Source organism: Aquarana catesbeiana, linkage group LG02 (assembly GCF_042186555.1).
Source record: "Aquarana catesbeiana isolate 2022-GZ linkage group LG02, ASM4218655v1, whole genome shotgun sequence".
NCBI lineage: Eukaryota > Metazoa > Chordata > Amphibia > Anura > Ranidae > Aquarana > Aquarana catesbeiana.
This window is the reverse complement of record NC_133325.1, coordinates 395,165,352-395,309,530: the sequence shown is the minus strand read 5'-3', so window position 1 is coordinate 395,309,530 and position 144,179 is coordinate 395,165,352. Positions and strand designations below refer to the sequence as shown.

General features: G+C 43.1%; 2 protein-coding genes and 1 pseudogene across 2 annotated transcripts in view; 1 reads left to right on the top strand and 2 right to left on the bottom strand.

Moving 5' to 3' along the window:
• PPM1D (protein phosphatase, Mg2+/Mn2+ dependent 1D) overlaps positions 1-2,881 on the bottom strand; it is a gene marked incomplete in the record, with an annotated part of 58,865 nt that extends 55,984 nt beyond the window's left edge. Inside the window, 1 exon segment of the mRNA XM_073615249.1 lies at positions 2,213-2,881. Coding sequence (XP_073471350.1) covers positions 2,213-2,603 — 391 coding nt within the window.
• Positions 2,882-4,159: 1,278 nt separating this feature from the next.
• LOC141130826 (U2 spliceosomal RNA) lies at positions 4,160-4,275 on the bottom strand (annotated as a pseudogene).
• A 35,126-nt stretch (positions 4,276-39,401) lies between these two features.
• Positions 39,402-143,437, top strand: APPBP2 (amyloid beta precursor protein binding protein 2). The gene is made up of 13 exons (XM_073615248.1): positions 39,402-39,804; positions 64,820-64,908; positions 81,445-81,596; positions 99,315-99,438; positions 101,054-101,222; positions 103,527-103,616; positions 107,059-107,126; positions 107,231-107,336; positions 108,518-108,642; positions 117,351-117,436; positions 122,340-122,530; positions 129,170-129,335; positions 132,554-143,437. Exons 1-13 carry the CDS (start codon positions 39,667-39,669, stop codon positions 132,805-132,807), a joined length of 1,758 nt encoding a protein of 585 aa, XP_073471349.1. The 5' UTR covers positions 39,402-39,666; the 3' UTR covers positions 132,808-143,437.
• Positions 143,438-144,179: the final 742 nt, after the last annotated feature.

Below are 144,179 nucleotides of genomic sequence, written 5' to 3'. Positions count from 1 at the left end.
AGTTCAGCACGTAAAAACTCAAATAAAAGCTTAAAGAATTTTTTTTCTATGGACATTATATGATCACATTTATAGTATTTCCCAACATATACTATTAATTTTTGCATGCATTTATTTATTATGAGGTTGGTCACCTTTTTGTGCTAGCAGCTCCACCCTCTAAGTGCAAGCTGATCTTTTAATATTTGTTTACATTTTAACATGCAACTGTGTCTGTGCAGCTGCTGCATCTGCATCCACTTCCCTGTACAGCTTTGGAGGTGGATGTACACGCCGCAAAAAGCTGGGAGGACAGGTCTCAATATCACCTGAAAGATACCCTGGGGCTCATTCAGGTGACAGATTAGTGCCCTCCTTGCAGAGCTGCTGGCAGACACATGTATGTCCACCTCGGAGCTGTGTGTAGGCAGTCACAGCGGCTGCATTGATACAATCACATGTCAAAAGTTTGACATTTTTGCAGCAGCTTTGTGATCGTGTCTGTGCTGGTGCACACATCTGTCAGAGGATGGCACTAATCTGCCATCTGAATGAGACCTCGCGTGTATGTGTTCATATGCCTATCGGATCAGTGAGAGTGTCCTACTTTCTGTATGCAGCTAAACGCAAACACATTTCACTTGTAGACACAGCTGTGTGTATGACTCCTTGTTTTCCTGTAGCGCTGCGTTTAGATGTGCACTAAACAGAGTTTAGACAGCTGTGTGAATGAGCCTTATGCCGCGTACACACAAGCGGACTTTACAGCAGACTTTGTCCGGCGGACTTTACGAATGACCGGACTTGCCTACACACGATCAACCAAAGTCCGACGGATTCGTACGTGATGACGTACGACCGGACTAAAACAAGGAAGTTCATAGCCAGTAGCCAACAGCTGCCCTAGCGTGGGTTTTTGTCCGTCGGACTAGCATACAGACGAGCGGACTTTTTGACCGGACTCGAGTCCGTCGAAAAGATTTGAAACAGGTTTCATTTCTAGGTCCGTCAAACTTTTGGGGAAAAAAGTCCGCTTGAGCCCAGACACGATCGAATTGTCCGCCGGACCAAGTATGCCTTTAGGTCGGGTTGTGCGTACGCGGCATAAGGCCCCTTTAACACAGACGGTTCTGCCACTGGTAAAAGCATGTTTTGTTATTTTGAAATTCCAACACTCCTGGTACAGAGATTACTCGCATTTGTACATTGCGTTTATGTGCGATTACATGTAGCTGCGGTATTAAATTCTTGCGTAAGGGAAGCCAGCAGTGAAGCCTTATGGCTTCGCAGCTGGTTTCCTACTGCGCGTTGCACAAATCGCGCTGTGCATTCTAAGTAGGCTGGCTGTGGTGAGGGCCGATCTGGCTGAGTTTGCTGCGGTGAACTCAACATGAAGTGGGAGAGGGTACCTGTCAAAACCGGGTACCTGCCACCCCCCCACCACCACCAGAAAGGAGAAGGAGGCAGACAAGCTGAGCTTCGTCTTTTGAGGGGAGCTCCGCTTTGAATAAAAAAAAAAAAAAAAAAAAAAAAAAAAAAAAAAACACAACAGAAGCCGATAGGTTTCTATGCAGAGCTGCACCAGATTTTGCACTCTCCAATTTTTGTAAATCAACCCAACAGCATCTGAGTTTTGATCCATGCACCCACTCCTGTCCACGTGTCAAAGTTTGATGTGCAGCTGCTGCATTCACATCCACTTCTGTGAGGTGCCTGCACGCAGCTCTAAGGTGCATGCACATGTACTGCGATTTACTGCGTTTATATACAGATAGCTACCGTACAACGCTCCTGGACGCTGTCAACTGTTTTTCTTAAGGGCCAGTACACACCAGATGCAGTCCCGTGCGCTTTTTTTCTGCACTAAAAAACGCATGCATAGTGTTTTCCATGTAGTTCAATGGCTCTAGTTCACACCATGCAGGCAGTTTCCAGGGCAAAAACTGAGCGGAAACACAGCATGGTGTGAACTAGAGCCATTAGAATACATGTTAAACACTGTGCAAGCATTTAGTGCAGAAAAGAAGCGCACAGAACTGCACCAAGTGTGAACTGGCCCTAAATGCACAAAACCATATGTTATGAAAACGTTGTTAAACGCAGTGTGTGAATGGGGCCATAAGGCTGCAGTAAATAATTTCCTCTATCCGCAGCTAAGATCTATGTGCTCTTGTGAAAGGGGCCTTAAAGGGGACACAGCAGTCTTCCCATATATACACAGTGCAATACTCACGGAGCTTCTTCCACATTGCTTGATGACAAGCCACAAAGCCCTTACGGATGGCGGCACACACTTCCTCAGGGTCCCGTGACATGAAGCCCTTCTGCTTCCTGATGAAGCCCCACAAGTGATCCCGGGCGAAGTGAGCGGCCTCCCGCCCGCCATGTCCATCAAACACTGAGAAGAAGGCCACAGACTGCCCGCTGCCCCCAGGGGCGCCCCGGCTGTGTGCTGGAGTCCGGCTCGGAGAGTCTTCTTCTCCCTCCGAGTCGTCCTCCTCCTCCCAGGAAAGTTCTCCTTCCCCCGGCTCCGGCTCCACCAGCACCTGAGTGACATCTTCCATGTACTTCCTGCCGCCCTGGTCTGAGGAGACGCTGACTCTCAGGATCAAAGAACTCTCCATAGCCACCTCCTTTGTTGCTACGATAACGGCCGCTGGCCCCCGACCAACACACAATGGAGCCGGCTCGGCGCTGGGATTAGAAAGAGCCCTCTGTCTCTCCTCCCCGCAGCTTCTCCTCTTTCTTCCGCCCGCGCTTCTTTATTGTTTATTTGCAACACCGCTCCGACCTGTCCAACAACCGACGTGACATCACGCAGCCCAATGGAAGACTCAGCTGTGCCGCACGCACACTCCTTTACCCGCCCCGACGCTGCGAGCATGCGCGCTGACGTCACTGGCGAAAGGGAAGCCCCCGGCTCTGGGGAGCAAGCTGCCAGTGGGTTAGGGAGGGCGCGGGATAGGGGCTTCTCGAACTTTCTGGTAAGGCGGCGAGGCGTCCATCTTTGTTAGTGGAGAATAGCCATGAACTGCGAGTGGGGACGGGCTTCCAAAAAAAAAAAGACCACTGCCTATAAAAACTGCCCACAAGGTGGAAAAATAATGGTGGGGGCAGCTGGCTGCTAAGGAGGTCACTTCATTTTGGTTCAGTCAGCAATGCTGTGCCTCTGGTCCCTATGTTTCCACATAGGGTGACGTTCACTATGCTGTCATGCATTAATTAAATCTGTCATGCATTAATTAAATCTGAGTAATCCACATATAATATACACAGGATATTATTACTGCACACAAACATTCTAATAAAATGATTTTTTTTTTGCTGCCCCTGGTCTCTTCTCCTTTACCTTACCATTCATTCAGTGTTTAGCTCCCTCTTCTTTTTTTTTTTTTTTGCTTTTTGAATCCATGGTGGTGCGCAAACACCCCGTAAGTGTACAAAAAAAGGTGCATGCGCAAACACACAGACAAAAAGTGCACTTAAGGGTGTGTTCTTTGTCCCCCCACCAAAGGGGTAGGACCTTACCCTGAACCCTCAGGGCGCAAGGCTCCTGACAGGAACAAGGTTTGGAACATGGTCCACATAGCCAAAAGGCCTGGTGGACCTCTCTCCTCATGGTCAGCCAAGGCTGACCAACAAGTACTAGGTTGAGGGGTTCTCCCGAAGAGAGACCCCCCCTCCAGTTCAGGGGAGGAAGGAACCTAATGGATACACATCCAACCCTCAGACCTCAGGATAGGCCTGAGGACCCACACCCTCCATCCAGTGAAAAAAACACACAAACTGATAAAACGCGAGGAGAAAAATTAATTAAATAAATAGTGGTCATGCAACGTGCACTGTCTAGGCCCTAAGGCCTGGTAGGAAAAATTGCCCCAGACCAAAAGGCCTAGCCCATGGAGGCATAGTTCAGAAAAAGTTTTAGTGCTGTCACCATGGGTTTCCCACACCCACGTGTTACTAAGAGCACCCCTGGAGAGACCAATCCAAGGGGCCATAGACAACATGGACTCTCTGCCTTCCCAGCCCATGGCCAGACAAGGTAGATCAAATCAAGAGGAACTGGGCCCATCCACTTTTCCCAATCAAATTACTCCAGTGCCCCAACTGCCTGGGGGCACCCTGGTTTCTGTTCCAGCCAGTACTAGATTTCAGAGCCCCTATCATACCAGCAGGGATACGGTACAGCTAGTCATTCCTACCAAAGGGCCAGAATAACAGAGTAACACCCCTGCTGGACACTGATAAGAAAAGATGCTACACTTGATCTTAGCCAAGAGGCCGAGAAGCGATAGCTTACTCTCCTGTGTGTTTAGTAGTGAGTTCTGGCGGATTCCAAACTCACCTCTACCCAAACTCCAAACTCATAGTTAATTAACTCCAGAGTGATGTGTGTGTTGGGTCACTCCTGCCCCGCAGCTAATGTAAACAAAGAGGTGGACTGCGGGGTGGGAATAACTCAGTTTACTATTTAAGTAAGTATGTTTCTTTCTGCACTCCTAACTACACATCAGTCCCTGAAAAGCTGAATAAAATTCACTTAAAGCTGTAGTAAAGTTCGCTTTGTCATTTTTACCCACAGGTAAGCCTATGATAAGGTTTACCTGTAGGTAAAATAATTTGGGACTCGGCTGATCACGGATCGCAGGAAAGGGGGATCATGGCCCTTTACCATGTGATCAGCTGTCAGCCAATGACAGCTGATCACATGATGTAAACAGAAGCCGGTTACCCATTTTTTTTCCCTCGCGCTCTCAAAAATAAAGCCGTTTACCGGCTTCTGTAAAAGGGACATTGTTCCCACACAGTAACCACCAGTGCTTCTAACTAGTGCCCGCCAGTGCTCCTAACCAGTGCCACCTACCAGTACCCATCAGTACTGCTAACCAGTGCCACCTATCCGTGCCCACGAGTGCCACCTATCAGTGCTGCCAATCAGTGCCACCTATCAGTGCCCATCAGTGCAGCCTCATCAGTGCCTCCTGATCAGTGCCCACCAGTGCCGCCTCATCAGTGCCCATCAGTGCCACCTATCAGTGCAGCCTCATCGGTGCCTCCTGATCAGTGCCCACTAGTGCCGCCTCATCAGTGCCATCTATCAGTGCAGCCTCATCAGTGCCCACCAGTGCCGCCTCATCAGTGCCACCTATCAGTGCCGCCTTATCAGTGCAGCCTATCAGTGCAGCCTCTTTAGTGCACATCAATGAAGGAGACAAATTACCTGTTTGCAAAATTTTATAACAAACTATGAAAACCTGATTTTTTTTAAATTTTCGGTCTTTTTTTGTTTGTTTAGAAAAAATAAAAAACCCAGTGGTGATTAAATACCACCAAAAGAAAGCTCTATTTGGAAAAAAATATAAAAATTTCATATGGGTACAGTGTTGCATGACCTCGTAATTATGATTCAAAGTGTGACAGCGCTGAAAGCTGAAAATTGAAAATTTGCCTGGGCAGGAAGGGGGCATATGTGCCCAGTAAGCAAGTAGTTAATGTCACTTTATGTCAGATGCATGGCAGACATGTTCATTACTGCAGACATTGCCATAACAGTATCAGTACATGTGAAGTGCACATTGCTAGTAAAATAAACTATATCTGTATCAGACACAGTGCTAAAGCAATGAACAAAGTGGAAGAGGTGCAAAGGGTGTGGGTTGAGGGACCTCATAAGATCCGGCACCTCATCCCTTATATTGGTAAATACAAAGAAAGGGGGTCCAATAGGGATTATAATGGTGCCCAATGTATAGAAGCTACAGTTTTCACTTTAAAAAAATATACATTTTATTACATAAATATACAGTGAACAACAAACAGGGTGCATTAAACATAAGCAGAGTAATATACAAACGTGGTACTGGCCAAAGTATCCATATACATGGGATGGTCACTGATGCATGTCAAGTCCCTACATGTTTCACCAAACAATGGCTTCTTCAGGGAATTATGTAGTCACCAGGGTTCAACAGTGGCTCTGATAATAATAAACACATAGTCAATATTACAATATCAAAAAATGGAAATAATATTATAAAAACAGTATGACAAAATTATAAGAAAAACACACAAATCGAGTGTCATGGCTCATAGACTCTTCCACCCCACAAAACCAACCCAACTTACCAAAGGGACCCCCACAATAGGGCACAAAACCGGGTAGCCCAACAATCAGGGCAAAGGGAAGTTTCGTTCATGCAACGCAGGGGGCATACAGGGCCCAGGCTATATTAACCACTTGCCGACCGCTGCACGCCGATATACATCGGCTCAATGGCAGCGGTGGGCAAATGGGCGTACCTGTATGTCCCATGTGAGTTGAAGCCCATCCCCCCCATAGTTAGAATCACTCCCTAGGACACACTTAACCCCTTCATCGCCCCCTAGTAGTTAACCCCTTCCCTGCCAGTGTCATTTACACAGTGCATTTTTATAGTACTGATCACTGTATAAATGACAATGGTCCCAAATTAGTGTCCGATGTGTCCACCATAATGTCGCAGTCACTACAAAAAAATCGCAGATCGCCGCCATTACTAATAAAAAAAAAATAATAAAAATGCCATAAAACTACCCCCTACTTTGTAGACGCTATAACTTTTGCACAAACCAATCAATATACACTTATTGTGATTTGTTTTTACCAAAAATATGTAGAAGATAACATATCGGCCTAAATTGAGGAAAAAATTTGTTTTTTTATATATTTTGGGGGATATTTATTATAGCAAAAAGTAAAAAATGTTGCTTTTTTCTCAAAATTGTCGCTCTTTTTTGTTTATAGCGCAAAAAATAAAGACTGCAGAGGTAATCAAATACCCCCAAAAGAAAGCTCTATTTGCAGGGAAAAAAGGACGTCAATTTTGTTTTGGTGCAATATCGCACGATAGCGCAATTGTCAGTTAAAGCGACGCAGTGCCAAATCACAACCGCACAGCAGACCAGATTGGGCAGAGCGGGATGGGAGGAAAATTCCAGGCCAGGCCAGCAGAACTCCAGCGCGGCTGGCAGCAACCAAACATGGGCATCAGTCCTAAAAAAAAGCAGATGCCGGGGTGTTTGTGCAGCCACATATAATGTCTGCCCAAGGCCACCATAGACAGCCCGATGTCCGCCCAGAAAAAGGGGGGGGGCCACCAAGGCAAGGGGGAGAAGAGAAAAGCATGGAGAACAAGTCAGAAGATAGGTATTGGTAACCACACCGGTGCACCAACCAGAGTGGACCAATCCCAGCAACATGAACCATGACACGCGTTCAATAAAACATGAAAGTAATAATCATTTAAACAAAACATAATTGCACATGAGTTTTACAAAATACCAAAAGTAATGACAATTCCAAAGACAGCAAAAGATTTTTAAATGTCTGTCAAAAAAAGAGAAAGGTTATATACATATATTAATCTACTCTAAAGTGTATAACTATGCAGTGACAGAAATCACCTAATCCAGGATGGTAAAATGGCGATACATAATGGCGTTTGAAAAAAGGAGTAGTGTGTGGTCCTTTATTCGCTTAGAAAAAGGGCGCTTAGTTTTGCCCACGTAAAAACATCCACATGGGATTTTGGCTAAATATACAACGCCAACTGTATGGCAAGTCACTCTATGCAAAATAGCATGAGTTTGGCCATTCGGGAGAGTGGTCTCGTGGCCATTGGAAATAAAGCAACATACATCACATCTCCCACAGGCAAAAGTGCCTATATGGGATGTGTGGTCTCGGGCCACAGGGGAATAGTGGCTCCTAACTAGACGATCCCTGAGAGATGGTGCTCGTCGGTTTGTGATTTCAGGGTACGGTTTGATATATTTTTTAATGGTTGTATCAGGCGTTAATAGAGGCCAAAATTTGGTCAAGACATCCCTCAATTGTATGTGCTGTCTGGAATACTGGGTGATGACTCTTAACTGATTGTGCATTGTCACGAGGCTTGGTGGAAAAGATAAGGTCGTTCCTCTCTTGTTTATAAGCTTTATTATATGCTTTTTTTTTAAGAGGGTGTGGCTGTAGCCCCTGTTTCTCAATCTTGTATATAATTCCTTAGAAGCCTTCTGGAAATCATTGTCCAAGGTGCAATTTCTTCTAATTCGTATATATTTGCTATAGGGAATACTTTTTAATAGAGGCCTAAGATGTGCACTGGTGGCATGTAAAACTGTATTACCAGCAGATGGCTTTCGATATAATGAAGAATAAAGAAAGCCATTGTTATCAACATAAATCTCTAAATCCAAAAACAAATTTTGCACTGACTGCACTCCATAGTAAATTTCAGGTTAAAATTGTTGTCATCCAGTTCGTCCATGAACCACGAGAGTTCATCCCTCGTACTGGACCAAAAGAGTAGAATATCATCTATATATCTGTGCCAAGAAATTACATATTGCAAAAGACCAGACGTATCCTCTCATGCAAAAAGTTCCCTCTCCCACCCCCCCAGGTACAGGTTGGCATAGGATGGGGCACAATGTGTCCTCATGGCTTCCCCCTGAACCTGGAGGAAGTGGGAGGAACCAAACATGAATATGTTATGAGTAAGGATGAACTCAAGTAGGTCAAGAACGAACTGGCTGTAGGAGTTTGCCATTGGTCCCCTTTCTTTTAACTGATTACGAATAATCTCAATCCCTCTAGTGCAGGGGTCTCAAACTGGCGGCCCTCCAGCTGTTGCAAAACTACAAGTCCCATGATGCCTCTGCCTGTGGGAGTCATGCTTGTAACTGTCAGCCTTGCAATGCCTCATGGGACTTGTAGTTTCACAACAGCTGGAACGCCGCCAGTTTGAGACCCCTGCTCTAGTGTGTGGGATGGAATTATAGAGGCTTTCAATATTAATGGCCACAAGCCAAGCATTTTTGGGGATATGCATCCGATCAAGGGTACGAAGAAGGTCAATAGTATCTTTGATGTACAAAGACAGTGAAGTAACATGCAGGCATAAATATTTGTTTACAAGGGCACTGGCATTTTCTGTTAGACCTTGGCAGCCCGACACAATTGGGTGGCCAGGAGGATTTACAAGTGATTTGTGCACTTTGGGCATAGAGGGTAGGAATCTTTGGTTCCTTGACATTAAGATAGTTCCATGTGTTTTTGAAAAGGCTTTAAAAATCATGGAATAATATTCCTGAAATAAATTGTCAACCACGACTTTAGATATGGGTCGGTACCATTCCTTGTTATTAAGAATGTCCAAGAGGTCTTCCTTCTCTGTTTTTAATTTTTGGGCTATTTTAAGCTATCCTTGTATAGTGGGATGTTATTCCTCTCCGCTAATTTGGGTTTGTTCGCTATTTTCCTTAGTCTGTATAATAATTTAAAAATATTTTTTTACAGGCCCTAGATACTATGCCTGCATGTATCTAAAATGAAATCCAGCTATGTGCAGAACAATAAAAAACAAATAGTATATGGTCAGTATGGTTCTACTTTCTCCACATTGCTTTTTTACCTAAATAGTAATAAATAGCAATACTTATATACAATATAAAAAAAGAACAATTACTAAGGTTCTACAGCTGGATTCTAGGGGCCCTTCAGCATACATAAGTATAGGGTTGGTAGCATGAAAGGGATTTCATTAGCATTCATGAATAAATATGTGAAAGTTTTAGTAATGTCAAAACCGAATATATTTAAAATAAAGTGAGAAGCGATATCCTGTTCAGTATCCAATAAATTAATATTATCATTAGTCAGTTAATAATCTTTTAACTTATATTTTTAGGTGAGTTCATTGAAATAAAGTATCCTTTTTACTGTTTTTTGGGTTAACTATTCATCCAAAGTGTTCCCTTGGCATCCAGATAAACAGTTTCAGGATCAATGGTGCTGATAGTGCAGTCAGCATGCAGTAATGTGCTGAATTAGAAATAATAGACATATCAGTGTCATCCAAAACACATTTCATTAAAACGTGTGCATTGAAGCCCTTTGGGATTTAATGAAGTGTACAAATCCAAAATGGTTTGAATTGAAATGGTTTATAAACTCCCTGTCTTTGACTAAAGGAATTAATTAAGAATAAGGAATAGGTTCTGCACAAGCATAAGATTGCGGCAGTAAGAAGAAAAGTGACCATAGAAGCTTGACATTAGGCTTAAAGGATAAGTTCATCTTTTTAGAAAAAAAAATGTAAATAAATTTGCAGAAAAATAATGTGCATATACAGTATATTTTTTTCCTTTAGGAGCCTGGAAAGCAATGCACCACTGATCAGTTGATTAGGGGTGCAATGCCAGTCTTCTGCAGACAAGCCCTGCAGCTTTCAGACAGTACCTCCATAAGGGCTGTCAGTTTGTCTGAGGCCTATCCAGAAGCAGGAGAGCAGCGTAGGGTTGGGACTGCTGACTTGCAGTCTACCAGAAGTAGCGGTTCAGCCGGACGGGGAACAAGCTATGGTCGGAGGTAAAAGGGGAAGCTGTCTCCATTAAGGGACCAAACAACTTGTTACCAGAGACCACTGTGAGTAAGCTGAAGCCAGTACCAGAGCAGTCTTCTCGCCAGTCGGGGACGGTGAAGAAGTGGGAAAACTTTCAGACAGTACCTCCATAAGGGCTGTCAGTTTGTCTGAGGCCTATCCAGAAGCAGGAGAGCAGCATAGGGTTGGGACTGCTGGCTTGCAGTCTACCAGAAGTAGCGGTTCAGTCAGACGGGGAACCAGCTATGGTCGGAGGTAAAAGGGGAAGCTGTCACCACTAAGGGACCAAACACCTTGTTACCGGAGGCCACTGTGAGTAAGCTGAAGCCAGTACCAGAGCAGTCTTCTTGCCAGTCGGGGACAGTGAGGAAGTGGGAAAAGTGGTGAAGAAGTGGGCCAAGCCAGGGACCCAGTGGGACAGCAGAGGTGACGCTTGCGGAGCATCAGTGGGTGCCAAGCCACGGGCCTAGCAGGTCAGCAGAGGTGACGCTTGAAGAGTATCTATGAGTGCCAAGCCAGGGACCCAGCAGGGAAGCGGGGCTGACGCTTGAGGAAGATGCTGAGCACTAAAAAGAGCGCAGGAGATCCAGTGGCTATTGAATCCGAAGTCTAATGAAAGACCGGGAGTTCATTGAGTAAAGACCCATAGTGAGTTACTGTGGAGTAAGCGGAGAACTGTTTGTGTTGCCAATAGTTGAACACAACTACCTACAGCAATCGCCCATAGCAATCGGCTACAGCTACATCGGGATTTCATCTGGCTCCATGGGAAAGTGGCAAGTAACATCTTTAGTATGGGGAGTGTTATTCCTGCGCTACCAATCAGTGCTACTAGTATGGTTTAAAATAGGGAGAAGCAGCTTGCACCGAATGGGGTTCAGCCTTAAACCCTGATAAGTGGCAGTGGCGGGTTGGTGCCGCGCTAATCCTGAGGTCAAATCAAGTCGCTGAGTATGCTGGATATGTGTTCCAGCCTATACTGCAGTAAGGGGTGTTGATACAATCCTAAACAATAAGTGTAGTGCTAGATAAATAAGCAAATGAAAAGTGCCAAAATAGGTGCTCCAAATGAAAGAAAACTATATAGTAAAAATATATAAAACCCTGGAGCCCACCCCAAGGGATTATGTGTCACAATGCGTAGTATACAATGATAGACCAATAAAGTGAAAATATGAAATCCGGTGGTCGAGCAATAACAAAATAAATATTCTTCAAAAATCACACGGTATTTGCCTCTAACACATTTGCAAACAATATAAAGTGCTGTGCATATATATCCAAAAATTGATGCAGTATATTAAACCGTGATTAGTAACTAAAATATGTGACTGGGAACATCAATGCCAAAAGCAAACAGGATAATAAAATTTTTTTTTTTTTTTTTCTCATACAGTGTTATAATGAATAGCCATAGTGATCTAAGCAAAAGTGCATCATGCAGTAAAGTGTCCGGCAACCAGCAGGGGGTGCTCAAAATTCAGGTAATACAGTTCAAATGAAAGTGCCTCAGTGCAGCAAAAACCAGCTTCAATGTTTCCTTGGTGGTGTCACATTAACATGGCATGCAGATGAGATAAATTGACACAACTTCAGAGGAATGGTGACTGTGCAGTATTAGAGCAAGATTGTATCCATGCAGGAATCCTCAAACAGTGGGTAGTGGCCTCTTACCTCACTATACTGAGGTTACAGCATAGAACAGCAGATGCTATTGGTGTCTCCTATGCAGGGGGGTCCTAGGTGCTGTGCTGTCAATTAGTCAGACCTCAAGCCCATAGAGAACATCATGTTGGAAAGAGATAAAATCCCATATAGTGTAGTATTTAGTAGTAAAAGTTAGACTTTATTTAGTATTACAACGTCATACAGGGTACTCACACAGTGAACAGTGGACGGTACAATGTATCCGGATGAGCGGCGAACTCGTACACTGCTACCAGTGGGCGGTGCCTGTCCCTACGCGTGGCGTCACGGGTCACGTGGCTTCATCCCCTGATGAAGCCACGTGACCCTGGAGCACCTATTTTGGCACTTTTCATTCGCTTATTTTCATTTGCTTATTTATCTAGCACTACACTTATTGTTTAGGATTGTATCAACACCCCTTACTGCAGTATAGGCTGGAACACATATCCAGCATACTCAGCGACTTGATTTGACCTCAGGATTAGCGCGGCACCAACCCCCATTTTTTGTCAAGTAACATCTTTACTTTGTATAGACTGTGTTATTGTGCATTCCAACAATGTGAGGAAGAACCAGCATGTCTGTCAGAGAACTCACACAGCAAGCGCTCGTCTCCATGCAGCAGCTGCCAACCCCCATTCTGCTAATGCCAATGCACATGCACAGAGTCTTAGGCAGACATGAGTTAGATCCAGAGTGGGCATGCGCAATGGCGCATCCATACGATCGCGTGTGCGTTAGTGCGCACTCGCACACACGCTCCCAAGAATCCTGGTGCACAGCGCCCTATATAGACAGAGAGTTTGCCTAGTGTCAGTGCTGGACCGTCTTCAGCTTGTCCCTGTGTTTCGGATTACTATTTCTGCCTGCTGACCTTGCTCCTGAAAACCCGGCTTCCGTTGACTGCTCTCTTGGATTTTCCCTGCCTGTTTATCTGCCTCTGCTTACAATACAGACCTTGGCTTGGATTTATGACTACGGCTCTGCCTTCTGATTGTGTACCTCGCTGCCAGCCCATTGCCAACCTCTGCCTGTCCCTGACTACGGTTCCGCCTGCTGATTGTACCTCGCTGCCAGCCCATTGCCAACATTTGCCTGTTCCTGACGCTGCAGTTGATCCTGAATCTGTACTTACCTACCTGTCTCCTGCTGAACAAGTCTGGTGATCAGTCTTCAGATCTTCTCCAGAGAAGTTCCTGTGTCTCCAAGCTTCAGCCTTCTGCCTGCAGGCACCTGCACTCTTTCATTGCCCTAGCACTCCCTGTCTCCACCACCAGGGGTGCTTGGACCGGAACCGTGCAAGAGGCCACCCTCATAATTTCGGGCTCCGCTGTAAGGTACGTGACAATGTCTCATCGCTCATGGGAGAGTATCAGCCTGGTCTTTTGACACTTTACACCAGTGCTGCAAGTGTTGCGCGCTGAAAAAGGAAAGAGGCGGGTGTTGTAGTTCCCAGAAAGTATCCGGACCAATGCTTAGGCAGGGGGAGGAGCCCCCACTCTGCAGAGGAGGATAAGGAAGTGCTGCTACATGTGCCTGGTTGTGGGATGCAGAAGATGGCGCATTTTGGAAGTACTATGGCGGATTGGAACAAGAATGTCACCGTCCTGGCTGCGAGTGGCATTGAGAGTCCACCGGCTATCACCTGGCTTGAAAGAGAAGCTGCTCCTCTTGTTTCTGTGGCTGCTTCAGGACCCAGTGCTCCGGTTGTCCCTCAAGGCCGGGGTCGGGCCCACGTGCTTTCCTTCATGGCGGAACCACGGGGGAAAAAGACACCGGAGTCGGGTAAGCCTGCAAAGGGTGAAGGTAGTGTCCCAGTGGGGGAAGTGATACCTGTGGCCATTAAGGTAGACAATGTGGTTGTGACAAATAAAGCCAGATCCACGCGCAACTATCTCCTGGCCGAAGAGTGCTCCACTATCTCCGACTCAGATATCCCATCCGATCGGGTCTCTGAACTACTTTCAGACACTTTGTCATGGACTGGAAAGTGGACTGACAGTGATGAGGAGCAATTGTGTGATTTAGAGGAGGATGAAATTCCCTCTGTGCCCGCGGCTAGTGTCAACGTTGAATTGTCTGCCAGTGCTGCTCCCTTCCTATGCATTACTATGTCCTTTGAGGAGGATCGCTGGACAAAATGGGTTCCTAAAGTTGAACTGAACAAACCAATCTCGTTGATTAAGTCTGACTGCAAGCCAGATATTGTTGCCAGGTACCCAGTTCAACGTGCACCAGATGCACGGGTCCTAACCGGGTATGGAGACCCCAAGACATTGCCCAAGCTGTCCAAGACACAGCGTATAATTATTAAGAAAGTAGCTGAAAGTAGCTGAGGAGTATGAATATTTGTATCCCTATATACCAGCCCATCTAGAGGAAGAGATCCAGGACAAAGAAACACAATGGGTAGATAAGGCTGCGGAGAGTTTCCTTCGGATCCCTTTGAAGGGTGAAGTTCCAAAAGTTGTTGCCCAAGATGTATTGCAAACCTGGGGCTATGGTCGCAAAATCAACCCAGAAAATGTGATTTTCCGCAGGCCAAACAAGAAAGACATTCACTATTACATTACTACGGTAAATGCTGAAGGAGGAACCCTGAAGTTACCAGATCCCAGATACTACTGGCAAATGTTATTGAATTGTGTTTCTCATTGACACCATATGGATTACAAATGTGTGCTTCATGGAGTTAAGATGCTATGCTGGAATCCACTCCACTTCTTGTATAAAAAGTGTTGCTAATGGGGGACATTCCTGTTGGCTGTATTGCTGGGACTGTGCTGCCGACAGATACAGGGAGTGCCCACTTGAGTTATGCTGGCTGGTGCTCTGTAACTGCCAGTATGCCCTCTTGGAAAAGTAACATGTTGATCTGACATTCAGCGTGTTTGTTTCTTCATCCAATGAGGAAATTCATTCTCAGTCCCTGGCTGTTGTGTGGACAGACTGAGATCATCTCTGCAAGGGAACCTATGTCAAGAAGTGCGGTCCCTTGCACCATGGCCTGGCTACTTGTTGCTTGATTTCAGCCATGCCTCTTGTCCCCGGAGTTGTCCTTGAGAAGAAGGGAAACTGCTGGGAAATGTTGTTCTACCCCGAGTAAAAACTGATGGCCTTTGGGGCTTCAAAGACACTGGGGTGTTAAGGTAGTTAGGTAGAATAAGATGTGGCAAAGGGGCAAGTTCTCACTTTACAAATTGAATGATGGACTGTCAAGTGTACCAGGATTGGTTTTCATATGCTGGTCACCAGGTGGCGTGAGCCGTGCCAGCCTGAGTGAGCCCTTTTTTCATATTATGAACTTATTTGATAGGAAATGTTAAGAAAGTTTTTTGTAAGATGGAAAGGAGTGGCACCCTCGGATGAGGGTGGGGCCCAATTTCACCTGTATATGTGTTTAGATATAGAGATCATTGTAGCTTAAGTATGTTATAGGGTGTATTTACACTGCTTTGCTGCTCTCTGCTGAGGGTAATTAACGTTTACTCAAGATTCACTTATGTACAGTATCTCACAAAAGTGAGTACATCCCTCACATTTTTATAAATATTTTATTATATCTTTTCATGTGACAACATTGAAGAAATTACACTTTGCTACAATGTAAAGAAGTGAGTGTACAGCTTGTATAACAGTGTAAATTTGCTGTCCCCTCAAAATAACTCAACACACAGCCATTAATGTCTAAACCGCTGGCAACAAAAGTGAGTACACCCCTAAGTGAAAATGTCCAAATTGGACCCAAAGTGTCAATATTTTGTGCGGCCACCATTATTTTCCAGCACTGCCTTAACTCTCTTGGGCATGGAGTTCACCAGAGGTTCACAGATCGCCACTGAAGTCCTCTTTCACTCCTCCATGACAACATCACGGAGCTGGTGGATGTTAGTGTCCTTGCGCTCCTCCACCTTCCGTTTGAGGATGCCCCACAGATGCTCAATAGGGTTTAGGTCTGGAGACATGCTTGGCCAGTCCATCACCTTTACCCTCAGCTTCTTTAGCAAGGAAGTGGTTGACTTGTAGGTGTGTTTGGGGTCGGTATCATGTTGGAATACTGATAAAAAAGAAATAACCGCGCTAAATATAAGTGAAACACGTGAAGCAATCTCAAAGACTTCCATGAGGAAGTACATATATAAATACAAAAATGTTGAAAAATATTAAAAATTAAATTATGAAAAGTACATGGGTCAACACATGTATGTATGAATCAAACATGAGTGTCCATATGTAATATTTGCGAATAAAAATAAGTGTCCATATATAGTAACAGAAAATAAAAATGTGAAGTAATGATCTGAAAACAGTCCAAGAAAGACCCCTTGGGTGAATCCAACCAGAGTCAATGGTGTAAAAAATATGAGTGACAACCCATACAGTATCCGCAAATGCCCAATAATTGCGCTTACCGCAAGGCAAGGGAACACCAGCCTGTATCACGTCTTGGTGTGGAGAATCCAGATGGTGCTCTTAGACTGTATACATCGTAGCTGAAAGGATGTAATGAGGACACCAAACTTCCATCTCATGGACATGTAAATAAAAGGAAACTGGCCATAGTGTAATACTGCCAAACTAATTAAAGTTTAGAAAAGGTAGAAAACTTACACTAGTGCATAAAGATACAGCAGGAAAAAAAAGGGAACTTAGAGTGAACACTAGCAAACTCAGTAGTGAAGATGAGACCCCACACTCCGTCTGGGACGACGCCATTTGTGGTGAAACGTACGTCGGGAGGTTGACGCTCTGACGTCATCGCCATTTTCAGTGTGGACGGGTGCCTCAACTTTTCTATCCTCTCTTTTTCCTTTTTTGGTCTTAACTGTAGTCATACGAAGGCCTTCTTGCCCATTCCCTATAAACCCTGAACAGAGAATGTTCCATTAGTGCGACGTCCGGTTTCAGGGGGACGTGGGATGAGGATTCCTTCTTATGAAGGAGTTGACCCCTTTCAATAATGCATACAGCAGATACTTGAAAGTGTACAATACCCTTGAGTTAAACTGGCCCCATATACAAATTTTGACATGCAAGATAGGATAAATAGATTACTGAATTGTAGGTTTTTGGGGATCTTCGCATGAACCAATAATAATCTTTGCTGAGGCATTAAGACAGAACACATGAGCCATTTAAATTTGGAGTCTGGAGATAGCATAAGCATGTTTACAGTGTAAGGAACTTTATATTGTCAGGCAGTTGGCACAGGTACATGCCAAGGTAGTGTTTTAAAAACAGAAGAAATTGGCGACTATGAGAATACCTGGATTGGATTAGGGCACGATAACTGTGCAAAGAACATTTCACTTTTAGAAGCATCTTTTCAGCTAAACAGGATCTTTAATGGTACTTTTCTCTCGTTTCCTGGTTGATGTGAAACAGAAGTCACACGCATGCAATCCGATTCCAGCACAAACAAAAAAAGCTCTTTTTTCATGCAGATGTGGTGCGATTTGAGCTATTCAAAATGAATGGGCTCAAATTGCACTGCACAGAATTTAATGTCATTTGTACAGGAATGTGGTGCGATTCGTGTGTAAATCACATCCGATGTAACAGTGTGAATGAGGGTTCATAGAAGAAACTGTGACGTTAATCTATTACACTGCAGGATATCTTAGGGGGAGGTGTTTAGAATTATGGATGAGGAGTAAGGTAATTGATGCACAATGCACTCTTTAGATTTCATTTTTCCTGAAGTTGGGCTTTAAATGGGGGTTAGTCAGTCACAACGGGGTATTAAATTGGAAGTGGAGGCACGATCAGAAACTAGCATAGATCTGGGCAGACAGCAAACAGTTTTGTTTGAAGAAAGGCAACAAGAATAGGTTTGAAACTGGAGCAACATGAAGCTCAGCCACAAAGTTGCAAAGTGGGGCACTATAACCTGCAGTGTGCACTAAGTAAGGTCCCCTTTACCACATGTACTTACTTGTTCACTTGCATGAAGATAGCATCAGGCATAAATAATATATTTACTGAAATGAGCATGTAGGTAAGTGTCTCTTCCTTAATAGTAGTGGTCTCTAGACTGCTAAGTTAGTGCTGCCTTGCTTACATGGGTGGTGGTAAAAGCAGGTGGGATAGCCACGGTTTTACTGCCCCCCGACTACCCACCTAAACAAAGACATGTACTCACTCAAGTCTGTACACATGTCCCCAGGTGAAAAACACCTTGTCACACATGGTGCGCACTACTGCCACCTAACTCAACCCCTTTAAAGTTAAAGACACAGAGGAAGTAAACCCTGCTGGGTTTTACTTCCTTTTTAGTTCCCTGGAAAGTAAAAGCATAATGTGCTAGTATGCATTGCATACTAGCACATTATGTGCCACTTACCTGCGAATGAAGCCCGCAATGTCCCCGCTGCAGGCCGCATCCATCTTCACCTCTTTTCCTTCTGGGGCCGCAGACTCCGGCTCTGTGACTGGCCAGAGTTGCGTGAAAGCACTCCCGCGCATACACGTGGAAGCTGCAAGTCACAGCGCTCGCTAGTGAAGAAATGGCACGGAGGGCCGTTTCTTCACAGCACATGCGCTAATGACATCATCGGCGCACTACAAGGTAAATATCTCCTAAACAGCGTACGTTTAGGAGATATTTACTGTACCTATAGGTAAGCCTTATTATAGGCTTACCTATAGGTACAACTTCCGCATTGAGGGTTTACAACCACTTTAATAGGGTTGTGCCACACTTGTGTGCAATGAATGCAGTTGCCATGTGGTGGTTTTGTCTATTTAAGGTTTAAAAAGATGGCAAGGAGGTGATATATCTCAGCTGCCCTCTGAAAAGTGATCCAAAGCGACAAGGGCTGCTGAGAACGAGCCCTTACTGTTTGTCTGGAATCTTCATGTGAAAATCCCCAATGAAAAATTCTGAATGAACCTGGTGAGTGGATACACCTAGCACTTCAGTCTGGGACCTTAACCTTTCTAATCTATTAAATATTAGATGGAATTAGTTTTTGAAGTCAAAGATGCTGCTAATTTTGTACTTCTAGTTAAAGTAGTAGTAAAAGCTCCTCTGGACCTGCCCGGCAATTGCCGATTACTGGAAGGAGATATTAGACTTTGTCACGCAAATCACCTCTCTATCACTACAACCACCAATGGCAATCTGCTTGCTAGGCCTGATAGAACAACTAATTCCTAAAGCCATAGCCCTTAGTTGGCGCAAACCAACCCCCCCTCCTCTCTCCCTGTGGAAAAAACTTGTCAACAACAGCTTACCTCTATATAAAGACACATACGCTAACAGAGGCTGCCCCAACAAATATGACAAAGTCTGGTCTAAATGGCTGGCAGACCCCTCCACTGCTTCAGAGGACCCTTAATAGAATCCGCGCAAAATAGCTCTCAAGTGGGTGCCAAATGTGAACAATGAGTACATCAGGTGTTATCCTATCATATACAAATGTGAACTACATTACCTAGTGACCCAGTGAACTGTGCTGCTGTACATATCACCACATTCCGTGCTATATACTTGTTATTTATGTATGACGTAATGAAAGTAAAATTCCCACAAAGACCACATTGACACCATGCAAGACCAATGTATGTTTAAATGTTGTTTATTTTTTGTTTCTCTTTTTGTTGTTCTTATTGCAAATCAATAAAAAGATATTTAAAAAACAAAAAAAAAGTAGTAGTAAAAGCTCCAAGGTAAATGGCTGCATTAGCCAGTGAAACGTGCCCTAGTACATTATGTACAGCAAATGTGTGTCCAAATGCCTACATTTTGTACTCCTCAATGCTGCCGGTTCCAGATCACAGAGCTCCACATCCCTGAACTTCCAGGTTGGGGAGCACTTATCTCAGCGTTAGGTAATCTGCTTTGGGACTACATGCCTCATAATGCCTTGTTCCCAGCCTCGGCTCATGTTTGTCCCTGTGCATGCATGCTGTCCATTAGTGTTCGATGGCCTTCTGCACTGTGACTAAATGTCCCATGAATACTTACCTCCAGTGGTACTGTGCATACATGCCCTCTCTACCATCAGTCCCTCTGCCCAAACCTTAGAAGCCCCAGATGGGAGTGCACATGACAGGGAGGCTCTTGGAAGACCCTGCATGGCGGTGAAGCCACCCTGTAGGTAAATATATCAAGGGAATTTATTTTGTTTGAAGACTGTGGCGCAAACAAAGGGGACATCAACAAGAGAAGCAAAGGAGTTCCACCAAACTTAACCAGCAAAAATATGTTTTGGAGATGAAGTAAGCACCTGCATTTGACCTGGTATCAACCTTTTGCATTCCACTGTACAGCAGATCTCAAACTTGGGGAGAGAAAGACAGAACATAGAGCCAATCAGTTGTGCTGCAGTGCAAGGAGCTAGCCAAACAGTACATGATTACCAACCTGCCCATAGATGGATTGGATGGAATCTATGCCAGTCTCTGCTGAAACGGCTGTGATTCGATCCATTTATGGCCAGCTTCACTGAGCTGCAGTAGAAAAAAAAATAGGTCTCCTGCCCGGCCAAACACGATTGTGGTGTGGCAGATGTGTATTAATCTCAGAACTGCATGGAAAAGAAATGCAAATCCTTTGGTAGAGATAAAACAGCTTTTCCTGTATGTATTTCATCTGTGTAGTTAGCTGTTGCCCAGAGCTCAACCTAAAATCCTGCCAGTGGCTTTATAGTTAAGAACTTGCTTTAAAATAGGGGGAACAAAGAGCAAATGAAACATTCACCTTATAAATTTAAAAAGAAGCAAAATGATCTGGGGAAAAGTTAGAATTTGCTTTCAGTAGCTGTAGTCCAGCACATTTTTGTTTTAGCACGGATTCCATCAGAAGTCAGAATAGAAGCTCTGAAATTGGAACAAGTGGGTATGCTGAAATAGGGGCTTACTTTAGTATAAATCTAGCCATACATCATGCAAACTGATTGAAAAATCTTCTTTAAATCTACTAATTATATAGTACAAAACTCAGCCTGACTAAAGAAAAAAATAAGTGGATTTGTTGGATACGGCTTCTACTACATAGTTTTGATAGGAGGCTGAAAAGAGTGTATGGCCATTTGGAAATCGTTTCAGATTTTACTGAAAGTAGTCACAGCGGCAGGATGAAAGGGGCTAAATGTAACTCGATGGTTAAATTTTGGCCATAGCTTGGGTTATGTTTAAGAGGGAAGAATAAAGCAGAACTCTAGCTAAAATAACAAGATAAAATAAAATAAAAACTTTTGTTTTTGCTGCCATATTCACTTCGAATTCAGAGCTATCCCCTGCAGTGCTTTTCATGCCACTAAATGTCCTCAGTCTGATGGCCAGCATCGTTCAAAACACTTTTGAGCGCAAGTAGTCCTGGACCCACCCTAGAGAAGCAGTACAGCGAAGAGATCATTTCTCTGTCACACTGTTTTATTTTCCCATTTCTGCCTCTCACACTCCACTCTGCTATACAGAGATTACAAGAGGGTGATACCAAGTCAAATGCAAGTACTCATACTGCTTGCATTTAAAACATATGTTTAATGATGTATTATTAAACGAAGAGCTGCAGATAACCTCAGATTCTAAAAAAAGCAGTAAAAGCACCTAAAACATGCCCCCATTCACCTCTGTATCCCTAAGCAATATGTATTTTCGACATTCACAATACAGGTACTGTGTTTTTCTATAGAGAGCAGATCATGGCAGGTTGCCAGCCAACACACACAACAGATATTTCTAATTTGTTAACCCCTTTACAACTGTCCAACACATATCTGCGGCAGAAAAAGAGCAGGCTTTAATGCCCACAGATCACTGGGTGGACAATGTTTATGTGCTAAATACACGCTGGCAGCACAAAGACCCAACTGCTGAAAACAGCTCTCAGTCCAGGCTAAAGATCGGTAGATGGTAGGACCAAAAGCGATCCCCTGAGGATCCAGTCTAGGCCAATTTTCAGCTTTCAGCACTTTCACATTTTGAATGACAATTACTCAAGCAACACTGTAACCATATGAAATGGTTACAGTGACACTCCACTACTAGTACTTGGCCTTTCATCCAGCGGAACTGGTTCTAGCCATGTCACAGGGATGTATGGCACTGCAAGTGGTTGCCTGCAGTTGTTCAGAAATCCTCATTCTTTGGCTGAGATCCTCTCCTCCTCTGAATTGGTTACTGAACTGCTGCTCTCCATGCGTTCATATTCAGAATATGAGTCTGACAGTGAGAGTCCCCCAATACTCATCTCTGTCATGCTCAGAATCGGGAATTCCTACTCACTTGTGTAAATTTTTTTGGACATGGTATTCAGATTCTGGTAAAACTGTACTCTTGACACTGGTGTGGCCGTGATCAGGGCACTGGTGTTGGTGTACAGCAGTCTGGCATCACTGCAATCAGAGACAATGGCTCTACTGACACCAGTGTGGCAATGATCAGGACACTGGTTGTAAGGAAAGGCCTTCGGTGCACAGGCTAAACCATGTTCCGTTTCGTGCTTGCAAGAATTGGGAAATAGCTAGTGCATATGCGCAAACTCGCACGTGCACATGAGCTGTGGCATATTCTCATGCGCAACGGCGCACAGGTGTACCTGTGACAGATGTTGGCACCAAGCAGGCTATTTAAACTCAGCCAGTGCTCAGGATCAGTACTGCTTTGTCTTTCAGCCTTCCCCACATCCTGTGTTTCTGTTATCTGTATCCGGATCCCAGTTACTGACCCAGCCTTTCTGACCACTCTCTGAACTCCGTCTGCACTGACCCCGGCTTGTCTTGGACCTTTGCTGCTGTCTGCTCCATTTGCTTTTGTTGCACTGATCGGCTCCTGACCCGGCTTGTACCCAGACCACGCTATTGCCTGCTCCTCTGTACCTGATCTGTTCTGCCAGTATATGACCTGGGTTGCCTGACTCTGCTTCCTGATACATCCTGCTGTGCCTGCTGTTCTACAGTCTGCTACCAACGCATGCCTTGCCTGCCTGTTGTCACCAGTACCAGTCTGCTTCAGTCTGCCATCCTCCAGCTGTCTACCAGCCGCTCACTGAAGACTACTGATGACCTCTTCTGTCTAGCGTAGATACACGCTCTGCTACTTGCAAGTCCTACAGGCACTCGTGCCACTCTGCACTCCTGTGCCTTCTGTTCACGCTATCAGGGGCCCCAAGTCAGAGGCGTAAGCGAGGGCTCTGCTACCAGGTACATGATACTGGTGCTGGTGTATAGTTTTTTGGCCTCACTGCAATTAGAGACACTGGCTCTGTTGACACTAGTGTGGCGGTGATAAGGACACACTGGTATGGTGATCAGGTCTTATGATATGGCGGTGATCAGGATGCTGGTGTGATGATGATCAGAATGTTGGTGGGGTGGTGGTCAGAATGTTGGTGGGGTGGTGGTCAGAATGTTGGTGGGTTGGTGATCAGGACACACTGGTTTGGTGATGATCAGGACACTGGTATGGTGGTGATCAGGACACACTTGTATGGCAGTGATCAGGGCACACAGGTATGGTGCTGATCATAATGCTGGTATGGCAGTGATTAGGATGTTGGTATGGGAGTGATCAAGACACTGCTGCTGGTGTACAGCAGTCTGGTTGTCACTGCAATCAGGGACACTGTTCCTGGCAGCACAGGTGACACTGAGACAGGTGACCAGTGGCTGGCTACAGTTTATGCACACTAGACACTGTTGGGCAGTGATCAGGGACACTGTGAACTAGCTGACAGTGTTTTCTCTGTATGTAAGCTGTGTGACAGGCTGCAGATTACTCACAGTACCGCTGTAAAGGTTCCCTTTCCTCTCACAGGCGATGCCCCATGCGGCTCCTGTTTACATTTATGTAGCACTGTGATTGGACACAGCGATCACATGGTACAGGACCAGTTTCATTGGTCCGGTCCCATGTAATGTGATCTGCTGTATCTGGGTGACACACTGATCAATGGGCTCACAGGTGCGCATTCTAGGAGCCACATGCAGGAGCCCGTACAGGTATGTTTACCCACATCAGCGCTGCTCCCTTCCGGCTGTATATGTACAGTGGCTGATCAGGACAACTTGTTAAGAATATGGTTTAATACCCATAGTCGGGGCACCAGTGTGCTTTAATTTTTGTCTTTTATATATACTGTACCTAGAGTTCAGCTTTAAAGGATAAGTGTGCTGTTATACAAAATGAATTTATCTTTTTTGCCCCCTGACCTAACCTAACTTTCTCCCTCCACAGATGCAAACTTACCTTGATCCAATAGCCCCATTTCCAATGTATGTTTATATCCAGAGGTTCTAATCTTCACTGCCCTGAGTGTGTCTGCACATTAATGCCCCCAAGACTTTTATAGGGATGTGTCCAGAGGCTAGAGAAAATTTCCATAGAAGTCCGTAGGGCTGTAATGTGCAGGCTGAAAAGTTTGTTATCTGCGGACACAAAAGGTGGGTTAGGTTAGGTCAGGGAAAGGGGGCAAAAAGGATCAGTGGGGGAGGTCAAATGTTAAACGGTTGCTATCGATATGCATTTTTATTTTACACAACTTTTGAGCATCATGGGGTCACTAAGGAGAGAATACAACAAAATCTTTTAGACTGTCACTTTCTAGTTGAATCTCCAAATGGTCCTGCATAAAAATATGGCACAAGATGGTGGCACAGGCATATGCGGCATCCAATAGCACTCTCTGCAATGGTTGTGCACATTGGGCACACAAATATGTGTGTGTGGCAGACATTTCATTCAGGTCATAAGTCTAGCTGCAGTGATCTTCCCCCTTCCTCCTCCTTCAGTTCATACAATTCACAAACTGCTAGCCAATGCCAGAACCTCCATATCAGATCCTTGAGGGGACAGATGCAGACTCCCTCATGCCTATTAGCTGAATCCACACTTCAGTCTAGAAACCGTAATAAAAACATCAGACTCGCAAGCCCGAGTAACTAGTTTTAACAGATACCCAGTCGTAAATAGCTCAGCTGGGGGAATGGCCAATACACATTCCTGATTAACTGGCTATTAGCAAACTAAAAGTTCAGTATATTTCATAATTTCTGAAATAATGACAGTACAGCCAGAATACTGACATATTTACCTTCATCGGTTAATTGGTAAGGTTTTAAGTCCAAACATCTCTATATTGGACAACATGGGGAGCCAAGACACATTAACCCTGCTAGGTAAAGCAGACATCCAAAACCTGTCATATTTATATTCATTTTGAAGGTACTTTCATGCTGGACTATATTATTGTACGTTAGCTGGCTGTATCCTGTAGATATTCAGAGATATTAATATGTATAGAAAACTGGATCTGTGGCATGATCGCAAACACAGAGACATCCCATGGCCACCCCTCAGCCTCTTAGGCTCTGTTTCCACTAGTGCGACTTTTCATGCGACTTGGGACTGAAAAGTCGCATGACAAATTGTTTCCCATGATTTCCAATGAGTACCGTTCATATCTGTGCGACTTCAAGTCGCAGCGACTTCAAAGTAGTCCCTGCACTACTTTGGTCCCACTTTGATGCGACTTGAGGTCCATAGATACAGGCATTGCTTCAAATCGCGGTAAAAAGTCGCGGTAAAATCGCGGTAAAAAATCGCGGCAAAATCGCGCGACTTTGGGGACGCACTAGTGGAAACATAGCCTTAATTGGTCAGATCGTTTCTGACAACACCCCCCTCACCAACAAGAAAAGGGGACTGCCCCTAAAGTTGTTAGCTCCTGTTTAGCATCAAACCAAGGAACACCCAACAGGACTAGAGAGAGTCACTGTATTGTCTTGCTTGTCTTGGTTATTCATTGGACTCTGCAAACCAGGACTTGCAAGTATTTTGACGTTCCACCCCTTTTGTCTTGCTTTTACATTGTTGTCTTTGTAATACCCTTTTTGTGGTGACAGTGGTTTTTTGTGGTGACAGTGGGGTCCATTTACAGAATCAGATCGCATGCGGTATATAGGTGTTTTCTGAAATTCCGCATGCAGTATTTACCGCATAAAGCAAAAACGCTTGGTAAATACCATATAAAACAGGAGTTAACGTCAATTCACACACAAAAACTGAAGAAAATTTCATGTGGTAAATAAGTAGTGGTCTCAGCATGCAGGTTGCAGGGCGGTGTACGGAGGTCAGCAGATTGCAGGGCAGTGTACAGATGGCAGGTTGCAGGGCAGTCTACGGAGGTCAGCAAGTTGCAGGGTGATGTACAGAGGTCAGCAGGTTGCAGGGCAGTGTACGGAGGTCAGCAGGTTGCAGGGCAGTATACGGAGGTCAGCATGTTGCAGGGCGGTGTACGGAGGTCAGCAGGTTGCAGGGCGGTGTACGGAGGTCAGCGGGTTGCGGGGCAGTGTACGGAGGTCAGCAGTGTTGATATGTGTGCCAGTGCCACTGTGACCCTTGCTCTCTATTTATAGAGCAACACCACAGCCAGGTCAGGGTTTAGGAACGGTCTATGGGGAGAAGGCAGCACATACCTGGTCCTGCTGGCCAGCCAAGTTCCATCTGTGGGCTGTAAAGACAGCCTTCTACCGCTCCCAGCAGCTCCTACCCCACGGCGTCCCCAACAGGCAGCATGGAAAAGGATGGGATCAGAGCAGCAGTGACGCTTATGGCCCGCACGTTCATTCCTCGCTGGGGAAGCATAGCGGCTCGCTGCCTGTCTCCCTGAGTCCCACAGCGTGCATGTGCCGAGATGATCCACCTATTAGTATAGCATCATGACACACTGTGTGTCATGACGCTATGCTAATGGGCATATCATCTCAGCTGCCCATGCCCCCCAATGACCAATCTGCAGTACTTCCTGGAGGAGGTGGGGGGATGACAGAGCGGCCCGGGGGCAGGACAAAAGCCAATTTTTGGGACAATAAAAAAATCGGGACATAGGTCGGATTTTCGGGATTGTCCCGGCAAATTTGTGACTATTGGCAAGTATGAGTACAGATATCCCTCAAATTACTCCTTTTTGGATAGTAGACAGTCCAAGGTATTTAGTAATCGGTATTGCAAGTTTTTTGAAGTTTTTTTTACATGCTCTCACCAGTGCAGTACAGCATCATCATCACATCACGGGTGTGGCGGTGATCAGGGACACTGACTGGTGACAGTACAAAAAAAAGTATATATTTTTTTCACATCTTGTTTATTTTTTATTATATATATATATATTTTTTTTTTTTTACGATTTTTTTTTTTTTTAACACACTTTGACCAGAGCAATATGATGTTACCATAGTAACACTGTACTACTCTGGGGAAGTGATCAGTATTTTTTTTACACATTATGTTTGCATACAGCATTACATTACATTGATATATGCAAGCATTTTACTGATTGAAATCGATTCATTCACTTTCTTTTGTTGTGATTAGCTGTGATGGCCGGCGATTGGCCCAGTCTGTACCATGTGATCACACTGACCAATCACAACTAGCAACACAATTGCATACAATGGATGGTTTGAAAAGAAGCCAATCATTGTATACAACTGTCATGTGAACCGCTGTGATTGGTTACAGCGGTCACATGGTAGCAGGAGTGGGATGGTACAGTGATGATCGCGGCACTGCAGTCGCACGCAGGGGCACGATCTGGGAGAACGTCATATGATGTCCACCAGGATCAATGAGAGGTTCCTGCCGGTGTCATTATGCTATACGCTGGGCAGGAATCGGTTAGGACTGTCTCTCACACAGACTTGTGCCTCAATTTGTCCAGTCCTGGTGTAACGTGCACCTCTCATAGCTCCCTTGTAATCACTTTCCACCTCAGGAGGGTGGGGCCCTGAGTTCTAAACCTGGCTCTAACGTGAATGCAGCACACACCTGCACCATTGGTGTGCTTGCTTCCCAGAAAACCTGGCCCAGACTGTAATTTTAAACAGTGGCAGGGCCAGCCCTTCCACAACGCATATAGTCCTAATAGTGGCTGGGTGCATGCTGTCCTTTCATAGGGTACCACTGGAGGTGGCTATAAAGTACCAGGTGCCTATTTAGCAGTACTAAGCCGGCTAATGTTGGGGCCTGTAAGGTGGTGCACATGAGGCTGTTCCTTTAAGACTGTACACAATGGATCATTGCTGGGCTTCTCAGTAAGAAGCAGTCTCTATTGGCATTAACTGTGGACAATAAGGGATTAAGCTCAGTTTTTCCACTGACTACCCCTGGTATGCAATGGATCCGGTCAAGTGCGCTTTGGCAGTCTATTGTCCCAGAAGGCACAGTCCTCATAATCAGGTCCCCCGTACCTCAGTCCTCATGAATAGGTCCTCACAAGGCTCAGTCTCTCAGCCGTGGTCCTCCCAGGCTCTGTCCTCTCTGGTGTGGGCACACGCGGCAACGGGTCATTCCAGCTCTGGTCCCAGCACAGGCAAATACATTATCAGTGGTGTTCTTACCCAAATTATCATGCCCTCTAGTGTTGGTACCAACACCACTGGCAGCAGGTCCACACTCTCTGGCGGCCCACACTAGACTGCCCAGCCCTCCTGTATATTGCCTGGGAAAAAAAAACAGTCCTCTCCTCCTTCTTTTGTGTGTCCCTTAGTTCACGACAATTAGAATCTATGGCCCAGCACAGCTCAGGGACTACATGTCCCATGATTCCATGAGGCAAGCCCAAGTCCTCTCCCCCACAGGCTCACTGCTGTCAGGAGGGAGGGGGAGCAAGCAGGGGAGGGATCACTCACAACCCGCAGCACAGCCAGCAGAGAAGGTGAGTCTCTGCTTATGGAGGAATGTGAGTGGGTGGAAACACCTGGCAGAGCACCCAGCTACACAAACACATTATTTACAGAAAAAGGATATTACAAAAATAAGATATACATTAATGCAACATAAAAAAATAAATAAAAAGGGTTAAGTGTGAAAATACTTAACAAAGCTGTGTGTTCAGCAAAAGTCTCGTCAATAAGCATAAAATGGGTCAGTGGCTCTCATAAATCTTGGCTGATGTTCCTTGTTTGACAGTAAAAGAAGAGCTCTAGACTGCTGAGACAGACTCTCCTTTCTGGTCACTGAGGAAGGTATGGGCAGAAATGACCTGACCAATGAGAAGGTCTGAGGAGTGGCTAATGGCATGTCAAGTATGCCTAATGTCATGATCTGGTAACTCACATATTATTTTGCAGTATACAATTGCCATTCCAGAGAAAATAAACATGATACACCTCAGAAAGTTCTGCCACCCAGGAGGGGGAAGATGTTTATTCAGCTTTCTGTATATGACAGCCTAGTAAATTGTGACCTTGATTCATTCAGTATTTTCCTCCATATTCAAATATATAATCAGTAGTAATGTCACATGATCATATCTCATTTTATGGATTATATGTACATTTTAAGACTGTGAATTAAAGAAGGGGGTCTTTCGTAGGTCAAGAAGTGGAGTTGTCAATACTGGCCAGGCCTAAATAGTTTTGCGATATCAATTAGCCTTGTGTAAGCCATTTTATTGCACGCCATGTACTACTAATGTGTTTAATTACCCTGAGAGCTGTAGCAAAACTGGAACACTTTCACAGTTTTACGATGTCTAATCCCTCAATGAAGCGTGCTGATAATTTTTCTAGATGTTTACTGCTAAGGTTGGCTACACTTGGTGCAAATTTATTTCCTGCAACCAGGAAAGAAATTTGCACAATTCCTCCATCAACACAGACAGTGCTGATAGGGTAAACCCTCCTGCCAAACAATTGTCTGCTCCAAGAGGTGTTAGGTGGGGGAAGCCATCCCCGCCGAGAGAACACAGTGCTGCTATAGCCGCTAACGAGAATCTGGCAGGCTGGTTGTACCCAAGTTAATTGATTGATCAACTTCGTACATTCAGCCTGCCCATTAACAGATCGAATCTCGGTCAGTTCCTGCTTCGAACTGTGTATGGCCGGCCTAACAGACATTAAAGTGATACTAAAGGATCGTTGTTTTATTTTTTTAAAACAAACATGTCATACTTACCTCCACTGTGCAGCTCGTTTTGCACAGAGTGGCCCCGAACATCCATTTCTGAGGTCCCTCGGCGGCTCCTCCTCGCATTAGATAACCCCCTTGGAGAACTGCTCTCCCGAGGGGGTTACCTTGTGGGCACCCTCCCGAGTCCAGCAGAATGCAGGACTCAGCCCTGACCCCCCGGCGCCCGCGCCATTGGATTTGATTGACAGCAGCAGGAGCCAATGGCTGCGCTGCTATCAATCTATCCAATCAAGAGCCGGGAACCCATGGAGAGAGGGACGGTGGGGACGCGCCAACGGAAATTCAGGGCTCAGGTAAGTAAAGGGGGGGGGGGGCTAGGGGGACGGTGACTGCAAGGTGTTTTTTCACCTTAATGCATACGATGCATTAAGGTGGAAAAACACAAACCTTTACAACCCCTTTAAGATGACTCCTGACGACATACTGCAGTGTTCCCCATCCAAATCCCCTGCTAAAGCTTTCAATTAGTTATGTACAGCTTTAGCAAATCCCTGTTTAGTAGTTATTTTCTAAGTAATGGTCTAGCAGAATGGTTAATAGCCACTCCAGAGTTCAAACAGAAGTTCTTTTGAAGTTTCCATGCTCTTGTGGAATGTTCACTCATGTAAAAGGCTATGAAGATTTATTCCTGGGATTATAGTTATGTTCTGAAAGGGGGGGGTCTCAGCTGCTCTGTCTCCTATTCTAAAAAATGCCTTGGCTGACCTATGAATTCCAAACAACATGGCTGCACTGTGTCTACCGCGTAACACGACCTATTCAAGTGAATGGGGCTGTGGCGCAACAGAGTGTTATACATGAGGAGCTGCGGTCTTTGAAGTGTTAAAATAGGTGCCCCAGGATATTGAGAGGGAGGGAAATTTACTCTCCTTTGACCAATTGAAAGCCAAGTTTAACAAATATCTTTTTCCGCTATGTTCAATTACGACATGCATACCAGTCACAATTTCGGGCCCTGACGATAGAGGCTCAGCCTACGGTCCTAGAAAACTTATTACAAGATGAGCCCTGGTTTACACTGACCTGCGGGAATGAAGCCATTTGTGCGGGTTTCTGCACAGATGTCAATGGAAATCACACCCCAAAATCGCAAACAGTAGTACAGAAACTACTTTTGAAAATGGTGCAGCGTCGCAAATGCAGCATCGCATTGATTAGGACGGTGCCATTGCCGGCAATTGCCGCCGATTTTACATGCGATTTGACATGTCAAATCGCATGTCAAAACGCACCAATGTGAACCAGGGCTAAATCTTTATCTGAAACACTGTCAATAACCTATAAAGAATTATTTAGGACTACTCCTTCTATGATGCTCCGGTGTAGGGAGAGATGGCAGATGGGTCCCAAACATTGATGGGGAAGACTGGGATGACGTGTGGGAGCACCCATTTAAGCATTTAGTCTCAGTTAGAGATGGACTGATACATTTTAAATTTCTGCACCAAATCTACTTTACCCCAGCCCGATTTGTAGGGATTTACACCTGATGCTCAACAACATGCTGTAGATGTACATACTCATCTGCCAATTTTGATCACATTTTCTGAAATTGCCAAGCGCTTTTGGATGATGATACTCAAGTGTATAACAGAAATCCTTACCATTCTGATCCCTCAGTCCATCTCAGTGTGTCTTTTTGGCTTAGTGGATGCTGTGGTCCCTTCGAATGCACATAGAACACTACTTAATGTCCTATTATTCTATGCCCGCTAGGCTATTGTTTTACATTGGAAGAAGCCTGCTCCTCCAAATGTGTCCTTCTGGAAAGGCTTGGTCAATTCCATGATCCCTTTCTATAATTCTATAAAGCCACATACATCTCCAGGGACTGTGAGAAGAAATTTACTAAGGTTTGGCAGGCATGGTTGGATTCCTCCTCCACTGAAGGATAGATTGCGGGTCAGGGCTGGAAATTACCTGTGGATATGTACTTATGCCCCAGGCGAGATAAGTATTTGGTTAAGATTGATCAATAGATAGATGGAATTACCATTAGAGTACACTACTTTCATGGTCTCAGAGCTTACCGTATTAGGGTTTGAATCCACTTTGTGAGGTACTTCCAGGTCCGGGTGGCCTGAGGGCCCGTCCAGCTACTATACAATTACTATGTAAACTGAATTACACCATTCCATTGCTCCGGCCCTCCAAGGTTGGAAGGGAGACAAGTTTGGAGTTGGAAGGGAGGGGGTGGGGAAGGATTTTAATGGGTAGATAGAAGGTATTTATTCCTAGGATACCTACAAATGTTATTGTTGTATGGTCCTGCGTGGCCAACTTAAGGTGATTCTTATTGTAATTGCCACCTTATTGTTATGTTACAGGTGAAATATTTAATAAAAATAATTAAAAAAAAAATAAGCAAGGCCATTCTGTATGTAGCAAGGTCCCAGACCTCCAAAGGCCTAATGGTGACCTCCAGAGTTAGGGAGACTGACATCCGTCTTTGTAGAGTGGGTTACAAGGCATGGTGTGTGTAATGCAAGATGGAGTGATGGGCGCCAGACACTTTTTGAATGCAAAAGAGATTATTGTCTCTTAACAGAACTGTGGGAGAGAGAGTTAGGGCCAGGAGACCCTTAAGTGATGCAATGTTAATTGGCAGACTCCGAGACTTCTATAGGTAGACAGCTATACAGGGGAAGGCCTCCAGCCGGATACAACTTCTGTACAGTTAGGACCGCTGTCTCCTATGGCAACAAATCTTGTAACAGTCACTAAAGGTAGTTGTATTTAACTATTGGTAACACAGATAGTTCTCCTTGCACTCTACAGTTTCTCACTGTAGGTCTTCACTCACCGAGCTCCCAGTCTCTCACTAGACTCTCAGACCCAATCGCCACTGGATCCCCAGAGCTTCCATAACTCGGTATGTTCCTCAAGTGTCACCCCCTGCTTCCCTGATTGGCACTTACAGATACTCTTCAAGTGTCACCCCTGCTGACCCCCTCGGTCCCTGGCTTGGCGCTCACTGATGCTCCTCAAGCGTCACCTCTGCTATCCCGCTGGGTCCCTGGCTTAACACTTGCTGAAGTTTTCCCACTTCTTCACTGTCCCCAGCTGGTGAGAAGACTGCTCTGGTACTGGCTCCAGTTTACTCACAGTGGTCTCCGGTAACAAAGTGGATGGTCCCTTAATGGCGACAGCTTCCCCTCTACCTCCGACCACAACTGGTTCCCCGTCCGGTTGAATCGTTACTCTTGGTTGGACTCCAGACCTGCAGTCCCAACCCTGCTCTGCTTCTCCTGCTTCTGTATAAGCCCCCAGACAGCCTAGCAGCCAGATGCCCCCGGAATAGGCCTCAGGCTTGCGGCCTAGCAGCCTGGGGTAGCATAACACATGTTCAACCCAGACAGCCGTCCAGGTGGCACAAAACCCCGAGCACCTGACTCCACCCAAATAAATAGGCTCCCCCAGCAGGCCAAGGGACTAAAGAAACCCCCACCAATTGGCTGAGACACCCTATCCATTCATAACCTGACCTTACTAAGCCCTTGTCTATCAAATGTCACCAGCATAACGCCACTTAGCGACAGAAGAGAGAAGGTGGAGCAAGTCCAGAACTAGAGTGGAATCAGTGAATCTACCAACAATTAACCAGGGCAACTACCGCCTGGCAAACTAAATTTACTTGCAACCCTGCCTAAACACCAGGGTGCTACATGTATAATGTGCAGCCCCCTACTGCTGTGTGCATGAGCCCTACACATATGTTTTTACATTCAAGCAATGTAAGTACTCTATTTGTATTTGGGCTGGTATTTTCTCATAGTCCATGTATATGTGGGCAGCACAGTGGTGTAGTGGTTAGCACTTCCACCTAACAGTAAAAAGGTTCACTGGTTTGAATCCCAACAACGACACCATCTGCCTGGAGTTTGCATGTTCTCCTTGTGCTTTCATGGGTACAGGGAGAACCAATTAACCTACCAAAGACATGATGGTAGGTTAATTGGCCCTAGTATGTATGAATGTGACTTAGGCCCCTTTCACACTGAGGGGGAGGTGTGTTGGCGGTAAAGCGCCACTATTATTAGCGGTGCTTTACCGTTGTTTTAGCGGCGGTATTCGCCCTGAGAAAGGGTTAAAAACCACCGCAAAGCGCCCCAGTGTGAAAGGGGTCTTAGGGACCTTAGATTGTTCTCCTCCTTGAGGGTAGGGACTGATGTGAATGTATAATGTGAATGTATAATATATATATATATATATATATATATATATATATATATATATATATATATATATATATATATATATATATATATATATGTAAAGCACTGCGTAAATTGAAATAATAATAATGTATAGACTATCTTGTGTACAGTGCAAGGAGCATTGCGATAGAAGAAGAGATAAGAGTGACAGAGGGATGAGCTCATTGTTCTGCTTCTTCTCCTTTAACTTTCCAGTCATAGTCTGACGTGGGAGATGATCCCTGTAAACATTACTGAAAGCTAAATTCCGGGTAGGGATTTTTTGCATAGTAATGCCTGGTACACACGAACAGATTTTTTTTTGTTCAATCCAGTGGGTTGAACGACAAAAACACTGAGGAGCTTGGAAGGAAAAAAAGATAGAAAATAATAGAATATAAAAGAATAGAATAGAAAATAAAAGAATAAAATAGGAAAAAAAACAATAGAATAAAATAGAAAGAAATGTGAATAGAAGAAATTTGAATAGAACAGATTAGAATAGAAAATAATAGATGAGAAAAAACAATAGAATGGAATTCAATAGAATGAAATTAAAAGAATATAACCGTCTCCCAAAATTTGAATAGAACAAATTAGAATAGAATAGAAACAAAAAGAATAGAATAGAATAAAAAAAATAAAAGAATAGAATAGTATAAAATACCCCACACTAGAATACAGTAAAATAGAAATAATATAACCATCTTCCCAAATTCAAATAGAATAAATTTGAATATAATAGAATAATAAAGAAAATAATATAATAGAAAAAAACAATAGAATACAGTTAAATAGAAAGAATATAACAGCCTTTCAAAATTCAAATAGAATAGAATAGAATCATCTTCCAAAATGCAAACAGAATAGAAAATAAGAGAATAAAATAAAAAAAACAATAGAATAGAATAAAATAAAATAGTAGGAATAGAACTGTCTTCTGAAAATCGATTAGAAAAAATTCAAATAGAAAAGATTAGAATAGAAAAAACAATACAATAGAACTAAATAGAGTAGAATATAATAGAAAGAATATAACCGTCTTCTGAAATTTGAATAGAATAAATTAGAATAGAAAAGAATAGAATAGAATAAAAAATAAAAGAATAGAAAAAACAAAACAATAGAAAAGAATAGTAGTGTAGTAGTAGTAGAGTAGTGTCCAAAACGATTTTGAATTTGTATCTACAACTTTATTTATTCACTAACACAGGTTAACCTACTAAAATCACAGCAGCAAGCGTTACTGGGACGTCCAATTGATGGGACATCGGGATACGCAAGAAAACTCATAGCGTTTATTTTTACAGCAGCTAGGATTGCTATAGCCAGGTCCTGGAGGTCTTCCACGATCCCCTTCGACTTGGTGAAAACTAAGCTGTCGTGGATTATGGTTAATGAACACCTCTCGATAACCTTACTTGACAAACGAGCCATATTTGATAAAATCTGGGAACCAAAGATTAACTACTTGTCAGCACCCTTGTAAAGTATTGGTCATCAGACAGGTATACAATTACGGAATACACTATATTTCCTATTTTACTCTTTTATCCTCTCCTTTTTTCTTCCTCTTTTCCTTCATTTTCCCTGAACTACCAGGGAGATGGACAATAGGAGAAGTCTGGTGGTGAATGGTTGCTCCATTTAATTGACTAGACTTCTCATCTTTAGAGTTTTCATAGGGAATGGGAATGAGGATTTCGGCCTCATGACAAGCTCATACTGTTTTAGGATGGGGACAGAGAAACCTATAATATATCTGTTCTTTTGTTTTATGATGGTTATTTTATAACATATTTTGATGTGGCTTGTCGAGAGACCAGCAGTATCAGGGGCGCAAGTTAGAAGACATCTGTATACTCTTCCCGCAATGCCCACTGTATCATGATATATGTTTATGGAATATTGCTATATTCCTTTGATGTTTCACGTCTTAAAAACTTCAGTCAAAACTTCGGAAATGAAAAGAATAGAGTAAAGTAGAAAGAATATAACCGTCTTTCAAAATTTGAATAGAATAAATTTGAATAGAATAGATTAGAATAAAATAAAAAAGAAAAGAAGAGAATAGAATAGAATACAAAAATAGAATAAAATAAAAACAATATAATAAAAATGTCTTCCAAAATTTAAATAGAATAAATTCAAATTTGAATAGAATAGATTAAAATACAATAGAAAATAATAGAATAGAAAAAATAATAGAATACAATTCAATAGAAAAGAATAGAATAAAATAGAATATAACCAATTGAATAGAAAAAAAAATAGAAAGCATATAACTGTTTTCCGAAATTCGAATAGAATAAATTTGAATGCCAATTAGAATTTTGAAAATTTGGTGGAATTCAATTCAATTTGATTGAATTCGGAAAATTTGAATCAAATTCAAAAACTAATAAACTAATTCTGAAAACGAATTCAATGAATTTAAAGTGATTGTAAAGGCAGAAGTTTATCATAGCATTAAGAACAAAAACCTTCTGTGTGCAGCAGCCCCTCTAATACTTAAATGAGGCCCATCTAGATCCAGCGATATTGTAGGAGTGTCTGCCCGGGACTCCCCTGCCCATTGGCTGAGACAGCAGCGTGCCGCGCCATTGACTCCCGCTGCTGTCAATCAAAGTCAGTCAGCCAATGAGGAGAGAAAGGGTGCCAGACTTCAGCTCCGTGTTTGAATGGATACACAGAGCTGTGACTCGGCTGGGTGCCCCCATAGCAATCTGCTTACTGTGGGGTCACTTAACAGGAGGGAGGGGCCAGGAGCGCTGAAGAGGGACCTGAGAATAGGAGGATCTGGGCTGCTCTGTGCAAAATCATTACACAGAGCAGGTAAGTATAACATGTTTGTTATTTTTAACTAAAAAAAACTAGACTTTAGTGTCACTTTAACTAAATGAAATTATTTAAATAACAAATTGAAACAACATTTTTTTGTTCTGCACATGTCTAACAGTGTCTTACCCTGCTCTGCACATGCTCAGGTGCTATTTTTAGGCACTGCCGATTCTGTAGTGGCTGATCTGCTGACAGACTTAAAGTGGAGTTCCACCCACTTTTACAACTCTTCAGCATCCCTCACTAAACTGTGCACTGTAAACGAATTGGATATTTAACATTTTTTTTCTCAGCACTTACTGTATATCTGCTGTATTCATTTTTCACTTCCTCCTCCCTGGCCGCGGCCCATCGCATCATTTCCTATTTGCAATGCCTTCTGGGAAGGGACGGCAACTTCCTCTGACACTGCAGTTGCTATGGAAACCTGACCTGAAACCTATTACACTGCTTGTGCTGCACTGAGCATGTGCGAGATCTGCAAAGATGAGATCCAGGAAGAAATACAGTCTGGCTTCAGATGCCCAGACTTAAGATGGCCACGGCCTGCTGTAGGTTTATAAAATAACAAACTACTGCTATAAACTAACAAAACAGACCTTAGTTTACAGACTAACTTTACTGGAATACATTAAGCTTGTGTATTATAGGGGTATTTTTATTTAAAAAATATAATTTCAGCCGGGAAAACCACTTTAAAGTAGACAGCTGCTTCTGTTTGATCTGCAACTGCCATGGTCCTGCACATTATGACAGCAGCCATTTGATGGCTTGACAGCTTGGTTGAGGAAACAAACAATTGTGACAGTTAGGAATCCCGACATTCCAGGAATATAACTGTTTTTTCAAACCGTTAAATCAATGGGTTTAGTTATGCTTTATGATTTACTGCTGCTCAGGGGCTCTGGGCTTCAGCAAAATGGCAGCCTCCAGCAAGAAGAAACAGGAGCAATGCTGGAGGCAATTTACAGTACACACTTATTTTGGTAGCAGAATTATTCATGTGGAATGTATGTTCCTTGCCAAAGAACATTATTTTTTATCAAGTTGTTACAGGTAAAGAGAGAGGGTGAATCTCCTTAACTACTTGCCGACCACCCACCTCAGATGTACTGCTGCAAGGTGGCTCAGCTGCACAAATTGCCGTACCGGTACGGCGATTTGTGCACATGCGCGCTCCGATTGGCCAGTGGGGGAGCCAATCAGCGGGTCCAGCGGACTCGATGTTGGCCAGCGATCTTCCCCGCAGAGAAAGAATGGGGATCTGCCAAAGTAAACAAGGCAGATCTCTGTTCTGTCAGAGGATGACACTGACATCTGTCTTCCTGCTAAGCAGTGTCCGTACAGTTAGTAATCACAAACAGGGAACACATTTAACCCCTTGATCGCCCCTGATGGTAACCACTTCCCTGCCAGTCTCATTTGTACAATGTCAGTGCATATTTTTAGCACCGATCACTGTAATAATCTTAATGGTTCCCAAAAAAGTGTCAAAAATGTCAGTTCGGGGTCTGATCTGTCCGCCGCAATGTCGCAGTCCAGCTAAAAATTGCTGATCGCCGCCATTACTAGTAAATAAAAAATAAATAAAAATGCCATAAATCCATCGCCTATTTTGTAGACGCTACAACTTTTGCGCAAATAAAATCAATATACGCTTATTGGGATTTTCTTTAACAAAAATATGTAGAACAATACATATTGGCTTAAACTGATGAATAAATTAGTTTTTTTTTATATATATATTTTTTTGATATGCAGAAAGTAAAAATTTTTTTTTTTTCAAAATTTGGCTTTTTTTCCGCTTACAGCGCAAAAAATAAAAACGGCAGAGGTGATCAAATACCACCAAAAGAAAGCTCTATTTGTGGAGGAAAAAAGGACGTCAATTTTGTTTGGGTACAGTGTCGCACGACCGCGTAATTGTCAGTTAAAGTACCACAGTGCCATATCGCAAAAAATGGCCTGGTCAGGAAGGGGGGTAAATCTTTCTGGGGCTAAAGTGGTTAACAGAGACACGGGGGACAATAAAAACCTAACAGGGGTTCTAATCCCTCCCCGCTCTATCCAAAAAATAAAAATTAAAAAAGTTTGCCTTGAGTTATAATTTTATCTTGACCAACAGTAAAGGGAAATCAGGTCTCCTTCCCAGCTAGACAGGGTTTTGTGGAGTGGAGTGACAGTGCTGTGTAGCGGACAAAACAGATATAAGTGATCCTCTCAGGTAAACCAGCGACCTTCTATCTATTACATCCATCAATTGCAAGTCTAGCCTGTTGCCGGTGTTCTATCTCAGAGCACGTGACCGGCCCTCTCGGGGTTCCTCCTCTCGCTCTGCCGTAGTGCGCGGTGACGTAACGCCAGCGCTGCGCTCACGTCCAGTGATGAGGGCGACATAGAGACTGTAGATGTCCGCCTATAACAATAAATAAGAGCGGGGCTCCTGGGTGACATATCCCAGGGAGAGACAGCGGCCTAAGTCTGGAGTGTGACGGGGTTACGGCGAGCACACAGCATTACACTGGGCGCTTGTCACGGCCGCTCGGTGCTGGCGGAGCTTCCCGGGCCGTAAAGCGGGGGAGGCAGTGTACACTGCTCAGGGGGGTCGGCAAAACATGGCGGCCTCGGAGCTGGAGTGGATCCCGGAGACCCTGTATAACACGGCTATCTCCGCGGTGGTGGATAACTACAGCCGAGCCCGCAGAGACATCCGCAGCCTGCCGGAGAACATCCAGTTCGATGTGTACTACAAGGTAAGAGGAGTGTGTGATGAGGTCATAGAGAGGTGTCAGCTGGAGTGTCTGCCACTACTTCGCTCCTGTCTATCCTACATAGACACACTTGTTGCTCGTTTCTAGCCGATCACTAACCTCACCTGGAAGCTTTCACCTCTCAGTGCAACTATGAGCACTAGAGAACTCTGCTTTATTCTTTTAGGGGATATAACAGCCTTACTTGCCAGGGAAGCCCTATAATTCTGCGCTGTCACCAATCTGGCAGGTCCCGGGTATTTCTTCTAATCTTTCTTCTGGGTTCTCTTAAGTCACTTTACAGCCAAACTCTGGACAAAAACAAGTTTTCCCATGCGGTGAGGCTGTGCCTGCTCCATATTTTTTTTATTTTTGTCTAGGAGAGAGGAGCACATACCTGATCTCCTGCAAGTGGCGCTCCCCCGTGATCCAGCGGTGGACTGTTCCTGACATCCTTCACGTCCAGAGCAGCACTATGGGCGTGATGACGTCAGGAACAGTCCGCCATGCAAGACTGCAGGGGGGTTGGGGAGGAGCCACAGGGGATGGTTTTGTGCAGGGTCGCTTAGGTAAGTATCTCTCTGTCCTCCAGTCCCCTAGAGCAGTGGTTCTCAACTCCTGTCCTCAGGGCCCACTAACAGGCCAGATTTTAAGTATTACCTTGGGAAGATGCAGACTAGAATACTGCAATCACTGAGCAGCAAATTATATCACCTGTGATGTATTTGTTATCTTACAAACCTGGCCTGTTAGTGGGCCCTGAGGACAGGAGTTGAGAACCACTGCCCTAGACAAAAAAATGAGCAGGCAGCAGAGTTGGGAGGGGGGGGGGGTGAATGGTGCAGGAGGCATAGGGACCTGTCTTGGGCTGGGAAGAATAAATAAGTATATCTCCAATCCCATAGACCAGTGTCGGCGAACCTTGGCACCCCAGATATTTTGGAACTGCATTTCCCATGATGCTCATGCACTCTGCAGTGTAGTGGAGCATCATGGGAAAGGTAGTTCCAAAACATCTGGGGTGCCAAGGTTCGCCATCACTGCTCTAGACACAAACGAGTGGTTGACCAGTGTAGGGCAGGCACAGTCCCGCCTTTTTTGGAAAACTTTTTTTTTTTTTTTTTTTTTTTTCATGGAGTTCAGCTTTAAAGTGGTTAAGTCACTTTCACGTCTTCATACCATCCCCTCTGTGTTCTAATCACGTGTGCCTCTGTGTGATTGATTTAAAAAAAAAAAAAAAAAAAAAAAAACTCTTCTCAGCGATCACATGATCGGCTGGCTTTCTCCTCGCTCATCTGATAGCTGCAGCAGGCAGGGCCGAGATTCTCCTGCTGACTTCACTTGTCACTGATCCCTGTGAGGAGAGGTATCGCAGGCTTTTTTTTTTTTATTTCTTTTTTTATAAATCACTCACACAGGGGCACAAAGGGTTATAACACAGAGAGGATGGTATGAAGATGTGAAAGTTATTTTAAGCAGCGGGAGTTGAGGGTGCAGGCACTGTCACAAGCTGACAGGCAGAGAGGGGAGCGGAAGAGACAGATAGCAGACTGCGGATGTCGGAGGCACGTACGGATGACTCCGGTGTCAGGGCTCAGCAACCCTGATATATCGGAGTCAGCATAGCCAGGCAGGATCTGCCAGGGTGTTACAGGGGTCTAGAGCTTTACATATATGTTGTATATTCACATCAGTCCCTGCCCTCAAGGAGCTTACGTTCTAAGGTCCCTAACTCACATACATACTAGGGCCAATTTAGGCAGTAGCCAATAAACCTACCAACCATGTCTTTTGAAGTGTGGAAGGAAACTGGAGTATCCGGATGAAACCTACACAGGTACAGAGAGAACATGCAAACTCCAGGGAGGTAGTGCTGTGGTTGGGATTTCAACTGCCTGGCAGAAGTGCTAACCATTTAGCCACTGTGCTGCCCAGGGTAATAAATGTACGTAGAGCTGCACATGCCTGGCTCTGTGAACATGACAGCTGACAGGCAGGAAGCCTTCATGACAGAAGAAATGGAAAGGGTCTCTTCTGTCATAAATACACTGCCTGTAGGCAAGTTATCTATTTATTTTTTTAAATAGCTGGTTAAGCCCCTGTTCACACTGAATGAGACTTTTCAAATCATGCACTTGAAGTAGCAGAATTTCAAAGCCATAGGTCAGTGCGATTCCAGGTGCGACTTGCCTGACATCTCTGTAAATTCATGCACAGATATCTATGCAAGTCGAACGTGAAATAGTAATTAGTGCTGGAACCTTTTTTCAAATCGAATGCAGCAACACAGTCGGGAGTCGCACTCAATTGAACAGTTCCATTGCTGACAATAGGGTGCAAATTGGCATGCAATTTGGAACTGTCAAATCACATGACAAGTTGCGCCGGTGTAACTGGGGGGCTTAATACCAGTTGAAGACACCACTTTTATTATGTACCCACCTATTGGTTTTTAAGGTGGGGGTGTGTTTTTTTTTTTTTTTGTTTTTGGCTTTCATTTAGATTATCATTCTTCTATTCAAGGTGGGGTTAACATTAGTTAACCACTTGACCTCCCTTTTTGCTTTTTGGCACTGCATCACTTTAACTGACCATTGCGTGGTCATGCAACGCTGTTCACAAATGACATTTTTATAACATTTATTTTCACACAAATAGAGCTTTCTTCTGGTGGTATTTGGTCCCTATTGGATTTTTTTGCGCTATAAACGAAAAAAGATTGAAAATTTTGCAAACAGTATTTTTACTTTACTTTTCTATTATAAAACCTATCCAATAAAAAAGTAAACCCTTTGTTTTCATGAATTTAGGCTAATGTATTCTGCTACATATGTTTTGGTAAAAAGAAAAAAATTCCCAGTAAGCTTATATTGATTGGTTTGCACTAAAGTTGTTATATATACTCTCTCTCTATCTCTCCTTTGTGGGAATGAGTGACCCTAATACAGTGATCAGTAGTGGACTAATGACATTGGGTGAGAAGGTGACTGGACAGAGCTTTGTATGGTTTACAATGACCAAGCTCTGTCACAGCTGGAGCATCCCTACTACCCAGAAGTGCTGGTTTACCCACTAGATACGTGATCCGGCACAGGAGAGCCAGTCATACTCCAACGTGAGGCGGTCTGCAAGCCATTTTAGAAAAGTGTGTGTGTGTGTATAAATGTATATCTATCTCCATATATAATATATTTTTGGCAGAGCGTTGCCCTGCCAGGCTCTAGAAGGAGGATGTGACCCAGAATTCTCAACCAGACGGGTTGAGGGGCTCCAGGGAGCATGTAACATGAAGAGGAAACTGGCCTTTCAGTTTCCTCAGTGTTTTGTAAAGTCCACTTTGGGACCTGGAGCTCAGGGATTTCTGAGAGATCCGGGTGGGATGAAATCCCTAGTCCTGGGGCCAGCATTCTGATTGGTCAGGTGTGTGCTGGGCTTTTAGTAGTAACCTGACCATGGTTCTGGGCTCCACCCGGGCAGATAGTTAGTCTGAGTCTTAAGCCCCATACACACGATCCGAATATCGGACGAATGATCGTCCGTTTTTGTTTGCATGCTAATCTCACATCGAATCTGATGAGTTTACTAAAGTCCCGAAAATTCCCGTACGACAGAATAAAAATTCGGAAGCGATGTCATGTGTTGCAATGCATTTGTATTGCATTTTCGAACGATAGCTGTACCGATTAAACGAAAATCGTACGATCTGGCATCGTACGGAAAAAATTTCCGTGCATGTCCGATAGAATAATATCGGATGAACTGTCCTGATCGGCTCTCGAAAGCTCTGTACTAACGATCCGATTATCGTACGATCGTTTCGAATGCGGCATTTTACGTACGACTTTCGGATCGTGTGTACGGGGCATTAGTCTGAGGCCAGTGCTGCAAGTGAGAGCCAACTAGGCTGAATGTCATTTTATTTATTTATTTTTTTTTTTGTTGATGGAAAAAGGAATGCTGAAAGCCCCTGTGAGGGAAACCTATGTTTGCTGAACTTGCTTTTAATAAAAATGGGCAAATAAAGCCCTCAAAAAGAAGAACCAGCAAGTGGGGGTGTCCTTGAAGCTCTACATTTGACTATATATATATAATTCCCCCCCCCCCCCCCCCCAGGAGTATCCAAAGCATGCAGGTTCACTTGAGACAATTGATTTTGGTTTTTATATTTTCTACAGGAATGAAGCATCTTTAACATTTTAATCACAATTGAAGTTCAAATATGTTGTACAAAAAACAAGGTATAATTCACCTGGGGCACCCTGATGTTTTGCATATTATTAAAGGGTGCTATGACTGAAACAAAAGGTTGAGGAACATTGCTGTTCATATGTCATGTATTCTGTCTTTTTTGTTTCTGTATAAGATATTAATCCTGTTCAGCCTCCCTTATGTTTTAACCACTTCATTACCGGGCCATAGTAATATGACGGCCTGAGATGGGATTTCCCATCCTGGGTGGCCGTCATATGACGTCCTGGGATACCCGGCCGTCTAGGGGACGCGCTCCCGCGGCATTACTCGGGACCTGGTGCGAGTGCCCGGCGGCCGCGATTGCCGCCGGGTACCCGCGATTGGCCGGACCGTGGATCTGTGTGTGTAAACACACAGATCCACGTCCTGTCAGTTGAGAGGAGACCGATCTGTGTTCCCAGTACAGCGGAACACTGATTGGTCTCCTCCCCTTGTGCGTCCCCCTCCCCCTACAGTTAGAATCACTCCCTTAGGAAACATAATTAACCCCTTGTGTCCCCAGAACCAGGCAGCGGAGAGAAATGATGCGAGCCCCACCACGGGAGCCAGCGCTGAGCTGGCTCGCTGATCAGGAAAGGAAAACTTTTTTTCCCTTTCACAATAAGCGTCAGGCAGTGCTGACAGCTGTTTGGTATGAATCATGAGGGCGAACTCCGCGCCAAATTTTAAATATAAAAACCGCCGTGGGTTCCCCCCCGGGGCGTACCAGGCCCTTAGGTCTGGTATGGATTTTAAGGGGAAGCCCCCTACGCCGAAGAATCGGCGTAGGTGTTGTGTCCCCCCCCCCCCCCCAAATCCATACCAGACCCTTATCCGAGCACGCAGCCCGGCCGGTCAGGAAACGGGGTGGGGACGAGCAAGCGCCCCCCCCCCTCCTGAACCGTACCAGGCTGCGTGCCCTCAACATGGGGGGGGGGGGGGGGTGGGTGCTTTGGGGCTTGCCCTGCAGGTCCCCCCCCCACACCCCAAAGCACCTTGTCCCCATGTTGATGAGGACAAGGGCCTCTTCCCGACAACCCTGGCCGTTGGTTGTCAGGGTCTGCGGTCGGAGGGCTTATCGGAATCCGGGAGCCCCCTTTAATAAGGGGGCCCCCAGATCCCGGCCCCCTACCCTATGTGAATGAGTATGGGGGTACATGATACCCCTACCCATTCACCTAGGGGAAAAAAATGTGTCAATAAAAAAACACGCTACACAGGTTTTTAAAATTTTATTAGGCAGCTCCGGGGGTCTTCTTCCAACTCTGGCGGTCTTCTTCCTACTTCTCCGGCCTCTTCTTCCGGTGTCCAGTTCTTCTGCCGGGCCCCTCTGCTATCTTCTCCCTCTCTTTTGCTAGCGGGGGCCCGGTCTTCTGCGCTGTCTTGTCCCCTCTTCTCTTCTTCCGATGTTGACACAATGCTCTCTCCAGCTGGAATGCTCTCTGAGCGCTCCGCAATGGACATGCTGGGACTGTGCCGTCTTAAGGGGGCGGGGTCACCACTTATATATGTCCATTGCAGAGCGCTCAGAGAGCATTCCAGCTGGAGAGAGCGTTGTGTAAACATCGGAAGAAGAGGGGACAAGACAGCGCAGAAGACCGGGCCCCCGCTAGCAAAAGAGCGGGAGAAGATAGCGGAGGGGCCCGGCAGGAGGAGACGCCGGAGAGACCCCCAAAGTCGGAAGAAGACCCCGGAACTGCCTAATTACTTTAAAAACCTGTATAGTGTGTTTTTTCATTGACACTTTTTTTTCCCTAGGTGAATGGGTAGGGGTACAATGTACCCCATACTCATTCACAAAGGGTGGGGGGGCCGGGATCTGGGGGCCCCCTTATTAAAGGGGGCTCCCAGATTCCGATAAGCCCCCTGCCCGCAGACCCCGACAACCTACGGCCAGGGTTGTCGGGAAGAGGCCCTTGTCCTCATCAACATGGGGACAAGGTGCTTTGGGGTGGGCCCGCAGGGCCCCCCCCATGTTGAGGGCATGCGGATTGGTACGGTTCAGGGAGGGGGGGCGCTCGCTCGTCCCCACCCCCTTTCCTGACCGACGGGGCTGCGTGCTCGGATAAGGGTCTGGTATGGATTTTGGGGGGACCCCCACGCCGATTTTCTTCGGCGTAGGGGGTTCCTCTTAATATCCATACCAGACCTAAGGGCCTGGTATGCCCCTGCGGGGGAACCCACGCCGGTTTTTCATTTAAAACTTGGCGCGGCGTTCCCCCTCATTCATACCAGACAGCTGTCAGCACTGCCTGTCGCTCATCGCAAAAGGGGAAAAAAAAGCTTTCCTTTCCTGATCAGAGAGCCAGCGCGACATGCACAGTACCCTGTCAGCGAAAAACACAATCTTGCGGTCAGGTACTGTACATAAGTACATCTTCGCCAGCAAACAGACATGTCCAAAAAAGGTTTTTAATCGAAAATGGTCACATCACAAAGAAGGTGCAACGTTTCGGGACCGCACAGGACTCCTTCGTCAGGCAGGTGACTTGCCTGACGAAGGGGTCCTGTGCGGCCCCGAAACGTTGCACCTTCTTTGTGATGTGACCGTTTTCGATTAAAAACCTTTTTTGGACATGTCTGTTTGCTGATCCATGGTGTGCTGGCGAAATTGTACTTCTGTTTGATGCTTCCAGAACCTAACTGGTAATCGTTACAGCACCCATTAATGTGTTTGCCATTTGTCCGGGAACGTGTGCATCTGGAATATTGAATTGACTAAGGTACTGTACATGGCGTGAGGCTTGTGCTTACAAAGTCGTACTGAAATCGTGTCTATATTATTCAGGTACGATTTGCATACTACTTGAGGGTTTAACATTGAGGTCTATGGAGTACAACGCGCATAGAAGTTGGACCAAAGTAGTGCAGGGACTACTTTCAAGTCGGCACAACTTAAAGTCGTGCCAATATGAATGGTAGTCATTGAAAATCGTGGAGAATGACTTGTCATACGATTTTGCAGTACAAAATCGTGGGACAAGTAGTATAAGTGTGAAAGGGGCTTAAGTTGTGCTGACTTCAAAGTAGTCCCTGCACTACTTTGGTCCAACTTCTATGCGAGTTGATGTCCATAAACCTCTATGTTAAACCCTCAAGTAGCATGCAAATTGTACCTGAATAATATAGACACGATTTCAGTACGACTTTGAAAGCACAAGCCTCACACCATGTATGTTTTCATTTTGTTAATGCCAAATCGTGGCAAAATCGTGCGAATTAGCGGTAGAATTGCTGTAAAATCGTGCCCGCAAAATCGCACGACTTTGAAGTCACACAAGTGTGAAAGGGACCAAAGTAGTACTCCCAAATCGCGCTCACGAAATCGCGGGACTTTGAAGTTGCACAAGTGTGAAAGGGGCCTTAAAGTACACTGTCATCTTATGCTTTTACTCGTGGAAGACCACCATGTCTTTTGACAGAACTTGCTTTGCCGCTTTGAACAAAAATGTTGGGATGAAATTGTGACTGTGTAAAGCTCTAGCCAGAGAAAAAAAAAACACGTTACAATTGCCTTGTCCTAAATGGGACTGGTTCTACACGGGTGGGCGCATCAAGCTTCAGTTTGAGCCTCTGGAATGTTGTTTTCATTAACCACTTCCCGCCCGCCCACGTCATGACGTCCTTGGCTTTGGGCGAGTATATCTGAATGATGCCTGTAGTTACAGACATCATTCAGATATTGCCGGTTTCAGCCAGCGAATCTCTATACCATAGGAACGATCATAGCGGCCGTTCCGCCGCTTGATCGTTCCTATGGGAGGCGAGATATGGGGGTCTAATTGACCCCATATCTCACTATTACCTGTCATGTTATATTCCTATTACAAGGGATGTTTACATTCCTTGTAATTGGAATAAAAGTGATCAAAAGCTTTTTTGAAAAAAAAAAAAAAAAAAAAAAAAAAAAGTGTCAAAATAAAAAAAACAAACAAAATATAATTATCAATAAAAAAAAAACTTTAAAGCGCCGCTGTCCCCGTGTGCTCGAACGCATACGTAAGTCCCGCCCACATATGAAAACGGTGTTCAAACCATATATGTGAGATATCGCTGCGAACGTTGGAGCGAGAGCAATCATTGTCATTAGACCTCCTCTGTAACTCAAAACATGTAACCAGTAAAAATATTTCAAGCCTATGGGGATTTTTAAGTACCGAACATTGGTGCCATTCTACGAGTGTGTTCTATTTTGAAGCGTGACATGTTGGGTATCTATTTATTCGGCGTAACTTCATCTTTCAAAATATGCAAAAACATTGGGCCAACTTTACTGTTTTTTTTGTGTTTTAAAAAAAAAAAACTCTTTTTCCAAAAAAAACGCGTTCTAAAAATTCCTGCACAAATACCGTGTGAGATAAAAAAGTTGCAACAACCGCCATTGTATTCTCTAGGGTCTTTGCTAAAAAAACATATATAATATTTGGGGGTTCTATGTAATTTTCTAGCAAAAAAAAATTATGATTTTTACATGTAGGAGAGAAATGTCAGAATTGGCCTGGTAAGGAACTGGTTAATAACTATTTATTATTATTATATATATATATATATATATATATATATATATATATATATATATATATATATTATTTTATTTTTATTTTTTTTTTTTTGTGATTTATTTTGGCTTTAGTGAACCCTGGGATCTTTCTGTCAATGAGACTTTTCTATGCATTTTTGATGACTAGGTCATCCTAAGGACTGATTCTGGGGTTCTTCCCAAAGTTTTCTCTAGTTTACACACTACCCAGCACATTATTCTACTTTTTGTTGGTTAAACCTGTTGGCTGTCATGTGTCGGCTTACTTAAAGTGGAAGTGCACCACCACTTAAATTCTCTCCAATCATTAATGTGAGCTAAGTTCATCTTTCTGTCTCAAAATGAGAAAAATCCCAGTGTTTTTTTTTTTGCAGAATCCAGTGCCGTTACATGACTTCATATCTACTTCCTTTTGAGCCTAAAATCACCCAGTGGGTGTGGTTATTGAAAGCTAGTGACATCATCATTTCCTGGGAGGAAAGCTTTTTCTGTGTAGCCAGTCGATGTATACAGGATGGGTGTATCTGATCATAGGTTCCTGCCCAGTGTTCTCTTGTACATCCTATTTCATGAGAAAATTAAGAAATAAAAAGCACGGGGGGTGGGGGTGGGCATGCTGTGCTAAAGAAACTCCTGCTGCTTTTTGGGTGACAAGCTTTGTGCAATGTGGTAAAATGATGTTGTGTTTTAGGTGCCTGTTTAAAAAAATAAAAATGAATGGCACACAAATACACGTGCATTGCAGCATGATTTGGAATCGCAGCGATTCAGTCAAAGGCTATTTTCCACATTTTGTCATGTTTCAACCAAAAACCTATGTATTTTATGTGATAAACCAACACAAAGTTGAACATTAATTGTAAAGGGCTTAGGAAAATGATAAATGGTTTTCAAAATGTTTTACAAATCTCTGAAAATCACTGCCTGCATTTGTATTCGCCCCCCTGAGTCACTACTTTTGTAGAACCACCTTTCCCTGCATTTAAAATGCATATATTTATTTTTTGGGTATGTCTCTACCAGCTTTGCACATGTAGAGTGAAATTTTTGCCCATTCTTCTTTGAATGAATAGCTCAAGCTCTGTCAGATTGGATGGAGAGCGTCTGTGAAAAGCAATTTTCAAGTCTTGCCACAGATTCTCAAATGGATTTAGGTCTGGACTTTGATTAGGCTATTCTAACACATGAATATGCTTTGTTCTAAAACATTCCATTGTAGCTCTGGCTGTATTCTTAGTGACCAGCTTTCCTGTCCCTGCTGAAATAAAGCATCCCTACAACATGCTGCGTTCATGGTGGGGGTGATGTGTAGTGTTAGTTTTCCGCAGGGTGGATATAAATCCCCCCCCCCCCCCCCCAATTAAATATCTTACTTGTTTTGCGCAGTGTGGCCCTGAACCTCATCTTCTGGGGGTCTCCCGGCGGCGCCCACAGCTCTTCTTCGCATCAGTTCTCCCCCTGGGAGAAGCGCTCTCCCTGGGGGTTACCTTGCGGGTATGCTGCCGAGTCCAGCCTTTGCGTGCATACACAGAATGCTGGACTTGGCCCCTGGCGCCCGCGTCATTGGATATAATTGACAGGAGCCAATGGCAGCACTGCTATCGATCTATTCAGTAAAGAGCCGAGAACCCCGGGCAGAGAAGGTGAGCGCATCTCTCCCGAGGGAACGAAGCGGCTCAGGTGAGTAAAACGGGGGGAGCCAGGGGTCTGGGATAGGATGCATTAAGGTGAATAAACACATGGGTTTACAACCCCTTTTAATATACATTAATAATTTTGTTTATTCGGCATGAAATTAAGCTTAGTTATGTAGCATGAGGCTGTATATTATGTAATATTTACATTTTTGGTAAACTCATTCAATGAATGCAAGCTGAGATAACATACACTGCATTCACACAATTTCACAGTAACCATGAGATAAAACAAAGTTCAGGAGTATTTCTTTATCCCATTGTTTTGTAAATCTATGTACACGACAAACTGTATGATTGAATTGTTTCTGATATCGCTGTTTTACTAAACTGACAGCTTAGTTCTCTAAATGGGAAACCTTTCTTTTTATTTGCAAATATTAAAGATTCTAACTACCAGCAAGTATAAGTCCTTACATTTTAAAGCGCACCTGTCATTTTAGATCCACCATGGCAGCGTCCGTTAGTGGGCATCCACTCACCTGCTGCCGCCACGTCCCTTACCTTGTAACTGCCGCATCACCAGCCGCCTCATTTAAGTGAATGGGACTGTCGGTGAGTCAACAGCAGGTCAGAGGAGGAGCCGCTGCCGGACAGAGTTGACAGTTGCTCTTTAAAAATTTATAATTTAAATCTAGTTGATTTAAATCAAATCCACCCTTGTTTTCCGCCAAACAACGTATCACCTTTAGGCCAAAAAGTTCAATTTTGGTCTCATCTGACCAGAACATCTTCCACGTTTGCAGTGTCCCCCACATGGCTTCTTGCAAGCCAGACTTCTAATGGCTGGCTTTCAACAATGGCTTTCTTACCACTCTTCCATAAAGGCCAGATTTGTGGAGTGCACGACTAATAGTTGTCCTGTGGACGGATTCTCTCACCTGAGCTGTGGATGGCTGCAGCCCCTCCAGAGTTACCATGGGCCCTTTGGCTGCTTCTCTGATTAATGCTCTACTTGCCCCTCCTGTCATGGCCTGATAGGTGGATGGCCGTGTCTTGGTAGGTTTGTAGTATAACCTAACCCTGCGTTAAACTTTCTCCACCTTTTTATCTCTGACCTTTCTCGTGTGTTCCTTGGCCTTCATGATGCTGCTTGTTCACTGAGGTTCTCTAACAAACCTCAGAGGGCTTCACAGAACAGCTGTATTTATACTGAGAATAATTTGCACACAGGTGGACACTATTTACTAATTAGGTGACTTATGAAGGCAATTGGTTCCACTAGATCTTAGTTTGAAAACCATTTATCAGTTTCCTTCCACTTCACAATTATGTGCCACTTTTTTGTTGGTCTATCACATAAATTCCCAATAAAATACATTTACGTTTTTGATTGTAACATGACAATGCAAAATTTCAAGGGGTATGAATTATTATTATTAATAATAATAATAATATTTGTGTTTATTTTTGTCAAGGCCCTGTACCATTTATGTACCTCTTCTCCATAAAAGCTTTCTTTAACCATTTCAGATCTGCGCTATAGCCGAATGACTGCTACAGCGCGGATCTACTTTGCTGCCGGGAGGCTGTCAATAGACATCGTCCCCTTTGCACGCCCCCTGTTGTGATCACCGAGTCAATGAGACTCGGTTGATCGGAAGGGTCGATCTCGACCCCTTAACATGTGATCAGCTGTCAGCCAATGACAGCTGATCACGTGATGTAAACAGAACATCAGTATTAGTGTGTTTTTTACGGTAACAGCGTGAGGTGACAAAGCTGATCACCAGCTTCTGTTGAAGGGACATTGGTCCTGAAGAGGAAGAGGCGAAGCCTCCTTATCTGTACTCACCAGTACCGCCTGCCAGTACCACGTATCAATGCCCACCAGTGGTGCCAGTCAGTGCTACCTAGTAGTGCCGCCTGCCAGTGCCCATTAGTGCAGCCTCATCAGCGTACATCAATGAAGGAGAAAAATTACCTGTTTGCAAAATTTATTAACAAAATATAAAACGGTTGTGTATTAAGTTTTGGTCTTTTTATAAAATACCACAGAGGTGATCAAATGCCACCAAAAGAAAGCTCTATTTGTGGGAAAAAAATGATAAAAACTTCATTTAGGTACAGTGTTGTATGACCGCAATTGCCGTTCAAAGAGTGACAGCGCTGAAAATTGGTCTGGGCAGGAGGGGGGGTTTAGGTGCCCAGTAAGCAAGTGGTTAAGTTCTAGTACAGGCTTTACCTCAGTCTTCTATAGAAAACTCCTACTTTTTCCTGTCCTGGTATTTGGAATTGGTAGTTCCATGCAGTCATTGTCAGTGAGCATTGTTCTAACTCTATACACTGCCATCAGTCGTTTTAAACCAAAAATAAATAAAAAACCTGCGCTAAGTGCATAAATAAAGAATAATCAATAATGATGAAAAAACGTGATATGGGTCCTGCTGCTGAACACTATAACCCCGATATAAGGCAAAACTAGTTGTAGATAATAATCAGTGCAGCGCTGGACATAAAACGAAGTGAATAGCAATAAAATTAATATTACTAAAAATTAGTGACAACAAATAAAGGTGATTATAAACAATCCATATTATAAATGAACCATCGATGTGTAAATATTCATCAGTACATAACCGTGCTCAAAAAGTCCATTATAATAACAATTAAATAGTGAAAAAAAAAGTTCCAAATATGTAATAAGTGCAGAATCAATCCAGCGATGTTAATCGATAGTGATACCCACCACCGGAGAGGAATAAAGGCTTACCAGAAAGCCTGCGACCGCCCTTACTCAGGGGGGTCAAAACAGGCTCAGTAGATCAACGTTGGTATCTTGTTGAAGCCGCAACCGATGTCTTATAAATTACCCTCAATGTTGGCTTCTCATCAACAGTAGGAGATACTCCAGGAAAAGGAAATGGTTCCAAAAAGGACCAGGTGGCCAATATTCAGGCAAGGATGAACCATAAAAAAGAGAGAGGGGACTCCAGTAGTGCAGATAACCAGGGACGTTTAATAAAAAATTAAGTAAAAATACATTGCGCATATAATGCATGTAAATGTAAATTGCATATAGGGTGTGTATAAAAGGCAAGTACACTGCAAATCATCCAAATATATAGTTAAAAAAAAGGCGTTTTTAACTTCAACGGCGGTGGAGATTTCTGTTTCGCTGGACGTGATAGTCTCACTGCTGGTGCCTAGTGGCACTTTTTTTGCACACACGTTTTGATCCTGTGCATCTATAGTTGGATGATTCGCAGTGTACTTGCCTTTTATACACACCCTATATGCAATTTACATTTACATGCATTATATGCGCAATCTGGTGCAATGTATTTTTACTTAATTTTTTTATTAAACGTCCCTGGTTATCTGCACTACTGGAGTCCCCTCTCTCTTTTTTATGGTTCATCCTTGTCTGAATATTGGCCACCTGGTCCTTTTTGGAACCATTTCCTTTTCCTGGAGTATCTCCTACTGTTGATGAGAAGCCAACATTGAGGGTAATTTTATAGGACATCGGTTGCGGCTTCAACAAGATACCAACCTTGATCTGAGCCTGTTTTGACCCCCCTGAGTAAGGGCGTTCGCAGGCTTTCTGGTAAGCCTTTATTCCTCTCCGGTGGTGGGTGTCACTATCGATTAACATCGCTGGATTGATTCTGCACTTATTACATATTTGGAACTTTTTTTTCACTATTTATTTATTATTACTTTGGACTTTTTTTTTCACTTCTCTTTTTTTCACCATTTAATTGTTATTATTATAATGGACTTTTTGAGCACGGTTATGTACTGATGAATATTTACACATCGATGGTTCATTTATAATATGGATTGTTTATAATCACCTTTTATTTGTTGTCACAAATTTTTAGTAATATTAATTTTATTGCTATTCACTTTGTTTTACGTCCAGCGCTGCACTGATTATTATCTACATCAGTTGTTTTGTACCTTCCTCTTGCATAGACCCTTCATTTTGGCATAGAGTGCAGGTAGCTGAACGATCACATATCGGCCTATGTGGAGCAGAGCTATAGTATTGACAACAGGAGAAGTGTGTCCCTGGAAGTTTTTTTTTTTTTTTTTTTTTTTTTTTTTATTTAATATACTTTTTATTAGGTTTTTGCAGATACATACACAAAGGAAAAAAGACGAAAAAAAAGTCATAGAAATATAACAATAACCTAGCTGAATTTGCACTACGATACAAAGTGATAAAAGCATTTAAAACATTATCCTAACACAGTGGTTCTCAACTCCAGTCCTCGGGACCCACCAACAGGCCAGGTTTTATGTATTACCTTGGGGAGTTGCAGACTAGAATACTGCAATCACTGAGCAGCAAGTGATATCACTTGTGATGTATTTCAGCTATCTTGCAAACCTGGCCTGTTGGTGGGTCCTGAGGACTGGAGTTGAGAACCACTGTCCTAACACGTCTTGGCAAAGTTCCCATTTACTCTTTTTCACTCAAAGTATTATTGGAACCAGTTGGGAGGAAGGGCGCCGTCCAACACCCCCCCCCCCCCCCGTCCGTCCCGTCCCTCAACTCATTGTGAAAATATATTGCCAATCTTACCCACTCACGTGTGTAATTATGATGTGTGTGTATATTTGTTTTCTTCTCCCCTTCTCTCACTGTAGTTCTACTCTGTCCACATCTCACATTTCCTCATGGTGGACAGCCCATATTATCTAACCATGGCTTCCATAACTTTAAGAATCTATCAAAGTTCCCTCGTCTAGTAAATGCCAATTTTTGCTTCCACACTGTTGCATTTACCACCTTAACCCATTCTTCAGGCGTCAGAGGGCCTCATTTTGAGTAATTTGTTTTCTTGCTTGAAATAGACACCTCGATACTAATATATATATATTAGTCAGTGTGTAGTCTATGTGTGTTGGGAAGTTTGGATTGCCTGCTGGCATTAAAAAAAAAAAAAAAAAATTATATATATATATATTTTTATTATATTATTTTTTTTTTTTTTTTTTTTTTTTTTTTTTTATGCCAGCAGGCTCTCCAATCCAAACTTCCCAACACACATAGACTACACACTGACTCCAACTCAATCCCGAAGGTTCTTTTTATAACATCTAGTATCTCTGCCCAGTACTTAAAGTTTTGGGTATCTCCACACCATGTGCATAAGGTATACACTATACAATCTGATTGAATAATCTCGTTTAGATCTACCATCAACTATGTAATCCACTTTTCCTGCAGCTTGTTCGGTAAACATAACATGAGGGACTCTGATAAACAGATGCCTTTGCTAATGTTTGTTGCATAATACTGTGTGTGGGATGGTTTATTTTTTATTTTTTCCTCTCTCTTTATACTTCATTACCACTTTAACATTGCTTTGTAATGCTCACTAGCACAAGTATTGAATTCGGGTAAATACTAGAAAAGCAGAGACAAAGTAAATAGAAGTACATTGTGCCTAAACCATGTCACGTGAAGGATGTTGGAAAGTGTTTTGTTTTACATTGTGCTTTGAAGCTCTTCATTTTGTTAAACCTACAAAATGATGTACAAATGCTTGCACGTGATTTTTTGATAAAGCAGCTGGGTAACTTTTTCGTATGTGTGGTGGGGTGTTTTTTTTTTTTTTTTTTTTTTTTTTTTTTGTGTACTGTATTTGTGGGAACTCATAATGAACCTAATAGACATTAGTTCTGTATCCTTTTATAACTTTGTATCCTTTTATAACTCGTGTGTTGAGCTTTCTTTGACGGCCCATTTTGTGTTAAAATGTTTTTAAAACTGGATTTATTTTGTTCATGCATTGTATGCATGAAGGCAAAGAAAAAAACCTTCAGTGTATAATTCCACCCTAATGCTTAGCTGAGCCAGATCCAGCAATGTGCTTAAGAGCCGAGACTCTCCTGGGTTTCTTCATCATTGGCTGAGATGCAGCAGGAGCCATGAAGTCGCACAGTTATGAATGGTACTCATTGGAAATCATGGAGTACCACTTGTCCTGCGACTTGGGACTGCAAAGTCACATGACAAGTCACAAGAGGCCTTAATGTCCCTGTGTTGTAAGTGATGACACAAAGGCTCCACCCATAAACCAGAACTTCGGGCAGAGGAGGAGAGTGCTAGAGCAAGGTGTGGTTAGTCTCTAACTCTACCCTAGACATAAAGGGCATATAACCACTTGCAGTGTAGTCCCTCTCTCCCTCTCTCCCTCTACTGAAGGTTAGTGTTTGGCTGAAGCCATTTATTATCAATCAACTGTGTTTACTCTTTTTAAATCATAATGACCCTGCTAAAAACTTTACATACCCTGGTGATTTGTGTCCTGATAAAACACACACAGGTTGACACAAAGGGGTTTGAATGGCTATTAAAGGTAACCATTCTCACCTGTTATGTTTACTTGTATTTAGTGTGTGTATATAAAAGGTCAATGAGTTTCTGGACTCCTGACAGACCCTTGCATCTTTTAGCCAGTGCTGCACTGACAGACCCTTGCATCTTTTATGCAGTGCTGCACTGATGTTTTCTGAACTCTGAGTCATGGGGAAAGCAAAAGAATTATCAAAGGATCTGCGGGAAAAGGTAGTTGAACTGTATAAAACGGGAAAAGGATATAAAAAGATATCCAAGGAATTGAGAATGTCAATCAGCAGTGTTCAAACTCTAATCAAGAAGTGGAAAAGGAGGGGTTCTGTTGAAACCAAACCAAGGTCAGGTAGACCAACTACAATTTCAGCCTCAACTGCCAGGAAAATTGTTCGGAATGGAAAGAAAAACCCACAAATAACTTCAGGTGAAATGCAGGACTCTCTGAAAACATGTGGTGTGGCTGTTTCAAGATGCACAATAAGGAGGCACTTGAAGAAAGACGGGCTGCATGGTTGAGTTGCCAGAAGAAAGCCATTGCTACGCAAATGCCACAAAGTATCCCGCTTACAATACACTAAACAGCACAGAGACAAGCCTCAAACCTTCTGGCACAAAGTCATTTGGAGTGATGAGAGCAAAATTTTTAGCTTTTTGGCCACAACCATAAACGCTACATGTGGAGAGGAGTCAACAAGGCCTGTGATGAAAGGTACACCATTCCTACTGTGAAACGCGGAGGTGGATCGCTGATGTTTTGGGGATGCGTGAGCTACAAAGGCACAGGAAATTTGGTCAAAATTGATGGCAAGATGAATGCAGTATGTTATCAAACAATACTGGAGGAACATTTGCATTCATCACCCAGGAAGCTGCGCATGGGACGTACTTGGACATTCCAACATGACAATGATCCAAAACACAAGGCCAAATCGACCTGTCATTGGTTACAGCAGAATAAAGTGAAGGTTCTGGAGTGAACATCTCAGTCTCCTCACCTCAATATCATTGAGCCACTCTGGGGAGATCTCAAACGTGCAGTTCATGCAAGACAGCCCAAGAATTTACAGGAACTGGAGGATTTTTGCCAAGGGGAATGGGCAGCTTTATCTGAGAAGATGAAGTCTTTTGTGTTATTTGTGGATGAAGCTCTTTAAGTTGTCATTGATGCTAAAGGGGGCAATACACGGTATTAAGAACTGGGGCATGTAAACTTTTTGATCAGGTTTATTTGGGTAGTTTCTGTTGTCATTATGATTTAAAAAGAATAAACACAGTTGATTGATTAATAAATGGCTTCAGCCAAACACTAACCATGAGTGAAAAAAGTTTTTGTGTTATTCATATTCTATGAAAAATGGCCAACAATCATAAATTCTGCCAGGGTATGTAAACTTATGTGCACAACTGTGTGTGTGTGTGTGTGTGTGTGTGTGTGTGTGTGTTTTTTTTTTTTTTGGTTCCAGGAGAGTGAGGAATGGAGCTTTTGGAGAAGTGACTCTCCCTGAGTAGTCAAATATTCTAGTAGGTTCTAAGGTGCATTGCAGTTTAAATAAAAAATGTTTAGGATATGGAGCATTACACATAAGCTCATCCTGATTACAGTGGCGGAATATGAAGCAAGCCCTGAGGACATATTATATTTTTTTTTATAAATACTTTATTTTTTTCACAATAATAGTAATACAGTATTACATATAAGTACATCAACACCTACATCTTCTATTTTTACAATTAATATCTTCTTGAATATCTCCAATTAATATCACATATATCGAGAGGTTATAATGTCTTTAGGCCAAAACATCATTTATTCGTGCCTCCTTATTGTTCTAGTACAAACCCGTGATAATTTCTACCTTATTACACTTTCCTTAACCAGGGATAGCCCTGGTTATCCTCCATAGCAGAGACAGACCAAGATACTAAAAAAAGAAGACAAAAAATGGAGAGAAGAGAGAAAAAAATTTTTTTTGACCACTGGGCACTTAAACCCCCTTCCTAACCAGACCAATTTTCAGCTTTCGGTGCTCTCACACTTTGAATGACAATTACTCAGTCATACAACACTTTACCCATATGAAATTTTTGTCCTTTTTTTCACACAAATAGAGCTTTTTTTTGGTGGTATTTAGTCACCGTTGGGTTTTTTATTTTTTGCGCTATAAAAGAAAAAAGACTGAAAATTTGGTAAAAAAATGAATTTTTCTTTGTTTCTGTTATAAAATTTAGCAAATTAGTAATTTTTCTTTGGAAATTTTGGCCAAAATTTATACTGCTACATATCTTTGGTAAAAATAAGTACAACTTGGTGTATATTATTTGGTCTTTGTGAATGTTAGAGTCCAAAAGCTATGGTGCGAATGTCTGAAAATTGATCACACCTGAAGTACTGATGGCCTATCAAATTTCTTGAGACCCTAACATGCCAGAAAAGTACAAATACCCCCCAAATGACCCCTATTTGGAAATAAGACATTCCAAGGTATTTGAAAAGATGCATGGTGAGTTTTTTTGAAATTGTCATCTTTTCCCACAATTCTTTGCAAAATCAAGATTTTTTTTTTTTTTTCTTTTTTTTTTTTTTTTTCTTTTTTTTTTTTTTCACAAAATTGTCATATTAGAAGGTTATTTCTCACACACAGCATATGCATACAACAAATGACACCCCAAAACACATTCTGCTATTACTCCCGAGTATGGCGATACCACATGTGTGAGACTTTTACACAGCGTGACCACATACAGAGGCCCAACATGCAGGGAGCACCTCCAGGCGTTCTGGAGAACCCAGGCCAATTCTGACATTTCTCTCCTACATGTAAAAATCATCATTTATTTGCTAGAAAATTACATAGAACCCCTAAACATTATATAGATTTTTTTAGCAAAGACCCTAGAGAATACAATGGCGGTTGTTGCAACTTTTTATCTCACACGGTATTTGCGCAGCAATTTTTCGAACGCGTTTTTTGGGGAAAAAAACAGTTTTGTGCTTAAAAAAAAAACAAAACAGTAAAGTTAGCCCAATGTTTTTGCATAATGTGAAAGATGAAGTTACGCCGAGTAAATAGATACCTAACATGTCACCCTGCAAAATTGCACACGCTCGTGGAATGGTGCCAAACGTCGCTACTTAAAAATCTCCATAGGTGACGCTTTAAAATTTTTTACTGGTTACATGTTTTGAGTCACAGAGGAGGTCTAGGGCCAAAATTATTGCTCTCGCTCCAACGTTCGCAGTGATACCTCATATGTGTGGTTTGAACACTGTTTTCATATGTGGGCGGGACTTACGTAAGTGTTCGCTTCTGCATGTGAGCACACGGACAGGGGCGCTTTAAAATTTTTTTTTTTTTTTTTTTTTTTTTTGTTTATTTTACTTTATTTTAGTTTGACACTTTTTTCCCCCAAAAAAATTTTTTGATCACTTTTATTTCTATTACAAGGAATGTAAACATCCTTGTAATAGGAATATGGCATGACAGGTCCTCTTTTACAGTGAGATATGGGGTCAATAAGACCCCACATCTCACCTCTAGGCTGGGAAGCCTGAAAAAAAACAAAAAAAAAACGATCTTGGCTTCGATCTAGCGGTGAGTCAGTAGAAGCACCGGAGGGTGGCGGGAAGGGGGGGGCGTCCCCTCTCGCCTCCCATAAGAACGATCAAGCAGTGGAACAGCTGCTATGATCATTCTTATGGTGTAGGAAATCGCCGGCTGAAAAAGCTGATATCTGAATGATGCCTGTAGCTGCAACCATCATTCAGATATCCCCGCTCAAAGTCAAGGACGTCATATGACTGTGGGCGGGAACTGGTAAAAATTGCAGGGTAGTGCCGGGTATATTGCAGGGTAGTGCCGGGTATATTGCAGGGTAGTGCCGGGTATATTGCAGGGTAGTGCCGGGTATATTGCAGGGTAGTGCCGGGTATATTGCAGGGTAGTGCCGGGTATATTGCAGGGTAGTGCCGGGTATATTGCAGGGTAGTGCCGGGTATATTGCAGAGTAGTGCCGGGTATATTGCAGAGTAGTGCCGGGTGTATTGCAGAGTAGTGCCGGGTGTATTGCAGAGTAGTGCCGGGTGTATTGCAGAGTAGTGCCGGGTGTATTGCAGAGTAGTGCCGGGTGTATTGCAGAGTAGTGCCGGGTGTATTGCAGAGTAGTGCCGGGTGTATTGCAGAGTAGTGCCGGGTGTATTGCAGAGTAGTGCCGGGTGTATTGCAGAGTAGTGCCGGGTGTATTGCAGAGTAGTGCCGGGTGTATTGCAGAGTAGTGCCGGGTGTATTGCAGAGTAGTGCCGGGTGTATTGCAGAGTAGTGCCGGGTGTATTGCAGAGTAGTGCCGGGTGTATTGCAGGCTATTATGCAGGCTATTGCAGGCTATTATGCAGGGATGGCTGAGCATGGAGGGATGGATGGATGTGACAGCAATTGTCACTGAGCACCGCTGTGGGCACTACACATGCAGCCCACAGCGGTGCTGCCATCCGATCCCTCCCCCTCTCCTCTCACACTGTACCGATCGGTACACAGAGGGGAGGGATGAACCGGCGTCATGACATGACGCCGGTCTGTTGACATGTGATCGCTCCGTCATTTGACGGAGCGATCACATGGTAAACGGCCGCGATTAGCGGCCGTTCACCGTGATTCGCCGGGTCCTATGGACCCAGCGGTCACGGAAGTTCTCGGGTGCGCGCCCCAGGGGGCGCGCGAGAGCAGTATTCTGGGAGGACGTCCATGGACGTCCACCCAGAACTAGCCGACCGCGCTGCAGACGTCTTTCGACTATGGCCCGGTCGGCAAGTGGTTAATATTATTATGCCCCCCCCCGTTAGAAACTTTATTTAAGGGTTATGCTTCCTGTACATAATATAGGGAGTCCAAACTTCCCGATACTTATCTTCTTGCTCTCACAATGTCATGGTAAGATTTTCCATTTGTTGGATATCCGTTGGTCTACCAATCCATAGTAATTTATTTGGAGCTACCGTGCTTTTCCAGAGGGCCGGCATACAAGCTTTTGCTGCCGTGGGCAGATGCCTTTTTAAAAGGGAGTTTTTGTATTTTTCAATAGCTAATGGGATATCATGCAGCAAAAAAGCTGCCGGATTTTCTCCAAGTGACACATCTGTAATTTCTTTAACTATTTCAGACACCATCTTCCAAAATTCCCAAAATATGTGTAACATGGTGCCCTCTGCACCCTGGCAACGCCAGCATAGATTCGATATTTGTGGAAATATCTGATTCAATACTTCCGGGGGTTCTATACCACCTAGTCAAAATTTTATACCCCCCCCCCCCCCCCCTTCTTGGTATCTGGTTGCCACTGACTCCTTGTGCGTAAACATAAAGATCTTATTTTTCTGTGTCTCAGAGAAAGTAACCCCCAGGTCCCTCTCCCATGCTTGTATGAAGGCCAGTTCTTGTGGGGCTTCTAGCTCAGTCAACCTAGATGAGAATGAATGTCTCAGTGGTTCACCCTTTAGGCATATCTGTTTAAACCTAGATGGTGTACCTACCACCAGCACTCGTTGCATAATTGATCGAAGGAAGGCATTAAGCTGTATTCGCCTAAATGGGTCAAGGTCATCCGAGAACACTCGTTCAATCTCCCCCCTTAGTCATCACATGGTTGTTAATTGAGAAATCTATGATCCTGCTAATTCTCCATCGCTTTAAATCCCTGAAACCCTGGTCTGAGGCCTGGCTCAAAAATCGGGGTACCCAGGATTCGTATCATGGGACTTGGATGTGTCAACATCTTAGTTTTCTTAAATATCTTTTTGATGGACTGGAGCATGGCACCCTCAGTGGGGTGTCGTCTCGCCACCTGTGGTATCTCTACATCCAAGAGCCATGCTATCCCTTCCAAGGGTATATCGCTCGTTGCTTGTTCCATGTGTATCCATGGCTTTTCCTTTTTGGAGTACTCACCAATCCACTACCCGTGCTAGATGTGATGCTTCATAGTAACCTACCGGATCTGGGAATCTCACCCCTCCTCTCTCCTTTGGTAAGGTCAGACTATATCTCTACGTATTCTCGCTGTTTTGCCCGCCCATATAAACCTTGCAAATCTTGATCTCAAGTCCCTCAGAAACCCCGAGGGGAGCTTTTATAGGTAGGGTCTGGAACAGGTATAGCAATCTCGGCATTGCATTCATTTTGATGATATTAATTCTACCAAACCACGTGAAGACCTCTTTATCCCACCGCTGAAAATCTAGTTTAATCTGTCGTACCAGTGGGGCAAAATTAAGTTTGAACACTCGATTAAGCTTGTTCGGTATTTTAGTCCCTAAATAGCATATGTGGGAGTCTGTCCATCTAAAAGCAAAATGATCAGAAAGCTGATGTTGCAGTGCAGTATTCATTTCCACACCCATCACTTCCGATTTACTATAGTTTACCTTGAAATTGGATATCCCCCATATATGCGTAACTCCGATAACAAGGATGGTAACAATACAACTGGAGAGGTTATAAAGAATAGCAGATCATCCGCATACACGGCCAATTCATATTGGTCATGCTGGTCCGCATTGTTTTTAAAAAGGGTTCTAGTGTAAGAATAAATATGATAGGCGAGAGTGGACATCCCTGCCGCGTTCCGTTACTTATAGAGAATGGTTCAGACGTTATATCATTTATCTTCACCCTTGCTTTAGGTCAAGAATACAAACTTGTAATCCAGTTCTGCATCCCACTTCTCAATCATATATGCTGTAATGTGGCTCTCAGGAATGTCCAGTCTACCCTATCAAATGCTTTTTCTGCATCCGGATATAAGCACTAGGGGTTTTTGATAATATTGAGATCTATGGCATTTAGAACCCTTTGCGTATTTTCTCTATCAGGGGTAAACCCCACTTGGTCCTGGTGTACTAAGGAGGGCATGTATGTCAGTTATCTATTAGCGAGTATTTTCGTAAGGATCTTGAGGTCTTCATTTAGCAAAGAAATTGGACGATAACTAGCACATTGGCCTGGATCCTTTTCCTCCTTAGGGATTACTGTTTTATATGGGCCATTAATGTCTCCACGGGCATCGTTTGCCCATCACGTATCGAGTTAAAGGAGGCTAGAAATTTTGGTGCCAGTTTTTCAGAGAAAGTCTTTTAATAAAGCAAGGTTTACCCATCGGGGGGCCTGGGGCCTTACCTGGTTTCAACGAGGTTTAAGGGCTTCTGAAAATTCTTCTATTGTAATTGGACCATCTATGTCTTCTGCTCCTTCTTCAGGCAACTTAGGCATTCCTGAAGCCAATATATATATATTTTTTTGCCAACTCCCCTCTATTAAATGTCCTCAAGGTGGGCAGCTGACCCTCTATCTATCTGATAGAGGTTGGCATAATAATCTCTAAATGCCTTCGCAATTACCTGTGAGGAGCTAACTAAACTATCTCCCTGGGTTTTAATAAGATCAATATGATTCCGTGCTCTCGTCTCTCTGGACGCATTTGCTAGCATCCTGCTAGGCTTATTTCCGTATTCATAGTATGCTCGCCTGCACCGGGTTAGCTTAGCTTTTGCTTTATCCATTAATAGATTTAATTCATCCCGTAAGCCTGAGAGTTTCTCCTCAGTCTGTTGTGCGTGAGAATTCTTGTGTGCCAATTCGAGTACACTTATTTCTCCAAGCAGGGTGTCCAGCTTCGCGCCCAGAGAGCGTTTCCTATGTGCTCCTAAAGATCTAAGGATTCCTCTGATATAACATATATGCACTTCCCATCTGCATAATGAGGTTGTTTCCTCTGATTCATTGATTATAAAGAAGGATTCCAATTCCTGAGCTTTCTGATTCTCATACTCTGGTTCATTCAGGAGTGTCTCATTCATCTTGGAGTACTGAGGACATATTTGATTGTGCATTGTAGCAAAGTGTTCATTTTATCCTAGTGCACACTTAACACAGGGTTATGTGATAAATTATACAGGTGCATTTTTTATTTTGTAATTTTACTGGGGGTTGTGTTGCGTTAACAGCCCTTTAAAAAATAAATAAATTGTAAAACCTTCCCATTGTGGCATTAAGGCAGTCTAATCTCTAGCTGTTGGATGTGTCGGCAAGTAAAATGTATCTATAGGTCAGCAGCGCTTCCTTTCAGTTCCTTCTCATGTTAACTGTTGATCTTTTGAGAAAATAGGAAAGAGTAATTTGCCGAGTCACAAACACTAAAACCGTTTAAACAGTCTTTCTTTCCTCAAACTTGCCAATGTTTTTCTATTTTCAGCTTTACCAGCAAGGTCGACTGTGTCAGCTTGGAAGTGAATTCTGTGAGTTAGAAGTCTTTGCCAAAGTGCTGCGTGCATTAGATAAAAGGTGAGAAATGTATAACATATTAAAAAATGCATTACTATTTTAAGCTGTGTTCATATAGAAGTCAGCGCTCCACCTCCCCTATGCCACTTTAAAGCCTAAGTTTAGGTAAAAAAAAATGTGCTGATATTTATTTAAAAAAAAAAAAAAAAAAAAAAAAAGGGTTATTACTTTAATGCTGAGTTTCCCTTTTGCAGGTACCTGCTGTAAGGCTTAATGTACACGGGATGTTTATTACAACCTCTCCTGAACGATTTAACTTGATAGATAGTAACCCACGTTTAAAACGTCTGTTTTGCCACGTTTGTATGCATATTTTATTTTTTTTCAAAATGGCCAAAAATGAAAAACGCCTGTAAACAAAACGTGGCTACAGCTAGTGGAAATGTGAAGTACTCTTTCAACCTTTCCATTGCCAAGCTCATTGACCCTCTAATTCAACCATATGAGGAAAATAATTTCAGTGTGTTAGATCATGAGCAGTGCTGTCACCAGCCATCTTTCTTACTCCAGTCTAGCTGTGTTACACCATGCGACTTAATGTGCGTCTTGGCCATTTCCTCATTTAAAGTACATCCCATTTTCTAAATTGTATTTCAAATTTGCATAGAAAAGCCTTAAAGTGGTGGTAAAGCTAGTTTGTCATGATCACACAATCCCCTCTGTTGGATAACATTATGTCCCACTATATGTGCTTTATAAAAAAAACAATGCCGATTTGTACCTTATTTCATTGCACCCTTCGGCGCTCACATGACTGCTCTCCTGTCCCCTACCAGTCTAATAACTACAGCGGGAGGGACCGAGAGCTCCTGCTGACATCAGCTGGGAGGGGCTCTGAAATAAGGTAAAAATCAGCATATTTTTTATAAAGCTCATACAGTGGGCACATAACATCTAACAGAGGAGATTGTATGAATATAACAGTTATTCTAGCAGCAGGAAGGGGTGGGAAGCAGAATGGCACTGACAGGCAGGGAGGAAGGTGGGTGGGGGAGAGGACAGAGGAGAGACGGCAGATGAAGGAGATACGTAAACTGACCACTGTATCAGGGGGCCAGCAGCCGTGATGAACGTGGTAAGTTTACAAGGGGGAGGTCAGAACTAGGCAGGATCAGCCAGGTATTTTAGATTCTAAAAGGGGCCAAATTACACAGCAAAAGCACTGTGTTGTTGTTGTTGTTTATGCTTTAACCACTTAAGGACCGGAAGGATTTGCACCCTTAATGACCAGAGTACTTTTTATAATTTGGCGTTGCGCTGCTTTAACTGGTAATTGCGTGGTCATGCAGTGCTATACCCAAACAAAATTTGCGTCCTTTTTTTCCACCGCAAATAGAGCTTTCTTTTGGTGGTATTTGATCACCTCCTGGGATTTTTATTTTTTGCCATCTAAACAAAAAGACTGAACATTTTGAAGAAAAAATATATTTTCTACTTTTTGTTATTAAAATAAATATCCAATAAACTCAATTTTAGTCATATTTTAGGCTAAAATGTATTCAGCCACATGTATTGGGTAAAAAAAAAAAAAAATCAATAAGCGTATATTTATTGGTTAGTGCAAACTATGGTATATTTTCTGTAATTTTACACAGCTTTTAGTTTGTGACTGTCTATCTCATTTCTTGAGGTGCTAAAATGGCAGGGCAGTACAAATCCCCTCAAATGACCCCATTTTGGAAAGTGGACACCCCAAGGAAATTGCTGAGAGGCATGTTGAGCCCATTGAATATTTTCTTTTTGTCACAAGTGATTGAAAAATGGCAAAAAAAAGTTGTCACTGAAATGTTTTATTGCTCACGCATGCCATGGGCATAGGTGGAATTACACCCCAAAATACATTCTGCTGCTTCTGAGTACAGGGATACCACATGTGTGAGACTTTTTGGCAGTCTAGCCGCATACAGGACCCTGAAAACCAAGCACCACCTTCAGGTTTTCTAGAGGCGGGGGGGGGATGTTCCCTCCCACTGCTTGTAAAAGCAGTCTAGCGGCTAATTGGTCACCCCTCCACTCGTGCCCCCAAGCTCTGGCATATATGCTCTTCTTCCCTCACCCCCTTTTTTTTTTTTCCCCACTTTTTTATTTTGACTGTAAACGTTCCAGATTGGGGTCTCTCAAAACGTGATGGCCATATCATCTTTCGAGACCCTGTGTATGTGTGCTCTAGGACTGTGCAGTGCCATACCCTACACTAATACTCCACTAGTGTGTGGTAGCGACTGATCCATTCACTGATGGAGTGACAATAATAGCAGATGTCATGCCTATATCCGTGTTTTTTGCAGACACAACATCTTCTTTGGGGTGCTCTTTGTGCAGGAGTACCATGGAGGACTTCTGGGAAGTGCCTCTCATGAAGCCGGCTAGCTGCATTTGCATTGGGAAGTTGGGCCACAGCACCGTCTGGAAACAGAAGGTCTGTGATCTCTTCTTGGAATTTTAGGAAGGATCCAGTTTGTCCTGTCGCTTTGTATAGCACCTAAGCGTTCAGCAGAGCCAATTGGAATAAGTATACAGATGCTTTTTTATACCAGCGTCTGGCCTTACGGGCAGCTAAGTATGGCGCCATCACCTGGTCGTTGCCGTCCACCCCTCCCATGTTAAGGTTGTATTCGTGGACACAGGGGCTTCACAACACCAGTTGCTGTTGGAATTTCCACTGTCGTATCTGCGTGAAGGGAGGACAGAACGAAAACCTTCCATGTGTCCCTCCACTTCACTGATAGTTAATTATTACACTTCAAGCAGGCTCTTTTCCCCCTCATCTAAGTTGGGAATCTACAAGCCGTTGGGGGAAGCCCTGGCGATTAGATCGGTGCCACATACGCCAATTCCACAATCAAAAAGGTGACTAAAGTGGCACGCTTGTGTAATAGTACAAGTGGTACCCCTTTCCGAATAAGAATGACGCTATGTCTCAAACAATCTTGCTAGCACTCCCTATGTAGTCTGGGCAGTTGGAGGGGCTCCACGTGACAGTCTTTTCCCTCGTAAACCATAAAACTATATGTATAGCCTGTTGCCCTGTCACAGAGCTTAAACAACTTGACCCCATATCTGGCACGCTTGCTGGGGAGATACTGTTTGAAAGACAATCGGCCAGCAAATTTAACGCAGAAAACTTTAACAAGGCTCCAAACTGTTGGCTGAAGTGGTTTACGAGGGACCGAATTTTATGGAGCTGATCATATTCAGGGTCACCCTGAGGACGACAGAGTTAATTGTCGTTGAAATGCATGAACTGCAACATCTGCCTATATTGCCTCCTGGTCATGGAAGCAGAGAACACGGGTATATGGTGAATAGGGTCAGTGGACCAATATGACCGCAATGCACTCCTTTTTTTTTTTTTTTTTTTTTTGTGCTCATGAAGAGGGATGGGCCCAGAAAGGCTTTAAATTTGGAAACCGTAATAGGTTTCCATTCTCTGGCAAGGGTCAACTGGGGATTAGCCGTGATAAGTTGACCAGCATACAAACTGATGACAATAGATCTATTTCCACCTGAATTCCGGTTGGCCAGTGAATGGAGGTAGTACAGGTGCTGCAGAAGTGGTGGGCTCCCAATTAAGATTGTCATATGCAGCGGGAAGGGCACTATGGGCCTGTGTACGAACTCTTGGTGGCTGCGGGAGACTACTTGTGCTAGCCACCACACCAGCTTGAACTGCACTTGTGGGACTCGCCATGTCACCAAGTGATATTGCAGTGCTGGTTGACTACGACGTGGATGTACTAGGCCACTGGTGCTTGCCAGTTCACCAGAAGGCTGAGCGGCACTAGTACTGGCTCTCTGCTCCATACGAGAGCCCTGTGGTTCTTGAACCTCAACAACAGAACAGGGTTGGGTATGTCTGACGATGGAGTAGTGGTCCCTGCTATCTGTCAGGGTGCTGCTGCTCTCTACTGGTTCGCATACTGACCCTGAATCTGACAGTGACGTGGCTCCCTCTTAGCTCTCATCTGTTATGCTCAGCAATGTGTAGGCCTCTTTACTAGTGTTCCACCGTCTGGACATCTTGGCCTCTAAATTTACTGGTACAACTAGTGCGATTTAGGGCAAAAGAGCACCTGGTTGTTTGCAGGGATCAGGCCTGACTCTGCGAACACTGCATTTATTTTGTTTTGTAAGTGACGGTGATTGATTTGATCCTGCACTTGGGTGGGCTGGGCAGAGGGGCTAAATGCAGGTGCTAATGCCGCATTTTTGGGAACACATATGCTACTGGGGACGCTAATAGCTAGTCCAGTTTTGTTAAAGTCAAAGATCTTGATCCGTTCAGACACTATACTAGTAAGGGAGGTGTATCGTGTGGGTGTTAACACTACTGGCACTAATCTGATGCTGCCTGGGTTTGATGCTGAAACCTGTACTGCGGGGGCGATCAGGGGGTTAAACCTTTATTTGGTAATATATGGAGGATACCCTGACGCTATAAAAACTTGACTGTGACAGTAACTGGCTACCTAGCGTCACCCGTGACACTAATACGGCGATCAGAAAAGAGATCAGTACACTATATTAGTGACACTGGTGACGGGATGAAAGGGTTAACTGGGGGGGTTATCAAGGTGTTGAACCTTTATTGGGGTGTTAATGGGGTGGGTACTCTAGACCTACCTGGGCCTACTACTCACTGCCTTAACGCGGATTAGTGTCACCAGTACAGTGATCAGTGAAAAATCTGAAAACTGCACTTGGTGACACAGTAACGGAGTGAAGGGGTTAACTGTGTGTGTGTGTGTGTGTGTGTGTGTGTGTGGGGGGGGGGTGTGATAGGGGGGTGAGAGGTGTGCCTACGTGTACTATTAGTGTAGTGTTGGTGCAACTTGCTGTTAGATGTACTCTCTCCGGAACAGAACAGGGTTCCACAAGGGGAGGTGACATCACTTCTTCGCCTGCCTGTGTTTAACATTACAAAGGCAGAGGAAGCATTTTGCTCACTAGAACCGATAACCAGGTCCAGGCCAGAAATCATTGGCGTAAGCCTCGAGACTGATCGGTTATGAAGCGAATCCGATCGCCGCACGTGCCCAACTTACAATGACAGCAATTTGCCCAGGAGAGCCAACCTGCTGCAGTACAACTGCGGTGGCTGGTCCATAACTGGTTAAAGGAACAGGATCAATTAATTTTTTATTTTTATTTTTTTCTCTTTCGTTCATCGACACACAGTGTTCCATTATTCAGAACCATGGGGTTATACCGCCCCCTACAGGAGTAGGACACTAGACCGAAAAAGACTTGGCTACACCTATGGGCAGTTCTAGGTGGTATACACCCCCCCCCCCTCTCTGCTATAGGCCTTCAGTTTTTTTTTTTTTCTGCCTAGTCAGGATCTAGTTCCCTGCTGGTATTTCTAGTCCTGGGAATTTTTTTTTTTTTTCTCTTTTCCTGGATATTTCTCTGAGATCTACAATCCGCTGCCGGGCTGGACACTAAGATCCAGTGATCTCCCCAGTCTGGCCAGCAAGCACGTGCAGACCGCAGCTATGCTCTAGGTCAGACGGGACATGGCCCCACTGGACAAAGGCTGGCCCTGCGAGTTAAACATCTTGCGAGGTCGCATATGACCGGTCTTGGCTTGAGTCGCAGAGTTCCTCATGGCCGACAGCCCCCCCCCCCCCACTTCAGTGGCGAGGGGATCTGTCTGGCAGCGTTACCCACAGACTTCGCTGGATAGGTAAATACGGGGCCCCTCCTCTCACCTCCTGGATGTGTTGTGGGACGCGGGTACTCCCTGGGTGGTCGGTTCCTTCGGGGTTCTCCAACCCCCTCCGTCCCTTCCTTCCTGGGGTGAGGCCCAGGCTTCCCCCCCCCCCCCTCCACCCTCTGGGTTGCTACTGGGGGAGGGGGGTTGTATCCCTTGGGCCCATCTGCAATGGTTGAGACAAGGAGGAGGGTGCCTGCGGCGCCCCTCTCATAATTTAAGTTGCAGCTTTGCAGCCTACCGACCGGGGGCTGCCACTTTTCCGTTTTTTGGGTTTCCGCCCTCTGGTTAGCGAATTGGTCCTGTTGCGGCAGATGGCCAAAAATTTAGGCCATGGCTTTTGCAGCCTCTAGGCCTTGTGGCCTCTCCCCTACCAGAAGGGAGGCACTGTGGGGGCTCTAAGGGCGATCTTGTTTTGGGGGTCCTTTTAGGTGGGCCCTGCTCCTGGCACCTTGCGGGGCCTCGGTCGACATCCCCCGTGCGGGGCCTCGGGGGGGGGGGTGTCTCAGTTGGTGGCCGCCCCCCCCCCCCCCCCGAGTGGGGTTTTTTTTTTTTTTTTTGTGGTGGCGCTTAAGCATATAGCCTAGTAAATGGCACCCCCTACCTCCCCTACCTCCTCTCTCGAAGTTGAGTTGGTGGCCACGCTCCCTGTCAGGGAGTGAGGAATATTCCTACGCAACTGCAGTGGTGCTCGAAAAGGCACTGTTGTTGCACTTATTACATCTGTGCAGGAACCTTTCAAGATGGGAGATGCAGCCGTGGCTGTGGTGGAGCGCTGGTTCCCCTTTGGCACCCATAAACCGTCCTACGCGGCGAAAGCGTTCCTTTCTCCCTCTTATTTTGCCAAATTTGTCCATGAAGACTGGGAGTGTCCAAAGTGCCCTTTGTGCTTCTGAAACTGCTTACTGTGAGGTACCCTCCACCAGTAGTGGAGCCCCTTCTCTAGGCTGTGCTCAAGGCAACCATGATTTCAATAGAGGAATCTCAAGCGTCTAAAGATCCAGCTGACATATCTAGAGGTAGAGGGGGAGTAGAATCCCCCTGCCTTTGCTGCATTGGCGGACTTGTTGGTCTAGGCATTGCAGCTTGTCTGCTATGCCTCTTGGGCACAGTTCTCCTGGTTGCTGAGCTCCCTATTTTAGCAGTGGTGCTTAGACATGTATTGTGGGGACTACCCTGGATGACATCATTACGCGTCTTGAATTGATTTTGTCTGGTTACAAGATGGTTTTCTGGACTCCTCTTTTTTTTTTTTTTTTTTTTTTTTTATGCTTCCAGTGTGCGTCTGTTGCCGGACCGTTTGCTGTTCTCCTCGTGGGGCTGTGCGAGCCCTGTTGCTTCAGAGTGTCACTGTCCCGGTTACCGTGTCAAGAACAGTTTCGGGGATTTTATTCAAACCTGTTCACAGTCCAAAAGATGGAGGGCATGGTACGTCCAGATCTGGACCTCCATGCCCTGACCTGCCATGTGTGGGTACAGAATTTCAGGATGGAGTCCGTCCGCACGGTGGTGGCACCCTTTAATCATGGGGACTTTCTGGCTTCTATCGACATCACGAATGATTACTTATGCATTTCATTATGTGCCCGACTCCAGCACTTCCTCCATTTTTGCTGTGGGTGCTGCGCATTATCAGCGTGTGGAGTTGCCTTTTGGTCTTGCCACCACTCCTTGGTGGTTCACGAGGATCTGGCGTGGTTACGTCAGTGGGGGTTTGAGGTCCTGGGCTGCCAGGACGATCTTCTGCGAGTCCTCGACTACCCCGAGGGGCAACGTAGCTCCTATACAGACTTAGATTCACTTGGCTTCTATACTATCTGAAGTCTGCTTTTGGACCCAGCCTTCAGCTCCGTCCAGAGTGTTTCTTCCTCTGGACAAACTCAAGAAGTTGCATGCCACGTTTTTCATTTACTGTTGTCTGGTAGGTGGGCCTCCCTGCGGACCTGCCTGTGGTGCTGGGCCTGATATCTACCCTTTTTTTTTTTTTTTTTTTTTTTTTTTGAGGTGGTTCCATTTGCACAGTTCCATACAAGCTCCCTTCAGGGATATCCTGGCATAATGGGACAAGTGCCCGAGGTTTCTGGACAATCTGATTCGCCTGAGTCAGGAAACCAGAGGTTCCCTGGTCTGGTGGCTTCGCTCTCCGGTACTTCGGCAGGGTAAATCCTTTCTCCCCTTGTATTGAACAGGGTGACTACCAATGCTAGTCTGTCTGGTTGGGGAGATGTCCTGGGACTGAGCTTTGCTCAGGGTCGTGGGATGCTGGTGGAATCCGGACTACCGAGCAATATCCTGGAACTTCAAGCAATCAGAGCATGTCTGGGTCATGGACTCGGGGCTCCCAGTATGTATCCAGTCGAACAATGCAACGGCGATGGCTTATGTCAATCACCAGGGAGGGCCAAATAGGGTGTCGGCAGCCCTGGCAGTTGCCAGAATCCTCCGGTGGGCAGAACGTCTTGGCTGGCCCTCTCTGAAGTACGCATTCCAGGAGTGGAATACTGACAGTCGGATGCCTCAGTTGGCTAGGGTTGGACCATGGGGTGGGCCCTTCACCGGGCTGTGTTTCATCGGATATGTCTCCGATGAGGCACTCCTGAGGTAGATCTGTTTGCGTCCTGGCTCAACAGGACGGTACCAAGGTTTCTGGCAAGGTCACGGGATCCTCTGGTGGGAACCTCAATCGCTCTGGTGACCCATGGGGCTGGTAACATTTGCTCTACGCCTTTCTCCTCTCCAGCTTCTGCTTGGCTTTTGCGCAGGATCACGACCGTGGGGATTTCGGTCATTCTTTTGGCTCCAGATGGGTCGCGTTGGTCTGGGTACAACGACCGAGTGCGCCTGGTCGCCGAAGGTCACCGGCGCACCTGGGAGGGTGGATCTACTGTCCCAAGGGCCGTTCTTCCATCCTACTTTAGAGTCGCTGGTTTTAACAACCTGGCTGTGATGAGCCAGGTGCTGCAGTTCCAACGCTGCTAATGGCTAGGGAATCTACCTCGCATATGTGAAAAGTGCATATATCCTGGTGACTCGCCGGGCATTCATCCTCGTTCTTTCTCGGTGGCTCTGATTCCGACCTCCCCTTCACGGGGGTTTAGCAGGAATGAGCTTAGAGTACCATCAAGGTCCAGGTGTCAGCCTGGGTGGTCTTCTTTAGCATCCCCTGGTCTCGCACTCCCTGGTGCGTAGCTTTTTTTTATTCAAGGGGTTCAACATCTGTTTCCACCTGTGCGGTATCTTCTACCTCAGTGGGATCTGAACTTGGTGATTTCGGTTCTCCAGAAGCCTCTCTCAAAATATTCTGGAGATTCCACTGCTTACTCTGTCTCGGAAGGTGGCCTCTCGGTGGCTAACACTTCTGGTCACAGGGTGTCAGAAATGGAGGCGTTATCTTGTCATACACCTTACCCCAGGGTTACACTAGGTTAAGGTGGCTCTTCACCCTTTTCCATCGTTCCTTCCTCAGATTTCCTTTTGAATAAGGACATTGTGTTGCCTTCCTTGTGTCTCTCTGGTAATCCTAAGGAATTTGCCTTATCTGCCCTGGATGTGGTTTGGGGGATTCGGGTGTATTTGGCAGCCATTAAGACTTTTTTTGGAGGTCAGACTCGCTGTGATCACGGACGGGCCAAGAAAAAGGGGCTGTCTGCTTCTTCTGCGACCATTTCTGGATGGATCAAACAGATGATGATTCTGGCCTATTCCGTCGGATCAGGTTTCTCCTTTCCCTGTTACGGCGCATTCTTCTCAGGCGCTTAGTGCTTTTTGGGCCTTTTGTCATCAGGTGTCTGTTGCAATTTTGTAAAGCGGCCACTGGTCGTCGATGTACACTTTCACAACGTTCTACGAAGTGGATGTGTTGGCGTCTGTGGATGCCTCTGTCCGCAAGGTTTTGCAGACTTTTTAGAGCAGGGGTCTCAAACTGGCGGCCCTCCAGCTGTTGCAAAACTACATGTCCCATGAGGCATTGCAAGGCTGACGGTTATAAGCCTGACTCCCACAGGCAAGGGAATGATGGGACTTGTAGTTTCGCAACAGTTGGAGGGCCACCAGTTTGAGACCCCTGGTTTAGAGGGTCTATTTCCTCTTGAAGGGGTATTGTTCAGGTTGGGCTCCATCTTGTATTAGAGCTGCACGATTAATCGTCAAGAATCGTTATTGCGATTATTTTTTTTTTTTTCTCTGTTGTGTTCTTGATAAGTTTCACGATTCTTGCTATGCAAAGAATCCTCTCTGCTCTTCGGAAGCCACAGCCATCAAAAGAAGAAGAAAAAAATGGGGCAGTCTGCCAAGAATTAAAACATTCTTTATCAGTTGAACTAAGTCTAAACATTGTAACAATTTTGTCAATGAAATGGACTTCGTGTGTAAATGAATTAAGTTTAACCATGTAAACAATAAACCTTTTTCTGACATTTTGTTGGTTTCAAGTTAAAATCCTTTTTTTTTTTTTTTTTTTTTTTTTTTGCTAGAAAATCACTTAGAAAAAAAAAAAATCCTTTTACCTGTTTGGCTCTTGTTTTACCCTTGGGTTTTTTCGTTGTCCCACCCCCCCTCATGTTTGGCACTGCTTTGGGACTTCCCTATGGTTCTGAATAATGGAGTGCTGTGTCTGTCAATGAACGAAAGAGAAAATGGGATTTTTTTGACTTGCCATAAAACCCATTTCTCTGAGTTCATTGACACACAGCACCCACCCCTCCTAAGGGGTTTTAAAACTTTTGACACTGCTTGTTACTAAACTGAAAGCCTAGAGAGGGGGGATGTATATCACCTAGGACTGCCCGTAGGCGTAGCCAATTTTTTTTTTTTTTTTTATTCTGCCTAATGTCCTAAGGTACAGAATACAGCCCATTAGGCATACCTGGGCTCGAATGTGCAGACATGGCTAACAGAAAAAAAGAAAAAAAAACTAAACACAATCAATAAAAACTTGGTATGCTTGGACCACCTGTGCAGTTTGACACACACACATGTTTTTCCAATTAAACTTCAGAGCCTAGCTCACTATGAAGATAGATACTCTCCCAGACATTAGTTACCAAGAAAATTATCTGACAAGTGTAGGAAGAATTCTAAGTTTCGTTAACTAGGAATGGGTGAATTATTGTGCGGGATATTTACTAGTCCACTAAAGTGTCTACATTTGTAGACGGGGATTCCATCCATATGTCCCACATTTTGTGAAATTTCTTAGCACATGTTTTTTATATGTTTAATAAAGATAAAATTAGGAAACCTCTTCTAAAACAAACTTATGAGAAAAAAAAAAATCCAACCTTATCACCCACCCTAACCCAAGTGCCCTGAAGTGTGTGTGTGTGTGTGTGTGTGTGTGTGTGTGTGTGTGTGTGTATATCACTTTGATTGCCTTTCCAGTGGCCATCATTGCCACTCTCTAAAAATTTTGGATTGTCTGGGAATAACAAAACATACGATACTTCACCTGCAACTCAGATAGGCATAGAATTTGTATGACCGCTAGTTATCAAGCCCTAGTACTGTCACATAGTGGTAGGTGATGAGCTGTGCAGTTTTTAATCGTATTAAATATTTCATGACAATTAAGTCCAGATCCTCTGCCTGGTGTAAAAGGATACAGGGGACCTAATCCATTTGATATGGAGATGCCCAAAACTTCACCACTACTGAGGTTCCATGATTCATACCATTTAATAATTCCTTTCAAGTTTTACCATCCCTCTGGGACCTAAAAATTGTTTATTATTCATGCTTGCTATGAATAATTGTTTGCATAGAGGAAGTACTTCTAAATATGAGACGGTGTGGGGAAGTTGGTTGGCCACTCCAGGTTTAGCCCCTGTAGATTTAGTGCTAGACTTGCTCTAAAGCATTCCCCTCCCAAATATAGGATGGTGCGTCTCAGGAGTATGGTGTTGAAAGAGGATATGCGCTTCTTACGCTATTGCATAATTTTTTTCGTTTCATGTGGTTCATGAGGTCTTAAAGCAGAACTCAACTGTTTAGAAGCACCACCAACTAAAGATGATGCTAATTTTTCATTTGTTTTTATTATTTATAGCAAACTCATCCACCCTTTCGTGTCACTACGCTTTATTTTGTTAAGAATTCACTTTGAAAAATGGCTCCCCGTGCATTTTTGATCTTGAGTAAGTTCAGATTGGGCTCACTCACAATTTTGCCTAAGAACATAGCCGTAAATAAAGAATGTTACAAAAACATCCTTCGAGAGCAACTTCTCCCAACCATCCAATAACAGTTTGGTGATGAATAATGCCCTTTTCAAGCATCATGGAGCACCTTGCCATAAGGCAAAAGTGCTATCCATGTGGCTTGGAACAAAACTTCAAAATTTTGAGTCTATGGCCCAAAACTTTCCAGATTTTAATCCCATTGAGAGCTTGTGGTCAATCCTCGAGGTGGGGGAACAAATACCCCACATATTCAAAAAAAACTCCAAGCATTAATTATGCAAGAATGGGCTGCCATCAGTCAGGATGTGACCTAAAAGTTGATTGACTGGGATGCCTTTAAGGCCACAATGCGGGGACAGTACCGGACCATCATTGCTAGAGTCCGCCGAGAGCGTAGGACGGACTTGATTAAGGCTGAGAGGGATGCGGGTAGTGCGGAGGCTCTTTTTGTTTGTACGCGAGACCCTGTGCACTATTCGCATCTACAACTTATGACGAAGGAGGTGGTTCGTCTCCGTACCTTTCTCACCCAGAAGAAAATGGCTCAGTCCCAGCGGATTTTTGAGCAGGGAGAGAGGTCAGGCCGTTTGTTGGCCTGGCTCTCCAGGGAACAGGCGGGAGGGATGAGCATCTCACATATTGGGGACCTCTCGGGACAGCTGATCCATACACCGGAAGGGATAAATGGTTGTTTTGCGTAATTCTACGACTCCCTCTGCAGCTCCAGGGTAGACTATAGAAGAGAAGATCTAGTAGCATACTTAGATGACATTGATATCCCAACCCTTACAGCTACGTATCGTGACAAGCTCAACGCCCCAATTACATCCTTGGAGATACTCCAGGCACTTAAATCAATGCAGACAGGGAAAACACCGGGACCCGATGGCATCCCTGTGGAGTTTTACAAACAACATGCAACAGAACTGGTCGATAAACTACAGGGCCTCTTCTCTGCATCGATGCGTCTTGAAAAACTCCCGGACACAATAAGCGAAGCGATCATAGTGGTAATCCCTAAGCCGGGGAAAGACCCCATGTTGTGCTCCTCGTATCGCCCCATATCCCTTCTAAACGTGGATGCAAAGGTACTGGCGAAAGTGTTGGCCAACAGGCTTAATTTGGTCATTACTGCCCTCATCCACAGGGATCAAACAGGCTTCATGCCCGGGAGAGGCACTGACATTTAATATCAGACGCCTTTATACTCGCATAGACAGAGCAGATGAGGCGACCAAAGGAACGGTGGCCTCACTCGACGCAGAGAAGGCTTTTGACTCCGTCGAGTGGGGCTACCTATGGGAAGTGCTCTGGCGATTCGGGTTTGGCCCGGGTTTCACAAAATGGCTCAGCATGCTATACCATGGCCCCTCAGCTAGAATGCGTACCAACGGATGCCTATCGGGGAAGTTCCAATTGTTTTGTGGCACGCAACAGGGTTGTCCCCTGTCCCCGGGTCTATTTGCTCCGGCGATGGAGCCCCTGGCTATATTGCTGAGGGATGATCCTGGTGTGAGGGGTCTCCAGGTAGGTCCAATTGAGGAGAAGTTATCGTTGTATGCTGACGATGCTCTGCTCTACTTAGCAGATGCGGCGTCCTCTTTGCAGACTGCACTGGATCTGATTAACCGATTCGGTGGGTACTCCGGTGATTCGCATTAATTGGGAGTCTGTTCTTTTCCCGCTCCATCCCTCGACCCCTAGGGTGCCACACCCGCAGCTCAAATGGGTAAATGACTTCAAATACCTGGGGATCAAAATTAGCGGTAAAGTCCAGGACTATATGGATAACAATTTGCGACCACTCATGACACAGCTTACGGCTAGATGTGCTGCTTGGCATTCCCTTCCATTGACCCCTGTTGGCAGAGTCAATTTGCTAAAAATGACCTTCCTTCCCAAAATTCTCTACTTCTTCTGTAACACACCCATACACATCACTAGGACTTTCTTCCGAAGACTGGAGAGTCTGCTGATACACTTTGTCTGGGCTGGGAGGCCCCCTAGGTTGGCCAAGCAGATTTTATATCTCTCACTTTCGGGGGGGGGGGGGGGGGGGGAGGGGAATCTGGCGCTACCGAATTTTCCAATTTACTACTGGGCAGCTGTTCTGGTCACGATTCGGTGGTGGTTCTCCCAGCCCACACAGAATCCGGTGGTCACTCTGGAAGCAGCCATTCTGGGTACCTTTGCGGCCCTGAGCAATCTTACGTTTCGTGGACTTAGAGCCAGTTCGTCCATGACAACTCTAATGCGAACCACCGTGAGGGTCTGGCAGGAGGCTAGGAAAATATATGGGAAGCCCAATCTCCTTTCACCTCACATGCCCCTATGGGGTAACCCTGTGCTCCCCCACTTTTACAGCATACTGGACCCCTCGCTCTGGGCAAAAAAGGGAATTCTTACATTAAAACATATAGTTAAGGAGGGTAGACTTATGACTTTCCAAGCCCTGAGGCAATCCTTCGCTATCCCACCCTCCTTCCAATTCAGGTATTGGCAACTGAAACACGCCTTTGAAGCTGTTTCCTGCCCCCCTCATTCTGGAACCGGATTCCATTGAACGGCTCTTGACTTCCAATGTGATGGGGAAGCCTCTCTCAACACTATATCTTTATCTTACACTGGAGTATGATGCCAAAATAACTAAAACCTGGGAAAAGTGGAGGGTTGATATTCCCTCTTTGGACGAGGAGGAATGGAAGGAGTGTTTAATCTCCTACATTCCCTCCATGATAGCTGCAAAAGATAGGTTCATACAATTTAAGTTCCTACACAGAGTGTATTTCACCCCGCAGAGACTGGCGCGCATTTACCATCAAAGAGATCCCAACTGTCAGATGCAGGCAGGAGGTGGGCACTTTCTGGAACATGGTCTGGTCCTGTCCCAAACCTCGCCCCTTCTGGTCAACATTGGCCTCCACATTGAGCAATGTCATAGGTTCAAACTTACCGGTTGATCCCCAAATACTACTGCTCAGTCATCTGGAGGAAGTGGAGGGAGATGGGTATAGTAAATTGTGCCTAACCTTTGCATTATATTATGCTAGGCGTGAAATCTTATTGCGATGGAAACTAGTAGAGCCTCCTACCCTGGCCTCGTGGAGAAGGCCAGGGTAGGAGAATCATTATATATATATATATATATATATATATATATATATATATATATATATATATATATATATATATATATATATATATATATATATATATATATATATATATATATATATATATATATATATTGTACAGAACTATAAGAAAAAACACCAAAACATGTGAACAGTGATTCATATATAAATAATAAAAAAAAAAAAACAAAGTCCAAAGAATTCTAAATGGAATTCACACCACAGAGAACCATAATGTCAAAGTCCACCAACATTGTTGAAAATTGTAAAAAGAGTGAGAGCCACCACCCAGGGTCTTAGGGGGCTTACCAAAGGCAGGCAAATGACTTGGGACGACTTATACCGGCCAAGTCGCAAAAGCTGTGAGACCAACTGGTCATAAGGGTATAACTCCTTAAACGGCCATGTTGAATCGCAGGTTGGAGTATCAGATAAATGAAGAAGCTGTGTAGAGGCTTAGAGGCAACCAGAGTAAGCAGGGGAGGTATTGATGGTGAAGGAGCCGTCACCGAAGATATTAAGGGGCTTACCAGAAGTTGTTGACTTGGGAAGACTTATGTCATCCAAGTCAGAAAAGGCTTGGAGACCAACTGGTCAGAAAGGTGCATCTCCTCAGTTATCCTCAATAGATTCCAAACCAATGCGGCAGTTTAGCATCCACAGTTATCCTCAACAGCATAGAAATTGATGAAAGAACTCACATAGCGTAATAACGTAAACACTGGTTTACTAAAATATCAAAAATAAACTCACATATTAGATCATCAAAAGTACAAAGATCAGGTAGCGGTAATTGTGAAGGGTCCACCCAATGCGTTTCTGCTAAAGAGCCGTCATCTGGGGTGCGGACCCCCCCCTTCACCACTATAGTGCCATGATACCGAAAGTGTAACTGAGTTACATCACTTCCGGTTAGTAGAATCAGAGGAGACCTGGCCGAAAAAACGGATCCAAGCTTCATCCTCATAATATCTCATAAGAGGCTGCCTGTATTAAATAGAGCCAAGCCTCGTTTCCACCCCGCGTCGTGACGTCGACAAAGTGCATAAGCCCACTAGGAATTAAAATTTGTGTAAATAAAATCCACCCAATATCATTAAAATAATATTAAAATTTATAATGGTTCATGAAAGTGCAGTCCCAACCATGGTAGTGCCGTGCTTGCATGCTTCTTCCTATTCATAAGCTTCTCTGAAAAGACGTTTTGGGTGCTTCATACTTGTGCTCCCCCATCAGATGTGTGCTCACCTGATATGTGACCTTACATATAACCGTTGGAGCACTTTTTTTATGAAGGGAAATGTATTTTTAATTAGAATGTTTATTATAACTTTATGTATGCACACATGAGTTATGGTTATGTGCTAGCTGCTAGATCTCTTAACATATCTTATAGTTGCTAGAAACTACCTTGAAATGGTTGCTTCATGTTATAAATCTGACCAGTCAGAGCTCAGAGACTCCTCAATGTTTAGTTATTTATCAAATTATTTTTTTTCTTCTCATCTCTTAGACATCTTCTGCACCACTGTTTTCAAGCTTTAATGGACCATGGAGTAAAGGTTGCCTCTGTCTTGGCATATTCTTTTAGCAGACGTTGTTCTTACATTGCAGAGTCTGATGCCCATGTTAAAGAAAAGGCTATTCAGATCGGCTTTGTTCTTGGTAAGATGGCTTGTATCTTTATAGTGAGTGAAGCACATTGCAAAGTATGTTATATTTTTGCTTTAGGGTTTATGTGAAATATGTTGTAAGTCCTCAATATTCAGAGCAAAGACAATAAAAAAAAAAAAAAGGGGGGGGGGGGGGGGTTGGAAAAGAATCATTGCACATGGGATCAGCATGAAAAGGCCATATAAAACCTAATGACATATTAGCCTAATACTGACAACAATAGCGTCAGTAAAAATCGTAGCACTATACAGGTACAGTTGTGCTCATAAGTTTACATACCCTGGCAGAATTTATGATTTCTCACCAACTTCCAGGACGGCAACACATGAGATGATAGGCTCCTCCCTATATGAAACCCAATCAGTTTGCAGCTGTTAAAAGGCCCCATCCTCCCCCTTGTCCCTCAGTATTGATTGTGTTTCTCCTACAGGGAAACGTTTATTTTTCTCCGACTAGAAGACTAAAAAAAGAGTCGGATGGTACCCCTGTGAGCCAGGTTCTGGAATGCCGGTGAGGGCTACACTAACCTGCCACTTCAAGCTTCTCACAGGTTACCCCAGGGTGTGGTGCAGGCAGTCTGGGTGTTTTCTAAGGTTCCCCCGCCGTTGCAGCTTGGGTCTCCTCCTTTCCTCCCCTGTGTGCAGCGAATGCCATTTTCCTAGAGCCCAGAGGAAGTAAGACACCAGGGGGAGGACCTTGTGCACTCCAAGCCTCGCTCTGAAACTGGGACTTCCAGTCAGGGCAGGAAGAGCGGGGGCATGACCCAGGAAGGGGTAATGGAGCATGGAGGAGATGCCAGACCCATGTGGCAGCGGAGGCTGGAGGTTCCCTGTCTTCTCTCAGGACCCAGCAAGCTGCAAGGAGCAGAAAGTCTGCTGTTACCCACCTCATGGACAGCACAGGTGGCTGCAGGGAAGAGCAAGTTGGGGCCCAGAAAATGTTTTGTTTTGTTATGCAGAGCAACACCAGCCTTTAGTGGTCCCTGAGAAACCCTTAGGCTTTCACCTCTGGGGAATGGAGCCTGCAGCCATCACTAAAGAGGGCCCGAAGAGTGATGTTTCCTTTTATCTCCTCTTCTCTTGCAGACTCCCCAGGCGAATCTCAGGAGGTCCCTGACAAACCACCTTCTACATCCGCTAGCACTAGTGCCAGTAAAAAGTGCAGGAACTGTGGAGAAAGATTCTCACTCTCACACCAAGCCATTTTGTTACCGTTTGTATTAACAAACTGGCTGGGAAAGAGGCCTCAGGTCTAATTAAAGATTCTCTGAAATCTGTTCAAACAGATGCTGGCCACTGTGCAATCTTTCTTTATCGTACATCATAGGACATAGAGCCTCAAGTAATTACTTGGTGGGTTATGGGCCTACCTTCAGGTGTTGACACTGGTATAACTAATACAGGAAGTTGACTCCCCTATATAATCCCTCCTCCTTCCAGGGGTCCTCAGTTTTTTCGCCAGTGTCTAAGGTGTTGGTCACGAGTGAAGATGTGCTCTGAGGAGCTAAAGTGAGGGATCCATGCTGGATTTAAAAAACCTCCACAACCGGATCCATCCTCGCCCCTGAGGCCATAGAATGGTACCTGGGCCTCGCATTGAAGAACAAGGTTTTGCCTGTAAGCTTCTCTTTGAGAGCTGGACCCTAGGAACCAGGACTCTTTTTGGTTTTTCATATTACCTAAAGTTGTTCCTGAGGGGTGCTATACAGGTCCAAAAGAGTGGAACCCCTATTAAAAAGGTCCCCAGTCTTTGAAGGTTTAACTATGCTGCCCGCCGTGATGGGTGAAAGTTGGATCTGTCTGTTAAATCAACAGTATCCTGCAGCGAGGATAAGGTAAGGGGAGAAGCCTAGGAACTGTAAAAAGTCCACCCAAATACATATATATAATGTGTGTATGTATAACTGTATGCCTTTAAAATGTCTCCTCTAGAGGGAGTATATTACACTTACCTAGTACGATGCCTTTTTCAGCAGCTCTGTGTCTGGCTATAGCAGCGGGGTGTGGGCCCTGCAGCCAGAGAGGAGTTCTTAATTGAACAGGTGGTGTTCCTCTTCTGAGGGATCTAAAGGGGTTACTTCAGTAGTTTATGAACATACAAAACCAGCCATTTGCTTATTTTTGTATAAAGGGAAGTCTACCTGTAAGGCCCCTTTCACACGGACACCATCAGTTTTAGCCACGTTAAAAACATATCAGTTCTTATCCGTTGCTTCATCTATTTTCATCCGTCTTCCGTTCCGTTAATATCCGTTTTCATCCGTTAATGTACACGTTTTACATCCGTTTTTTCATCCGTTTTCATCAATTTACAGCAGTTTCTGTGCCTTTAGGGAAATTACCCAGAAAGCATTGCTCCTCCCATCCTACATTGCCATGCATGAACAATTTACAGACTACTTTCTATCTCCATCAGGAAGACTTCTTTATTATATATATTATAAATAATGCAGTGAAAAATTTAAATGTATTAATTTGGTTATTTCCTTGTGTTTTGATAGCATAAAAAGACACAAAAGCACATGATATGTTCAAAACCGTTTTAGTTTTATTCTGAATAACTCTTTTAAAATAAAGTTTTTTTTCACTTTGTTTTTTCATTTGTCAAAGTATGAACTTTGAATTATTTCTTCAAAACAGATCTTAACTGATCGGATGTTGACGGACATTGTCAGTTATTATCCGTTTTGACAGATCTGGACGTAGCCTTGTACATTAAAAAAAAAAAAAAAAAAGATAAAAGCGGAGGTTAACGGATGGTTATCCGTTTGCCCATAGGAATGCATTGTCGTCCGTCAACGGATGGAAGAAAAACGGATAGACGGTCCGTCCCTGTGAAAGGGGCCTAAAACTAGGAGCCTAACAAACACTGCTGATAAAAATTCCCCTCCCCCTTCCCTCTCCTCTCTCCTCCTGGAGAGGTGCGGTAACAGCTGACACTTGTGTGTAATCAAGTTCTCCCCTGAGGTTTAACACAGACTCTCTCAGTTCATATGCTGAAGACAGAAGTCTGTCACACTAAGACACAGGAGCGCTGGGCATGTAAAGGTGTGTAAACAGGCATTTCTAGCACAGGAAATATTATGGTACTCGGCATCAAAGGCTGATCCTTACGGTGATATTTTCTTTTGCTAGAACTATTGTTCAGCAAATACCATAATTTGTTAAAGTGCCTCTGCTGTTGTGCTTAGCACATTTGATTTCCAGTGTACCACCAAGGATTCCACCCCGGGCGCTGGGAACTCCAGTCATGCCTCCACACTGTCACCCTCTCCGGAGATACTGGACTTGGCAAGCCAGGGTGAGTCTTTGGAAGCAATTGGTGGTGCAGCTGCTTCTCACACTTCAGCCCCTGTGTATGTGACTGAAGATGCATTCTCCTCTGCCTTGTTGGGCTTAGAAGGCAGATTAGCGGCTTTAATCGCATTCTCCATCCAAGAGGATAGGAAGCATGCTAGATCCCCCTCCCCCACCTCAAACCCCCTTTTTCCAAGGGAACAGTGGGCACAGGATGAGGTGTTATCCTCAGGTGATTACGGGGAAAAACAAGCCAAATTTTCCTCTGCGGAGGAAACAACAGTTGATGAACCTTATGCAACCTCACCATCTGACAGATTGATGGTACAAACTCTTACAGAGATGGTTCATTCCACTTTTTATACTACTCCTAACAGAGTAAGCTGAAAGTCCAGGTCCCTTCTTTGGTTTAAAAAAAAAAAAAAAAAACTTTTTTACAGCGCTTATTTATTTTTTAATGGGATCATCTGGATAAGCATTTTTTCCCTCCAAAGAGTTTCTCAGTTCTCTATCATGGAGGAAAAATTCACAAAGGTTGGAAAGTACCAGCAGTAGATGCTGCGATTTCCAGCATCAATAAAGATGCATAATTGCTTAAGCATCCAACAAATAAGGAATTCAGAATTTTTTTGGTTAAAATCCTCCTACCAATGGCGTTATGTTTTGCCATAGGTGCCATAAAAGACCCTATCCACCAGGCGTCTCGCCTTGCGCTTATGCTAAAACGCATGCTTAGGACCCTGTGGTTAAAAGGGTTGGTCAGCCGAAGCGTCTTGCAAGAAAGGGTGTCTTACTAGTTTCCCTTTTCATTGGGGAAGGTTTGGTGAAATACATTCAAATGATTTCTAGCAGTTAAGCTCTTTTGTCCAAAAGAAGGTATAAATGTCCTTTTTTATTTAAAGTGAAGCCACAACAGCTCACAGGTTAAGTACTCTGACGGCCAGTGCAGCCATGGGAGACTTCCTGACAAACATGGGTTCAGATCCACATGCCGGCATTAACTAGTGAAGGAGCCACTCCTCACAGGTTAACTACTCTGACGGCCAGCATAGCCATGGGAGGCTTCCTGAAAGACATGGGACCTCATCCTCACGTTGGCTCCTTGTGACCTTGGACAAGTCACTTAAACGGATTCCTTCCCCTGCGCAGGGGCAGCTGCCTCTAGGCAGCGGTCACTGCCTCCACCGTCAGACGCTAGGGCATGATTTCCAAGGAGTACTGTTTAGATCTGTGCGACTTCAAGGTAGTCTCTGCACTACTTTGGTACCACTTTGATGTGACTTGAGGTCCATAGACCTCAAGAATACACAGGCGTTGTTTCCTGTCGCATCAAAATCGCGCCCCGACATATTCTCGGTGGCAAAAGATCACGGTAAAATCACACAACTTTGGGGTTGCAATAGTGGAAACTGAGCCTAAGAGGAGAAAATATTCAGCCCCTGTATACATGATTGAAAATGCGTTTTTCCTCCGCCCTGCAGGGCCTAGAAGGAAAATTAGCGACTTTAATCGCATCCTCTATCCAAGGATGGGAAGCATGTTGGATCCCCCTCCCCCACCTGAGATCCCTTATCAAGGGAACAGTGGGTAGAAGATGGATTACCCTCAGGTAATTGGGAAGAAAGGCAAACCGAGTACTCCCCTGCAGAGGAGACAACTAGAGTTGAACTTTTTTCGCAGTCTGAGAAATTGCTGGTACAAAGCTCTTACAGAGATGATTTGTGCCTCTTTCAAGCTACCTCGAGTCAGCTGATAGTTCTATTTTTTTCTTAGGTTCCTTGGAACCTTCACTGCCTTTTTCATGCGTTTCCTGTACATGTACAGAGCCACGCAGAAATTCTACAGATCCATTCTAGATCTAAAAGAATCTAAATCAGTTCCTGAAGATCCGCTTCTTTCTATGCAGTCGATCAAGTCAGTAGTTTCTATCCTGCAAGGAGGAAAACTTCTGGCGCCTATCGGCATCAGATGCATATCTGCATGTCCATATATTTCCCGCTCACCAAAGGTTTCTTCGGTTCGAAGTAGAACAGCAGCATTTCAGTTTATAGCCTTGCTCTTTGGGCTAGCTACAGCACCTCGAGTGTTCACAAAAGTGCAAAAGTTTTTCTCCTTGTAAGAGCTTTGTTCCAGCAATTTCTCAGATTGCGAAAAAAGTTCAACTCTAGTTGTCTCCTCTGCAGAGGAGTACTCGGTTTGCCTTTCTTCCTGATTACCTGAGGGTAATCCTGTAGCCAGGTCAAGGGCACAGGGCTTAAACAGTCTTGGCATGTCTAGACGATCTATTGCTAATAGACCAATATTCCGTCCCATCAGCAGTCTTCATTCCGGGAATAGAGAATTGACACGCACACTACATGTGCCGCCAGTAGATTATTCCCAGGGGAATGGTCTATTCACCCCGACATGTTTCTGGCTGTTTGTCAAGGATGGGAGACTCCGGATGTAGATCTTCTAGCATCCAGCGCAACAAAGTTAGTCATATTTGTGTCCACAACAAAGGATCCATTTGCATGCAGAACAGATGCGTTGGTGATACTGTGGGATCAGCTTTTACTGATCTATGCATTTCCCCCTATTCAGTTACTGCCTCGACTTCTTTGCAGGATCAAGCTGGAAAGAAAACCGGTAATTCTGGCAGCACCAGCATGGCCCAGAAGGTCATGGTATGCAGGGGTCGTAAAGATGGCAGTGGAGGATCTGTGGTCCCTTCCACTAAGGCCAGACCTGCTCTCACAGGGGCCGATATTCCATGCTACATTTAATGGCCTGGCTATTGAGACCCACATTCTGAAAAGAGGTGGGCTTTCCAGGGCAGTTATTTCTACTTTAATGCTAGGAAGCCAACTTCTAGAGCTATATATATTATAGAGTCTGGAAAGCTTATGTTTCCTGGTATGAATCCAAGGGTTGGCACCCTCGGAGATATATTAGAGGCAGAATTCTTGCCTTTCTACCAGTAGGCGTAGAGATGAAGTTGGCCCTATCAATTTTTATTTCAAAGATCACTTGCTACGCATTCTTTAGTCCGGCGTTTCATGCAAGGAGTGATGCGGATTAATCCGCCAGTTAAATCACCCTTAAGCCCTTGGGACTTGAATTTAGTTTTGTCAGTGTTACAAAAACCGCCATTCGAACAATTACAGCATGTTCTCTTAGCCCTTCTGCCTAGGAAGCTGATATATTTGGTTGCTATATCCTCAGCAAGGAGGGTTTCAGAATTGGCTGCTCTTTCCTGTAAAGAGCCATATTTGATTATTCATGAGGACAGAATGGTGGTACACCCTCGTCCAGGCTTTTTGCCAAAAGTGGTTTCAGGCTTTCATCTGAATGAAGATACTGTCCTGCCATCGTTTTTCCAAAACCACGTTCCAAGGAAGAAAAGTCACTACATTGTCTTGATGTGGTGAGAGCAGTGAAGATGTATTTAAAGAAAACTGCTCAGATTCGTAAGACTAATGTCTTATTTATTCTGCCAGAGGGTCCTAAAAAAGGACAGGCGGCTTCAAAATCCACTGTGGCTAAGTGGATTTGGAAAGTTATAATTCGAACTTATGATTTAAAGGGAAAGATTCCCCCTTTTCAAGTTAAGGCGCACTCTACCAGAGCGGTTGGTGCTTCTTGGGCAGTGCGTCACCAGGCCTCCATGTCTCAGATCTGCAAGGCCGCGAATTGGTCTTCAGTTCATACATTTACAAAATTTTATCAAGTAGATGTAAAATGGAATGAGGATATTGCCTTCGGGTGCAGTGTGCTGCAAGCAGCAGTAGAATTCCTTAAGGTCTGGGGGTGCCCTACGGGTTGTGTCTCCCTCCCCTCAAGTAGCATTGCTATAGGAAATCCCACCAAGTAATTACTTGAGGCTCTGTGTCCTATGATGTACGATAAAGAAAATTAGGATTTTTAAAATAGCTTACCTGTAAAATCCTTTTCTTGGAGTACATCATAGGACACAAAGCTCCCGCCCCTCTGTTTTATGGGGTGAGAGTATATTACTTATATTTCTTGGCTACAAAAACTGAGGACTCCTGGAAGGAGGAGGGGTTATATAGGGGAGTCAATTTCCTGTATTGGTTATACCAGTGTCAACACCTGAAGGTAGGCCCATAACCCACCAAGTAATTACTTGAGGCTCTGTGTCCTATGATGTACAACAAGAAAAGGATTTTACAGGTAAGCTGTTTTAAAAATCCTATTTTTTGCACCTCTGCACCCATTCCCCGGGTGGCAGAAGCAGAGGAGATCACCCCCCCCCCCCAAAGAGGGTCCCTCTAAGGAGAGCGTTCTCTCCACACCTGGGCCAAGTGCTTTTTTACCTAACTCTCGAGGCCTTCCCCCAGCTCAGGCTAGGGAAGAGGATGAGATAGAAGAAGCAGAATGCCAGGCAAAATCTAAGCCTAGTTCAGAGGAGGAGACTGATATAGGGCTGGATAGTGACGTTGAAGGCGTCAAACTAAACGGACATCTGTTTGGTCTAGAGGACTTGGAGGGACTCCTTCGAGCGATTTATGCCACTGAAGAGATCACTAAACCAAATAAGGAAACCTCGGCATGAGATGTATAGGGGGTTGGTTAAAAACCAGTCAAGGGTGTTCCCCGTACACCAGTCCCTGAAGGATTTAGTGCAGGGATATGCAATTGGCGGACCTCCAGCTGTTGCAAAACTACAAGTCCCATCATGCCACTGCTTCTGGGTGTCATGCTTGTTACTGTCAGTCTTGCTTTGTCTCATGGAATTTGTAGTTCTGCAACAGCTGGAGGTCTGCTAATTGCATGTCCCTAAATTTAGTGCTTAAGGAATGGCAGTCTCCTGAGAGGAGCCTGGTCAAACCTAAAACTTGGAAGAGAAGATTCCCCTTCAAAGAGGAGGTACTCCAGGCATTAGTCCAAAAATGTGGCCGCCCAGAAATGGAGCTCTTTGCCAGTTTCAAGAACAGGCAGGTAAAGAATTTCTTCTTCCTCGCTCAGGAAAGAAGCAGAGGGCCTGAATCCCCTTGCCCAGAAATGGAATTTCCAGTTGGCCTACGCCTTCCCTCCTCTGGCACTGATTCCTCGAGTCTCTCAAAAACTCAGCCGGTCCTCGGGCTGCTTCCTCCTATTTGCTCGATGGTGGCCAAGGAGGGTGTGGTTTGCAACCTTGAAAGCTCCTTTCAGTAGCGCCCCCCTGGAAGCTTCAGGACCTTCCAGGCTTACTCTCTCAGGGTCCAGTGTTTCACCCCAGACCGGAGTTCTTCTATCTGACAGCCTGGTTAGTGAGCGCCAGATCCTCAGAGGTAAAGGTTGCTCAGACAGTGATAGACATGCTCCTCTTGAGTAGGGTTGGGTGCACGGTTCGACCCAAGCATAAGTTCGGGCTGAACTTTTGTTGTTCGGTCATTCGGCAAACAGCCGAACAAATGGGTCGTTCCACCGTTTGTTCGGCCCCCGAACCGACCACAATGCATTGTGGCGCTGAACAGTGCATTGCAAGCCCTGATTGGCTGAAGCAGTGAAACCTTCAGCCAATCAGGGCACAGAGCACTGTCAGAGTCATGATTGGACACTGACATCATGACTTTATCCAATCATGGCTCATTCCCGCGCCACAGTATAAAAGTATTCTTTCAATGGCAGCCATTTTCAGTGTGATTTTGGCATAGAGAGACAGCGAGAACAGGGCTCTGTTCAGTGCTATTAGTTAGTGTGCTATTGTGCTTCAATTGTCAGTGTACAATATTAATTTAGTGTCAAACTAGGGATAGTGTGAGTGTAGTGAGGAGGACCATCATTCAGCTTTGAATAGTGTGCAGCTAGAGTAGGGACAGCTCAGATAGTTTCATTGTAGTGTAGTGAGACCGTGTCGGTAATCTTTACATTTGTGTATAGCTAGAGTAGGGACAGTTCAGATGGTGTCAGTGTCAGATGTGCGTTAATGCTAGTTTAACGCCATTTTACTTCTGTGTGCGTTACTGCCAGTTTAACGCCATATAGTTCTATGTGTCAGTGTACGTTTGGTGTATTGTAGTAGGCTAAAAGGTGCCATGCTGGTGTGTTTTTAGGGGACAGGAAGCACACCAGAGCAGAGATTTTTGCAGCTCTGCAGGGACAGGCCCAGAGGTGGTTCACACCACGCCAGCTAAAGCCAGGAATGGTGGTGTCCGGTAATGGCTCAAACCTCCTGTCCGCCCCTAGACTGGAAAAGTTGGCACATGTGCCATGCCTTGCACATGTCCTCAGTTTGGTGGTGCAGCGTTTCCTAAGTACGTACCCAGGGTTGCAAGATGTACTAAAGCAGGCCAGACAAGTCTGTAGCCATTTCAGGCGGTCAAATACACAGCCAGTGCTCGGTTGGCTGAAATTCAGCGGGAATTCCACCTGCCTGTAAACCGCCTGATTTGTGACATGCCCACCAGGTGGAACTCAACTTTGGGAATGCTTCAGTGGCTATACATGCAGCAGAGGGCCGTCAGTGAGTACCTGTGCCAGTACGGCACGACGACAGGCTCAGGCCACCTCAACTTTTTTTCCCCAAGCCAATGGCTGATCATTAAGGATGCATGCACTGTCACCATTTAAGGAGGCCACAAGGATTGTGAGCAGCGACAGTGCATGCATCAGTAACACAATCCCTGTTGTGTTCATGCTGGAGCAGACTCTGCGTGGCATTATGGATAGGGCACTGGAGGCAGAGCAGCAGGAGGAAGAGGACGACGTTCTTTACTCTCAAGGCCCACTTTATCCAAACCCCATCATTCCCATGTCACAGAACACACAGGAGAGAGGGGAGGAGGATGAGGAGGAGTATTCTGGCACTTTCATAGGCTTAGAAGAGGAAGACATGCGTCAATCTGTAAGCGATGCCTTTCCACCCCCTTGACCCTTGGGAGTAGCAGGTGGCTGGGAGGAGGAAGTTCCAGATGCTGTCATCCTGAGTGACCCAGAGGAGTCTGCTTCTCAAGCCTCGGCAAATTTGAGGAGTATGGGCAATCTCATGCTTCAAAGCCTACGAAAGGACCCAAGAATACGTGGCATAAAGGAGAAGGATGATTACTGGTTGGCAACCCTCCTTGACCACCGTTTATAAGGGGAAGGTCTCAGAACTTATCCCATCCCCACAGAGTGCAGAAGATAAAACACGTTAAAGAGAATTTTATTGAACATTTTTCCTGACTCCAGTAGGTTACAGTGTGGTGGAAAATGTTGTTTTGAGTCTTCTGCTAGTCAAGAGAGGAGAGTTGGAGAAGGCATCCGCCTAAGTGAGGCATTTCGGAATTTTGTTAGTCCTTGCCGCCCAGGGCTGTCAGTTTCCACATCCCATCGGCAGCATCTGCATCACATGGTGGACGATTACCCCGGGGCTAAAACAGAGGTGGAGAGCTTTCCAGCTGACGATACACTGACTTACTGGGTCATGAGAATAGACCACTGGCCAGAACTTGCCCAGTATGCTATTGAGTTGTTGGGCTGCCCTGCATCCAGCGTGCTTTCAGAACGGGCATTCAGTGCTGCAGGAGTTTTCGTTACTAATCATAGAACGCGTCTGTCCACAGACTTCGTGGACCGTTTGACTTTTATAAAAATGAATCAGTCCTGGATTAGCAGCTGTGAAGCCCCTGATGCTGATGTCACTGATTAAGTCTTTTTGGGATGTGGAATTTCTGCAGGACTTTGAGGCTGCCTAGCTTTGAGGGTGTTTAATCCTTTCATCTGGAAGAATGTTTTTGGTATAGGTTTCATGGGCACAATTAACACCCAAAGACAATTTTTTTTTTTCTCTGCACCTGTTTGACGGGTGCATATCATTGCAGTTTTTTACAGCAAGGCCAATTCTTGCTTTCATCAAGAGTACCTCTATATAGGGTTACGGTGGGAAGGCGCCACCGACACCCAAAGACCATTTTTTAAGCACCAGTTACTTATACAAAGTCAAAGTGACACCAGAATGTATCCAAAAAATCTCTAATCTTGTTCCCAGTGTACTACATTGTGGCCTCATCATATACAGTGGCTCCCCAGCTGTTGCTGAGCATAATAAAGGCAGCTTGCAAGGAAAATTTCATTTTTTTTTTTTTTTTTTTTTGCTTTATAAATGCAATTATTGCTGCAGCAGATTCTAGACTTGGTACAGATCTGCCACTTTACAGGTAGACTAAGGGGACCCCCCCCCCCAGGCACTATATTGGAAAGTATTTATTTTTCATTTTTATGCTTTCACTTTAAAAATCAAAAAATCACTGCTCGTTTAAAAATAACGTTTTTCACAAACTTTTTTTTTTTTGATACATGTCCCCCAGGGCAGCACCCGGACCCCTATAACCATTGTATGCCAAATTACTTGCATATAAGCCTTCAAAATGGGCACTTTGGATTTTTGATGTTTGGGTCCCATTGACTTTAATGGGGTTCGTTCTTCAGGTCCGAACTTGCGCGCTGTTTGTTCGGCCCATTCCTACTCTTGAGCAGGAAACCAGTAACCAGAAAGAGATATACTTTAAAGTATGGAAAACTTTTTGTACCTGGTGTAAATAAACAGGTTGTTTCTACCTCAATCCCTATAATCCTAGAATTCCTTATGGATGGGGTAGAGAAGGGTGTGGCAGTGAACACTCTTGGGGTACAAGTGGCCGCACTTTTGTTTTCCTTGGTGCTAGGTTAGCAAAGGAACCCTTAGTTAAAAGGTTTTTGGTGGCCAGAGATAGGGCTACCCCGGTCACAAAAGATAGGTTTTCCGCCTTGGGACCTAATCAGGGTTCTAGAGGCATTATATAGACACTCCATTGAACCCACAGAAGAGGTTCTTCTTAAGTTTAAAATTCGCCCTCCTGCTGGCAATTACCACAGCTGGAAGGGTAGGAGATCTACAGGGTCTCTCCATTAAAGAACTTTTTTGTTGATCCTGCCAGGCAGGATCACCCTCAGACCAGGTCCTTTATATCTGCCCAAGGTGTCATGAGCCTTTCATAGGATGCAGGTAATAAACCTACCATCCTTTTTTTATGACAACCCTAAAAATGAGGGGGGAAAGAGATTCCATTGCTTAGACGTAAGGCAATGCCTCCTCATCTAGAAAGGGTAAAGGATTTTAGGAGATCCAATCACCTCCTAATCCTTTATTTTTTTTTTGACCAAGGAAGGGACTTCAGGCCTCAAAATCCTTAGTCTCTAGGTGGATAAGGCAAGACATTTCTGTAGCATACGAAAGCTCAGGTATCCCTGCACCAGCAAAATTCAAAGCACACCCAAAGCTCTGGCAACCTCTTGGGCCGAAAAAGCAAGTTCCTCCTGGGAACAAATTCGTAACGCATCCACCTGGTCCAGCCAAGACATCTTCCTGAAGCACTACAGAATGGAGGTCCTATTGCAGCAAGACCTAGTCTTCGGTCGAAAGGTGCTACAGGCAGCAGTCCCACCCAAAGGTAGGCCTGCGGATTACTTGATAATCCTCTCGTGTTGCCATCCTGGAAGGTGAGGTGAGAAAACCAATGGTTACTTGCCGATAACGGTATTTCTACGAACCTTCCAGGATGGCAGGCTTACTTCCTGCACTGTTATGGGTGGAGGAAAGAGTGTATACAATAGGTGGTAAGTGCCTAAGTGTCTAAAGACCCCTTGTGAATCGGTTGGAGAATTACTTTACAACAACTGAGGGACAAGGGGGAAAGTGGGGCCTTTTAACAGCTGTGAACTGATTGTGTTTCCTGTAGGGAGTTGCCTATTGTCTCTCATGTGTTGCCATCCTGGAAGGTTTGAAGAAATACCGTTACCGGTAAGTACCGTATATACTCGAGTATAAGCCGATCCGAGTATAAGTCGAGGCCCCTAATTTACCACAGAAAACTGGGAAAAACTTATTGACCCGAGTATAAGACGAGGGTGAGAAATGCAGCAGCTACTGTAAGTGGAAAAAGAGGGTCAACAATGCCCATCAGCAGCTGCATGTGTCCTGTGCCTGTGGCGATGTCCATCCTCCGATCAGCGTGTGATAATACACTTCGGCGGCCATTCCACTGTTCAAAAGCCGCGCCGCCTCCTCGTCTGTGTTCGGCAGAACACTCAGCAGTTAGCCTATCACGGACATTCTCTCATTCTCATACCACGGACGAGGATGAGAGAATGTCCGTGATAGGCTGTACACTGACTGCTGGGAAATGGAGTGTTCAGCCTATCACAGACAAGCAGGAGGTGCGGCTTTTGAAAGCTGGAATAACCTCTGAACGGTATTATCACACGCTGGCCGCCATCTGCCTGCATGACACGCTGATCATGCAGACAGCGGTGACTCGAGTATAAGTCGAGGGGGGCACTTTCAGCCCAAAAAAGGTTGAAAATTTCGACTTATACTCGAGTATATACGGTAACCATCGGTTTTCTTGGCCATTTTTCAGAGACACTGGAATGATAACAAACTTTTCTTTCACTCATGGTTAATGTTTGGCTAAAGCCATTTATTATCAATCATGTTTACTCTTTTTAAATCCTAATGACAGCAGAAACAACCCAAATGACCCTGATCAAAAGTTTACATATGCCAGTTCTTAATACCATATACTGCCCCCTTTAGCATCAATGACAGCTTGAAGTCTTTTGTGGATGAGGCTCTTTATCTTTTCAGATGGTAAAGCTGCCCATTCCTCTTGGCAAAAAGCCTCCAGTTCCTGTAAATTCTTGAGCTGTCTTGCATGAACTGCACGTTTTGAGATCTCCCCAGAGTGGCTCAATGATATTGACGCCAGGAGACTGACATGGCCACTCCAGAACCTTCTCTTCATTCTGCTGTAGCCAATGACAGGTCAACTTGGCTTTGTGTTTTGGATCATTGTCATGTTGGAATGTCCAAGTAAGTCCCATGCACGGCTTCCTGGCTGATGAATGCAAATGTTGCTCCAGTATTTTTTTTATAGCATACTGCATTCATCTTGCTATCAATTTTGACCAAATTTTCTGTGCCTTTTTATAGCTCACACATCACCAAAACATCAGTGATCCACCTCCGTACCTTTTCATCATAGGCCTTGTTGACTCCTCTCCAAATGTAGCGTTTATGGTTGTGGCCAAAAAGCTCAATTTTGGTCTCATCACTCCAAATGACTGTGCCAGAAGGTTTGAGGCTTGTCTCTGTGCTGTTTGGCTTATTGTAAGCGGGATATTTTGTGGCATTTGCATAGTAAGGCTTTCTTTTGGAGACTCGACCATGCAGCCCACCTTTCTTCAAGTGCCTCCTTATTGTGCATCTTGAAACAGCCACACCACATGCTTTCAGAGAGTCCTGTATTTCACCTGAAGTTATTTGTGGGTTTTTCTTTGCATCCCAAACAATTCTGGCAGTTGTGACTGAAATTTTTAGTTGGAGAGAGATTTGGAGAGAGGAAACTATGCAAGAGACTGATCCTAGAGGCTTCTGTCACATCCCAAAGAAAAAAGGGGGTGTCCCCAAGGGATAATATGGGCAGAAGGCCAGTAAAGGATGGTATAGAGAAAGGATACCAAATATATATAAAATTTTACAAATTTTATTCAGAATACAATTAGATAATATACAAAAATAGCTTAAAAATTGAGAGGAGAATGATTATGAATGCAAATGTACATAGCTGATAAATGCTACAAAGCACAGTTATTGGATAACCAACCACCCTGCATGTTTCGGAAAAAGTCACAAAGATAAATTTCTATGAAAAGTGTACTTCCTTCTTCAGGGGTTTAGGTGGGTTGTATTGTTGCATTTCTATCAAAGAAAATAAAGTATAAATATGTCTGTATGAAAGTACCCAAACATAAGTTTTTAGAACTCATTCATATATTAACATAAGATTATGAAATGGCAGAAATACAGTCAAAGATATGTGGTTAAAGATATGAGGTTTAATTAGTGTGCAAGGAGGTATTCCATGACCACAGAGGAAATTTGCATCAACTCATTTAATGAATATGAGGCTTATGGAGATGTTCATAGAACCAGGGTAATGCGGTGGTGTCAAAGACCCCCCTCACATATACTCACAAATCAGCAGGAGCCACCCGAATCAGGGTATGGAGGGCATGGACCTGTCAGAATACAGAAAAAGTATGCATGTATGCAAATCTCTTCCCACAGTATAAAGCTAACAGCATGTTTTAATTTAGTGAGGAGAGCAGACAAACAGACAGAAAAAGCCTAACCAGGAAGAAGGAAAAAAGGCAGCTTTAAAAGAGCCAAACATCACATAGGATTGAAGCTGCAGAAAAAAATCTGTCACAATATATGTAAAGAAAAAAAACAAAAAACAACAGGAGTATTGTCTATATTCTAACCTTGCCTTTAGATCGATCCCAGTATGTCCATGTCAAATGCCTCAGCTGTGTAGCACTGATCTGGTTGGTCACTTTTTGTTTAGAGTTTGAACACTGCTGATTGGCATTCTCAATTTCTTGGATATCTTTTTTTTTTATATCCCTTTCCTGTTTTATACAGTTCAACTACCTTTTACTGCAGATCCTTTGCCAATTCTTTTGCTTTCCCCATGGCTCAAAATCCAGGAACGTCAGTGCAGCACTGAATGAAAGATGCAAGGGTCTGTCAGAAGTCTAGAAACACATTGATCTTTTTATACCCACACACTAATTGCAAACAGATCACACATGATGGTTACCTTTTTTTAATAGCCATTCAAACTGTGTCAACTTGTGTGTGTTTTTATAAGGCCAAAATCATCAGGGTATGTAAACTTTTGATCAGGGTCATTTGGGTAGTTTCTTTTGTCATTCAGGTTTAAAGAGTAAACACAGTTGATAGATAATAAATGGCTTCAGCTAAACACTAACCATGAGTGAAAAAAGTTTGTTTTCTTATTCATATTCTCTGAAAAATGGCCAAGAAATCCTAAATTCTGCCAGGGTATATAAACTTATGAGCACAACTGTATAATCCATACATAGACATGAATAGAGGAAGGCAGGGAAGGATGTGATCGGATTATGGTCATAAATGTATTGATGGGCCTAATATAGCTCAGGTCCCCCTGAAACAAATCCCTCCAAAAAAGGTTTAAAGGAGATTGCCTCTCTTAGACCCAGAAATGAGGTGGCATTTAGTCTGAAGATCCAACACTGTTCGCGTTTACAGTAGTATTTTATTTCAGTCCCGATCTCTCATTCCTGGGTGCTCTATCCAGTATCAAACATTTGACACGTGGAAAAGTGCCACCATAGAATTGTGTAACATGTCGCCCAAGTGGTAACTCTGGGTTGCATGTTTGCATTCTAATCATATGGTCATGGGCTCTCTGCCAGAATTCCATTTTGGTTTTACCTATGTAAAAAGCAAGTACAATTTGCATTGCAGGAGATAAACACCTCCTTGCATTTTGCAGTTTGTAAAGTGCTTGGATGTAAATTTGACTTGACTTTATTTGAAAGAACTGGGTGCTTGACAGTATCAATATACTGGCAGTAGCCACATCTGTAGGTGCCTGGCCTTTTTACAGGGATCCTTGGTGCCGCCTTTGAATTCACTGGAGACCAGCTTATCTCTCAAACATCTGGCTCTCCGAAAAGTACATGCCGGACGTTCTGGTACAAGCGAGCCTACAAGGTCCATAGGCAGAACATGCCAGTATTTCTGAACAATGTTTGAATCGTTCCTGCTGGTTAGATTCTTAATTGATTTTGTCATCGCTCTTTGAGTACCCACGTGCTCAGTCTATTCCTGAGTTTATCTGCTTCCTTTAAATGTATCGTCATTAGAACAGTTACGTCTAATGCGAAGTTACTGGCCAAAAGGAATGGATTTAACTAGATTACGAGGGTGAAAGCTGCTGGCATGTAGAATGGAATTGCCAGCAGTAGGTTTTCTATACAGGCTGCTGGATAGAAAACCATCCTTGTCTTTATGGATTTGTACGTCCAGGAACATAATCTTGTCTGTATCATGAGACATGCTGAAGGTAAGGTTAAATATATTTGTTTAACTGCTGCACAAAAGTCTGTAACAACTCATTAGGGCCACTCCATACCATAAAGATATCTATATAACGAAACCAAAGGACCACAAGGTCCAGGAAGAGGGCTAGATCCTCCGAGGTGTTAATCATATGTTCCCACTTCCCCAGGTACAGATTGGCGTAGGATGGGGCACAGCATGTCCCCATCACTACGCCCTGTATCTGGAGGAAGTGGGAACCATTGAAAGCAAAATGGCATTAGGTGGCTCTGAACTCCTCTGCTTTAAAAAAATAAAATGGTAAGGTAAGTTTAAAACGTCCAAAAGTTTGGTCAGCACACCAAAGTGTCCATATTTTCAATGTTTTTTTAAAGTGTTTTTTTTTTGTTTTTTTTTTTTTGTTTTTGTTTACAATCTTTAATGTATTTGTACTTGATTTTTCAATTTCTTATTACTGTTTTAGTGCCTACTGCTCTATTAGAATCTCTTATTATATCATTTATTTATTTTTTTTAGGTGGTTTCCTCTCAGATGCTGGCTGGTACAGTGATGCTGAGAGAGTGTTTCTCTCTTGTCTGCAGCTGTGCACGCTTCACAATGAAATGCTGCATTGGTTTCGAGCAGTGGAATGTTGTGTCAGGTAAGTAAGGTTCACACCTACAGGTGAAACAGAATGTTTGCGCATTTGGGGCAGCCCAGTCGTTTTAGTGGGCTGCCCTACATGCAAGAAACTTAGAAAAGAAGTCCCTGACCCTTTTCCAAAAATGTGCCACAGCAAACTGCATGGTGCTGGTGCACGGGAAAATGTCACCGTTGGCAAATGCGTGGGGTGCCATTAACAGTTCTACTGAAGGGCAGCCTGTTTTTGTGCATGACGTTCCTGACATGCAGTAGTGTTAACCTACCCTTAAAGGAAAAATGTAATCAATGCACACATTTTTGCAGGAAAAACAGGGGGTCTTTCTCTCACACTGAGGGAGGGGATAGAGGGGACTGGTAGCAGGAGCTGGAACATGTTACATGTTCCACCCTAAATCTGGGTGGAGCGTTTAACTTGTTCCAAAAAGGTGAACTTGGCCTTTTAAGGCAGGGTTGTCAAACCTTTTGACCTTCCTGGGCCACATTGGAAGAAGAGGAAATGTCTTTGGCCACACAAAAAAAAAAAACACTAAAGCCAGCTGTAGACAGTTTGAGTCTTGGCCGGTTCAGCAGGAGCCAGCTGAAATTCGAACTGTGCATGGGTAGGTTGAATGTACCCAAGCTGATCAATTGATCAACTTGGGTAAAAACAGCCTACTGGATTTTACATGCGATTATCGCTAGTGGGTGTTATAGCCGCAAGCAATAATTACTGTGTTCTCCTGGTGGGGATGGCTTACCCCACTGGGAGAACGCAATGGCTCGGCGGGAGGAATTCCCCTGTCAACTGTCTGTCAACCCGTGGTTGCAGGAAAGAAATTTACTCAGTCTATGGCTGGCCTAACAATAATGAAAAGCTAATGAGCAGAAAAAGTCGGGCAGTCAAAACTTAACCAAGAAAAGTTGCTGATGGAAGTATCTATCGCTTAATCTCTATCTATCCGCAACTTTTTCTTTTTTTGTTTATTTTCTTTTGTGGAAGCCATGCTAGAACTAAAAACATAATGGGTGAGGGGATTGAATTTCAACTATATATGGGCTGGGGCTGCCAACTGTTAGCAAATTCATGAACAGTTTGTAAAATCTGTGATTTTTTTATCTGTCCATGAATGTCCGTTACAGACATACATGGAATCATGGATTTTACAAACTGTCCCTGAAGTTCATAACTGGTGACCCCTGTATCTGCTGTGTGGGGAGGTTGTGGGCAGGGGATTTTGCGCACAACTGAAATTTGAGGGTGGGGGAGCAGCCCTCCCCAGCACCGCACTATATACAGCCATACGGCACTTGCCTGGCAGGAGTCCCTGCATTCGCTGCTGTCGGTGCTATTATGAACAGGGCAGCCCCGACATCCCTCCAGATGTGCCCTTTTGCCTGGTTTTTCATTGTTGACCATGGCAGCTGCTCTGCTTGCATGGCATCCCCGGCACCTCTCCGTACATGCATGTGCCTAGCTTGTCTTTGTCTACCGCCGTGGCTTCTATGCTTGCACAGTGTCCCTCCAGATATGCCTACCAGGGCCACGGGTTGGACACCTCTCCGTTTCTTAATGTTTGGGAAAATTGTATTTTAAATATGGTAACTACAATTTTTTTTTTTTTTTCGTTTCTTAGGTTGCTGCATGTACGCAATGGCAACTGTAAATACCATTTAGGAGAAGAAACTTTTAAGCAAGCTCAGAGTTACATGGATAAGCTGGCAAAACATGGACAACATGCAAACAAAGCTGCTCTTTATGGAGAGTTATGTGCTCTGCTCTTTGCTAAAAGTCATTATGATGAGGTAGTGTGATTGATTGTTTTTAAATATATTTTGATCAGTAAGCCTAAACTTTTTTTTTTTTTTTACTTGTTTGTTGACCTTGGCTAGTTAAAGAGGAGCTCCAGTCTCCTGTGAAAAAAAATGTCAGCCGCTACAAAAACTGTAGCTGCTAACTTTTAAAAAAAACAGCCTCTCGCTTATTTCACGATCCTGCGATGTGCTCACCCCAGCCGGTTTACCTGCTGTCTTCTTTCCTCGGCACCAGCACCTTAACTTTGGGCACCTGGCTGTGACAGATTGCAGCTTCACAGCCGGTTGCACATGCGCGAGCAGCGCTGTGCATGGTGAATGACCTCAGTCTTCTGGAACCTGTCGTGTGTCCCCGAAGACTGCCGGGAGGGAAGAGAACTTCCGATCGCTTAGGCGGAGTGGAAGTTGGTACCTATCAAAAACGGGTACTTGCTCCCACCCCCCACATACTTTAAGCTCCTTTAGTAACTTGCATTTCAGCTGTAAATTCAGCAATATACAGTGGGAATCGAAAGTTTGGGCACCTCAGGTAAAAATGTGTATTAATGTGCATAACGAAGCCAAGGAAAGATGGAAAAATCTCTAAATGGCATCAAATTACAGATTAGACATTCTTATAATATGTCAAAAAAAGTTAGATTTTATTTCTATCATTTACACTTTCAAAATTACAGAAAACAAAAAATGGCGTCTGCAAAAGTTGGGGCACCCTGCAGAATTTATAGCATGCACTGCCCCCTTTGCAAAGCTGAGACCTGCCAGTGTCATGGATTGTTCTCAATCATCATCTGGGAAGACCAGGTGATGTCTATCTCAAAGGTTTTAAATGACCAGACTCATCTGACCTTGCCCCAACAATCAGCACCATGGGTTCTTCTAAGCAGTTGTCTAGAAAACTAAAACTGAAAATAGTTGAGGCTCACAAAGCTGGAGAAGGCTATAAGAAGATAGCAAAGCGTTTTCAGATGTCAATATCCTCTGTTCGGAATGTAATTAAGAAATGGCAGTCATCAGGAACAGTGGAAGTTAAAGCAAGATCTGGAAGACCAAGAAAAATATCAGACAGAACAGCTCGCAGGATTATGAGAAAAGCAATTCAAAACCCACGTTTGAGTGCACGATCCCTCCAGAAAGATCTGGTAGACACTGGAGTTGTGGTACACTATTCCACTATAAAGAGATACTTGTACAAATATGGTCTTCATGGAAGAGTCATCAGAAGAAAACCTCTTCTACGTCCTCACCACAAAAATCAGCGTTTGAACTTTGCAAATGAACATATAGACAAGCCTGAGGCATTTTGGAAACCAGTTCTGTGGACCGATGAGGTTAAAATAGAACTTTTTGGCCAGAATGAGCAAAGGTACGTTTGGAGAAGAAAGGGCACAGAATTTAATGAAAAGAACCTCTGTCCAACTGTTAAGCATGGGGGTGGATCAATCATGCTTTGGGGTTGTATTGCAATTTTTGAGAAATCTCAAAGAACTGGAAGACTTATGTAAGGAAGAATGGGCAAAGATACCTCAAAGAATTGAAAGACTCTTGGCTGGCTACAAAAAGCGTTTACAAGCTGTGATGCTTGCCAAAGGGGGCAGTACAAGATCTTAACTCTGCAGGGTGCCCAAACTTTTGCAGATGCCATTTTTTTGTTTTCTGTAATTTTGAAAGTGTAAATGATGGAAATAAAATCTAACTTTTTTTGACATATTATAAGAATGTCTAATCTGTAATTTGATGCCATTTGGAAATTTTTCCATCTTTCCTTGGCTTCGTTATGCACATTAATACACATTTTTACCTGGGGTGCCCAAACTTTCGATCCCCACTGTACATCTGATGCACTCGTACTGCCAAAAACTAGTCTTTTGCTATTGCCGTCTGTAGTTTACATTAAAGAATATGTTGACTCAACACTTCATATTCCTGATATTGGCCTGTTGTACCATGTACTTGTATGAGAAAGTATCCTGTTCTTTGTATTGCTTCCTTTGTGTGAAATCCCTGGTGTTCCTGCCAGTACATTTTGCTTTCCTATGGAAAAAATGACTACACTAAGCATGAGAGCACAGCGTAGTCAGTTTTCTGGCTGTGCTGAGAACCCAGCCTACTCTTCAGTGATTAAACTTGTGCTTGCCACGCTGAAAATTTGGCAGCAGGCACCCTGTTTTCTTTTATAGCTTGACTGTTCCCTCTGTCACCTGAATCAGCATTATTACACAGGTTTATTGTCCAGTGTTTTAAACATATATTGAAAATACAATTCAGCAGTGTTTTTGTATTTGAATCTCTTATCAGGCTTATAAATGGTGCATAGAAGCTATGAAGGAAATCACCAGTGGCCTGCCAGTGAAAGTGATTGTTGATGTTTTGAGGCAAGCATCCAAGGTATGTACAGCATTATTGGTAGACTTGCCCTATCGAATAACGCAGTCTGAAGTTTTAAGCAGAAAAAAGTTCATAAACAAAGATTGGAAGTATGAAGAAGGTGATTCGGTGGCCTGGGATTTTTAATGAGCACTAAGAACAAACCACTGAATTAAAATTCACAATATTTTTGTTAATACAATGAGGACAATAGTCTGCAACATATTAAAAGGAAATATACATACATTCTATATAAAGTATCTCACAAAAGTGGACACACCCCTCACAATTTTATAAAATTTTTATTATCTTTTCATGTAACAACGCTGAAGAAATGACACTTTGCTACAATGTAAAGTAGTGAGTGTACAGTTTGTATAACAGTGTAAATTTACTGTCCCCTCAAAATAACACACAGCCATTAAACCACTGGCAACAAGTGAGTACACCCCTAAGTGAAAGTGTCCAAATTGGGCCCAAAGTGTCAATATTTTGTGTGGCCACCATTATTTTCCAGCACTGCCTTAACCCCCTTGGGCTTGGAGTTCACCAGAGTTTCACAGGTTGCCACTGGAGTCCTCTTCCACTCGATGACGACATGGAGCTTGTGGTTGTTGGAGACCTTGACACTCCCACCACCATTCTTGACTGTAGGCAAGACACACTTGTCTTTGTACTCCTCACCTGGTTGCAGCAGACACACGCTTGACACCAAATGGGTTTTATCTTGGTCTCATCAGACCACAGGGCATGGTTCCAGTAATCCATGTCCTTAGTCTGCTTGTCTTAAGCAAACTGTTTGCAGGCTTTCTTGTGCATCATCTTTAGAAGAGGCTTCCTTCTGGGACGACAGCCATGCAGACCAATTGGATGCAGTGTGCAGCGTATGGTCTGAGCACTGACAGGCTGACCCCCCCCACCCCTTCAACCTCTGCAGCAATGCTGGCATCACTTGCGTCTATTTCCCAAAGACAGCTTTTGGATATCACGCTGAGCACTTGCACTCAACTACTTTAGTCGACCATGGCGAGGCCTGTTCCGAGTGGAACCTGTCCTGTTAAACCGCTGTATGGTCTTGGCCACCGTGCTGCAGCTCAGTTTTAGGTTCTTGGCAATCTTCTTTTAGTCTAGGCCAACAATTCTTTTTTTCAGATTCTCAGTTCTTTGCCATGAGGTGCCATTTTGAACTTCCAGTGACCAGTATGTGAGAGTGATACCCGCCTGCTCCCCAGTCACACGAACGAGTAGCATGACACTGGGGAGGGAAAATGGCTAATCGGGCCCAATTTGGACATTTTCACTTAGGGGTGTACTCACTTTTGTTGCCAGCGATTAGATATTAATGGCTGTGTGTTGAGTTATTTTGAGGAGACAGCAAATTTACACTGTTATACAAGCTGTACACGCAGTACTTTACATTGTAGCAAAGTGTCATTTCTTCAGTGTTGTCACATGAAAAGATATAATTCAAAAATGTGAGGAGTGTACTCCTTTTTGTGTGTGTGTGTGTATGATGCAGGGTGGATGCCTTTAAGGGCAGGCACATGACCACATCCAATATAGCACAAAGCATGCAATAAAGTCCCCACAGGATGACCCAGCTGATCAACTTAACCACTTCAGCTCCGGAAGGTTTTACCCCCTTCCTGACCAGGCCATTTTTTGATACAGCACTGCGTTGCTTTAACTGACAATTGTGCGGTCATGCAACGCTGTACCCAAATTTTTCTTTTTCTCCCCCCAACAAATAGAGCTTTCTTTTGGAATTTGATCTTCTGTGTTTCTTATTTTTTGCGCTACAAACAAAAAGACAGACAATTTTGAAAAACCTTTTTTACTTTCTGCTATAAAACACACTAAATTTAAAAAAAAAAAAAACTAATTTCTTCATCAATTTAGGCCAATATGTATTCTGGTACATATTTTTGGTTAAAACCAAAAAAAAGCATATATTTGGTAGCGTCTACAGACTATGGGTTATTTTTATGGACTATTTTTATTGTTTTTACTAGTAATGGCGGCGATCAGCAATTTTTTTTTTTTTTTTTTTTTGTGTTGTTATTCGAGATTGCGATGGACAAATCTGACACGTAGTGACACTTTTTGGGGAACAGTGACACCAATACAGTGATCAGTGCTATAAAAAAATATACACTGTATAAATGACACTGTCAGGGAAGGGGTTAACACCAGGGGCGATTAAGGGGTTAAGTGTGATCCTAGGGAGTGCTTTCTAATGGGGGGGGGGGGGGGGGGCAGATGCTGACACTAGAGGAAAAGCGAGATCCTTGTTTCAGCTTAGCTGAAACACAAGATCTTTTACTCCCTGACAGAACAGCAGTCTTCCTTTTTTACTTAGGCAGACCGCCATTCTGCATTTCCTCTGACCGATCGGTGGGTCCTGGTGGCCATTGAGGCCACTGGAACCGTTGATTGGCTCCCGCTGTGTCCAATCACAGTGGGAGCTGCGCTCCGGGGGCCAGCACACGTCCCAGATAGCGTGCACAAAATCGCGTACAGGTACGTAATTTGTGCTCAGCCGGGCAACCCTGCCGCAGTATATATGCGGTGGGCAAGTCCGTAAGTGGTTCAAGAGTCTCAATCACGACAGGTGGCAAAAAATCCTCCCCAAAAGGCAAGATGTAGTATAAAAGGCTTCAATGGAGTTGACCCGAATGGTCTCAACAAGAGTGGATCCAAATTCCAAAAGGGAAAAAATCCTGCAATCACAGCTGCATCACCACATCAATAGGCATCCAAAATCCAACAGCATTACAAAATGATTTGTAAGCTGCCAGATACCAGCTTTTTAAGTTCTGTGTAACTTTAAAGGAGAATGCTCTATTACATCATGAGCCGCCTCTTATGTGGTTGGTAAAGGTTGTTTGAGCCAATGTTCTCCTGAGAGAGAATTTCTGCATATTGTTATATTGTTTCCATCTTCTATTTGTAAGGATTAAGGCTTTACTAGCTGTATATAAACAAGACCAGAAAAAAGTGAAGAGTGGCATTGTCTACACTTTTTTTTTTTTTTTGGTCTAATCTATTTTTTGATATTTGTAACCAGCAATTTATTAAATGTTTAAACCAAATGTTGTATTTGGATAATCCATTAAAAAGATATGTTTTAATAACCTTACAGATGAAACAAAAAATATTGTCCCAAACCCATTACGTTTTCCCCTTTTTAGTTTGCCTAACTTAACCATATATTTAAGAATTTTTATCTATATATGTTTTTTTTTTTTTGCTCTTTTTCATGTAAACGGGTAGCACTGTACATCTTCAAATCTGTATATGTAATGGTGGAAATCTGGTAACCACAATGCAAATATGTAAAAGTACAAAATAGTCATGACTCAAAATATCTTTTCCTTAGAAATAAGCCATAGTTTCTTTAAATGCTCACGTGAGGTTGAAATTTGATTTGTTCCACTGACTTGTTTGTTTTTTTCTTTTAAAGGCTTGCGTTGTAAAACGAGAGTTCAAGAAGGCAGAACAGCTAATAAAACATGCAGTATACTTGGCTAGGTACGCAATTTTTATTTTGTTTGTTTTAAATGTATTAAAAAATCCTGTATATTGTAAAGTATTTTCTAATTGTTTTTGGATTTTTTTTTTTTTTTTTCCATCAGGGAAAATTTTGGCCCCAAGCATCCTAAATATTCAGATACACTACTAGATTATGGATTTTATCTTCTTAATGTTGACAATATATGCCAATCTGTAGCAATATATCAGGTAAGTTTTATGTACATATTTGGCCTTCTGTCAAAGGTTAACAGATTTCCTTTGTTTTTAATCTTGTATCTATTTAACTTTCTTTTTTTTTTTTGTTTGTTTTTTAGTAAAAGTTGATCTTTCATTCTCATTAATCACCTATAAGGCCCTTTTCACACAGACCTGTCGGTTTTTTTAGGCGCACCTGTTTGGACCACTCTATGGAGAGGCGGGGACACATGTCAACAGACATGTGTCCCTTGACACCCGCTGACATCCAATCCTATCTGCTGAAAACAAATGGATGGGGATCTGTTCCCCATTGGTCTGGCAGATTGGATGACCAATGGACAAGCGGTCTGTTTCCACCCACAGCCACCCATAGAGGGCGGGCTGTGTCCATGTCTGCTCTGCATGAACGGAAAGGAAAAAAGAGGCTTCCATCATACCAAATGAAGAGTATGGTGGTCCCATTCCTAATGTGATAAACCAAAAAAGAATACCCCCCTTACTGGGACTTTGACAGACCACCAACTCTTGAGTTAAAAAATATTTTTAATGGTATGCAATAAAAAAGATGTACAAACGTCTACAACATAGAAATGTACATTCCATACAGAGACAGAACTGAAGATATACAGATGAATGATGAGCGTGCTATAAATACTCTCCTAAGGGTGATATACACCTGTTCTGTATGAGCGGGCACGGACCTGTCTGCCTGCTCAGCGGGCATCAGCAAACAGATTCTCCCCTAAGCAGGCAGATCCGCCCATCTGAAGGGTGCCTAAAACTGAACCTGTTTTGCGCTTCAGGCATTTTGTGTGTATTATCCGCTATTTCGTGATCCCACGTTTAGCCCTGGTTCACACCAGTGCGACTTTGAAATTGCGCTACTTTTGCACGATTTCAAAGCTCCGTAGATCAGTGTGATTTGGATCTCTGATTTCATTGTGACTTCATTCAACAGAAGTCAATGCAAATTGCAGAAATGTAGTAAAGGAACCTTTTTTTCAAAGTTACTGCAACTTGAGATCACAACAATGTGAAAAGTTCCGTTGCTGAAAATAGGGACTGACTTGTCATATCGCATTGGTGTGAACGAGGGCTTATTGCAGTTTTCTTGTAAATGTTTACATTTGATTGTATACCTATTTTCCCAAATACTAACAATTTACCTATAGTACTGTTGTATATTGTAGACAGCTCTGGATATCCGACAGTCTGTTTTTGGAGGTAAAAATATTCACGTGGCAACAGCTCATGAAGATTTGGCCTATTCTTCTTATGTCCATCAGTATAGTTCAGGAAAGTTTGACAATGCACTGTAAGTAATTGGAATTATTGGGATTGCATCTATCGTGACCTTATCACATTGTTGTAGATTAATCTATTAATGAAGGGCTGAGTACTGTTGCATGAATAAATGGTCCAGAATTTTAATATGAGAAACCTTTCTGGAGTTTATTGAAAACTGAATTCAGTATGTAATGGAAAAGTGCTATATGCCTGTTGACTTCTAAATTTTATTGCATAGCGGTAATTGGCAAAATGAAGATTTCTCAAGGCAAGGTTGTGCCAAGACCACCGTTATTTTTTTCTCTTCAGTGACCCAGAAATTGTTTATTTAATGGGGTTTAACAGTGTAAGATCTCCAGGGAGGCTACAGAATGTGCATAGAAAAATTATGATCCTAAAGGGTGTAAGGAGATTTCATATCTTGATCAACCTATCCTGTAAAATAAGATTTTGATTCCCTTGGCCATTATTTGCATCCAGTAAACTGCAATTTGCATGTACCTAGACAAAAATGGTAATTTCTTTATCGAACATCACGGGACACAGAGCACCATAGTAATTACTATGTGGGTTATAGACCACCTTCAGGTGATGGACACTGGCACACCCTAAACAGGAAGTTGCCTCCCTATGTAACCCCTCCCATACCGGGAACACCTCAGTTTTTTTCCCCAGTGTCTAAGGTGTTGGTCAAGAGTGAAGATGTGCTCTGAGAAGCTTCAGGAGGGATCCATGCTGGATTTAACCACTTGCCTACCAGGCACTTACACCCCCTTCCTGCCCAAGCCATTTTTCAGCTTTCAGCGCTGTCACATTTTGAATGACAATTGCTTGGTCATGCTACACTGTACCCAAATTTTTTTTATCATTTTCTTCACACAAATAGAGCTTTCTTTTGGTGGCATTTAATCACTGCTGGTTTATTTTATTTACAAAAAAAAAAAACATTTAAAAAAAAAAAAAAAAAAAGTTTTTCACTTTTTTTTCCTGTCAGTAAATTTTGTAACTAAGTAATTCGCCTTCACTGATGTGCGCTGATGGAGGCGGCACTGATGGGCACTGATAGGCTGAACTGGTTGGCATTGATGAGGTGGCACTGATGAGGCACTAATATGCGGTACTGATGGGCATTGATGGGTGGCACTGATAGGTGGCACTGACTGGCATCGCTAATGGGCATTGCTGCCACTGGTGGGCACTGATTGCTGCCACTGGTGGGCACTGATTGCTGCCACTGGTGGGCACTGATTGCTGCCACTGGTGGGCACTGATTGCTGCCACTGGTGGGCACTGATTGCTGCCACTGGTGGGCACTGATTTATGACACTGTTTTTCACTATTGTAATCAGGGCACTGATTAGTGCCCTGATTACATTCCTAAATGTCCCCCTGCGTGGAGATGCCGCTGATCGGCTCTCCTCGCCACACACTGTCAGTGTGAGGTGAGGAGTGTCGGTTACCGGCACTTCCTTGTTTACATGTGACTGGCTGTGATTGGACACAGCCGATCACACGTTTAAAGAGCCGCAGAAGCGGCTCTTTCTACAGACCGTGGTCGCACCGTGCCCTAGCAACACGCCGCGGCAGCGATCGATGCCCGTCATATGACAGCTTCCCAGAACAAGAGCCGCACCACCCCGCCGTCATTTGACGGCAGATGGCAACTAGTTAAACAGCCTCCACTGACCGGATTCATCCAAAGTGCCACTGAGGCCAAGGTGGATGGTACCCAGGTCTCATATACGAAGCACGAGGTTTTGCCTGTAACGCCTCTCTCTGCATTTCCTGGCGGGGTGCTAATACAGGTCCAAGGGAGTGGAACCCCCTACAATGGGACCCGGTCCTTGAAGGTTTGCTAACGCAGCCTGCCTTGATGGGTGAAGTTTGGATCTGTCTTGCAGCAGTATCCTGTAGCGGGGATAAGCTAAGGGAAGAGGCCTAGGAACTATAAAAAGTTCACCTTTGGTTGTATCTTCCATGAGTATAATGTTGTCATGCCTTAAAGTCTCCACTAGAGGGGGTAAATGCGTTGCTTCTCAATCACATACAAAAGGTAAGACGACGCAACGCACTCCACTAGAGCAGTTAGTGCTTCTTGAGCAGTGTATCACCAAGCCTCCATAGCTCAAACCTGCAAGGCCACAACTTGGTCTGCAGTCCATACATTCACCTGATTTTATCAAGTGGATGTAAAAAAGGGCATGAGGATATCGCCTTTGGGCGCAGTGTGCTGCAGGCAGCAGTATAAGTCCTCAAGTCTGTTGGTGCCCTACGGGTTGTGTGTCCCTCCCCTCAAATAGCATTGCTATGGGACGTGCCACAACCATTTCCCTCGTCAAGAGGATCAAGGGAATATCTTGAATCGGATCAAAAGGATCAATAGTAATTACTATGGGGCTTTGTGTCCCGTGATGTACACTAAGGAAAACGTGATTTTTTTATAACACCTTACCTGTAAAATCCTTTTCTTGGAGTACATCACGGGACACAAAGGTCCCTCCCTCTTCTGGGGTATATGTATATTGCTTTGCTACAAAAACTGAGGTGTTCTCAGTATAGGAGAGGTTATATAGGGAGGCAACTTCCTGTTTAGGGTGTGCCAGTGTCCATCACCTGAAGGTGGTCTATAACCCACATAGTAATTACTATGGTACTCTGTGTCATGTGATGTACTCTAAGAAAAATAGGATTTTTAAAACAGCTTACCTGTAAAATCCTTTTCTTTGAAGTACATCAGGGGACACAGAGCCATCGTAGTTACTATGTGGGTTATAGGCCACCTTCAGGTGATGGACACTGGCACGCCCTAAGACAAAAAAGTGCACTCCCTATCTAACCCCTCCCACTACTGGGAGTACCTCAGTTTTGTAGCAAAGCAATATGCGTGTATACCAAGAAGGGAGGGACCTCTGTGTCCTCTGATGTACTTCAAAGGAAATGATTTTACAGGTAAGCTGTTTTAAAAATCCTTTTTTCTTTTCATATATCAGGGGACACAGAGCCATAGTAGTTACTATGTGGGATGTCCCATAGCAATGCCAACTGAAGGGAGGGAGACACAACAAAAGTCGGGCACTACGAGACTAGAGGACATCTACTTGATTAGAATCTGGTAAATGTATGGATTAAAGACCAAGTTGCGGCCTTGCAGATCTGAGCCATGGAGGCTTGGTGACGCACTGCCCAAGAAATACTAACAGCCCTGGTGGAGTGCGCTTTAATATGAAAAGGAGGAATTTTCCTCTTTTTAAACCATAAGCTTGAACAATCACTTGACGAATCCATTTAGGAATGGTAGATTTCGACACCGCCTGTCCTAACAAACAAAACATCATCTGTTTTACGAATCTGAGCAATCACTTTTAAATAGACCTTGACCGCTCTCACCACATCAAGAGAACAATATCCTGGTTTAAATGAAAACCTGACACTACCTTCGGTAGGAAATTAGGATGAGGCAGCAATACAACCTTATCCTTATGAATAATCAGATATGGCTCTTTACAGGAAAGAGCAGCCAACTCTGATACTCTCCTTGCAGAAGATATGGCAACCAAGAATCGAATCAAAAGGATCTGTTTTTGTAAAGCCGACCGGACTAATTTTAAGTCCCAAGGGTTCAGGGGTGACTTAACTGGGGGATTAATCCGCATTACCCCCTGGATAAGGTTACAAACCAGAGTGTGTGAAGCAAGTGGTCATTGAAAAAACACTGATAAGGCCGACATCTGGCCCTGGATGGTGCTCAAGGCCAGCTTCATTACTGATCCCATCTGTAGGAAATTAAGGATCCTACCTATAATAGATTTCCTGGGGTGCCAACCCCTGGATTCACACCAGAAGACATATGCCTTCCAGACTCTAGAATATATGATTCTGGAGGCCGGCTTCCTAGCATTAACCAAGGTAGAAACTACTGAAGCTGACAGCCCACGGTCCTTTAGAATGTGGGTCTCAATAGCCAAACTGTTAAATTTAGCGTTTGTAAAGTAGAATGGAACACCGGACCTTGCAAGAGAAGGTCTGGCCAGAGGGGCAGGGTCCAAGGGTCCCCTACCGCCATCCTTGTGATCTCGGCAAACCAAGATCTCCTGGGCCACGCTGGGGCCACCAGAATCACCTCCTTTCCCTCTTGCTTGATCCTGCGTAGGAGACACGGAAGCAGCAGAACAGGAGGGAACGCATAGATCAGTGAAAACTGATCCCATGGAAAGACCAAGGCATCTGTTCCATATGCCATCAGATCCTTTTCCTTGACACCGTTATCGATCTTGTTGTTGAACCTGGACACAAACAGATCCACGTCCGGAACTCCCCATTTTTGGCATATTGACAGAAAGATGAGGTGAAGGGACGATTCTCCCGGGAACAATTGTTTGCGACTCAAGTAGTCCGCCTGCCCATTCCTCATCCCTCGAATGAAAACTGCTGATAGGCAAGGGATGTTGTTTTCTGCCCAAGACAGAATATGATTCACCTCTCTCTGGGCCGCATGACTTCTTGTGCCCCCTTGGTGGTTGATATAAGCCACAGCTGTGGCATTGTCGGATTGGATCCTGACAAGATAATTCCGTAGACTGAGCGTCCAGGCCTTTAGGGCCAGGCGTACTGCCTAAATCTCTAGACTATTGATGGGCAAGGTCAACTCTGATTTGGACCACTTCCCTTGGATAGATGCTTCTTCCAGGACTGCTCCAAGCCCAAAAGTGTGGCATCTGTTACTACTTTCCAGGTAACCGGTAGAAAGGATTTTTCTTTTTGAAGATTTTTGGATATTAACCACCAATTGAGGTTTTGACACACTTTGGCGGATAAACGCATCGGGAAGTCCATAGTTTGAACCTTCTTGTTCCAAGTTGACAGGCTACTGTTTTGCAGCAGTCTTGAATGAAACTGTGCATGAGAGAGAGAGAGAGAGAGAGAGAGAGAGAGAGACTCTCCACTGATGTGCCTTCCCGCATTCATGCGCTTAGCTGTTTGTGTTAGCAACACAATGTGCATATAGCACCTGGTATTCCAAGGCTGTCTCCCATACAGGTTGCTAACCATGGCTCACCCTGCTTAGCCTCTGAGATCAGACGAGATTGGGCGCTTTCAGGGTGATGTGGCCTTAGGCATCTCAGCAGTTGTGCGTTTGGCTAGTTTATAAGCAAGCACCTGCATGAGGACCTTGTGGAGGTTCTACAATAGAAAATTAAAAAGCAATTATTGCAAACATAAAGCTGCCAGATCCTGGGCCTGCTGAACAGGATACCTGAACACCCGTTAAACTGGCAGCCTCACAATGATTAAGCAATTACTGTCAGCGCAGGCTGCTCAATCTGCCAGAGAAAGTGGTTTGTGTTTGTGTTTTTTTTTTTTTTTTTTTTTTTTTTTTTTTAAACAGGAATTCCAACATTTTATCGGTTGGATGGATGCCTAAGCATTTGCCCATTGTCTGCCGAACAAAAGCTCTTTCACAGAGGATATAGCAGCGTTAATTGCTGGTATACTCTACTTGGTGAATTTCCTCCACCATAGGATAAAGTGTAAACTTTTTTTAAGAGGAAAAATAATGTTTATCTGGGAGATCCTCTCAGATACAAAAAAGCTTTTCCAACAATAAATGGACAGGAAAAGGCATGCACAGTTTGAGGAGGCTTTAGCGAACCCAGACACTCAGTTAAGGGAGCATAAATGTGGAGCGGACCATACAGCAAGAAATTGCACCATCAATCTTAACCACTTCCCAACCGCCGCACGACTATATACGTCCTAAGTTTGAACGGGGATATCGTTGTTATGGCAGCAGCTAGCTGCCATAACCCCGGTATCCCCGTTTTCGTGCGGCGGCCGGCTTTCAGATAAAAGTGGTCCCTGCGGCGGATTCGCCGCGAGATCACTTTTATCGGTGGCGGGAGAGGGCCCCCCCCCTCCCGCCGCGATCCGGTGCCCTCCGCCGCTTACCGGAGCCGTCGGTAGCGGCGGAGGCGATCGCGTCCTCTGCCGTGGTGTGTATAGAGACGAGTGAGGCCAAGATGGCGCTCACTCGTCTCCATGACACTGCTGGGCGGAAGCGACGTCAAAACGTCACTTCCGTCCACGCCTCTTAAAGGCATATTTTTTCAAATGTAATTTTTCTAAATTACTTTTTTTTTTTTTTATTGCATTTTGGTGTAAATATGAGATCTGAGGTCTTTTTGACCCCAGATCTCATATTTAAGAGGTCCTGCCATGCTTTTTTCTATTACAAGGGATGTTTACATTCCTTGTAATAGAAATAAAAGTGACACAATTTTTTTTTTTTTTTTTTAAAGTGTAAAAATAAATAAAATATTGTAAAATAAATAATAAAAATTAAAAAAAAATTTTAAACCCCCCCCCCTGTCCCGACGAGCTCGCGCACAGAAGCGAACGCATACGCGAGTAGCGCCCGCATATGAAAACGGTGGTCAAACCACACATGTGAGGTATCGCCGCGACCGGTAGAGCGAGGGCAATAATTCTAGCCCTAGACCTCCTCTGTAGCGCAAAATATGCAACCTGTAGAATTTTTTTAAACGTCGCCTATGGAGATTTTTGAGGGTAAAAGTTTGACGCCATTCCACGAGCGGGCGCAATTTTCAAGCATGACATGTTGGGTATCAATTTACTCGGCGTAACATTATATTTCACAATATAAAAAAAAATTGGGATAACTTTACTGTTCTTTTATTTTTTTTATTCAAAAAAGTGAATTTTTTCCAAAAAAAGTGCTCTTATAAGACCGCTGCGCAAATACGGTGCAAAAAAAAGTATTGCAATGACCGCCATTGTATTCTCTAGGGTGTTAGAAGAAAAAACATATATAATGTTTGGGGGTTCTAAGTAATTTTCTAGCAGAAAAACCTGTTTTAAACATGTAAACACCTAAAATCCAAAACGAGGCTGGTCTTAAAGTGGTTAAGAATGAAACCAGCTGATTCTCCCACATTTGGCACCTCAGAAGAGGAGTCATCAGCCTCACCACGGTCCCCTGAGGGGATTCATCTTCTCCTGCCCCTAGTTCCTCAATTTGAGGGTCCTGGGCAATGGAATAGAACCTGTGCGATTTTAAAGTTGCTAAACTTTTATTTATTTATTATTTTTTTTTTTTTTAAAACCCGTCATGGCTGAGGAAAAAAAGATCTTTAGGTAAAATACACAGGGGCTGCAGTGTTAAAAACAGTTGCAAACATTTCATGCCCCCGATGCTCATTCTGACCAGCCACTCCCTCTCAGGGGAAGATGCCATTTGTAGAGATGAGTAGGCTTTCCAGAGCTTGAGGGGGACCCTTTTAGCTCTATTTTGGGTGTGTTTTAACCCCCCCCCTTCTGACCTTAGTACTTCTGCTTTGTGCATCGGGCTATCAGAAGAAATCACATCCACTGCTTGAGCAATAGTCCAGCCACTGCCGCTGCTATTAATTCTCAGCCTCATACAAATAGTAAATGTGTTAAGCAGGAAATGCCTGTGTCACCAAAACCTCTTTCATGCTCCCTTTGCTCTCATGTCTCTGCGACAATTTTGCAGCCAGCACAAATTTGAGTGTTTGTTTTTTTTTGGAGGATGCCAATGCCATGCTAAGCCACGCATTGCGCCCCCCCCCCCCCCTTCTTTTTCAAAAAGAGCTATCCCGTGCATGCACGGGCCTCCAATCCAACGGGATTGGCTTGTGAGGGAGGGTTGGCGTGGAGGAGACCTGGAAGCCGCCCCATGTAGGGGCGATGAAAGAAAACTGCATTGTTTTCTGTTCTCACTTATACTTAGCCTCATAAAGAGGGGAAGAGTTCAGCCCAGGTGGGGGTGTCTGGAGGAAGCAAAAACCCCCCAAACTTAAAGGAGGTCTGCCTGCTTGCTGTAGAAAGAGTCTGCTGCTTCTGTGACACAGCGTGATCTCTGAGCAAAGGATGAGAAGGTACGTTCTCCATACAGCCCCCAGTGGTGACACTTAGGCATAACAGCATTTACTTTAAAGGAGACCGTTCATAAGAAAATTTTAAAAATTTCTGAGAAAAACTCCACTTACCTTTCCGCCGCAGGGTTTTCCAACAGACCCAATCTTCACCCTTCACGGTGTGGGTTCGGTTAAACCTTCAGGAGCTGGGGATCCTCGAGGAAACCCACAATCCTGGACCTGCAATAGCACCACCGGCAGTAAACTTTATGGCCTTAATACTAAAGTACTGGATTCCGGGGTACAGCTCTCAAGAGAAGCTTTCACAGGCAAAAACCGCATTTCTTCAGACACGAGGCCCGGGTACCATTCAATTCGGCCAGAAAGACACCTTGAATGGATCCGTCTGCATAGCTAGCCCCAGCAAGGATTGCTCCAGAGGAGCACAGCACAGCATTACTCCGTGACCAACACCCAGACACTGGCAAAAAAAACTGAGGTACTCCCAGTAGTGTGAGGGGTTATATGGGGAGTGCACATTTTTGTCTTAGGGCGTGCCAGTGTCCATCACCTGAAGGTGGCCTATAACCCACATAGTAACTGCAATGGCTCTGGCTCTGTGTCCCCTGATGTATGAAAAAGGATTTTACAGGTAAGCTGTTATAAAAATCCTATATTTTTCTAATTTACTATTTATGGACATTTATTTATGGACATTTATATATGGACATTAGTGACTATAAAGTGGTAATTGATGGTTACAGGGGACAGTTAAATGTATAATGGCATATCATTGCAATGTTTGTAAAATTGCCTAATGAAGCTTTTTTTTTTCGTTAAGATTTCATGCTGAACGTGCCATAGATATCATCACACACATACTCCCAGAAGACCATCTTTTATTAGCTTCTTCTAAAAGAGTTAAAGGTATGGGCAGAATATATTCTAGTATTACTGAATTTCTTTCATTGTTTGATTTGTTCAATGCAGCATGTACACTTGAACTAGTTGGCTGCGACAAAATTGTGCTGCGATTTTACGCAATCCTTTTGTGTTCAAGAGAGGGAGGTTAGGGGAGGTTGAAGCTTCTCTAACCACAGCAGCTCCTAAACGATGCTAAAAGCTTAGTGTAAGGTACTAAGGAAATCCCGGACTGCTGCACTCTGAAAACAATCATCTTTATTCAAAAATGGTTAAAATCCAACAGAAATCATCAGATACGGTAGAAGAATAGCGATAGCTAACGCGTTTCACATACAGAGATGCTTACTCATAGCTAAAGGGTAAGTGAATGTAGTTACAGCTAAATAGAGCAAAAGGGTAAAAAGCCACCAATAAGAAACTGGTGAAGCAATCAATTAAATCAATGAACAATCATTTAGTTAAAAGGACACACTTGCGGAACATCCCATAGACCAAAAATTCCAATAGTGAAACCACCTATAGAAAAAACATATGTATACTAACACTACCTGAATATATGTACATATATGTTCGCATTAAGCACAAACATGAGTATATATTCACCCAAAATATGAACTTAGCGTTCTAGAAGCAATCCAACAGTAGTAACACATGTAAAAAAACGTTTTAAGGCTCATGAAGAGAACACCTGCAGACAGTAAACCATAAGCGATGACACTTTCTGCACCGGCACTGCCAAAAATAGTTAATATGGATAATACAATGTAAAGGCAGCCAAATAAAACCGAATAGGGCATGATAAACTATGCAGTGGAAAAATATTCAAAGTATAAGCATGCCAAAACAAAATCCATTGGATAGCATTGAATCACATTATATCAGATAGGAGAACATAAATATAAAGAACCCATACAGCGGTATAAAAATGTTATGGGATATAAACTTACCCAAAAGATTTGGAGGGCATTAGATTACATTGAATTAAATAACAGAGCGACCATGTCGGCAATGTAAGTGCGGTACAATCACAAATAGTGATTGTCTGAAGATGTTTACACATGTTCCCAATCTTAAATAAATCACTAACAGCGTATAGAATTATAGAAGTGTTTGGAAATACAAACTTAAAAGCTTATATATAAATATTCAAAGAGTGTTATTCCTCTTCTTCTCTCGAAGGATCAAAGATAGGAATCAAAACTGCAGATAGTTCCGGGATAGGGGACTATAAATTATAAGCATAAATGTAGATCTAGGTGTGAGTGAACAAAGTCTCACTCTTCTTGATGAAAAAACGGAAATCACAGGTTGTGTGTGTCACATCCGTGAAATATCCTTTACCGATTATCATAATTTCAAAGGCTGCTATAACCCTATGTAGAGTCTCCCTCTGCTTGCTGAAAAACAGAAGCCATAAGTCATGTGTCTCACATCCGTTCTAACCTTCCAGAACCCATATGTATTATGTGCTGTCAAAATGTATGTTGCTCCCAGGATGTCTAGTGTTTGAAGCAAAACCAACGTTAAAACGAAGGATGTTATCAGTATCATGTGTCTAAAGTAATATACTATCCCCAAAAATGAAAGACGAGACACAACTCCTCTCTGGGTTGACAAGAGGTTGCTACAACAGGAAAGAAAATAAATACAATGTTGCTCTCAAAGAGAAGAAAATAAATACATCCCCATAGCAACATGACGCCACCTTGAGAGAGAAAAAGATAAATACAGTCCTATACTAGTATAGTCTCGCATCCCGAGAAAGGGAAAGCGAGAGATTAGTACATTTCTATGGGGACATGACGCTACCTTAAGGGAGAAGAAAAAAGGGGGGGGGGATCAATACGATCCTGTGCTAGTGATAGCCTTGCCTTCCAAAAGAAAGAAAGGCCAGTGTGTTTCCATAGGAGCATGATGCTATTTTAAGAAAGAAAAAAAAAATCCTTTACTGATATTATAGTTTTGACGGCTGCTATAACCCCATGTGGAGTCTCCCTCCGCTTGCTGAAAAACGGAGACCATAAGTTGTATGCCCCACATCAGTTCTAACCTTCCAAAACCCATATGCAATATGTGCCATCAAAATGTATATTACTCCCAGGATGTCTATCATAATTTCAACAGTTGCTGTAACCTCATATGAAGTCTCTCTCTGCTTGCTGAAAAACGGAAACCATAGGTTGTGTGTCTCACTTCCTTTCTAACCTTCCAAACGAGAGAAAAAAGATCGGCATGTTTCCGTGGGAGCATGGCGCTACTTTAAGAGAGAAAAAGATCAAAACTTTTTTATATATATGTGCCAGCATGGTATTACCATGAAAAAGAGAAAACCATAATGTATTTATAGAACTACTTTCTAGTAGCAAAAGGTAGAAAAAGTACTACTACCATAACTCAATGCTATAAATAGTAAAAATATATAAAAAGCTTAGTGTACATGGAAACATAGGCTTTTGAGTTTAGGAGCTTTGGCCAAAAAAAATGCCAAAAGCTTCTAAACTCAAGTTTAGGAGCTGCTAGTGTACATGGTGCCTAAGATGTCACAAGATAATTTTGTTGATTCACTTCAGAATTGTTATGTTTACCTCCATTTCCTCGAATTCTACACTATACCCTTTTTATAATATTGTGTTTTTCAATTTTTTTTTTTTCTGTACTTGTGCACAGCCACATTGTGTACTACAGTGCTCTGGAGTTATCTTGCTACTTTCCTACATCAGTTTTTTACATTTATTGTACCTAGTTATCTGGCATGAAGCCATAGTCTTCTTTAGCCCATATGTATTATAAAGTGATGAGCACACTTAAAAAGGAGAAACCTCTTTAATATTTAATGTGGATGGACTTTAGCACATGATGATGAAGCCCCCCTTACAAATGGTTTCATCTTTTAGACTAAACTGAGCATCAGATGAGATAATTGCATTGTGTATGTGTTAAAGAAGAATGAAATCATTAAAAGCAAGGTGCATAAATGCTGGCTTAATCTGCTTGAGAGGTTTTTCAGCACTGTCATAAAGTAGCAAGAGTGGTGCATGTGCGCTCTCACTCTTTTGCTCTCTTTATGTATATCAGATACAGGCCTAGATCGCCATCACCACACGTCCATATTACACTGTTTTTATATAATATGTAACTCTAATAATCTAGGCTTAGATTGTGGCTGATGGCTAGCACTTCTGTTAGTAAAAGGAGTATAAGGTAGCCTATACTGCTATTTTAGAAAGTTATTGATCCACTTTGGATTTTAAAGGATGTTTGTTTTATTAAAACAGTATAAAACCCAAAAGCAAACCTTTTATTATATTGCTGCTTACCAATTCTTAAAGCAGTTGTATACCCTCAGAAAAAAATGTTAAAAAAACCCTGTAAGGCAAAGGCATAATGTGCTAGTATGCACTGCATACTAGCTCATTATGAAATATTTACCTTTAGAGCGAGGTCCCCGTATCGCAGGCTGGTCCACGCTGAGGGAGCTGACGCTTTGTCTTCTGGGTTTGCGGCTCCGGCGCTGTAAGTGGCCGGAGCTGCGATGACGTCATCGTCCCGCAGCGCCTACCGGGAATTCACAGCGCATGCGCCGCTGACGTCAGCGGCTCCGTGCATGGCGAATATCTCCTAAACCGTACAGGTTTAGGAGATATTCATTTTACCTACAGGTAAGCCTTTTATTATAGACTTACCTGTTGGTAAAAAATAAAGTGGCTATACAACCTATTTAAGTGTGGTGACTGCATAGATTTAATTTTTTTTAGACTTTCTTTCTATTCTTATCTGGTGATCTAGCCAGTAAGGCCTCTTTCTCACGGGGCGGATCAGTGATGATCCGCCCCGTGAACATCCGCTGGCTCAGCGGGGATCGCTCCGCCGATCCCCGCTGAGCAGGAAGATGACAGGTGCATCGCTGCTCACTGTGCAGCGACGGACCTGTCAGAGCGCCGCTCTCCCCTATGGGGGGATCGGATGACGACGGACCGTAGTGTCCGTCGTCACCCGATCCGATCCAAAAACGGATGGAAAAGTAGGTTTTTCCTCCGTTACACTTTTCGGATCGGAGCGGGGTCGGATGTCAGCGGACATGTCACCGCTGACATCCGACACTCCATAGGGATGAATGTATGTCCGTTTTTCATCCGAAAACGGAAGGATGAAAAACGGACATACGGATCGTCCATGTGAAAGAGGCCTAAGTCTGCTTTTAAAAATTACCAAGCTCTCTTGCAGATGTATCAGTTTACAGGGATGGGACAAACCATTGTTGGAACCCCTATCAGTGGTAGATGATCAGCTTTTATTTATGGAAAACCTTTATCCCAGAATGACAAACTGGTTGCTGTCTCTGTTTATAAAGTGTTAGCTGGTGTTTGGCTTCAATTTTGCTAGTGCATTTAAATCTGCTAGTACTTCGAACGCTCCCCTCTTTCTCACTGACAATGCTGCTGTCCAAATCTGCCCCCTGTTTTCATTCATCCAGGGTGGATGTTGTGCTCTAATACAGGAGGTGTGGTGAGAAGGGGGGGGGGGGGGGGAGAGAAAAAAATGTAGCTACCACATCCAGTGATTGATAAGCTGTAATGCATTACATTTTGGGTTTATTACCACTTTAATAAAGTCCCGTTTAAAAACTTTAAATATAGACGGTCTTGTTTTCTACCAGTAAAGTCCAATTTGCTTCCCTCCTCCTTTTTTTTTTTTTTTTTTTTTTATTATAGGTTAAAATAGCAGGAGTGCTCTTTTTTTCAATAAGCATCTCGAAAAAATAGAAAAGCAGTAGCCAATTTGATCTTCTTCTTCAAAATTGATCATGGCCAGTGTATCTCATTTTATGCATATAAGATTGAGACTTGATTCTTTCTGTGTGTGGATAGTGAGGGGGTTAGTTATTAATGTTTTTTTACACCCGTAGCACTAATACTGGAGGAAATTGCTATAGATTGTCACAATAAAGAGACTGAACAGAAACTTCTTCAAGAAGCTCATGACCTTCATCTTTCATCACTGCAACTTGCTAAAAAAGCCTTTGGTGAGTTCAACGTGCAGACCGCAAAACACTATGGGAACCTTGGGAGATTGTATCAATCCATGAGAAAGTTTAAGGTAAGGCTGATTTGTACATTGTTTTGTTTTTTTCTCATTTAACTTCTTTTTTTTTTTTTTCTTTATTCATCTGTTTCTCTTCAATAAACCAGTGTCTCCTTTCAAAACAAAAAATGTTAACCTGATTCCTGGCCACATGTAAACTAATGTAATTATTCCTATATTGTTCACTATGGCTGTTTCTCATTGCATTTATTATTTAGAGTTTAAACTTCTTCCAAATGTGAAGTTCTCTATTAGAATTCCTTGGAAAACGCAGTGATGTCATCTGACATCAGAATTTCCTTCAAAGAGTAATTAAAACTCTGGAAGTTGTGTCCCAAGAAGGCAGGCATAAGACTAGTCACCAGTATTGCCTGTGGTCTCCCTACAGCTGATTTTCTCCTCAGTACTCAATTGCCATATTTTGTACTCTGTGTATCTTTCTGGAGGCGGCAGTCTTAGTAGAGGCAGGCTTTTGCTACCTCTTGTCAGAGCCACCAGCAAAGAACAATGAGCAATACAGTAGCGACATCACTAAATTACCACTTCAAATCTCTCCTGAAATCAGCAGTCAGGGATAGCTGTCCCTAAGATCTCTTATAGCAGATACACAGCTATGAAGATGTAGTCCTAGGAGTGCCTAGGCACTCTCACAGACCAGAAAGTGTACTGTCATTTTTCAGGAGGAATTTGAGAAAAAGGGTGAGTTTTCCAGTGTGCAGCTTGGCTCAGCACAATTACATTTCAGGATGCTCCCTATAACATGGCGCATCTTCACTTTTTCAGTTCAGGTCCACTTCAAGCTGTTGCAGACATCTCTGCTTCGCCTCCTCCTGCAACAGTAGAAAAACTCAGAAATTTTAATTTTACATTCACACTATTGCAATCGCATTTTGATCTAATTTTCAGTGTGATTATATAGTGCAATTTGGTAGTGTTTTTGGATGTGGTTTACATATTCTGTGGGGCCACAATTGTGCTGGAATCGCACCAAAGTAGTACAGGACCCTTCTCCAAAATAACGCAGTGTTGGGTTGCATTGATGTGAATGGGCACCATTGAAAGCAATGTGATTTTAATGGTCATGCGATCCTGTGTGACTGAAATCGCATCTGAAAATGTGCTAGTGTGAACCAGGCCCTAGTCCGCACCAATACTATCAGGTTGATTTACTAAAGGCAAATATACAGTGCACTGCAAGTGCATTTGATCCAATCGTGTGCAAGCAAAAGTGCAGTTTTTTTTTTTTTTTTTTTGTTTTTTTTTCCTTGCATGCCCCCCTCAGATCTAGAGCCACTGCACTTGCAGTGCACTATTTACCTTTAGTAAATAAACCCCAATATATTGCCCAAGTTTTTTGTAAACTATTATGTTGAGGTTGCATTAAATAAATAGACATGCGAAACTAGAGGTCGACCGATATATCGGCTGATATCGGCCAATTGTGCTGATAAAAAAGGCCGATATCAGCGGACTTGCAAATGACTTCTGTATTAGAAGTCGATACAAGTTGCCTGAAAACTTCTGTGAAGACTTCTCCCCTTTCTGGGCAGCCTGCCAAATCAGATAAAAAGAACCTGAAGGATACAATGTTTACACTTTGAATGCACTGAACTCCTGTGTAGAAGCTCTCAGTTTAACCTTTTAAAGACCAAATCTTTTCTGACACTTGTTGCTTACAAGTAAAAATCCTGTATTTTCTGCTAGAAAAATCACTTAGAACCCCCAAACATTATATATATTTTTTTAGCAGAGACCCTAGGGAATAAAATAGCGGTTGTTGCAATATTTTATGTCACACAGTATTTGCGCAGCGGTCTTTCAAACGCAATATTTTTTGAAAAAATATACTAATAAATTTTAAAAAAAACTAAACTGTAAAATTAGCCCATTTTTTTCATCCAAAAGTTTTGATTACCTGTTTTTGTGTATTTAATATTTAAGATATAGTTTTTTTTGTTTTTTTTTTTTATCTAAATTATACATACAAGTGAACTGATTGGAGGTTTGTTTTGTTTAATAAATGTTTAAATGTAAAAAATTTTCTGTATCACTTAGCCCCGATTCACACAGGGGCGGCACGACTTGCAGGTCGCCTCACCGAGGCGACCTGCACACAACTGCCACGGTGACTTGCAAAACTACTTCTGTATAGAAGTCTATGCAAGTCGCCTCAAGTTGCCCCCAAAGTAGTACAGGAACCTTTTTCTAAGTCGGAGCGACTTGCGTCGCTCCTATTAGAACGGTTCCATTGTACAGAACGGGAGGCGGCTAGGTCGCCTGACAAGTCGCCCCTGTGTGAACCGGCACTTAAGGTTGCTACCACACTGGAGTGGGCATGCGTTGACGGTAAAACGCTGCTAGTTTTAGCGGCGCTTCACCGTCATTTTAGTGGCGCTATTCTGCTGCTAGCGGGGCGCTTATAACCCAGCTAGCAGCCGAGGAAGGGGTTAAATGCATCCCTGAAGCGCCGCTGCCGAAACGCTTTGCAGGCGCTTCGGCAGCGGTGCACATTCATTTCAATGGGCAGGAGTGGAGGAGGAGCGGTATACACCGCTCCAAAGATGCTGCTTGCAGGACTTTTTTTTTAACATCCTGCCAGCACATCACCTCAGTGTGAAAGCACTTGGGATATCACACTGAGACTGCAGGGGAGCCGTTTTACAGGCACTTTACGGGTGCTATTTTTAGCCCAAAAGCGCCTGAAAAACGCCCCAGTGTGAAAGGGGCCTAACTGTTAGATTTTATGAGATGAAGGGGGAAAAAAAAAAATCGGCCTAATATATCGGCCCAAAAAAATTGGCATCACATATCGGCCATCGGCCACCGCGATTTCTAAATATCGGCATCGGCCAGAGAAAAAACCATATCGGTCGACCTCTATGCGAAACTATAAAATTGCACGCACCCGTAAAATGATGAGCTAAGGTACTCTTAACAGGTGGGAATTGGACAAATGAAAGCCTATCGGTCTCTTCTGTAATAACTGCTGCTCCCTGCCTGCTGGCATTTATACACAGAGCCACACAAGCACATCTTGGTATACATTTAGGGCACTATTTTTGTGCTGTGATGATGTGACTCCAATACACATGTGCAAGAGTGATGTCATCACACCCCAGCAAATCAAGTGGAGGCAGAAGCGGCCAGAAGGCAGACTAGAGAAGATGGAAGCACCCATGACAGCTGCGAGTGCTGACACTGCAGCGCTATAGGGAATCGCTTGGCAGGCAAGTCTGCCATAATGTGCTGATATTCCTGCATAATCATATTATATGGCATAAATCTCTCGGAGGCTTTTTTTTTTTTTTTTTTTTTTTTTTCATCCCCTTTTGTGCTGCTGTGGAAGGGGCTTTGAAAGAAAAAAAAATGTATGGAAATGACAAGAGAAATCTGTAGTCTTAGATAGGCGTACTACGTATGTCTGTTGCAGCAAAAGGGTTAAAGGGAAACCAGTTGATATTATAGAAGTTGCCTTTGCTGACACTTCTGGAAATATTGCTTGTCTATCTGTGATGATCCAGAGGTTACGAGTTTAATTTTACTGCTCAGCATGCTTTTTCTGGGACAGTGGGCTCAATTCACAAAGCAATATCACATGCGATCTTTGGATCACGTGACTCATTTTGGTCAGGCATCTGCTTCATCAGCTCTGTGGGCTCTCAGTGATGGTTCGTGGACATCTAGCCATTCCACAGCCTCCCCAGCAGTGTTTAAGTGCGTTTTGACCTCTGGCGGTCACTCTGAGTCTAGCTAGGTAGAGCATGGCATAGGGTAATTTTTAAGCGTTGTAAACGTTGCTTATCTTCAAAGAATTTTGCTCGCTTGAGTTGTACCTCGAGAGAAGTCGGTAAAAGGAGTCCTGAGCGCCATTATATTTGTTAGTGTGCCGTTCCTGTGCTAGTTGTAACGCTCTCACCCTGTCTCGGTAGTGTAGAAGACTGGCAAATAGTCTGGTGGAATTGCCAGGTAGGGATCTGGTAGGAACACTGTGCCCCCTCGTCTGCAGATAATGGAGGAAAGGCGTGGGATCAGAAGCCAGTGTTCAATAAAGGCTGTGGGATCCCTGCCTTCAACTTTCTCAGGCAACCCCATAATGCGGACGTTATTCCGCCAAAGCCTGTTCTCGATGTCGTCTGTCTTGTCCTGTTTTCCTGCGCTAAACGGGTGGTTGAGAGAGTTTCAGCCATTAGAGGAGGCAACTTGTCCTCCAGGTCACTTATGCGACTTTCAGCAGCTGTTGTCCTCTCTAATTCTTTTGTATGTCTTGCCTCATGCGAGAAACTTCCTCTGTTAAACCACCCAATCTGTTTTTTACTGTATTTACCGATGCAGTGCACTGATTTACTGCCCACAATATCTTGCTGAGTGTAGGCTGCTCCTGCCCCTCTGTAAACTCCTCAGTTTGTTCTATGCTGTCAGGGAGAGAGATGGCATTGTCTCCCAGCTCTGGCTCCTGCCTCATGTCTGACTGGAGAGCAGCAGCATTTGCAGCCTCCACTGTGGAGGCTCTGTCCCTGCACTTCAGACAGCTTTTTTGTATAAAATAGTATGTTCCCTGAGCTGTCTCTCCCCGCTGGTCTAGAGGAAGACCTACCCGCACCGATTCCACATTCTTTAGATTTTCTCTCTGCCTTGTGATGTTCTGTGGGGGGGAAACTGCAGCCATGCCATTTTGAGCCACGGCTGCCGCTTCTCCCTTGTTGTGTCATGATGAAGAATTCTAGGGAATCGCTGGATTCAGGAAGCCTTGCTGAGTAGAATATGCAGCTTGCCACACTAGCCTGCCAGGGAAAGGATCGGTGACAGGGTGACGTCAGGAAGGTCCATGATGCAGCTCTGCAGCGGTTTGGCACCCCCCCCCCCCCCCCCCCCCCACGTGACTCATTTTAATGACTCATTTCCAAATAACACATGTGATCATTAAAATATCAATTATTGGTTTTTGTGGTAATTGCCAAAAAATAAAACATACTGCATAGAAGTCCCTATGGCACAGATCCGGAGATGTCTCTTGGCATGAGGGAAGTGACGGGACTGAATGGCATCTTAGGGTCCCTGTCACTGAAGTAAACAACCCCACCCCTTTTTTCGGAGTAAAATAAGTTTAAAAAAGTGTACTGCAAAATAAAGGCATGCAGGAAATGCACTTTTTGTTAGTGATTTATTTTAAATGCAAAAATTCATGCAGTATTAATCTTGGCGAGCCCAGTGTCTCGGAAGGTGAGAGACTGCCAGGCAATTATTTTTAAAGGGAGGTCTGCAATGGTTTTCTTTTGCTTAAAGAAATTGATACTAATAGATTCTTCATTTTCCTTTGCCCCTTGTAACATAGTTGAAACAGGTGAACTGTAACTATAATATTAACCACTAATCTCCATGGAAAATCACACTTAAGTTTGTATTCTTCCAGACAGACTTTGCCAAATATATTGTCATGTAAATGCCAGGGCTACAGAGTTTTTGTTAAGAGGTTTCCTACCTTCTTCCTTATTTTAAACATGACTCAAAACCTGTACATCCAGATTCGCTGAAATGACATAGGTCTGTATGGAAAAAAAAATGTATAATATGTTTTAATAAAGCTCAAATGCAACAAAGACAACACAGGTAGTGAAACCGACACATGGGGGGGGGGGGGGGGCGGCGTTATATTATAGTACTGGAAGTTTGTGGTCAAGTAGTGGTTATAAAAGAAGGTTGCTTGGCTCTGATCTAACCTCTATAATACTAGCCTATGACTCCTGCTAAGCTCACTGGAGTGCAAGGCTTTGCAGGGGGCAGGAGTGGCTGGTTCAGTCTCTGAGCCTGGACCGGCCAAGTGATGTCAGCCAACAGTGGGCTTTGGCCTGCTGTTGGCTAAAAACAAGTCACAGAAGTGAGGAACGACGTGCACTCCTATGATGCATACAAGTATAGCCAAAATACCTTTTGGCCATACATTTTCCTTGAATGTTTTCCACCATTACAGCATAAGGTTTACCTATACTCTGGTCAGTCAATTTTGTTTGTTTTTTTATTTTTTCTCCCCTCAGTAAAATGGTGTGAATAACATCTAGCAAAATGTCTGTTTTTTTTTTTTTTTTCTCTCATGGCTTCAAAATGTATGGAAATGTTACATCTCTAGGTGCGCCTACTTATATGGAACCCCATGTAAGTGTGTGCCATTTTGCTATTTTAATCCCATATTTTATTCCTTTACACTTAAATGGTCATGCCCTCTGTCATTCCTTTTTCCCTTCAGTATCTGAGTGCCGAGGATTCATCCCAGCTCTGTTTTGAGAGGAGCTGCAGCCATCCTAAAAGTGACTGTCTGTTGTACATTGGACTGTTTGTTAGGGGCAATCTCTCCAACTTGCCGCTCAATTTTTAGCACCATAGAAAGTTTATTTCCTTTTGACGAGAAATCTAGCGACTCAAGTGGTTAAAGTTAAGCGTTCTTTTGTGGGTTTTAATGTAAAAATGACTAAATTAGATTCATTATGGCCATTTGAATGCAGAATTGGTTGTCTGTTTTGTAGATAATACATTTTAAGGCATAGGTAAGTTATATCCATTTTATTGGAGCTGTTTTTGTTTGCACTTTATATATGCTAACTGATTTGTGTGATTGTGATTTTTTTTTTTTTTTTTTTTCCTTTTCCTTTTTTGGTTAAGGAAGCTGAAGAGATGCACATCAAGGCTATACAGATCAAGGAGCAGCTTCTTGGCCAAGAAGACTATGAAGTGGCTTTGTCCGTAGGACATTTGGCCTCTCTTTATAATTATGACATGAACCAGTACGAAAATGCAGAGAAACTTTACCTTCGATCGATAGCTATAGGTATGTTGGCCTAGTATTGAGTTTCATATAGTTTTTTTTCAAGTTATTAATGGGCTTGGATGTTGCTAATTGTTAACCCCTTGATGATCAGAAGTTCTTAAAGCCCAGATGCCGTGACCCATTTTGCTTCATGAACCACTTCAGCCCCGGAAGAATTTACCCCCTTCCTGACCAGAGCACTTTTTGCGATCCGGCACTGTATTGCTTTAACTGACAGTTGTGAGACCGTGCACCCAAACAAAATTTGACGTCCTTTTTTTCCCCATAAATAGAGCTTTCTTTTGGTGGTATTTGATCACCTCTGCGGTTTTTATTTTTTGCGCTATAAACAAAAAAGAGCGACAATTTTGAAAAAAAAGCTATATTTTTTTGCTATAATAAATATCCCCAAAAAATATATATTAAACAAATTTCTTTCTCAGTTTAGGCTGATATTTTTGGTAAAAAATCGCAATAAGGGTATATTGATTTGGTTTGCGCAAAAGTTATAGCGTCTACAGAATAGGGGATAGATTTTATGGCATTTTTATTATAATTTTTTTTTTTATTAGTAATGGCGGCGGTGATCTGCGTTTTTTTTTTTTTTTTTTTTTTTTTTTTTATCGTGACTGTGACATGGCGAACACTTTTGAATCTATTTTGGGACCATTGTCATTTATACAGCGATCAATGCTGTAAAAATGCACTGATTACTGTGTAAATGACACTGGCAGGGAAGGGGCTAAACACTAGGGGGAGATCAAGGGGTTAAGTATGTCCTAGGGAGTGATTCTAACTTGGGGGGGGGGGGGGGCTCACTACAACATGACAGATCACTGCTCCTGATGACAGGGAGCAGTAGATCCCTGTCGAGTTGCTATGCAGAACAGGGAAATGCCTTGTTTATGTATGCATCTCCCCCTTCTGCCACTCCGTGACACGATTCCAGGCCCCTGGCGAGCATAGAGTCCGCGGACGCGCACACAAAGTACTCGGCGGGTGCGCGTGCGTGCCCACAATGCCGTGCCTTAAAGGGGGCGTACAGGTACACCCATTTGCGCGCAGCCATGCCATTGTGCCGACTTGCATCGTTGTGTGCTGCTCGACAAGCGGTTAAACACTGGTTTACTCCAGTTTGTTGATTGGGGGGGGTTTCATGCATTGTTAAAGTAAATACCCCCTTCATTTTTTATTTTGTTATGTGCTGAAAAAAAGTGATAAGCTTTTTGTACATAACTATGTAATCCTATCTTTGCTTTCTACACACAGAGGAAGTGTCCCAGTGCCATCTGTAGACTGGAGAGATTTATGTATACAAGCAAACCTCTCTATAAAGAAAAAAGTCCCGTGCGATACTCAATGTGAATATAAAGAAATGAAAAAATTATAGTTCATATGGAAAATGATGGTATCATAAACCAGAGGTGTGATTCCTCTTTAAATCTTCAGTAAATCTTCTATGGATCTTCTAAGACAGTGCAGAAATAGGAAAAGGGGGCTGCTTACCAGATTTGATGGATCCCCACCACAGAGATCATGCGAGCCTGAACAAACTCCTCTCGGGGTCAGGAACAGCTGGTCTTTGAGTAGAGACAGACTTCCCTCCACGCCAGGTAGTTGAAATTTCAGAGGCGGCAATCGGGAACACTCTCCTCCATTAGCTGCTCCAGCAAGACCACTCGTAGCAGGAAATAGTACATTTTAAAAGAAAAAGAGGCGCTTCATTGTGCAGTAGTTTAAAATGCTTTAATCCATGAATGGACAACTGACATCAAAGCATTGGCAGGGTAAAACACCTTAGCAATTAAAAAACACAGCCGACGCCGATCAGCTGAGAGTGTGGTGACGTCAGGTTGCTGCTTTGATGTCAGTTGTCCATTCATGGATTGAAGCATTTTAAACTACTGCACAATGAAGCGCCTCTTTCTTTTAAAATATACTATTTCCTGCTATGAGTGGTCTTGCTGGAGCAGCTAATAGAGGAGAGCGTTCCCGATTGCCACCTCTGAAATTTCAACTACCAGGCGTGGAGGGAAGTCTGTCTCTACTCAAAGACCAGCTGTTCCTGACCCCGAGAGGAGTTTGTTCAGGCTCGCTTGATCTCTGTGCTGGGGATCCATCAAATCTGGCAAGCAGCCCCCTTTTCCTATTTCTGCACTGTCTTAGAAGATCCATAGAAGATTTACTGAAGATTTAAAGAGGAATCACACCTCCGGTTTATGATACCATCATTTTCCATATGAACTATAATTTTTTCATTTCTTTATTTTCACATTATTATTTGAGTAGCGCACTGAACTTTTTTCTTTATACTGTATAAAACCTCATGTTCAAGGTTTTTTAGTTGCAGCACTCAAGATTATTTATGTTTTCATATATTTGTGATTTTGTGTTTTTTATGCACTTTTTAAATAGATTTTCACTCATTTAAATTTCACATTGGTTTATCACAGTTGGAGGTAACGCGGAACGTTTACCATATATTAAGCAGACCTCTCCAGCCTACCTGTGATTGCAGTGTTGGGTTATTCAGTTAGAACCTATGCTGATTGGTTGTCAATCATTAGTCTGAGACTGTCAGGGACGGTGTGGTCCCAGAAGTAGGAGTGCACATAGTTGTGTACACTTGATTAACCGCAGAAACATAGATTTATGCAGGTATCTTGTGGTTAAACAGTTCATATGGACCAAGCTGGTCCATAAAAACTATTTGCTTCACTAAGATGCACCCACTAATGGTGCTGTATAAACTCTTAAGTAGCATCAGCTGCATGCAGTATACAAACATCCTGCTACCACAATACAATTGACTGCTGGTTTGACATTCATAGGAAGCTTTGTATTTTTCATCAGTAAATACCAAGGCTTCCTCTGACTGAGGTGCAGGTTGTGATGTCATCTGCTCGCCTCTCCACCTCAGCCAATTAGAGGAAGCCTTGTACTATTTGATAAAATACAAGGCTTCCTGTGAAGGCTGAGCACTGCTCAGTCATGACTCGATTTTTGATACCCAGCACTGTATATTGTATGTAGCTCATGCTACTTACAGTTTATACAGCGTTCCCAGTGGGCACACCTGTTAGTGAAGCAAATTGTTTGGCCCAGCTTGGTCCAAACTATTTAAAAGCCACAAGAAACCTGGAATTGTAATGCTGGTTTGGTTGAGATCGTCTTTGCAGGAGACAGTTGTCTTTTTAGTCTCATCATATTTTTTTTTTTTTTTTGCTTTCTATTTGCAGGAAAGAAGTTATTTGGAGAAGGTTACAGTGGACTGGAGTATGATTATAGGGGCTTGATTAAACTTTATAATTCTGTTGGCAATTTTGAGAAGGTATTTGAGTATCACAATATATTGGCAAACTGGAACAGATTACGAGATCGTCAGTTTTCAGTCACAGATGCCCTGGAGGATGTAAATACTTGTCCCCTGTCAACAGAAGAAGTTGTGCAATCATTTCTGATGTCACAGACCACAGAAGGACAAAGCTGTTAATTTCAATCCTTAAAAAAAAAAACTGGTCAGCTTTACCAATTGTTTTCCTCAGCATATTGGGAAAGTTCATACTGTGAAGTTTGTAAAAACATACAGATGCAGCACTGGTTTGGTCCTGCGGAAGATTACCTGGATTGGATCCATGCATGTGCTGGATGGATAGTCTTTAATGGAATGCTCACAACTTAATCCACTTTTTTTTCTTTTTTTTTTTTTTAATTCAGTCAGTGGGACAGAGAACAAGCATTGCCATTATGTTTGCAGCTCCAACAGGAAGATGCAAATAAAACTGTATAAGAGTTTATAAGAGATTTGTTTTCCCTGTTTCTTTTGGTCCAGGTGTTATATATGATAATAGAGATATATCTATATATACATATTATACTAATAGTGCACTCCACCACTTATTTTATGTTCAATAGGAGCTTTGTTTCAGAAAATTATTCAGTACACGCAGGCCTTGTTAATGCCACCTTTTTGAAGGAAAACTAGTATTTACTGCAGTCTGAGTCAAGTGTTGAATTTGACTTTTTATCTTACATTTCAGCCTCTTTCATTTTTGCTTCTTAGGTTTTGTAAAAAAACTGCTTTTATTGGCCCCATTTTTAGCGGCCCTATTTGTCAATGGAGGGTTTACAGGTTTTGCTCATCAGGAACTAATAACATTGCAGGCTATTGTGTCGGAGACTCCTAATCTTCATCCACCAATACATAAGGTTATGTAGGTAATATACTTAGAACCATTTTCTCTGGGTCCATGGTGTATGTTTGCGCTGCACTTTGGGCAATCATGCTCAAAAGATGTCCAGCTATTTATTGGGCTGCTGTAACATTATAAACTAAACATAGCCTTGGTGTTCTAAAGCTTAAAAGGGCTGCTCTTTATTATATATGTAGATGTGTAGTTCAGGTCTGTTTTTTTTTTTTTTTTTTTTCTAAAAAAAAATCTAAATTTTGCAGGTTGAAGTAATCTTATGTACAAAACAAATGTATGTAAAAGCTGTCTTCATGTTTTATAATTTGTATTTTTTTTTCTGGCACTCTTGTCTGTGCAAAGTGCTTAAATCAGATAGAAATCATAAAAAAAGGTTTAAAATTTGTAATCACAATTACATACAGTTGTATAGCAAAAAACAAATGGTCGAGAATCGAAAAAACATTTTACACTTCACCGTAAGGGCTATCTTTGGAAAAAAGGAACTCCCACTAGAATTTTATTTATTTTTTTTTTTTTTATGAAAAGTTTTTATTCACTATACCTTGTAATAAAGTTTGATGGCAAGCTCATTAGAGTGTCGCTCGCTATAGGCCAGGTGATTTGTGTTTAGTGGATGAAGATCTGGCAGTATATATGTGAGATCTACATGATCCTACAAATCTTTTAAATGCAGGTGATTACCTACCATGTGAAAGCAGAATTTTCCATGAACTCAGTTGGCGCATATACTGTATAATCATGCAGATCTTTTATGCTAGTGATGTAAACGGATGTCTCAGGAACTCCACTATTAACTAATCTGTGCAATCGTTCACATTGGTGACCTATTGTTAACCATAGTCTTTGGAGAGTGATGTTCCATGCTGCTGGAATATCAGTTTGCTCTGTATTTGCCAGTTAAGTGTTCCTTTGGTATTTTTTTTTTTTTTTTATCTTTTTAATTTTTTTTTGTACATGAAACAAAAAACTGTGGTGCACATTTATTAAAGTATTGCCTGGTTGGATGAAAGGTAACTTTGGCCAGCCTAGGCCTGATCTGGTTTTCATTCAGCTAACTTTTCTGGCATCTCCTGCACTTTTATGTTCGAGAGTGCTAAGGACGTTGGAAATATACTGCAGACAGAGCGGTGAAGTAATAGAAATAAAAAATAGCATCATACTTTTACTTAAGGCCCATGCACACTTTTACTATCCATTGCAGTGTTAAATTTTTTGTTGCGTTGAGAAAGCCTGTTCATTAAGAATAGGCTGCCAACCCACTGCAATGAATCGGAACATGCACGTGACCCTGTTTTTAGCAACCCAGCCTACCACAAAGTGTGAAATATGCACTGTAATGCGATGTCGTCTGTTATACAGTGCCCTAGGTGCCATTCACAATGAATGGCCCCACTGGACACCACACAGAGGGTTGTTGCAGTGCACAAATGTAACAGGACCCTTATACTGTTTTGTCATCTTGTGCTAATCTTGTGCTAATCTGAGGATATCGTTTGGCAGCATTTCAGTTCAGTATGCCAAGTGATTTATAGAAACTGTCTAGAAGGGCCAGTTGGCACAGACAATGCAAAAAGCAATATATTCTGAAAATGTTTTATTTTAAATTAAACATCTTTGCTATAATAGAAGTGAGTTGTTCAACGTTGAAACGGTGTTTGCAGTGAAAATTATAAGCCTTTGTTTTTTTTTTCTTTTCAATACACCTGGTTTAAGGTTCAAAAATAGATTTTTTTTTTTTTTTTTTCCCTAATGGATTTTTGTTTGCTATATCTAATTCCATAGGAATTTTAACTTTCATATGTACCATGGGCAGTATTGAAAGGGAAGCAGTAATTTACTAATAACAGCTTTTGGGGTACAAAGTGGAACAAATTAAGACCTAAAGTGGCTAGCTCACCCAAAGTCATCTTCCTCCTGTAACTCAAATTTGACATGGCTGAATAGTTTATTTTGTTTATAATGCTAAACTTATACCGGAGTTCTTGATCTTTTCAGAAACCATGGTCTTCAGACTTAAGAAAATGTAGGTCTTTTTGATTGGTACCAAATGTATATATTGTCTTGTGAAGAGATTTGGTTGTGGATCTAAAAACCTTCTATTTGGGGTAGATGCGTTACGTTCCTATAAGATTTAATGGAGCCTCGTGGTTATATGTATCTGAAATAGCTGCTGTTGCTAATTTTAACAATATTCTTTGTATGGAGAAAACTCAATGAACCAATCTGGCCTTTGGGGCAGCAAAACACTTCATCAATGGACTTCATCACTGGACATTCTTGGGCTAAATGATATTATAGTATCTTGGTGTAAAATAGTGATTGCACAAAAAAATTACAAGTAGAGGCAAAATTACCTGTACATAAAGACAGAACAGTCCTGACGTGCCAGATATTGTATTTAGGCTGCTGAATGTTACTTTGGTACTGTTTTTGCTAGTGCTGCAACTTTTGGGATTATGTGCTGCATGCCTGCCAGTAATATCCAATAAATAAAAAAACTGCCACTTATAATGTAAGTGATTATGTTGGCTATCTAACGACCACTCATCTAAGTGATTGTGTTGACTAGCTTGGTCAATTTTCTATTTGCAGTACAGTAATATTTACAATTTAATAGCAGGTTTACCTTTTTAAAGTTAAGTTGGCACAAACCTGAGCATTTTTTTTATAGAGAATATGACAACAAAATGATCTGGTGATATATGCTTGTATTCCAGAGTTTGTTTTTTTGTGTTAAAAAATTGGCCCTCGGCAGCCCTCCTTGCTTAGTCTTTTAGTCCTTTAATCTGATGGGCAGCCTGCTGAACTATGAGGACTGGGGGGTTGGATGGGGTGGACCTTGCCTATAATTTCAGCTGTCTTTTTTTAATATTTTCACTGAAATTCTCCTACGCTTTGTAGGTTTACATTACATACTCCTTTTTGAATTGCTCAGGTTTGTAACCAACTTATTTTTAAGGGCCAGTAGACCTAAATGTCATACTTAATCTGAAAATATACTAGTTACATTCACACGTGTAGAGGTAAACATGTGTTGATTTGGAATTGGGTCTATTTTGCCAAGCGTTGGATCTCGGGAGTTTTTTATTTTATTTGCAGACATTTGGTTAGTATGACCTTTGCAGGACTCTAGGCAGCTCCCTTTTTAGACAAAGTGGCTGTACTGTGCTCTACAAACATCAAAGATGTGCAATATCTTTCATTGTTTAGTATAGGACTTTATCTGTACATATTTGTGGATGATACAGGTTCCACTTTCCATGTCTTTACTGACCCTTTAGGTAAAGGCTTTTTCTGTTTTTGTGAGCAGTGTTGTTGCATAAACGTTGTGGCTTTTGATACGTGTTTTGCTGCTTAATTCAAGTAAGCTTGCTATGTGATGGTATTGTGCCTTCTTCACTTTTTCTTTGGTATAACCAGTAAGTGCCTCTGCTGCCCTCAAAGTTTATGAACGTAGCAGACAGAGTACTACAAAACTGGGAAATGCGAATAAGTGCATAATGTTTTTTTGTTTAAAGACTTAACAAATAATGATGGTTGTGATTTGTAAATGACATTGTAAATACTTAAAAAAAAAAAAAAAACTTTATAGAGCCACTATTTAATTTCCAAAATGTACTATACACCTCACCTGGTTAAAATGTTTGTAATTTCTTCTTTCTTCCTTCTTCTTTTTTTTTTTTTTTTTTTTGGTTATGTCTAAATTTCAGTCCATATCAGACCTATCACTATTCAGTCAAGAAGGATTTTAAAACAACAAACACCGCACCTCTGCAGGCAAACCTATGTCTGCCATTTAGTTAGACTCATAATTTTGTGGTGTTGCACTGTAGGGCCTTTCACACGGGTGCCTTAACAGGGGATCGCTCCGCTGGGCAGAGCGGATACTGAAACAGTTCCACTCTCCTTTATGGGGAAATTCGGGTGGAAACAGACCGCCTGTCCGTTTTTATCAATCCAATCAGATTGATGGAAAATAGGACCACCATTCGTCTGGATTTTTCAGGCAGGATCGAATTGGACATGTGTCTGCTGACATCCGCAGCTCCATGGGGGAGATTGCAAGGTCTGATCAGGTCCACATGAAAAACTGACAGGTGGACCTGATTGCACAGCCCGTGTGAAAGCTCCTTACTGTGCCAGACTTGGTCCACCAAGATTTTTGAGCCATAACGTGGGGCTCACTGTGGCTCAATGTTTGGTCATTGATGTTTCTGCACAAAGATGTTTAAAGCAGGGATGCAGTTTTTTTTATTCTTCAAACTCCTTTTTAAAGTATTTATTCAGATTTATATGAAGCCTGTGGCACACAGTCTTGAGAACCTTAAAGGATAAGTTCATCTTTCATAACATGTTACACCCTTATCCAGGGTGTAACATGTAACTAAATGAGCAGCCCTCCCCACCTCCTAGTAAGTGCCCATTGTAACAGCGATCCGGGGAATTTCTCCCCGCACCTGCTGTCAGTTTTTTTTTTTTTTAAAGTCATCCATGCGGGGCTCCAGCTGTGTCATTCATTCATTCATTCATTCATTCATTCATTCATTCATTCAGTTCTGTGAATAAGAGAACTACAATTACCATCATCGGCACCCCGTCATTCAGTAACTTCCTGCCAATACAAGGTTCGGGCAGACAGCTACACGAACAGTCTGCAGGAGCTTGAGATTGCACCCATTATATATTGATCGTGGTTGCAGTGCTTTTACAGGCTCCTAAAATGATATTTGTGTGTGTGTGTGTGTGTGTGTGTATATGTATAATTTTTTAATTTTTTTAAGTTCACTTATCCTTTAAATTGATTTGAAAGGGGGATTTTGGCAAATAGGTTTCTTCTGCTTAGGGTGGTGTTTGTCAAAGTTTGATCCTCTTATAGGTCTTTACTACAGTCCAGGAAACCTAGCATAGGGATCTGTCCCCTCAGCCCAACCACCACCAACTAAGTCAGGTAACGCTAATTTTGAATGAGGGACTATGCAATACACTTCACAATTGTTTTGTGGAAACCAGTTATTGGATGAGTAGTACAGTGTTTTTTTTTTTTTTGTTTTTTTGTTTATGTTCTGTGGTGGAATGTCCACATTAAAGTACGGGGACTTTAGTTAGGTTAATGAATATAGTAGCTGAATTTAAAAGCTGAACTCAAATGTGGGGAGATCTGTCTTTCTTTCTTCCCTTTCTGCAAGGCAAAAGACCTTCCAAGGGATTGAACCTTGCCTCACTACACCTCCAATGCATAAATCTACTTTTTTTTTTTTTTTTTTTTTTTTTTTATTAGGAGCAGTCTTTAGTCACAAGCTATTGTGCTAAGTCTTGTCACTGTAGTTCAAACTAGATTCTGTATCTGTTGGGAGGTATAGAGCAAGCATGGGGCAATCTGGCGCTATATGAACAATAAATTATACAAGACCTAGTTGACTGGGGAAAGTCAAAAATGCAATCTGGCAGGTATGTCAGTCTAATCGCATACATGGACATCTCAGTAGTTTTCTTGTGTCATTGTTGATAAAATTGACAAGATATGTGGAAATAGACCAGGGAGATAGTGCCCTATATTCAAATGAACTACTAAAGTGCTGATTTAACAGTGGTGCTTTCATGGAGGTTTTCTGTCTTGTTGGTCTGTATAATCCTCCATTCCTTCCAAAGTTCTTGAATTGATGGCATTGCTTGTGCACATTGAGATGTTTATGGCCCACAGAGTTGTGTTTTTTTGTTTTTTTTTTTCTTCCAATTAGCCAGTTGAAAATGAACAGATTTCGCATCCAAACAAGCGACGTGAATACTGGGCTATTGTGTTTTGACTGCAGGGACGCCTCCCCCCCCCCCCCCCATCAGAATGAGCAGATCAGCATTTTAACCATTGGCTGCAAGCGCTGATCAAATGCTGTTTTTTCAGCAGGACCATTCAAGAAGAACACGATCATTAGACTAGCTTTTATTGGAAAGCAGTACACGCATACAGAAATTCAGGCAATTTCTGATTAACCGTGCGAATTTCGGTACATGTTGCGGGCTTTAGTTTGTGTAGTTTTAATGTTTGAACGTGTTTTTGGGAAGATAAAAAGCTTTGTACATAAAAAAAACGAATTTGGCTGCTATTCTGAATGTACTAGTTGCAAACATTTGCAACATAATAGCATCCATCAGATGGAGAGCCACAAAACACATGAAGGGTTTTAAAGTAAATGTATATGTGAATAGTAACATCATTTTTCAGAATTCAAACGTTACTTTAATTTTATGCCGAACACTACTTAGAGCCTTGCATTGTATTCATGTTTCTCCTCAACTGCATCTGCCTTTTTAGTAATAAAATTTGTAAATGATGATAAACATTCCTCCAATAGAATTTTTTTTTTTTTTTTTTTTTTTTAAGAACTTCTTGTAACAAGGTTTTTTTTTTTTTTATTTTTTTTTTTTTTTTGGTCCTGAACTTGTACGGTACAGAATATCATCCAGCTCACCATACACTCTGAGGCAGCAGCGACCCAATTGGAACTTGGTGCCCCTATCACCTAAACCTGTACTGCAAGAAATGATGGGATCTATCATTGCTGACCTGAAGCTCCTAGATACCGGACTGTCCCTGGCATCGATACTTGGATTCAGTGACCCATAACAAACCAGTAGCTAGGAACATTTTGAGTATAGTAATCTGCGCATACTTACTCAATGTCAGTTGATTAAAGTGTTAAAGCATTTGGATCAGTATATCAGCCAGGCAATCAGCATTTTCTGATTGAGTTCAATAATGGCAGCCTACCTACTTTCTCAATACAGGTTTCTACTAGTTTTTTGGGGGTTCTAGCTCAAGACTGCCTCATAGTAAATGGTGACCAGGCTGATACAGATGCTGCCCATCCCCCCCATATTCGGCTCCAAGTAGTACCATAGGAGGTGTGAAGTGTTAAAGGCCAGGCAGTACTTGGTGGCAGCACACCCTTTATTTTAATATCGGCTTGGAGAGCTGAGAAATCCTAAATGCATCTAATTTTAGGTACCTTCTTGTTCTAAGGGCTTGTAAAAACTGGTGACCCATCCTTAGAACATAAATATGCTTTTAAAAGTTTTCTTAGTGTATCAGTCATTCATATGTAGTGGTTTTTTTTTTTTTGCTCCATGAATGTATTTGAAGAGAGTATAATTCAAGTGCGTGTTTGTGCCATCTTCTTTGAAATCGTCCCACACTGGGATGTTGCAGGTTGCTTAAAGTGGAGTTTGAATAAAACTAACTATTCTTAAAACTGTTCCCTCCTCCAACCTATCCTGCATACCCTGTATAAAGAAAGATCTGTATAGTTACCATTTTTGCTTTTTATTTTTTTTTATTTTTCTGTGATGTCAGAGCCCTGACTGCCTCATGGCAGTGAGCAGCAGCTGCAGGGTAGAGGGAGCACAGACAATGGCTGGGTCATGGGTGCCTATGGGTGATGACCCAGCTTCCAGATTTCCCAGCTGTTGTCAAACTCTTGATGACTGACATAGGGAAGCTAGAGCTGAAGAATCATGTGACCGAGCAGATTAAAAAAGATAAATATTTTTTTTACACGGGGTGGGCAGGATAGGTGGGGTTAGAGAACCTTTTTAAGAATAGTGTAAACAATTGCTGAACAAAGACTTGGGCCAGCCATACATTTGTATGAATCTCGGCCGGTTCAATGGGAACCAGCTGAGATTCGAACCCTTAATAGGCAGGCTGAATGTACCAAGTTGATTGATAATCTTTGGTACAACTAGCCTGCTGGATTCTCTTCTGATTATGGTTAGCAGCTGCTATAGCCGCTAGCGATAATCACAGTCTTCTGGTGGGGACAGCCTCCCTCGTCCGTCCCCACCCCCTTGCTGGAAGCAGTCAGTTGTTTGGCAGGAGGGTTTCGCCTGTTAACACGGTCTGTCTTGATGGGGGGAATCATGCAAATTTCTTTCCTGCAACCCGTAGGTTGCAGAAAAGAAATTTGCACTGTGCATGGCTGGCTTTTAGTGTTTACTTCTCTTCAAAGCACGAAGTGTCGTTTCTCTGTCTAGTTCCTCTTTTATCAGCATAAGTTACTTATGACACCAAGTGCTAAAAAGGTGACGGGAGGGAGCTCCAGCACATAGCTTGTGATTAACAGCCTCAGCTCTGTTCCTGTGTGAAGGGGGGGGGGGTGTCCCTTCCCTCCAGTCAGCTCTCAGAGCTCTTGCACAATGTCACTGCAGCTCCCCACCCCCTGCTTTTGTGAGTCTGTGAAAAATCCTTTTTGCCGGAGTTTTACAAGGCTGTACAGGGCAAATGGCTGCATAGGAGGATTTGTTTTACCTCCTGTGTGTATCACCAGAGGCCAGTAACGTCACTAAGTATAGGTAAGGGTAAGTTAAAGCACTTGAACTGTTGTGTTGGAGAGATCAGTTATCATTTTCATTTCGGATGGAATTGATCTGCTGTGACTACATTAATATGGTTCGCCGTTTACTTATCTGTTATACCACAGAACATTTTCAGATTTTTGCATGCATAAGCTGCCTACATTTTGTCAAAGCTGGCAGCATCAGACAATGGTCAGCTTTGTATGTTTAGCAGTGAGTACAAAGAAATAGCGTTCAGTTTTTTTATAAGCTCTGGATAATAAATGTGACTGTTGGCCAAAGCCTATTTTTACAAAAACTAATATTGCTTTTCTAGGTATTTTTATAGAGACTGGCCCTAAAACTATAAATGTAAAAAAAGTGTCACATTCAAAGATACTGACCCTACACCCACTGTGTTGATCTCAGTTGTATTAAAGTGAAACTGCTTTTTGAGAAAATGACACTTTTAGGCTCGTCTATTTCCTGGTTTTCTGCTTCATTTTAGTGGTTTAATCCTCTGGCCAAAACATGTGTTGACTGATATAGGGCTGGGAGGAAGAACCAGAGCTGTCAACTAGGAATCCAAGACTCCCAAAAGTCTCTCGTTCTTAAGGCCCTCAAGTGGTGGTTTCTCTTTAATGAAGTAGCTATCAGCAACAAGTAGTAACTATTGAGGCCCATTTTTTTTTTTTTTTTTTTCTCCAATTTTATTTTTTATTTGTTTGATAATATAAGGGCTTCCTTTGCTGACATCTAAAAATGGGAGCTGTCTGTCATGCTGATCTGACAGCACAAATGTTTTTCACTCACCCAGAACAGATGTGGAAATCGGGGATTCTGACTTTCTAATCTGCATGTTTGTGCTTGGTCAGGGAAAACCTCTAAACCAGAGACGGTCAGGAAACATATGTAAGGAGAATAGAAGTGGCAGTTTCTCCTGTCTATCACTCAGTACAGATTTACTTTAAATGGACATCTCCACTCCATACAGGTGTTGGTGCCAGGACCATAGTATTTTGATGCCCTCCGCTTTGTGACCTTGCTACTTCTGTCTGCAAGTTTATAGGCACGTTTAACTGTTTTCATTCCATAGTGTTTGGTTTATATTTTTATAAACTCTAAAATTCTTTAACACTTGGGAACATAACCATGACTGTAACCTAAATTGCTCCCTTCATTTATTATAGTTGTATAGTGTGTACACACTTGGTCCAGAATGGGAACCATGCGTTGCATGTGTATGTACTTGCATTTGGTGGAGTGTACATTCTTGACTTATGTGACCCCAAGTAAAATCATATCAGATCAAAGCATACAAGATCTCTGACTGCAGTGAAATATACTGTATAATGTGTATGCACGTGTATCGTAAAATACCATTTTTAGCATTTGTTTTTAGCAGCTCCATGCAAAAAGCATGTCTTTCATAGACAAAAGAAATGTACACAACTGTTACATTTTGCAATTATTATTGCAAAAGTTTTGACGCTTCTAAGTGTGCTGCAGCTTTGCTTATCTTTGCTCAGTATTTCATTTAAATTACAATGTAACCTTGTTATTATAGGCTTCATTAATAATCTCCCCCCCCCCCCCCCCCCCCCCAAATTCATTTTTAGCTGTATGGAGGTTTGCGCAATATGAGCTGAGCACTGCACAATTCAGGCATAGCCTGTATGACCTTCATTGACTACTTGCATTTAGCCTAGATATGCATGATTTTATATTTACTCCTACTTTTTTTTTTCTTGTAAAATATTTCTGTTTTTCATTTTTCTTTTCAGCGTCTTTTTTTCATTGGAATGTTCAGGAGTTTCCACCATTTGCAGTGACTGCTTTGTTTACATATAAATTGGCATTTTTTTTATTTCTGCAAATGGAAGATTCTTTCTTTTACATCTCCTTTTTTAGACATTTTCATTTTATTTCAACTGATACAAGACTGTCACCTATTTTTCTGTTAGACCAGTGTAAAATAAGACTGAGTCCCATTTTTTGTTTCATCGTACAAGCCTGATTTCTGAGTTACATCTGTAGGACTGTGTGGCAAATTAGTAGCAAGTACAAAAAAAAGAAAACCCTGTGTTAAGTGAGACAAGTGGAAAGTAGTGAATATTTGGTGCCATAGACAAAACCTAAATATTATATGGTTTAAGTGCCTCTTTGATTTAGAGCTTGTTTGTAAAATTTCTCTCGGCAGTGACCTCTTGGATGTTGGGAATATTTCATCTAAAATATACGTACATTCCATCCACAGTTTGGGCTTATCTGTGTAGATGATCCTTAAATGTTTTTTTTTTTTTTTCCCCGTTTTAATGTCTTTTTT

Bases quoted from the DNA above. Each gene is read 5' to 3' on its own strand.
- APPBP2 (XM_073615248.1), top strand. From the start codon at position 39,667: ATGGCGGCCTCGGAGCTGGAGTGGATCCCGGAGACCCTGTATAACACG. The intron at 39,805-64,819 runs GTAAGAGGAGTG...TTCTATTTTCAG, and splicing joins AGTTCGATGTGTACTACAAG to CTTTACCAGCAAGGTCGACT. The intron at 129,336-132,553 runs GTATGTTGGCCT...TTCTATTTGCAG, and splicing joins CCTTCGATCGATAGCTATAG to GAAAGAAGTTATTTGGAGAA.